Source organism: Paramormyrops kingsleyae, chromosome 20 (genome assembly GCF_048594095.1).
Source record: "Paramormyrops kingsleyae isolate MSU_618 chromosome 20, PKINGS_0.4, whole genome shotgun sequence".
NCBI lineage: Eukaryota > Metazoa > Chordata > Actinopteri > Osteoglossiformes > Mormyridae > Paramormyrops > Paramormyrops kingsleyae.
The window spans coordinates 17,425,985-17,556,574 of record NC_132816.1 but is presented as its reverse complement, the minus strand read 5'-3'; the positions used below and the strand labels follow the sequence as shown (position 1 = coordinate 17,556,574).

Below are 130,590 nucleotides of genomic sequence, written 5' to 3'. Positions count from 1 at the left end.
TCCAGCACAAAGGATGACGTCACTTGCCCGATTTAAGATAACAGGCAGATGCCTCATCCCTGTAGGCGGGTTGCTTATACTGGCGGCGATCAAATCAATCACCCACATCCATCCAGGGCAATTTACCCGTTAATCAGTGTTGGCCGCCTATCTGATGATATGTGGGTATTGTTTGGGGACAAACTCGCGAGCACAATACAAAACCAATCTTCAGAGTGATTCCTTTTTTCAGATGCTCATTTGTCGCGAACGTCACCGTGGAGGAATCTAAACGCGTCGAAGTAGTCTATGAATGTTATATCAAATAAAGGTCTCTTATGTCTGAGACGCTATAGGCCTATATACCTAGTCATATTTTATAAGGATATCAGTTTGGGAAAAAAATGGATCCTGAAACAATATTTGCAATTTAGTTTGGGGCATGTTTTCCTCCCACCAACATATTTCTTTCGTGGGAACATTCTCTTGGGATATTTTTATTTCACATTTATACTGTTGAATAGGTTTAAATCCTGCTGGCAGCAAAAATCTTACTTTTGGTTTTTTCCCATTTAGGTCACTATTTGAAGTATTTGAAATATGTGCCTGGAATGATTTAAAAAAAAAATCTTTTATAATAGTTAGTGTTTACGTGTGAATGAGCTTCCCGGTATAAGGCGGTATTTCACTTTTATGCTTTAATGTATGGCTTGATGGAACAGCGCAAAGCGGAACGGCCTCTGACGGGGAAGTGAGAAATTTGCGCTGACGCCGCGCCGGCAGCCAGAAAGCGTCTCTTGCCTCCTGCCTGTGGCCGCATTAGCACCGTCTCCTTACCGCTGCCTGGTTATCGATCGGCTTATGGGGAAATAACGGGATAGGAAGAGGGAATCCGGGGTGTCCGCTGTACCTGCAAAATGCGAAGGATTTCGTTGGATTCAGAGTCTGACTCTTACGAGTTTTGTGTGGGAGGCTGGCCAGTGGTCACTATGGTGGTGAATAATAGGGCTGTTACGTCATCCTGTGAACTTTGCCAGGGGGCGCAACGATTCCTAGATTTATGTCAGATCTTTTTTTTTTCAGACTTCCAGGCTTGGTTATTCGGTCAGTCGACAGACGGGACGCCGAAAAGCGCACAAATCCTTGGGCGCCAGACTGCGCGAGCTCCCGTTAGCCGTAATTTGTCCTGTTCGCCCTTGAATCAAATTCGGGAAATTTGAATACATTTCGGAAAACAGAAAATGAGACGCCACCACGCTGCGGGCTGGGTGGTAATAATTACGCTGTGCATTCAATTACCCGGCGGAGAGTGGGAGGTGGGGGCTTGGGGGAAGGGGGGGGGGGGGGCGTGGGAGGGGCAGGTTGGATCCTAGAATTTCTGGACAATAACATCGCTGGTTGTCATACAGGGTGGGTACAAGAATTAAGGTGGGCTGCCTGCTGCACCCCTGATAGGTAGGTTCAAAAAGGGATCGCTGTGATTTGAAGCAGCGTGTGTGTGTGTGTGTGTGTGTGGGGGGGGGGGGGGGGGGGGAGCAGTGTAAGTGTGTTTCTCTTCAGATGAAGGTGCACCTGTGCCACTGCGGCCCACTGTTTGGAGGCCGACGTGCGTTGTGTAAGTAGCGGGAGAGAGACTTATGTGACAAACGCATCCACCATTCACCGTCTACAGGTCGGGTCACTGACGCCTGCGAAGAAAAATCCAGGTTCCTTGGAAAACTAATTGGAAAAAAAAAAAAAACACCGGCTTATATGCTTACTATAAAGACGACAGCAGGTTCAGACTGACTGCACTGGAGACTGAGAGGTACGGATCTGACCTTGAGCCCCATCTATACAAAAGAGGTTTGGTGAATGTTAGCATGTTGCAGTGCGTCCAGTGGCGTTTTACAGTGGATGTGCGACTTTACAGCTAACAGAGGAGCTCATCTCTTCATTTCAGAAAAAAGGAGAATATTTTTTTAAACTGTATCTTATAAAAGGGTGAACATCCCCCCCTTGAGCGCTGGTCCCTCCCGGTACCGGTGTGAGAATCACATACACCTGGTTTGTGGAATTCATGGTGTGTGTAGAACACAAATGGGCGATGACTGTGCCTTCATCTGGACTGGTCTGATCATCCAGACGAGCCCCCAAGACCAAAACCTACGTATACCGGGGTTAATCCGATATTGGGCGTAGAAATCGCATGTAGGACAGAGTGCCACCCCCACGCCACCTCATCCATGGTAATTATGTTTGTAGATCATATCGCCGACTGACTGCGCAGCTAATGAACCAACGCTTTTAATGTTGAGCAGATTCTGGACAGGTGAACAAAAACAGGTGGAAGACCTGCTTTCACAGCCCCAGAAGGCAGGTGCTTGTCTCAGGGGTGTATGGTGACAGCGATGGTGGGATGGTATATCAGCCTAGCCAGGAGAGAAGCAAAGATTTGCATTTCAGGTGGGTGGGATTATCATGTGTTGTCATTTCCTTTGACCCTCATTGGCTACTTCATTTAATCAAGCGAAAGCAGCCACTTAAGGCACAGGAGAACACCCCCCCCCCCCCACCCCCGCTGTTCTCTTCGATTCCCAGATATAAGCTGTGAGAAACAAATTAGTATGAACTATACTAAATGGCAAAATGCATTGTACTCTTTTAGTGGAAATGCTTTTAAACGTTAGGGGGTGACAGGTAAACTCTCCAGCAGGGATGTGTGCATGTGTGTGTGTGTGTGTGTGTGTGTGTGGGGGGGGGGGGGGTATGATTGAAAATGCCCCACTTCTGAGCCCTAAATGACGCTTTTCAAATCACGGTCGGCCAATTTTACTGAGTCCCTGTTTTCGATCTCAGACAATCACACAAATATTACTGAGGGAGACCAACCAAACCCACTCCCCCCCCCCCCCCCCCACCCAAACATGCAGACTTCAAAAAGTCTCTGCATGGCGCTGTCCTTGAGCAGCGAGAAACTGTTAAATTACGGCCGGATAATGGCGCACAAAGTGAAAGCATCACACCCTCCAATATCTACATGAGCCCAATGTACAGGACCGTGAAGCAGAGGTGGAAAGTTCAGGTCCGCAGGTCCGGTTTTGTTTCAACCAACCGGTTGAGGATAGAGAGTCATATTCACAGAGTACTCAACTGGTTGGTTGAAACACAACCTTGGTCTGGATTTGTACTTTACTTTGGAACTGAACTCTCAACCTCTGCCATGAAGGAACGTATTTGAGAAACAAAGTACTGCTCTCTGGCTGCGAGTCCTGCGGATCAGCTTCAGACTCATGCTTGCCTGCCAGCTTCGAAGTTTGCAGGCCAGGCTCCGTTTGCAGGCTGGCATGAGACACTTGATACTTCGCACCTTGATCCCTTTGAGCCCCATCGTGACTCGAGTTTAATCTTTGTGGCAATCAGCCCCTAATGAGTCTGGTTCACAGCAAGGTCAAGGATGATCGAGGCACAGCCCCCCCCTCGACCCTCCCCCCCAAGCCCAAACCCGCCCCTGAACACTCTTCCATCACTGAAGTCTCCCCCCACTGCAAACGCCCATAGATCAAGCCTGCTACGCTCTCTTCTGCTTCTTCTGTTTGCTGTCTGTCTGAAGCAGTGTAGCTATATCGATGAAAAACAGTGAAAACATTCGCTATAAAATGATTGATAGGCTATGAGTGATCCCTGCTTTGCCACCAAGGCATCTTACCTGCGATAATTAGCATGAATATTAATGAAGCAGCGCTTCATATTGCATCTCATCGGCACTCCCAGATTAGCACTGCCACGTGTCGGGATTCGCAATTCTATGCGTCTCTGCGATTTTTGCTGCGCCATACCCCTCCATACGCCACGTCTACAGGTTTGGCGTTTCGGACGAGACCCGTGTGAGTGACGAACTCGGGAATCTAAGACCCACCCCTTCCCCCGCCCCAGAAAAATCTCTAGCTGTGTCTCAGGGCTGATCTGCGTCCTCTGAAGCATTTCAGCTCTGGCAAGGAGCAGGAGATGCTACCGTGGGCAGATGTGCGCGGCACGGGGGACCTTAAAAACTACACCCCCGTTCCCTGATAATCTACGCAAAGAACAGGCACGAAACAAAAACAAAACAAAACAAAAAAAAAACATCTTTCACAAACTGGGCACTCAAAGCCGTAATGCGCATGACCACGAATGCGAAATGAGACGCTTTGGAAATGAATTACGCCTCCCTCTATTTAGAGGTACAAACGGAGGAGATTAAAACCGGCGGCAGACGGCTTTGAGCGCCGTGGCACCTTTGATGTGAGAGGTAAAAGGATCCTGCACCTGCAGAGAAGAAAGGAGGAGGAGGAGGAGGAGATTTGCCCATTCGGCTTGCCCCCCCCGTCCCCCCCCCAGGCCGCCTGGCCACCATGCTCACACTCTCCAACCTTCATTAGCAGATGCAAACACAGTTTCTCTTTATCCAGCCCCCACATCGACCTGCAATGACAGGGGGCCTTCTGTGCCCCCACGCCCCCCCCACCCCCCCCAAGAAGATGGCTCTTTTGTCCCGGCTCGAGGTGGGGGGGCTCCATCACTAAAACTGCCATAAGAGGCCAAAACATTTACACAATATGGGTGTAGTGAACTCTGCATTTATCTGATGAAGATGGAGTGTCACATAGCTTGAATGGCTGAATGGTGTCTGCCCAAAGAGTTAAAAAGCACAATTTGGCTCTAAATGGTTTTAGATTTAAATATTTTTACTTGTATGAAGATATAATCTGGGTCCACCTTAGCTTGGCCATCTTGGAAACATCCTTCTCATGCCTGGTCTGAAAGCTTTTGTCAGAATGAATGTGAGACATTTGGACCTGTGACAGAATCTAACTTGCTCACTCAGTGATTATACTTCGGTAAGGAGAAGTCGAGTCTCCAGCCAGAAACCTGCTTCCTGTCCGGGCCGCGGTGCCCAGAAGGGCTCCGACACCTTGGATGGACCAAGACCGACAGCAAGGCAGAACGACGGCGGTACCTCAGAACATCTGCTCATGGTGCAAGATGGATATGAGGACTGGAGTAAGCTCAAGTTAGGAGAGTGATATAAAAAATACTGTAAGAGCAAACTTTAGCTCTTCTATACTGAAGCACCGTGAGGATGGCTGACAGAGGCGGGGGGGGGGCACCACAGGGGTGGGGGAGCTGCATACACTGTCAGGCTTTTTATGGAAACATGTCCTTTTGGGGTCTCTGTGGGTTCTGTGTAATTATCTGGGGGGGGGGGGGGGGGGGGTTGCTTGAGATGTTCTGACGAAGGCAAAGAGCCCCTCGATAAGTGTCCACCGGACCCACATCACCTGGATCGGAAAGCCGGCTTCGGAATGCCGCGGCCGTCATTACGGCTCTCGGTTCGCGAGGTTATTGTGATAATGAGGGACGCGGCGGATATGAATTATCCCGCGGTGAGATGGAAATTCAAATCTGACGTGTCTTGATGCGCATCTCGTTTTCCGAAAGCTGGCCCTGAGAGAAGGAGCCGCTCAACTAAACAAACACGCGGAATGTGAAATTATTACCAAGCTTCGGGATGAGCCAAACATTTGGAATTCTTTTTTTGTACAAATACGTAAAAAAAAAAAGCACATCACATATATCATGGGAATGTGGGGAACTCTGAGACATGAGGCTGTTTCTAAGAGACACGCGGGGTTCAAAGGAGTACTGCTGTAGCTATCTGCGAGGGTCACACGGCTTCACTAGATTTCACTGAGACAAATTTAGCAAGGAGAGTTCCGTGGAGAACCTTCACCGGCTCTGGAACGTCTTTCTGTGATTCACTAAAAGATAAAAACATCGTTGATTACAAAGAAGGAGTCTTCCGACATTTGAACCATTCCTCATAGCTCTTCAAACTGAAAAAAAAAACACAGTTTTTCTCTCAGCTGCGAAGCTCCCCACCTTTAATAAATCTATTGTCTGAAAGGTGCATCTATTTTAGACCAACCGTGACGATTTCCCCACTTCTAACGAACCAAACCATACTGGTGCCCCTTTCAGGCTAAAAGCGGTTCAGAGAACGGCTTTTTGTGAAGTATTATTTATAATATCGGGAGGAATCTTTGTAATATTCTGGAACCATATTTCATGTGTTGGTATTAAAAGAGCGAAAACACAATAGCATCACATGTATTTATTGATTAAAAACATTTTTCATGTCGGTCACAATATCTGCAAACATCTACCTTCACTCTCTGTGTTTCACAACCACAGTAACTCCCAGCCAGAGCCTTGCAAGAACTTTCCTTTTGAAAATGTCCAACACAGTAAACAAAACAGGTTCACTTGCCAGAATAAAATATGCGTGCATGTGTGTATTTGTGTATTTATGTATGTACAGTATGTATATATATTTAACAGTGATGAAAAAAGCATGTTTCTCTTTGAAAGCATCTCTTTCCTGTATTTCAGCTGTGCTCTGATCCTGCTCCCTGTCTGCTATTGTCTTGTTCTCTCCACATATTCTCTTCATCCCAGTAGACGTGTCTCTGTACCTCCATGCCAGTAAAAGCACTTTGAAGGACAGCCAGTCCCACTGGTGGTGGAGATCCTGAATATCTGGACAGCTTTCAGAAGCAAAATGTCACATTTTCATTGCTAATTAAATCCTCTTTTTATTTAAACAGGCACTTAGTATAATTCCCGTTCGAAGCGCCGCTTTCATCAGCGTGTCTTTTCATTAAAACAAAAAAATAAAGGATGGGGGGGAGGGGGGAAGAAATCCCACCGGATCGGTTGATAGAGACCCCCAATTAGGTAAGCGAATAAATCTGTACCGATTTCAGATTTGAAAAGGAGAGTACTGAGAAAACTCCTCCGTCTCAATACCACCCCCCCCCCCCCCCCAATAAAGCATTGGAAGAAGTCACCTGACCGCAAGGCCGCAAGCCCCCCCACCCCACCCCCGTTAGCATAAACACAATGCACAAATTCAGGCTTATCACTGCTGCAAACAAGTTGGCCGCCTAATATTCACGGAAACTGTTCTGAGGAGCGACATTGCTTGTGATTCACTTTTATTGCTGATCTTTGTTCCAGTAATGAAGTTGTGAATGTTATGGCCCTTTCATTACCTATTCATTAAAGATATGATTGGGAAGCGGGGGTTGCCATGGCGACGACTCTATAAAGTCCCAGAGCATTATATAGAATTTCATTGTTTACTCTGGTACCAAGACTAATGGCTCCGATAGGGGCATTCCGTCTATCGTATCTTTTCCCCTCTTCCCCTTTCTTCATAAATCAAATAAGAGCGGGTGTAAACGGCACCTTCTGTAGTTGCTCTGTATCTGTCAACACAAAGACAGCCACGTAACCCTCCTTCTCCGTGTAGTAACACAGCGCTCAGTCGGATCGGAGGGGAAAGGCGGTTGTTCGCCAGCGAGAGCCGATACCGTCTCTTCCTTTAGCCGCTGCCGAAGCTAAATTCACCGTGATCTCCAATTAAAGTCAGCACATTCTAACTGTTTTCAAAGGATTTTTTGGACGCCGTCATCCAAACCGATGATTTGTGCACGGGCGTGACGCGTGAAATGTCACACAGCTATGATGTTTCTATTAAATGTCATAAATAGTGGACCATATGTTGTATCCAATGCGTGTCGACATGATTACCTTTTTATATACAGGTCTTGCAAGTATTCTGTCTAGCGATACGCGTGTTATATGGCTTCAGCTGAACCATAACGCTGGCTGAGTGACCAGCACTGAGTGCTGTGAAAGATCCACATTTGGACAACGAGCGAGCGGCATTTTCCATTTTTCCATTTTCCAAAGCGTAATAATTTCTCCTCTGTGCTGACGGCCTATATGTCAGTTTTTTTTCCCCACTGCACTCTACACAGCACTATTTAACATCGCATTTATACACACAGCATGAATATCGCTCCCTGGAAGGCGTGACCCACTGGTGGGCGTGGTGATAGGGGAGCCTGGGGGGGGGGGGGGGGGGGGGCTGTTGTGTCTGTGCGCCTTAGACGGTCCCCAGGGAGTCTCCGGAACCCAGACAATCAGGCGAGGTGAAGTGGGGGCAGTGATGCCATGCTGGTGGGCGAGGAATGATGCAGAGCAGTTGGACGCGGCCACCAGGACCGATTCAGGAATGCCTCGCCAGGGCAGGGGTCAAGGGTCAACACAACATTTTGGCAAGATCCACAAAACAGGAACCTCCAATTATGTGCGAACACTGGGAAAGAGGCCTGCTAGTGTTTTAAAAATGGATATTAACGTCAGTCCCTACGACCCTATATTGGATAAACAGTTGGCAGATGAATAGATTTTACCAGCAATTAAATTAATTATGATGTGTCATCCAATCACCCGTTTTCCAAACTGCTTATCCTTCTGGGTCACGGGGGGGGGGGGTCCAGAGCCTATCCTGGAAGCTATGGGCACGAGATGGGGAACAACCCAGGACAGGGGGCAGCCCATCGCAGGACACACTCACACACCATGCCGTTATCACACACACACCTATGGGCAGTTTAGTAACTCCAAGTAGTCTCAGCATGGCTTTGGACTGTGGGGGGGAAACCAGAGTACCCAGAGGAAAGCCCACGAGGAGAACATGCAAACATACATGTAACCCAGGCGGAGACTCGAACCCGGGTCCCAGGGGCAACAGTGCTAACCACTGCACCACCATGCTGCCCCTTCATCCAATCATTGGAAAACAAAATTTTCAGCATCAATTTACACAAAAAGTTTGTAGAAATCTAATTTGGATTGTTTTAGCTTGTTGTAATCCACCCTCCTATCTTCCAAAACTGCTTATCCAGTAAAGAATCGCAGAGAACTTGGATCCTATCCCAGGATTTAGAGGCTGCAGGGTAGGGTCTCCCTAGATGGGACGACTTAATATAATATTACACCTAAATAAAATGTGGGGATACGCTCTCATCAACACTGCCTGCGCAAAGACTTCGGGTGTCTTGGTTTCCTGGCATTACATACATTTTTCTTTCTGAAATCAATAGAGAGAAGACAGAGGGAAAGTGGTTTCTGAGAATAGGAGATAACCATTCCCTTCCATATCTTAATACCAAAACCAAGTTAAACCCACACGATTAAAGCAAAGACCATACGCCGTCCATCCTGCAAGACCCCTGATTTGCCATTATTAGCGCCATCTGTGGATAATCTGTGCGTCCTCAGCATCCGCGACGGAGAAATGGCGTTCCACGCCACAGCGTGCCGATGCCCTCCCTCTCTATTCATCAGCACCATTTTCCGAGCCATTAGCTCCGACATTGCCTTCTGTACGTCCCCCACCTGTGGCTCGCACCCATTTACAGCCCTTTTCAGGAGGCATGCTGTGATTAGACCGTCCGGGGCAGATCTCATCAGTTCTGGTCCGGCGAACGGTACTTAACCCTCAGCAAGTCCGTAATTAAGGCATTGGTGGTAAATAACACTGACTTCTCGTGTAACAATTTAGCCCAGCCTGGTACGCCCAGTGTCATACATGCCCAAGAAGATCCTTTGGTTAATGTTACAGCAGACAAATACTGCGCAGACGTGCGGTCGAAGGCCGTCTGAGTGAAATCGACTTGCTATGTCGCGCCCCCACACAAGGTGGCGCCCTTGAGCGCACTGGCAGAACTGTATCCCAGTGTCCCTGGGGCCCACAGAAACGGGGGAGGGGGCTCCACGGAGGGTCGACAGTCGCCTTTGCAGGGAGGATCAGGAAACTATTGATCTATTACAATTACCAAGGTATGTTACATGGCATTAGGAACCTCTGGAAACCAAACGATATCCTTTATCTGGCTGGCAAATCTATATCGCTCAGTGTGTCTAAGAATTTGTCTTTTTCATGACAAGGCTATGAAAGTTCATATTGTATATGAACATACAAGGTACATTTGTAACATTTCACCGTTAAGGGTCCAGAAATAAGGAGCCCCCCTAAAAAAAAACTGGGGCCCATTATAAGAAGCTTCCGATACTGGTTGAACATCACTGGCAGATGTAGCACACAATTCGGCACAGTACCCTCTGACCGCTGGTCCTACTGATCACTTCCCCGCCCGTTTGAGCCGCCGTATTCCGTACGTCTATCTATCGAACAGCTCTCACATGCAGACAAAACCCCTTTCGCTCTGGGAGTATATTGTCATTCTTCTCTCTGACCATGAAAACCAGGTCATCCAGGGTGAGGGCTAATTAGATGACTCAGTCCTGGGCTTTACAATTAAACCACTTCAGGTCTGATCCAGCATCATTCTGAATTGATCATAATTATAATGTCCTTCATGCTCAAACCAAACCGTCAAACAACAAAACTGATAATTAACAGAAATGCTTTACAGGTGATGTACTAAAACTTTAAAATACAATGCTGTTATTTTGCTGGATCTTAATTTCTTCAAACTGAATTCAGTTCCGGCGTTAAAGACTAGCAAAATAACATAGTTAATCTTTCGCTAAACTTATGTGAACCGACCGAACGTGGCCGCCGCCTGACTTTGTCCCTGACCTGAATATCCACACCTACCGCCTGCCCACTTTGTCTGACAATACTTATGAAAGTTTATAATTAACTTTATTCCTTATTTGCATCCGTTTTGTTCAGATTAAGCTCAAGCCTGCATAAGATTTAACATCGCTATTGGGAGCCAGAGAAAAGCAGTAAGCCAGTCACGGTCATGTAAAACCACTGTTTTTTGTTCATTTTTGTCTTAGGTTGCCCTTAACACCTGCAGATAAACTGTTTTATCACCAGCTTCTTAAAAATCCCTCATTCAAGACCTGCACTTTTCAAACAATTGCTATCGTCACATCTATATATGTTTTCATTTTCATGATAAAACTTCACAATAAATGTTTCCAAATGCATCCCCCCCCCAAAAGCAGCTGCCAGTATGCACTTTACCAAAGTTCACGCAGACTTTCTTTCTGATTAAACAAAGGCACATTTTTTCACTGGTGTTCTTAATGAGAAGATGGATCCCTAAATGTGAGGTAAATTGTGCCTGTCCAGTGATGCTGAGTGGGACCACGAGGACGGCGCAGGGCAGACAGTATTATCGCGAGCTTGCAGTGTCTCCCCCTTCCTTTTGCCAAGGGCACTGGCAGACATTTACGCGAGAAGCAGTGCAGTGAAATGAGCGAACCTATCGACACTCTGTAGAGTTTCCTCCAGAATCATAGATCAGCCGTCAACCCAGAACTGCCAAAGTCGCTGTTTCTGGCAGCTGGGCCCGAACACCCTCACTGAACCACAGCAAACACACCGGCATGCCCACTGCTCACAATGGGGGCAACATTTATCCTCTCTCACTGGCAATCAACCACCACCACCCCCCCCCCCCCCCCCCCACCAGCCATGCTCTTTTAAACAGGGCGGCGCAAACTAAACGCGATTTTCCATTGAGTTCCGGAACATCCAGCATGATCTCGTGAAAAGCCTGCTGAGATTTGTTTTCCTTTCTTACAGCAGTGTGTCGTGACAGCGATGCGAACGACATCTCTCATGTGCCTCAATGGTGCCTCTTCTGACTTACGACTCCGGAGTTTTCATTCTGCAGAACAGTTCTACTTTGCAGGAGTGATCTTGGTTTGACTCTTGGTTCCTACAGTAATTAACTATATAATCTATTACATTACCTATATTACCATATAACATGGTATGCGATGCGGTGGTGCCCTAATGGTTAGGGAAGTGCTGGTGCGATTAGAAGGTTGCTGGTTTGAATCCCGGGCCAGCAAGGTACCCCCTTGTCACATATTGGTTAAACACAAAGGACATATTGTGCTGTGGTGTGTTAACAATGGCAATTAATGACTTTCATGTTTAAAAGTGAGTAATACATGGATTGTAATGGTCATGTCCTTTCAGAAACACTTTTCACACTCATAATTGGCCCATAAACTTGTTTCCAACAAGCCCTGTGTACCAAACACAACTACTCACTTTGGATCATTTAATTTTAATTTCAGTGGCAGTAGGATGGGAGAGGAAGACAAAATGGGAAGGAGATAATGGCCTCTGGGTGCACCAGACCATCCACTAGCATGCACAGCTGCAACCAGCCTTGAAGAATGCAATGCAATGGTGTAAGTGTCTTATAATGGACCCCAGTGCAAGATCTGGGTATGTATCTCTCAGTGTCCGGCGACTCATAATGCAATGTAACATGCATTGCTAATTTAAACAAAGAGATCAATAGCCTCACGATCCTCCCACGAAAGGCCCTGTCAACTCTCTGTGGGGCCCCCAATTCTGGGGGCCGCAGTGAAACTGCACAGACTACGCTGCCTATAGTTCCACCAGGGGTGCAATAATTGAACAGTACCAACACAAATCAGGTGACATTAACAGAAAAGCTAACCAAGGCCTATCTAATAGGTGGATATGAGCAAACATTTGTTATATTTATATATAACTAGCATTGAAAATTAACTGTAGATGTTATTTGTTTTATATTTTTCAATACCTGAAATTTGATTAACAAGTTATTGTGTCATTGTGGTGCCAGACATGTATTAAGTGCAATTTAAAAAGGATAACGAAAAAGTTTCCATAACAAGCATTATAGGAATCCATTGCCAGTCAAGAGCTCTTCTGTTGTTGAAGGATTGGATTAGATTTAATGAAATTACAAGGTCTCTTGACAAAAAATTCCATTTGAAATTATTCATCTAAATATGTTTAATTTGCAGAGCGATTTGCTCGTGGCTTTAATCAGACTATAATTATCAGACAGATTCAGAGTGTTGCTGTAATTAAGTCATGCAAATATACGTGAGTATTTGGTAATCTCAAGATTTAAGCCGTAACGTCAAGGATAAGATCAGACTCACATGCTCCTGACTGGGAGAACGCGGGCAGTACGGACCCGGTAGCGGTTTCTAACCTGTGAGATAATGTTCACAAGCGGGGAAAAATAATAATAACGGCAATAAACTGTTTTTGAAGGTTCTGCAGCATTTCCAAAGCAAGCGTGTCGTTAATCACCGGTAAGCCCCCGCGAGTAACGGTGGGTTTTGCGTGGAGGTGGGGCGGCTACGCCAAAGCATTGACGGACAGGGGGTTAGGAGAATTTTCCGCCTGTCTGCGAGCGTGACGCCGAGAGTCATTCAGGGCATCTTACCGGGAGTGACAGCGATGACAGGCGTGTCGTGTGGGTGCGCTTGGAGCAGACAGAAAAGCCTAGTTCAGTTAAGACGCTGATAGGGATGACAGGGCAGACCGGAAGGTGGGACACGCGATCAGTGCATTACTTTCATTTAGGATAATACTCACCTTTTTACAGCCATTTTAATATAGTACCTATTCTGATAAAATAATAGGTATCACTCTACTACACCAGCTGGCATTCAGAAAAATCAGGATTTGATCTCTTTCTGCACTGGGTGAATTATGAGGAAAAGGTAGGTTGTTTTCAGTCTACTGATCAACTAACGTGTATGGGTGAGAAGCTGTGGTCAGTTGGGTTGTGAGTTCAAATCCCATCTAGATAATCTGCTCGGTCCACAGCACGCAATCCACACGTCATTTTCAGTAGCCTAACACATCAGTCCCGGAGGATAAATTGTTTACCAATCTATTGAATAAAATAGACATAAATAAATAAGCAAACAAAAATATGCTACCTATACTTAGGAGACAAAAAACGTTTTTAACGCTTAATAGATTCTTGAATAAAATAGACTGCTGCTTACATTAAAAATAAATAGTAGGTCTTACATGCGAGTAATTCCTGTAATTAGTCAATATTTGCATTAATCGTACGGATTAATGGAGAGAACAGACTGTTTACGGATGGGAGTTAATACATCTAATCAACATGTTGACAAAACGTATTATAAGCATTGTGTAAATTATCAGGGAAAATTGTTATGAGGGCTCGTAAAAGCACTGAGGCAAAACTTCAATACTTTTCTAAACACCCCCTTGGTCTCCATTCGCCGTTATTATTTGAATGGATTTCGGAAGGTCTTTAATTTGCATCCTAATGCAGTGCCCTTGTTCAATTTAATTTACATTGCAGATGCACGCGCGATAAGGGCGCTGATGGTTCATTCGCCGGAGAATAAAAACTAACTAAAACATTTCGCCCCCCCCCCCCCCCCCACACCTAACCCCGCCTCCCTCCCCCCCGTGAATCTAACTGATAAAACATCCATATTAAACAAAATGCCATTCAGCCTGAATAAGTGTATTATTAAAGAATGCAATACGGCGACATAAAAAAATGAATTCACCCTGCAGATAAGAATTTCCAGGATGGATTCTCAAGGAGCTGTCTTTTGTTTTATGATTTGTTTATTTAATTCCCTCCCTGTCTACATGTTTGCTTAGCGGCAATTTATGTGGCTCCGAGTCAACGGCACAGCATAGAAACAAACAACAGTGCAGGACAATTAAAGGCCAGCGGGGGAGCATCTATGCAGACAATCATAAAGGGGAGACGACTGTGTCACAGGGAGACAAAACTGGGGGTGACAGCCATCCAGCCATGCACCCCCACCCCCAGTCTCGCCACCACCACCGTGAAGACCCACAGGCTATAACAAAAGAAAATAGGACAGGCTCTCCATTATGGCCTCAATTACTAAAGCAGGGCGGGACCTCATTGTTTGGGGTAGGATGTTTTGTGCTACGCTGGATTGCCAGCCTCCGATTTCATTTCAAAGCAAGGAGACCGGGAATCGCCGTCACCGCCGCTACCCGTCAGCCGACCCGCTAGGCCACCTTAAAGAGGCGAAGACCTGTCACGTTTAACGAGGTAGCTGGCCGCAAACGAGTGGCGCTATTAGCGTTCATTCATCGACCGATATGTACAGTTTCGTTCACTGACGACGTCCCCGGGCCCGCGAGGACGGCATCCACTGGCCGCCTTGTGTCGCGCGATGCCCCTTCCCCGGTTTCGTTAGGAACCACCGCCTCGCGGGCATGTCCCCCATGTATAGAGCAGATCCCTTTATCCTCAGGTCGCGACAGTTAATTAATTAAGCGATTGATGCCGAGAATGCGGGATAAAATAAGCCGCCAGCGATCCCCATTCACCAGTTTGGTCGCATCTGTCTCCGTGGGTGAAGCCGCGATCAATCATAAATACGCAGGAACAGGCTATTTGTACCTCATGGAGTATTCTCTCAGAGGCGACCTCCCCTCTCCCAACTGGCTAACGCTCCAGTCAATAACGGGTCGTGTTCTTCTCGCCTGAGGTTGAGCCCGTGACTCCTGTAGAGATGGCATTTTACAGCCGGCCGATAGGGGTCTCTTTTTAATCCTCTGCTGCCGCACTCGACACTGAAGGGACGTATGAAAAATCAGGATTATGGTGGTAGAACCTTTTCTCCCGACCCCACAGCGATCATCTATGACGTTCGCCTTACGGCTGGCCGACCTCCGTGCGGCTCTGCGGACAAACGTGGCGACGTGACTAACAGCTTCTTATTTATTTCGGCATCATAAATCTGCATATTTTTAGATCTTTCATCTGTGCAACGTCTACTACATCCTCCATATCTCCCCCCACGGACCGTGGAAATCATCTGAACAAGGAGGGTCCCATGTGGCCAGGTGGCAGTGTCTATTTGCTTTTAAAATACTTAGATATAACCTTGTGTTTATATATTAAAAAAAACACATATATAATTTTCATTAATCTAGTTTCTTCGGGTTGCATTCAATCATTTGTAGCTAATTTTTTCATTATTGTTCATCACTGCATTCTTAACGATGCTCCAAAACTTAATGTCCCCATCCCCCATCACTCACTCATTATGACTTCAGCTGGCACAGAACCCAAGCTTACAGCTCAAGGAGCTACAGACCTTCTGAATACCTGCAGAGGGGTATGGATTAGCCCCATATTGTCAGAACGCGAGTTCACAATGCATTCCTCAGACGCGGCCAGCTCCGGCACGGGGGGCCCTGAACACACTAACATCTGTATCCGGCCTCTTTCACGCTGGCCGCCTCGCTTCCGAAACTGCGCCCTCTACAATTTAATCCCATTAGGTGGGCAAGTCCAGTCTATGGCTTTTCATATGTTCAGAATAGCATGAGCCCAAGCTCCGGTCTTGGATCTCTACGAGGTTCCTCGCGTTCTCCCAGTTACTATGAGGTTCCTCGTGTTCTCCCAGTCACTACAAGGGACCCATCAAGGAGATATGGAGATACTGGGATGAAAACAGTTAGTTACAACGCATCAGCAAAAATGTTAATCTGGACGAGGCAGCAACTCTGTATGCGAAGCTGCCCATTGGGTTTCCATTTGAAAGACGTTTGTATATTTAAATTTAAATGTCCAGACATTCTTAATATCACTACTTGTTTTTTTATTCATGAAACTTTGCTGAAGATTGAAATTGCTTTTGTATTTTGGTGCTAAAATATTCTTCTGGTATTTTGGAAGTATGTGATATTTATGATATCAGATATATGATATTTCCATGCATCTTCCATGTCTCCTTAAGTAGGACAGGGTCACAGTAAGCCAACTGCCAGAAGGAGATGAGATGATAAACAATATGTAACTGTATACACACACACACACACACACACAGACAGACATCATATATATGTGGAGAGAGAGAGAGAGAGACAAAGAGAGAAAATTCCTTGATGGTAAACTTTATGTAACCAGAGGTGGACATTTCAGGTCCGGAAAGTAAAAATCCAGACCAGGATTTTGTTTCAACCAACCTGCTGAGTATAAAGATTCACAGCCATATAGTACTCAGCTGGTTGGTTGAAACAAAATCCTGGTTTGGATTTTTACTTTCTGGACCTGAAATGTCCACCTCTGTATGTAACTATATATATATGAGAGAGAGAGCAGCAGAGAGGGTTCCTTGATGGCCTTACAGCTATTCCTCCCTTAATGTTTAACAACCAACACAGTTCATATGGGAAGTTCCATAGAGTTATAGACATTGGGGTGTAGGTCAGAGAATGAACTGTTAGCTGACTTGGGTAGTATTGAAGTCTTTATTGTTCAGTGAGGAGTGAGTGATAATCCTGCTGTCTCTCTTTCGAACAACTCGGTTTATAAAATAAGAAAGTCATGATAAGAGACAGTGGATTTTTCCTTGATATGAAGGTGACTCGCAGCTTTGTAAATACAGCTATCTTTTCTCAGAGAGGACTCATTCCTTCTTATAAATCTCTCCCTTTCAGGCACTGCAAGTGTGCAGAAAACAATGCGAGAGGAGCTGTTTTTTTCCCCCTGGCTATCAACTTAACTGCTTCTTGAAAAGGCGAAGGAATTTTCGATGAGCGTTGGCCCCCGTTTGTCGTGGAGACCAGCCCTCTCGCGAGCGACGCTCCCTTTGATAAAGCCGCCCGTTTCTATGGCAGAAGCATGACCCTTTGAGGTGTGCGCTGTCAATCTGATTGTGCTCTAGACCTGAGGCGACCTCACAGCGGCCTTCTGAAAGTGTATTGCGCAGAAGTGATGCCTGGGAATATTCAAGAGTGTGGCCCCCGTCTCCTCTGAGTGTACCAGGGCACTGAGATCTACGCCATCCTCAGCGTTCACATATCCCACATAAGCATTCATTTCTAAGGTCCTTCTGAGATTTTACATCACACCAACAAAGGTCATCAACCCAACTTTGGTTCTCCATCAGTAGAACTGATTAGGTTAACCCCCCCACCCGGAAACTTTTTTGACCCCTTGTGTCCATTCCTGAAGCTTGTGTAAGTCATACCAAACAGAAAAAAAGATGTGTAATCCTGAGGGCTGTGTGTTTTTCAGAGGACGGACAATATCTCTTATCTACTTAACGCAAACAGCCGCTCGTCATCATCTAAAGCTCCTTCAGCAGATACAGCACGTCCACGCAAATGGGCGAAATGCAGGAAGTGCTCACAGAGGTTCACGCTCGCTAACTAGCCTGGGACGTCACCGCCTGGCGCTAAGGCACGTCTAACGGCTACATTTTAATAAACGGTGTGAGCGCAGTTTAAGGGAGATTCCAGCACCTTCATTTTAACAGATGTTACAAGCAAATCCGTCTCTGTTCGTCCTCATTATTGCACGCAAAGGTCTCCCCTCTGGGCTTTGGGCCGCACAGGCAGTCGATAAATCACGCCATGTGGGTTACTGCAGAAGGGGCAGACTCCCCCCCAAACTCCCCGGCGGAGTCCGTTACCGCCGTATGCCCAGCCCTTCTCGGACTGCTGTTGACTTTATTCGTTTGCCCAGCATACTAAGAAGCTAATTGGTGCGTTGTGCTGTCCACAAACGCATCTCAGCTAAATTTTTCAGTGAATGAATTTAATTTCTCCGTTACTGAAAAATGACTACTGCATAATATATCTGTCGCTTTTATCTGGATTCATATTTGTGGAATCTTCTTGCATTAGATTCTCATTAAATATTGACAAACAAACACAATGGAACTTATTTGCTGACAGGTTTCAGTTGGGAGATATTCTACTCAAGTAGTATGTATCACCTCTGTATAAAAACAGAGTCACATACAGGATTATTTTGCTCATGGGAGTTTTACTTACATAAAAACATTCTGAGGGCAGAAGGAAAAATGATTGGTTCAGTGGGGTGGGCCCAAGCAAGTAGCAGAGGCAGAACCAACCAATCATGTCTTGGTCCTGCCTCTCTAGTTGCTTGGACCCACATCCTCTACAATCTGATTGGTTATCTCTCTGAACCAATCATTGTTCCTTCTACCCTCAGAACATTTTTGTGCCAGTAAAACTCAATTATTTTATTCGGCCAAGGGACAGGCTGTGTTAGGTGTTGAGGAGCTAATACTGTAAGGGGAACATGCCTAGTGTGGCCATTTTAAATGTACCAGTTTATCCTGTGGATCATCTGCTTCAAAGCAGAATACATTACAGGGAGGACCAGATCTACCTTCTCCAGGAGTCCCTTTCGGAAGATTTTGCCAAGCAGGTACTATTTCTGCCCCCCCTTGTGCTGATCTGACCTAGTCTGCCATGCCTGGATCCACCAGCAATTACAGGGAATTATGAAATCTGACTTGGTCATCCTTGCTTTGAAATCCCAGTCTTGGTCTCCACCGGGAGCCCGATTTAAAGCCATAGTCATGAAGCAATGAACTCACCTCAAGTGCCAGAAGGCGTAGAGGGACCCGTCAGTCACCCGGGACGTCCTGAAGCCACTCGGAGCATATGAGGCCAAAAGCCAACAATGACAATAATTATTTAGAAATGCAAACATATTACAACAGAAAGTTTAGTTTATAAATAGACAATTAATAGAATTTTCAGAATTATATATTAAAAATATTGAACAGGCAGAGCACTTATCTATGCCATTGACTGTACTAAGATAACCACAACAAGATATAATGATATTTGCTTTTAATAACATGGATAATTTGTCATTTATTATATATAAGGGATTTAAATCAAATTAAGTTATGACTAATTTGCCATACTATAATTAATCAAGTTTAAAATTAATGAAACCGATAACTGTCTGCAATACTGCAATTGTGGCCTTTTGTTTCTCAGGAACATATAATGACTTTTGAAATCAGAGGCTCCTGAAACGTAAGTCAATTTTTATAGGCTTATGAAATCGGTTACGGATATTGGACCCTGTTGCATGCCGTTACGAGGCGCTTTGACTTTCCAAAGTGTATCAGTGCGACGTCGCGTGTTTCATAAAGCGCGTGAATGGTGCGCTTTGTGTCACGTGTTGGTTTTCCTTTATTAAAAGTGACTCTCCATCACTGCACCTACTTGTTGACGCATTACTGTGCGAAAGTCTTAGGCAGTTCCTTAAGAAAACGTGTCAAGCTAATTATGTGAGCAGTAAGTGTATATTTGCACAGCAAAAAAACGCAATTTAACATTAGGTCATATGCAGATTATGGATAAAACAATAAATACTAACAAGATTTTCTCCCAAAACATATTGATATCCAGTTGGATGGCTAGATAAACACCCCCAAACCATCCCTACCCCCCCCCCCCCCCCCCCACCCCCCAGCCATACATCTGTTAAATTTGACCACCAGTTCTATATTAATCAACTAGTGAACTTACTCGATATGGTATTTATTAGCCAAACATGCTATGCTAGTTATCTAGTCAAGAAATAGATGGGCAACTTTGGGTGGAACTTTTGGGGTGGGGGGGGACTGTTACAACCACTCCCCCCCCCGTGACTTACAGCCATGCATTAGGTGGGTACTGCCAGGCAGATAGGTAATTGTGGGGTTGAACATCCCCCCCCCACACACACACACAAAAAAGACTCATAAAAATATTCCAAGGGCAAAATCTGTGAATTGGCAATCTATCAGTATTTCTACCGCCGGTATTTCAGACTAAGGACCTGGGGTGTCTACAGGACAGATTTTGAAATAGCTAAGCTGACACACTTTGACAGACATAAAGTTATAGTTTTACAGCAACAGGAAGACCATTTAAATATAATTTTCTACGACTGTCTCAGACTTTTGCAGACTGACGGCAGTGAAAAGCGGGTAAGTTCTTTGCGCCCATAGACGCTTTAATGCTATTCCGAGAATAGGCACAGCGGGCTCACTTTTTCATTGAAGTTTCAAAAAGAGAGGAAGAGAAAACACTGCCCTTTCGGTTAATTGACTTGTAGCCGTCACAGCTGACATTTAATGTGGCAGGAGTTACAAACAGACAGAAAGGTTACCGCATATACGACAGGTGGTACCGGTTTGCGTCGCTCCGTCGAAAAAATAAAATTAATAATCGTAATAATAAAAGATGATCTGGGTGGCACAAAGTTTACCGGGTCCTCCAAGGCTGATGGCTTTAGATGTCGCTTTCTCTGTACTGGAAATGGTTTGCACCCCGGTACACTTTTCAAAGGAGGTTGTTGTTTCAACATTTACTGGCGGTGGCTACGGGGATCGATCATTATCTCTCCGCGGCGCGGTTCGAGTTGCGCTTTTTCACAATGCTCCGGCCCCTACTTCTATTTCATATTTAATGTACAATTCTTTGCAGCCGCTGAAGTGCCAGCCAGTGACGCACCCGTACGGGAAAGTGAGCCCAAGTCGTGATTAAATATTAATTAAAGTGGGTGTAAACGCCGGGGAGCGCTGGAATTACAGCGCGTCTGAGGACGTCTAGTCTTGGAGGTACAAAAGTGGGCGTCGTCGGGCTTTTCAGAGCCGAAAAAAACCTTTCTCTCTCCCCATGTGAAGTGTTAATTTCCTCAAATTTTGTATCGCAACAATCAGTCGCCTTTCTCACTTTCAGGATTTGTGAATAGCTTTGCATTTTAAAAAGGTCAGACTTTGATATCCCTGCCAGGCATTAAAAAATCAAATATGCTATTGCATCCTACTTGGCCAAACTAATCCACTTCGAATTGACCTCGGTTATATAAATATATGCTTGGATAACATACTTCAGTTCTGTCTGCCAGTTTTTTACGTGCTTGGTGCGTCTGCTACAGCCCCCCCACAAAGCAATAGAAGCGTGGACAAATTAAGCTCTGATACTCAAAGTGAGAGGGTTAAACTGTTAATTGCGCAGTTTTTTTTCACTCTTGCGCATTAATAGCACAGAACAGAGAACGTAATGGCCGTAAATGAGAACCGGTAATAGGTGTGAACACGGTGGATCATCCTGTTAGAAAAGAATAGAGTCCAGCCAATCAGTTATAGCTGTTCTGCCAAACTGAACTTGCATTGTAGATATTTAGTGAATATTTACTTGCCTCTGCTGTAGTATATGTGCGTGTTTGACTAGGGTCAGTGGACACGTACAATAGCAAAGTCTCGCAAATGATTCATCGACGGTTGTCATGTGACCTTATCGACCAACTCATACGATGCCCTTTTTAACCTGCCTTTATTATTGTCCAGGTGTAAGTAAAATGAAATTCAATCTTCGTATACCCCATCTTGTTCTCCTGTGACACACACACACACACACACAGGTTTGTAGTTCATTTCTGTGGGCAAGACCATAATCCCAACATGACGACCTTAACCCCTACCCAGCCCTAACCTTAATCATAAGTAACCAAACAAAACACGAGACTTCTGGCATTTTTAGTTTTTTTTTATTGCATGCATTTACAGACTCTTTGTGGGGACCTAAAAAATGGTCCCCACAACGTCAAAAAAAAGCAGGTTTTTATTAGATTGTGGGGGACATTTGGTCCCCACAATGTAATATAAACCTAATCCACACACACACAACGAGCGAATTTTGGGGTCAGAGTTTAGGGTTCGCTATTTATCCAGCGGCCCTGGAACGATTAGAAAAATTTAATAATTTTATTGATTCTTTAAAATTAATTGTTATTAATGAATACATTCCACTTTTCCTATAAGTGACGCTGATTGTGCACTAATGAAATGAGGCATTTCCCCCACACTGACTTACTCTTGACAGGGTTTTTTCTGCAGTCGGGAAGGGCGCTTCAAGAGCGGGTCATGATCAAATGCACAACTGGGCGCTGTAGTTCTGCTTGCGTCTACGTTCTTCTTTTTTTTTTTTACTGTACCCATCTCAGAAGACGCTGGTTCAGGCTCTTCCTGCGAGATGTCAGCGCATTTCATCCGGCGGTGCGCCGCTCCGGCGCCGGAGTGACAGTGCAGCAATATTTCGCTTCTGTTTCGGAAACAAATTACAGACGGCGTGACACCAGAGACCCCACTCCACCCCCCCCTCCCCAACCTGCCGACTGATGTCAGAGGAGCGAAAGACGTGAAATCCTTTTAATCGGCGAGAACACGTGGAACGTATTTAAAATTTAAAGGAGAAGAGGATAGATATAATGGGGAGAAAATATCGAATATGGCCTATATATTAACAGCAAGGTAGGTCTGTATAGCCACCCACCTCTGACGTATAAACAAATAGGGGTTTAGAGTGTCCCAGAGGAAAGGCGAGGTCAGTCTGCACAGTGCACTGTGATGTACAAGCGCATATATAGCGGCACTCTAGGCTGTAGGGGGTGCTGTGTAATTCATATGCTCTTAAAGCAGTTTGGGGGCTCCTTTCATCGCACCTGAGTCCCAGCGATACCCTGCACAGCCAGAGGGAACTGAGAGCTCTGGGCTGCTCCAACAAAGGAAGTTTGGGAGTCCCCTACAGGCAGGGTAAAATGCAGTCGCCGTCCCCCCCCCCCCCCCCCCCCCGTGGAGTAAACTCAAATGTTATGTCTAAAGGCAAGCTCTCCATAAACCATGTAAGGGGAGCAGCTTAAAGTCCCAGACTGTCCCCCGAGGGGGGAGGTGGGGGGGTTTTTAGCACCAGGGGGCGGAGCCTGTCGATCAAAGCCCTCTCGCTGTATTTGACTGACACTACAGCGAATGCCTCGTGGAATGTCCATCCCGAGCACATACTGGTCAATTCAAGTCAAATGGGCTTTATTGTCATACCATCCATATAAAGGTATATAGTGGAAGGGAATAGTGTCCCCACAATGTGACATGCAGCCGGAAAGTGACAAGGGGAGGCTTTCACGGTGCTTAAAGTGCAAAACACAGGACTCTGTGAGACAGGGGGGCTGGACAATAAGGGATAAAATGCATAGTGAAGGATATTGGAGAGATACCCTGGCAGATTCTGGGGCCCCAGCAGTTTTTTAGGGGGCCTAAAGTATGAAAAATAATAATGTGTACACCATTTTGAGGGGGCCAAGGTAACAATTTTTTTGATAGACGCTTTTAGTTGTGTGCCGGCCCATGCTGGTGGAGCACAACTGCATCGCGGCCGAGGTCCGAGCTGCAGACAATGGGAGCCACATCTCTGGTCCCCAGAAAACACCTGAGGAGTCAGTATTGGTATATCTTTCAGGTGGAACGTATTGCGGAGATAAAGCCCGGATTCTTTGCGCAGACTGTGCGGGGGGTCAGATAGGAAGATGGCTGGGGTGTTTTATTGTTCATTTTGGTTCGTTCTTTTCTTAATTCTTTCAAATTAGACATCACACCAGTTTGACATTGCTTCTTGTTCCAAACAAATACAAAATAACTGTGATGTACTTGGAGTTAAGAATACAGTTTAGGTGCTATTGTGATTAGGCACACAGACCTCCAACCGAAATCCCCCTGTTTTCGATCCCAACCTGGCAACCCTGGCGGTGTGAAGTGCACTGGCGTTTTTGCGGAAAATGCCCACTGCCACATACGTGGAGGCTCAGGTTCCCCCCCCCCCCCCCCCCCCCACCAACCTCCGGACAATATACGGACCAGTCCTGCAAAGTTAGGGTTGTGGGGAAGACCAGAAGTGGAATTAAAATAGCATTTGCTTTTCATTATACTCATCATATTACATTCATCACATTACATTCATTATATGCTCGGAACTGGTTTTTGTTTCCTCAAAGCATCTGTTATGGTTTAACTGTTGAATTGTTGCTTGGCAAGAAACCGTTTGAACTATTTTCACCAGGACAGGAAAATAATCACGTATCCAGTTCAGGTTTGTGGTGGACCTGGAACCCAGGGATTCCAGGAAACCCAGGGACGGGCACACACTCTATGGGCAATGTAGGTTTTCAGTCATTAAAGATCACCAGTTCATGTTTTTATGGAAAGGAGCTAGAATTCCTGTAGATACAGAAATATCACACAGGGTCGTGTCTAGCGCAGCGGGTTCCGAACGTGATCAGAAGGTCGTGGGTTTGAATCCCAAGGTTCAGCTGAGTGATTTCTTTGTTGGGCACCTGACCTAGGCCCTTAACCCCCAGTTGCCCCAGGGTCTGTCTAACCCTGCTTTCTGAAATATATGTCACTGTGGATAAAAGGATCTGTTAATTTAACATATGTAATTAAAATATAAACACACTCGAAGGAGCCAGAGGTGGGCTTTGCACCCAAACCCTAAAGGTGTCAGGCTGCAGTGCTGAACACTAAAGCGCCGCTCCGACCGTAAGTGGTTAAATGCTTTTCCAAAGTGCACTTTACAGCATGCACAATAAGACGTCCCCTTAATCTCCCTCCCTCCTCGCCACCCACACTCATGAAAAAAAAGGATCATTGAATCTGAAGAAAGACAATAACTGCAATGAATTCCACCACTTTCGGCAAAGACGGGAACATTCATTGATATGCAGGTGTCATCTTCTGCGGGAGGGAAAAGGGAGAACGTGGCTGCAGACCAGCATCTTGCTGCACTGAGGCATGATTAATAACTTAATTACCCGCCTTTAATTTGGCCAGACTTTTCAGTTTTGTTCCGCAGCCCTTTTGTAATAATCGTTATTATTTTGAGGGCCATTCCGGCACGTTCCGAGGAATGAACACGGGACAGTCAGCTTGGGAAAGGCGCCTTTTAGCCAGAATGCGTACCCCTACTGGAGCGGGACTCTCTGCGGGGAGCACACCCTGGGGGGGGATCGTGTTTCCGACCGTGCCACGGATCATATCCAACTTTCAGAGAGGGCCGCTGCGGGCCATGCCTCTGTGCTTGGGGTACCTCTCAGGGGACGAGGAGCGGGGCGGGGGGTTTACACGGGTAGATCCCATTACTGTGACATACCTGGGGTGGGGGGGCAGGCCGTGGATTTATAGATGGGCGGGAGGTGAACTTCATTTACTGACATCACAACATGCAAAAAAAGAAATGAGAGCATGAGAAATGATATCATTGCCTCATGAGTTCTCCTACTAGAACCAGCATATGAACTTATTTATAGATGTATGATAAAATAAACATACTTATAACATTGGGATAGATAGATAGATAGATAGATAGATAGATAGATAGATAGATAGAGTCATGGTATATCAGGGCACGGACTGAGGAATACGGGGTTTAATCGAAGGGAGGACAAGCAGGGCAACGGAACAGGCAATAAACTCAAAATGACGTTAACGACCGGACTGGGGAAACATACTTGAACACGGACTTATATACACGAGACTAATTAGCAACAATGGGAAACAGCTGGTAACACAGGGATTCCACACGAGGTAGGGGGCGTGGCACATGGGAGGATCGGACAAGCAGGGCATGACAGATAGATAGATAGATCTTCTAATTTTTCTTCATGGAAATGACTGGCATACACCCACAGAGTGCCCTAAGCCTCAGCCTTGTCATTTCCAAGTCCTATAATAATCCAGGAGCTAGACCAGACCCCTCCAGTCTAATTTCAGGCAGCCCCAGATAGTCAATATACTCGATATATCCTGCCAGTGATTGAGAGGTGATTCCTTCTCATATGAGTCTCTGACAGGGGTCACCATCCCTGCCCTCAGGAGGACGGCTATCCAGCTGATCTCAGGGGCTTCCAGAAAAATCCATTATAGGTGAATGTAAACAAAGTCTGCTGGACTGAAAGGTGCTGGAAACAGAAGATAACTCTTTATTTTTTTTTTTTGATGGTTAACCCAATTTCGAGATCATAGCACAGGTGAACAGTGTGTGACAAAGTTAAACACTAAATCATTCTTCATAGGGCTCGAGTAGCGGTTCGAAATGAAAAAAAAAAAAAAAATGAAATCAAATAGTGAGTTTCCATTCCACATCCCACAGTAGTTATCTTTCATATCTTTTACCGTTTTTTAAGTTTAATTTAAATTAGATGGGTGATGACCCTTCCAAGCTGGAGTTGACCTGCTCAAGAGGCTTTTGAGACAGTTTTTCAGAATAGGTGAACTTTAAAAAATCTTTTCTTGGGGACATGTAGATTATTTGGTGTGTTTTGTTGTTCTTATCTCAGCAGAAATATAATCTCTCCCTTGTGTGTTCAGTCTTTCCACATGCAGGGCTTAACGGTGGACTAATGCCAATCGCAGTCGGCATCTCACTTTAATATGTAACCCCTCACTCGCCGGTGTCCTTATCGCACCAAACCAATGGTTTCCCATAAAGAAGTCAATAACTGTCTAATGCTACCACTGGCTTGTCCTGCGGTGTGGAAGTGAACAGCGTCTCATTCCTCCAGAAGTAGACTTCGAATGTAAACAGAAACAGACAGGTCTGGCTGCCAACATCAACGGTGTGTGGTTCAGAGGGTTAAGGCACTTTGCCTGTTACCGGTTCAAGTCCCGGGGTCAACGAAGCAGTTTATGAATGAGACTCGAATACCCATCTGCCCCAACTTTCTCAAAAATGTACGTCGCTTCGGGTAAAAGTGTCTGCGAAAGAAATAAAATGTAACTACAGCATTTATTTGACAGTAGATTATTTTGTTTAAGAATGTTTAGTGATCTTTTAAAGTTCTTAAATATGGAAAAGGTATAGAACATGATAGAACATTCTGGTTATTATGCCTGGAAGCTTAACAGACTCTCTGGCTATGAGACAGTCCTGTATCTCCCTCCTCAAGTGCCTTGGCATTTCGGACAGCTTAGGGGGCAGGTAAGTGCTCACCCCGTGAGTCAAGTGAAGTGACAAAATAAAATGTATTTCCAGCGTGAGACAACAGAAAACAGGTGTCATTTGGGTAATAGTGCCCTCTAGCAGGAGGGGAGAGAATGCACGTTTATGTCTGCTCAAGGGTTATTACTGCAACATGGGGGCAAATACATAGCTGTATAGAGCTTTTTACGAAATAGAGCCTTAGAAACTGTATGTAAGCATTTAAAAAGTAGACAATATTTAATGATTTCATTTGAGTATTTTCATTAGACTGTCAAAATTATTATATTGCATTTAAAGACAGGATTTGAATGGTCCGTCCAGCTCTTTGGTAATTCCAGCTCTTCCTCACTGCATTTTCACAGCTGAAAGGCCTTTGTTTTTATTTAAACGGTGGCTGAATCCGGCCTCCATGGCGGCTCTGCTCATCAGTCGTTGGATAATTTGGTGTAACATTTCTTGCGATGTAGAAATCTGACAGCGTTAAAAGTAATCACCGCATCTCTTACAGGCTGTGAAGCTCTTGTAATGGTGTAATTTTTCACAGGAATCCATTCCATCATTGATCTTTGATGCCACACGAAAATCCAGAAATTACAATTAATTAGGTATATTCGAGTGGTTAAGTTCTAGAATCAAATAGAAACAAAAACTGAAAGACAAAGGATTGATGTATTACAGGTTTCATTGCAAACTAAATTTCTGAGCAAAATAAACTTATTTCAAATCACAGTTAAAATAAGTAAACCATTCAGAAAAAAAGATTCTGAGATGAAAATCTTTGAAAGATAGAACAGATTTATAAATGTCACAGATGTCTGTCAAATGTCCTGTTTTTGTTTTTGCATTAGATCTGCTGTCTCGGTAATCAATTCTGTCTGCCTTTTTATCTTTTTGTCTTCTTTCGTAAATACATATTTCAGCTTCTTCAACCTCCTTTTCAACCCAACACGCACTAATTAACCAGGTGTCTCCTCATGCCTACACACAGGTGTCTAAAGCTTCACCACCCCCCCGGCCGATAGCACATTGACGAACACAGCTGGAACGTTCTGGAATACTTTCACTTTGTTTGATACAGGCTAGAAATGTTCAGGTGTTTCTCTGTTCTGGAGCTCCATTCTCCGCCTCCTCCACACGTGAAGAGCCGTCTCCTGTCCGCAGGCTCTGACAGAGAGCAGAGACGCCTTACATGAGCTTGTAGGGGTGAAGTGGGCACTCCATTTCAGGGAGATGGAGACAGGTTTGATGTAGTGATGGGGAGGGGGGAACAACGATGACACGGGTGTCATGGAAACGGCTACAAAGGGACACAAGCTCACGAATCAGGGTCTGTGTTCAGGTGCGGGTCTGTTGTTTCTGGGGCTTCACGCAATAAGTAATTTCGGGGCCCTCTGCCTCTCCTTATTGCAGTGACTGTTTGTGGCCAACAGGGGGCTCCCAAATCTCAAGGGCCCCATGCAAATGCATGTCTGAGCGGTGGTACACATTACTGCTGCATATGACTGCTAATAATACTCATGAGCAGAGTAAATAAATGTGCTTGTGGTCAAACCTCACTCCTTCCCAGGATGCCCATGCCCCCCCGCCCCCTCCCTCTGGGAGTCTAGGGGAGACTAGGTAAGACTCGTGAGTTTGGCACATGCATCACAGTGACCACCGTAACAATAAATGATAAACAGTGAATTCTCAATAATGAGAATCCTATCGATTATTCGATATATGACTATGTTCATAAGGTTTTAGGATTTAGATTAGATGAAAGTAGTCCATAGTACATAATTTAGATAGTGGTGCCCCTATGTCCATAGATAGCTGAAACTACAGATAGCAGCAAACACCACACATAACTATTTTTTTGTGTACATACATACTTACGATAAAGTTTCATTTTTAAATTATACACAATAAGACATCAACAACAATGACTAACAATAAAATAAAACAATTATAATATACTGTAATAAAAGTTACGTGAGTGTGATCTCTCTTTGACTTTGAAGAACTGCCAGCATCACTTTGATGCACTTTGGGGCCATTATTAGCGAAGGTTTAGAGTGTTTTTAACGAAGAGCATCACAATACTATGGCGACTAATGTGTGCACCAAGATGGCCGGAGGCTAACTGGCTATCAGGATAGCAGGACAGCGTAAGTAGGGTAAAGAGTTGCGTATTAAGCATGGCAGGGCAGAAAGGTGTGGAATTTATAACTGATGAACCGTTTATTTTCAGAATTTCCCGCTAAATATTTTCAGGCTGTGGTAAACAGTCGATAACTGATTCTACGGTTACTGAATCAGCAGAAACGAGGATTCTGCTGTACATAACAATCAGGGGCGTAGCCAGAAATTCTGGGCCCCCTAACAAAGTGTCACTTATTCACAAGCCTCAGTAAAGTGCTGCCCCCCCCCCCCCCCCCCCCCCCCCCGAATCTGCCAGGGCATCCATGCTCCTTTTGTGCCCCTGTTCACATTCTGATTTCAAAGCGGAAATGGTTGTTCCCTTACAATCATATCTACAGCTGCTTCTATTTCAAGGACACCGGTGGCGCCTATTAAAGATTTCCATGATCATAATAAGAATGTGCCGGCATTTTCCTTCCAGAACGAGGAACTGGGGAGGCACCTTTCGATCCCCCACGAGCGATAGGGTGTAATTAAGACGCGGCCCCCCATCTGAGAACTCACACGCAGCACAAAGCAGATAAGAACAAGAGATAATACATTTTTCTCCGTCTGTTGGCGGCTTAGTCATGTGTTAAAAACCGTGGATTTAAGCCTCCTGGCAGATGCTAATGGAGGAATGTTTACATTTTTGGCTTGCTGGCAGAACAACGGCGGAGCATGCTCTCCGCGGTGCGGCGGGGACATGTTACAAGCACGTGCGTTAAGCACGACATCGATCACATGACAGTTTCCTGTTAATATGCTGGTGGTGTGTCCGTTGGGTGGGGCAGGCAAGGTGCGGCATCGGTGCCGGTGTTTAAGAGTCACAAGTCTTTGTTTATATGCTTTGGCGCCAGTGACACCCCCAGCAGACGGTCCGCGCACGGCTGTGGCATACAACCGAGGGAGCAGCACTAACATCACCCCGTTTCCGGGTCTTTCTGCGCTTCCTACTGTAAATATTTATCTCCCCGCAAAGCGTTTAGGTGCAGCAGCCGCGACAGCGCGGGCTAAACCACGCTCGGCGCCTGATTACCATCTCCACGTTCTCCGGGACTAATCGCACAGGACAGGTGGCATCTGGTCTAAGCGAGACTTCTTACGAGACGATTTTATTTCCTCCTTTTAATCCTTGCCGGCAAATGTCAGTGTAACTAAGCAACAAATGCAATTATTAGCAAGGGAAAAAAAAACTTTTCACACAACAAAATAATCACCAGGTTTTATTTTCGTCCCGCATGGGAATGGATCCATACTGAATCAAAACCTGACTCCTTCACTTCTTTTCCAGTTCATTACCGACGGGACTGTGACTGTGCCAGAGCCATTCGCTTTTCCCACTTGATCCTGAGCAGAATCTTCCGGACGTGATATTCCAGCACGTTGCATATGTCATTATCCGCCTAAATTACAAGCATCATTACCGGAATCGATTTCAGTTAGTCTCCTGAGGCGCTTCGGCCCGGTGACACGGTGGGACCCTGCCTGAATGTGACTCTGATGCTGCCTTTTTAGTCCGAAGGGGCTGCAGTGGGCCGGGGGGGGCTCTCTGTCAAACTGGGGTGTCAGGAGCTAAAACACAATGGCCCCTTTCAATGACCTGGCAACAATGGTGTGGACGGGGTCTACTGTCAAGGCAGCAGCGAGCAAAGGAGGCCGTGAATCTGCAGTCAACTGGGTTTTGGGGGACGGGGGGCCCCACAGTCAATCACGTCGCAGGAAGCTGCTTGTGTACAAAGGAAGTTGGGGGGGGGGGGGGGGAGGAGAGAGCCTGGAAATGAAGTAGAGCGATACAGAGGCTATAACTCCTCCAGCTGGTCTCTGGGATGATGCTTCATAGTGACCCACATGCAGTGTCAAGCTCAGGAAGAAGTAAACAAATAAATGAACCAATTTCAGATTTAGTAAAATCTTCTAATCATACTCTAATCTTTAATTTTGAAAACATCACACAACGAGACCAAAAAATCAGGAACGGGATTCCCTTCCATAGTCCATCTTGGGATCGATCGGATGATTTGCATCCTGGGGGATCCAAGGTCGTGTATCAAATTTCACCCCCCCCCCCCACATACAACATCACACCTCCCCAGGGATACTAAAATCTGCCTGTAACATTTTTAACATGGAAGGGCATGTTAAATGGTGAGCTTTTGCCGAAGCGATTTGGGTACTAAGCTCCTTGGATTTTTACTGGGGACAGGGAAGGGGTATTAGATGTAACTGGGAATGTACACCACCCGGCAAAAGGCAGTGCACTTTCAGAAATAAAACCCCCCAGTCCTTCTCCTTAACGTCCAGGAGAGACAATATCGAGCTCAGAATGTGAATACAACGCCAAGATATAAAACAAGAATCCCCCCAGGTATAAGCAGTGTGAATGTGTGGGGAGGACTGGTGCACAACTCAGTAGTGGCCAAGGCGATAAACTTAAAACGGGGATGTAAAAAAAAGAACCCCCCCCCCAACCCCAGATAACCCAGCCCCTCGGGGAACAGCAGAGGAGCCAATCTGTTATGGGACAGCCCATCTCAAATGTAATATTACCATAGTCACCTACACACAAAAGCATTTCCTGATGTTGGGTCTGAGTCTGTGGCAGGTCCCCTCAGCCCGGAAGGTTCCTCAACTAGAGCTGTTTGTGGCAGAGCTGCTCTTTCGAAACCTGCCTGGGCTATAATGCACGAGAGGAGTGGTGATCTGGAAAGTACGGACACGGAAATTGCCGGAGATACAAAGCACAATAGAAAGACATTGTTCTTTATAGTAATGCAGCCATTGATGTCTTGACAGATACCATAAAAACAAAGAACTGGCAGCGGTGGTCGGAATGGAAAGGGACATCAGAGCCTCTCTGCTGTGGGATGCCCCCCTCCCCCCCACCAAGACATCCTTACCTCCGGACCTGTGCGACACCATCACATTTTTGGATAACTGATCAAAAACATGAAAAGTGCACTTTGAAAAAAAAGAGGCCTTTTTCCTTTGTGTGTTCACAGACATGTAGTCAGACCAGCACCGATCTTGGGGAACCCCCCCACATACACACACACACACACATACACACCACCAGCATTCCAGCCTGGCTGCACTGGGTTGAACAATGGAATTGATCAATGCTCAAAGACATGGAGACAAGCTTTGTTACCAGGAAGACAATGTCAGAAAACGTTATGATTCTGTTACAGGTGTGCCAGTCAGCCTTACATTTCAAAAACATAAAAAATAACCCGATGATAGTTTGAAGCCTAAAGAAAAACCCTTTGTTAAGATCAGTTATAAAATACAATACTTTAGTAACTCAGCCAAAAGTTCTGACAAGTATTCAGGACATTCTTTTCATATTCCTATTCCATCTCTAATATATATTGCAATATAATGTGTCCATTACCAGTAATTTTCACATCGCTGTGGCTTTTCAATAATATGTAATTGATATTTTCATTGGAATATGGCCATAATTCCAGTAGGTAACCCCTATTTTCCACCAGGTCCAGTTACAAAATGTACATAGCAATCCTCTGCAGCATGCCCAGTCACTGTCACGCTATAGTAGATAAAGGGTTATAGAATATGTATGGGTGGACGTGGAGGGCGTGACCAAAAAAAACATTAAAAATGAAGCATGCGAGATCACTTTAGAAAACTGATTTTAAATGGAGTCCCACTTCATGCAGCCAGGACGGTGTTGTAATGTCCACACATGCGGGGTTTGTGGCTGATGTATCGCGCGCGCCTCACCACATGCCTGCAAGTTAACTGCACGCGACACGGGACGAATTAATGCAACGGCGCGGCCATGTCACTCTCGACACCCGTCTGTGGTTGCAATTCCCTGAGTTAGACCGCAAACAGACGAATCTCAGTTTCGTAGAAGGGGCCGGCTATTAGAGTAGTGCTAATATCCAACACACACACACACACACACACACACACACACACACACACACACACAGACTCATATCTTTGTGGGGACTCTCCATTCATTTCTGTGGGCAAAACCCTAATCCTAAAATTACAACCTTAAGCCCTACCCAACCCTAAACAAACAAAATACAAGACTTTTGGCATTTTTGTGTTTTGATTGCATTCATAGATTTTTATAAAATTGTATTTATCCTTGTGGAGAGTGAAAAAAATGTTTACACATGGTTAAAAAAAAAAAAAAGTTACAGGTTTTTACCACATTCTGGGGAAATCTCGTCCCCACAATGTAATAATTACAGAAACACAAACACGAATATATGTAAGTGTATAGTGCACATTAACAGAGACATTACATGTACCTGTTCTATGAGAAACGCCCCAGGTTTGCGTTAGCGCCTCGCGCTCAACTACTGCTCTGCTGTCCGCAATAAACGTGCGGATGAGCTTAAATATTTAGTCGGGCATGTGCTGCAGGGAGTTCCCACTTGGCGGTTTGCCCCTTTCGGCGAAAGGCTGACTTGTTACAAATTCACGGTGTGTCTCCAGAGCCTGGATATGCGGAGGGGGGGGGGGGGGACTCCAATTCCCGCAGCATTGGCCCGCTGGATATCGCCTTGCACCGGGAAGTTCGAGCGAAGTTCAGAAGCGACCAGCCTCCTCTCAGCCGGAGGCTGTCATACCTCGTCTATTTTCACACCCGAAACGGCGCGGATCATCTACCTGCTCCCCACATACGACCCACGAAACTGAAGTGCAGCCTGTGCTGACGCCCCCAGCGGGACAAAGGCAAGTGCAGTCAATTTGATACAAACCCGCAACAACGTTGCACCCTCACAATATTTAGTGTGATGCTTTCAACGTAAATATAAACAAACGTGCATTAAAAATATGTGTTTTAAAATATTAACATCAATAAATGCATCTTAAACGCTCCATCCACCCCCCTGAAACTGAGCCTTCATATAAAATAAACTTGAGGTCACATGCCAACGGTGATGGAGATCGCCCACAACCTGCGCCTCAATAAAGGTAAATAATCACTTTATTATCCTTATGTTATTTCTGATGTATCGCCCTCCCTCTGTGAATTTTCCTCTTTTTTGGGGGGGGAGTGAGGTCCCGGCGCTGCGGGCCCCACGGCGGCGTTCTGCGTGCGGCGGACTGCGCCTCGTCCCCGGCCGCTTAATCCCAGGAGAAAAGCTCATTCTCTATAAAAGACTGGATATGTGTAGGGGGGCGAGGCGGGCTCATGTGGGTCCGTGTCATTGGTTTGTGCGACCCGAGACCCCGCCTTATTTAAAAAAACCGAGAGAAAGAAAAAAAAAAGAAAAGAGAAAACACACACATAACCCACCTTTCAATAAGCGGAGAATCGGAGAGCGTTAGAACCGAGTGGAGTGAACGGCGCGGCGGCGCTCGGAGACGCGGTACCGGTCGGGAAAGGAGCCCAGCGCCCCAAACCGCTACGCTCGCTGCTTATTTTATATCTCATAGGAAATCGTCCTGCATCCTAGTTACACTCTTAGCTCTTGGAGGATTAAGTTTTTTTGTCATTTTTAAGGTGGATCACGTATCTCGCCCGAATACAAGATTGCTAGGAATCGATCTCCGAAAGCGGACGATGGTGCTGCTGGGCGCCTGAAGCCGTCGCCGATAAAAAAGAGCGCAGTATCGGGGTAAGAGGCGCTCGATCGCCGCGAAGCCGCGCCGTCCGCCCCGCCAGCCTGGGCGATTTATTCCACCGTCCATGTGCGTCCGCCTCGGTGGGGAGGGAAGGAGAAAGGACGAGGGACGCGCTGTTCCGGAGACATCTTTGCTTACATTTTATGAAATGGATAAATAAATCAGCATAATTCAGTGTATTGGGGATTATGGTTTATTTGTGCGCGTGTCGTATTTTAGGCAGTGTCCCACGCTCGCCCCCGCAAGTAGGAAGAAGTGATCGCATTGTAAATATCCGACTTGTCAAGTTTTATTTTCCACTCTTCTTCTTGCGCTATTAAAGAAAAGAGGATGAATGCGATTAATAGTTAATGGTGCGGTAAATACTACCCCCCCACCCCCCCCCCAACGAAGTATGCAGAGGTGGCTCGTTAACATATCGCCGCGATGTGACAGTCCGGCCGCGTCTCAGGACTGATAATCGGTTATCTGGTTACTGGGAGTGATGGGCAGCGCTCAGATACCGCCTGCTGTCCGTCACGGAGCGGCGCAGGTAGCGGGGGAGCGTTTGTCGGGGTTATGGGCACCGATGGGCAGCAGAGCGGGCTAGCGGAGGAAGGAATGATGATGTTTATAATAATAATAATGATAATGATAAATAATAATCATTATATTTATTATTATATTTATTTGTCAGTTTTGCTTTCGGAACCCGCCTTGTTGGAGGTTTTCCGTGGGCGACATCGAGGGGATAATTGGGTAAACTGTACGGGCAACCTGGGCGTTTAAATCACCCGGAGGCGAGTTGTTACCGTCTGCAGATCTGCAATCTGTCATGTAAGAAATATATATATTGACTCTGAGATGGAACATTTGACACTTTTAATTGCGAGGCTTGAAAAACTTCACTGTGTCATTATCTTATTTAGCAGATATCCGTATGCCACGTTTAAAATGTTCATTAAATTGCACACGGTGTCTTAGTGTCTATCGTTTCCGCACTTCGTTCAGTTACGGAAAGTGTGTTACGGGATACTGAAAGGACACTTTTGCTTATTCTAGTCGGCTAAGAGTGAAGGAGGATTTAAAAAGTCCGCCTGAAAGCACCTCTTTGCGGTTGCTTGTCTTACGGTTTAATTTTTAAATCCTTTTACAATTTCCTCTTGTTGATCCCCCGCTATTTTTGAGACAAAAGACAATAGAGGATTTTGACGGCGGTCACATCCGAGTCCGATCGCCCATCATTTTCGGGGCGCAAATGATGATGGACACATAGGCTATCTGTTAAAAGGGTTTGCACTGGATATGAATTGCGATGGGACTGTACTACTCTTCAATTTTTGGTAACCTAATGAAATCGTTCCTTACATCTCCTAATTGTGTTCAACACATGATTTAACTCCGACATTAAAAAAATATTTTCCGTGCTTAATAGAAGTTACATTAGGGCACTAGCTGCGAGTTTAACCTCATTAAATAAATTAGGCCTAATTACATTTTAAAAGGAAATTTTGTCTGGGTTTAAAAGATGCAGCTTAGGTTTTTTCCGTAAATATTAAGAGATTTTAGTGGCTGGCCGACCGTACACGATGCCCCATAAACTAATGCAATAAAACAGCTCGAAGTGTCTTTGCACCTTATTGTGACAGCAAGCTGGAGGACATCTTTGGGTCTGTGATTGATTGATGTTTGACGCCTGAATGGAAGAGCTCTTTGGAAAGAGCCCTTTGTGTGCCAGGGCGAGAGAGAGAGAGAGTGAGTGGGGGGGGGGGGGGGGGGGGGGGGGTTGGCTGCCCCGGTGGAGTGGGTGGAGGTGGGAGGCGGGGGTGCAGGCTACAGATGTGCGCTGCTTGGACATCTGCCCTTTCTCTGGCCATTGTCGAGGAAATATTTCAAGACCGCTTCATACAAAGAGTGCTGGATGGGGGGGGGCATTGTGCTCCCTTGGGTCAGAATGAAAAACATGAGGTGGGGGTGGAGAGGAACTTTCAGTCTCACATTTTTATTTCATCATTGTTTTTTGCTACGCCTGCGTTAGTGAGCCTTACCCTTGTAGTGAAACTCCTGAGTCCGTTTACTTAGTGAAAGTTGCAGGCATTGACTTTGTGATGAAGCAATGCCCCCCCCCCCCCAGTATTAAAGTATGCTTGTAGTACTGTTGTTTTTGCTTTGAAGTAATGAAGTGAACCTCACTCACATTTCTTTAGACACGACACTCTCTGCGGCTCACCGGCCCGTTGGGGGGGGGGTGGGGGGGGTACTCTCGGGTCTGCTGTCTCAGGTACTGGGGGGGGGGGGGGTGTACTGTCTTCCTGCGGCATGTTCCCGCGCTACTTTTCAACTGGCTTTCGGGCCACTGTGTTGCTCATTTGTTGGTATTGCAGAGCTCGGTTAATTAATTAGTTAATTGGCGTTTTTTCGTTAATCCCCCCATGTGTCGAGTTTTGAATACCTCAGCGGTATATGCTTCATTTTGTGGCTGGCAGGGGCGGGGGGCACAGGAGTGGCCTTCGCTTAGCAGTCGATCTTTTGGGGGTTTACTGGTGTACTGGGTTGGTCTCCCTCCCCTTCCCCCCCATTTGTGGGAATCAGTCGGGTGGGGGGTTACCATCCTGCATTTCCTGCTGCTGACTTCTAATTGGCCTTTGGGGGGGTGTTCTTGTGTGTGTTTTCCTGTGGTCATTGCCCACCCAGTACCTGGCCTTTTGAGGAGGGGAGGGGGAGGGGGGGGGGGCTTGCGGGGAATGAGTGGGGGGCTCATTACTGCTTTGCAGTAGCAGGATTAATTATGGCAGAGCAGGGCCTGATGCTGGGCGGGGGGGCTCTGCGTAATGGGAAGCGGTTAACAATGCGAGTTTGCCCCACGCTGACCTGCATTTACCCAGGCTGACAGGGAGGGGCGCTGTGGTCTTCAGCTCGGCTCTCTTGTGAAGGCTGGCATGTTCTCTGTCAGGCTCGCTGTGTTTCTGTGTTGGAGGGGCCAAGCTGGAATTAGGGTGCGATTATATACAACACTCTGACACATGTGCACTTTCTCTTTTGATAGGAATGGGAGGTTTGGAGATCTTTTCGGGTAAATGGCTGATAAGAGTGACTCTGAGCTTCTGCAGGATCCCTTAGTCCTCCGCTGTTATTAGTCCCTGTAAGGTTCTGGGGGCGGTTGGGTAGTGGGGGGGGGGGGGGGGGTTCAGGGTGCTATTAAGCCCCTCAGCAGAGTACTTAACCTGAATTACCCGTGTAGGCTGTTCAATGGATTTTAAATTAACAATATAAATGAACGAGGCTCATTTGATTGGGGGGGGGGGGTTGTGATGGAAATGGACCTGCTTTGGCTCCGGTTTCCAGCGAGGTCCTTCGCACTCCCGGGCAATGGGCACAGATTGCAGGTGGCACGAGCGCATGCCACGGCTGTGGAAGCAGGCGGGCATTCGAGTCGAGCCGGGCAGCAGCCGGCAATTACTGTCGTTAATTATTCCTTTTTTTTCTGCCTATAAACGTCTTAATACTCTTTTATTTAACGCATATTAATTGTTCTCCGGAGTTTGTACTCGGGTAATCCGCCAGGGATTTTCTGAAAGGCGAACCGCAGAGAAAGCCTTTGTAATTATGAGGAGGGATCCTCTCGAGATGGAAAGGAGCTGCTCGATTGTGCGGTGCATGATGGGGGAGACGTAAGCGATCCCAGATTACAGCGTATCATCCCAGCGCCAAAGCGCTCCTGTAATTACTTCATGCGGCGAAACCCCATGTCATTGTATCTTCCTGAAGTTTCCTTTTTTTTTTTCCTTTTCGGTCTTGAATTTTAAAATGACTTTGGAAGGTTAAGTATAGTAGAACATTTTGGAGGGCACAGGTTTATTTAACCCCCGCCCCCCAGCCCCCCCCAAGGATTTGGCAGAGCTGGGCTCTCTCTGCCTCTCTGTTGCCACCGGGATGCTGATGGGTATTGGGGGGGGGGGGGGGGGGGGTCGCGGACTCGTTGTATCCTTTCTCGACATTCTGGAGGAATTACAGGGATGGCAGATGTTTACAGATTCAGATCCCGTTTCTGGCGTTTTTGAGATGTGTCAGGAATATCAATCTACCGCCGGCTTGCTTGCCAGTGTGCTGGGGTGTAAATGAATGTACTTCGCGCCTGACCGCAGTAGTTCAAGGGCGGGGTGTGGAGTGGGGGGTGGGTTCATTATCCCGAGGCCGTGGCAGGCTGCATGCTAGCTGGGGGTGGGGGGGGGGGGGGGGGGGAGGCATTTTCAAGCATCCGCCGTCATTGCTGCAGCTAAATTGTTTGTTGTCCTAAGATCAGCCCTTTTTTCTGGGTTTATGTGACTCATCGACCTTTTTTTTGGGGGGGGGGGCGTAAAATTCTTTCCAAAATGTCATTTTGTTTCCAGTGTTTTTTCTTCTTTTTTAAAGACTTCACCTATGAAGGACCAAAAGCATCTTTGTTAAAATCCCCGTGGCCCCATTGCCGTCACATGAGTGCCCCCTCCCCATGGTTGGCGGGGGTCCCCTGCTCAGCTTACAGGGCCCTGTGCTTAGAACTTCCCTCCACTCTGAATCTCTCTGTGGAGATGGAAGTGTGACTGCACAATATGGTGGTGGGTTGTTTTTTTTTTTTTGTTGTTTTCTTAGGTCTGGAGTCGTTAAGCCGTCGAATCTCCCCTCAACTTAATTTCACAGGGAGGGCGTCTTATCGACTCCAGGCGAGACCCTTCCGCGCCACCCAGCCCCTCCCCCTGGTGAGAGCGTCACGCTTCATGCTTGGTGCTGGCGTAACAGGTTTGCTCAGGATTAGGAGAGGTGAAGCGTGTCAAAAAAAAAAAAAAAAACACACGACACCCTTCGGGAAACACAGATGGCGGTGCCGGTGCCCCCGCCCTTTCGGAAGTCTATGGGGGGTGCATAAGGGTGCCCGCCACTGCTCTGTCCCCATTTATAACTTCAGGGGCGGCCTGTTTCTCTGTTAATAAGCCATATATATGGGATGACCCGCCGGGGGGGGGGCAGGGGCTCTCCGTCTGAATTATGTTCCTCGTTAGGGGAGGTGCCTCAAACGGTGTGGTGATCGGGGGAAGTAATGGCGCTGAAGGAGGCCGGATTCAAGTAGGGGAATGGGGATTAGCGCCGAAGAAGATTCTGGAAAGTCGACAATGGGGGCTGATTACTCTGGATGGGCTGGTGAAGGGGCTGCCCTTGGGCCCCTTTGCACCCAGACTCCCTTCCCACGTTATCCGTGTTGTCGTAACCGAGTAAATATTAAACGGGAACGATGAGATGAGATGGATGGGTTTAACAGCAGGAAGAAGTCCCTCCCCGTCGATGAGAACCGACGCCCTCCCAGTGTAATGGACACACTGTCGATTACCCTGCCACTTAACAGCAGAAACGGGGCCTAATTGTCCTCCTGGGGGGTGGGGTTGTTTTGGACTAACATAGCATGGTGAAGGTGACTGAATTGCTGTATTGTCTGTCTCAAGCCTGTGCTGTCTTCAGTTTTTGAATAATACTGAATTTTTTTAATTTACTTAAAAAAATAAATAAATCCAGTAAAGACCATCGTCATGTGTATTTTTTCATTTAAATGTCTCCCCCCCCCCCCTCCACCAGCATAACAACTAAAAAGGGTGTTTGGACACCAATGTCAGGCTGTCCTTTTATGAATATTTATGAGGTATACCTTCCAAAACAGTTATTTTCAAATGCCCCCCCACCCCCATTTCTAGCAATCCACACAGAGAGGGCCCCCCCCCGAAGTGCAGTTGCGTGGAGGTTAATGTTGTTGCGCGCATGCGTGTGTTTGTGCGCATGTGTGTGTGTGTGTGCATGTGTGTGTGTGCGTGTGCCTGCGTGCGTGTGTGTGTGCGTGCTTGTGCCTGGGTGCGTGTGTGTGTGCGTGCTTGTGCCTGGGTGCGTGTGTGTGTGTGTGTGTGTGTGTGGGGGGGGTGGGGGGGTGGGGGGGGAAGCGGGGCGGGACTCCAGACGAAAGTGCCATCTGCACTCGCCGGGCAGTGTGTTCGTGACATGTGGCTTCTGCTGTGAGGAACCATTGTCCTGTTATTAAATGGCTGCTCCCCCAGCGGTGACCATACTGAGACTGAGATGGGCTGGACCCTGTCACCGAAGGGGGGGAGGGTATGGGCCGGCGAGGGGGGTCAGGTTTGGTCTGCGGCCTGGAACCTCAGCCACAGCACGTCACCCGGGCTTGATGTGAGCCCACTTTCCCCTCCTCTTGCTGGGTCGGGGGTGCGCCGCGTGCTGTGGATAATTACTTGTTGCTGGAAAATGCCAGGGGGGCTTTTTGAGGCCATGCCGTTCCCCCCCCTCTCCCCACGGCGCTGACGGCCGCTCGCTGCTCTCTCCGAGCACCATGTGTGTAGTTACCATCTCCCCTTATTGTCATGCGAGTGCACCCCAGTCCCCGTGTGGTTATGTGTGTGTGTGTGTGTGTGTGTGTGTGTCTTCTCTATCTATCCATCCCTTCGCACAAGATGCTTTAACCACATGATGTATCTTTTGGTATCAACACAAACTTTATTTTTTATTTTGTCCTTGCCTGGTGTGTCCCCCACAGCTCTCCTGCCCCCGGAGCCGGTGCAGGGGGGGGGGGTGTTATAGGTGTGGTGTCTTTAGGGCTCAGCGGGAAGTCGGGGCATTTAGTTCGGCTCTAATCGGGATTGCGTTGAATTTAATTATTTACCGGCCGTTTGCATCGTTCCCAGCTCCCGGCCTAATTTCAGATGACATGCCGCTCCATCACAGCACACATGCTGTTGTCAGTGTTTCCTGCCCCTGGATGGTGTGTTTTAGTGCCTCATATCTGAAGTCGCCGGCCATACCCTGTGTTCCGCCGGTGACCGCAGTCGTGTGTCTGACACCTGTGATGTTAGTGACTCGCGTGTATTTGACACCTGTGATGTTAGTGACTCGCGTGTATTTGACACCTGTGATGTAAGTGACTCGCGTGTATTTGACACCTGTGATGTAAGTGACTCGCGTGTATTTGACACCTGTGATGTTAGTGACTCGCGTGTGTTTGAAACCTGTGATGTAAGTGACTCGCGTGTATTTGACACCTGTGATGTAAGTGACTCGCGTGTATTTGACACCTGTGATGTAAGTGACTCGCGTGTCACCTGTGATGTAAGTGACTCGCGTGTATTTGACACCTGTGATGTAAGTGACTCGCGTGTATTTGACACCTGTGATGTAAGTGACTCGCGTGTATTTGACACCTGTGATGTAATTGACTTGCGTGTATTTGACACCTGTGATGTAAGTGACTCGCGTGTATTTGACACCTGTGATGTAAGTGACTCGCCTGTATTTGATACCTGTGATGTAAGTGACTCGCGTGTATTTGACACCTGTGATGTAAGTGACTCGCGTGTATTTGACACCTGTGATGTAAGTGACTCGCGTGTATTTGACACCTGTGATGTAAGTGACTCGCTTCTCTTGCCATTTCTACTTTCCGGTGTCATTTTTCCCTCTCTGTTGGCAGTCTTGATTACATTGTGATATTTATTCATTTTTATTTAATTTTTAATATTATTGTGCAATTATGCATTTTCCCTTTGGGTCTATTTCAGGGACCAGATGGAAAAGGTTTTTCTTTACACGCATGTACTTTGTATGTTTCGTTATGTGACAAAACTTGAAACCTGAAGTATCAGGATTTAGGTCACAGGCACTGTGTCTGGCTCAGTTATCTGTGTTAATATCGCCAGTTTGTTTTGGGCTTTTTAGAGCGTGTCCTAAACGGAGATTCATTAAAAATAAAAAATAAAAAACAGAACTCCATGAAGCTCTCTACCTGTGGCTCAGAAGCGGCTGAGAGTGGGAATGTCTTTCTGATTGTTTTGTGACTGTTTTAGGGAGAAGTTTCCGGATGGCGAGTTTCTGAGGGGGGCTGTTGCCTGGTTTGACAGAACCTGACATCTAAAAAAAAAAAAAAAAAAAAAAAAAACGGAGATTACTTGTTTGCTATGGCTTCAAATTACAGAGCAGAAGATGCAGCGGGGAGGTGATGGAAAGAGAGTCCTGCCTGTTTAAATGTCACCGCAGTGCAGCGGACAGCCACCTTAAACAGGCCCTAACGTCTCTGTCCCTCGGCAGTGTGTCTGTGTGTGTGCGTGTTAAAGGGGCGCGGCCGTCTCCGTGTGGCTGTCCGTGGTCGCTGGGTCTTGCTGCCCAGTAAAGAACTGGGAAGCTGGAAAAGGTCATCAAGGGGTCACGGGAGGGGGCGGGGGGTGGTATTTCTAAGTAAATAAAATAGAAGGGAAGCTCCACACAGCTGGCACGAGGGGGGGGGAGCGTTCGCGGCGAGCCCTGGTGCAGTTATTAACCGTAACACCGAAATAAACATCGCTTTATTTGGCCATGTTAGCCGCAGTTTGGCTACAGGAGTCTGACTGACACCTGAGGTGGCTAAACCAGTCTGCACGACCTCTTCACCTCTCGGTGTGTTTTTCCGGAAAGTGCTCCGCGTGACTCCCGGGGGAACGCGGACCTTCCTGAGGCGGGTCTGGCCTTCTCTTCCGGCCCGGGGCCAAAAGGGGGTCTGATTAGCGGTGCGGCGGGGCGATGCGTCACACCCAAACCGCGAGCGCGATAATAAGGGGTCTTTGTTGTGCTGCGGTTCAGCGTGATCTCACCGAGTCGGGCCGCAAACGCTGAGGCCAGGTGTTTCCTGTGGGGGCTAAAACAGGGCCTTTGCTGGTGTCCCCCCCCCTCCCAACCCCGCACTCTAATAGTCCATTATAGCCAGGTTTGTCTGTCTTATGATGATGACAATCTTGGACTTAACAGCAAATCAATGCATCCGGCACAACACAGTGGAATGATTCTGTTGATTGAATTTCACCTTTTCATTCAGGAATAAAGCCAATGGGATGCCCCCCCCCCCCCCCCCCCGGGCGAGTGCTATGCCTTACCAATGGGCTTTGGTTGTTTTTTTTTTGCACTAGATCCACAGCTTGTCAGAAAGCGTCGCGTCGTGGAAACGGCGTCCGTGCTCTGACCGAGCGATAGCTAAAATAAACAATGGCGGAAAAAAAACCTCCGCGGCCTTTGATATTTCAAGATAAGGCAGCCCCCAGCTTTATTTTTTTAGGATTTCTGAAAAAATCCTTTGACTTTCTTGTTCTGTGAATTCCCCCCCACCCCCCATGTGTGACCGCATTCGATCCCCTTGAGTTACACTGTTACTGGGGTGTTGTATAACCAAACACTGTCCCACCTTGTATTCGATATTACATAGCAGGCTGGTTGCAGACTGTGGTTTAGCAGAGCTGAATGAGCTGACCCGCGTTACGATGTTTCGACTTTACGATGGGTAAATGTTTCTCACTTTCAGTGCATTATTCAGCAAATTACATGAGATGTTCAACACTTAATTATAAAATAGGGGAGACTTGAGGAGAGGCTGTTTTCAGGCAGGGGTTGGGTTTGGGTGGAGTGGGTCCGGACCAGCCTCAGGACCCGTGGGGGTGTCTATACAGCCCCCCCATGGTCCCTCCTGCCTTCCGTCGCTGCACCCCAGGCTTCTAGTCGAACTATGAACTGCGACACGCACGGACAGAAAGTGAGTCACTTCGGTAAAAAAAAAAAAAGAAGTGTCCAGCCCTGTTAATGGATAAACTGTAAGAGATGTAATCAGAGCACGACGACGGCGCAGAAAGTGCTAGAAGACAGTGCCCTCTTTTTTTTTTTTTTTTAACTTGAATCTCGTCTGTTGATTTGCTGATGTCTCGGAATACTTTGTTACCAGGCTACGGATGTCGAGAGCAAAAAAAAAAAAAAAGCCCTGTTAAAAAATGTCAGCATAAACGAGCGGCGGTTTTGTTAGGTGCGGTACAAAACCCTGCTGAAGCCTCTTTTTCCCTCTCTTTTGCTCCTCTTCTTCACTCGCCAGCGCAGGAGTCTGCAGGCTTCCTTTAAATGCCGCACAGAGAGACTTTTGCTGGGGAAAAAATGCTGATAACTGAATATTTTAACGAGTAAAGTCTACTTTCATGATTGCGGAAAAAAGTCTCTTTCAGCTAACACCCCAAGGCAAGAGTAAAGATTTGTATATATTTTCTTCCAGATCAGACTTCAGCCGAATTGTTATGGAAGTGAACTTGCGCACTCACACATGCGTACACACACACACACACACACACAGAGAAAAACATTGTCTGTTGCACTTTCTGGGAGAGGGTGTGTTGTCCATTATGTTATTTTTTTTTCAAGATGAAAAAAGCCTTATGAAATACCATGTGAACGGATCTATGTGAATCGCTCTCCGCACAGGTCAGCTGATCTCAGCCTCGCGCTGTTGTGACACTGATTACTATGGCGCTTCCCACCTGAGTTTTACGTCACATTAATTAGTTAACGAGGCTGCCGGGTTGTCGTTATACAGTGCACACCTGGACACCGGAATGAATAGCAGTTGGCAGTTTAGAGATGCTGGACTAATGGTCAGTGTGCAGGTCTTTAGGTTGTGTAGTTAAGTGTTTCAGAGGCCGGAGATGCAGTGTGTGTGTGTGTCTGTGTTTTTGTAATTATTGCATTGTGGGGACCAGATTTCCTCAAAGTGTGATAAAAACCTGTAGCTTTGTACTTTGTGGAAAAAACATTATGTCCCCACAAGGATAGCCTCAATTTTATAAATCTATAACAATTTATAAAAATCTGTGAATTGCAATCAAAAAACTAAAAATGCCAAAAGTCTCATATTTACTTTGGTTACTTATGGTTAAGCTTAGGGCTGGGTAGGGGTTATGGTTGTCATTGATGGGATTGATCATAGAAATGCCATAGAAACGAATGACCGGCCCCATAAAGATATGATTACACGACTGTGTGTCTGTGTGTGTATCTGTGTGTGCCTGTGTGTGTGTGTGTGTGTGTGTGTGTGTGTGTGTGTCTGCCTGTTTGTGAAGGAATGCTTTAGTCAAAACTGGTCACCGGCTCTGCTCACACATGTGGTTGGACAACGGCATTTTTAAGCATCCAGGTTTATTTACTTCCTGATGCCTCTTTTTGCCAGTATGTGGAAATTAGTTGGGGGGGGGGGTGGATTTATTTGCGTGGAGGAGAGAGTGAGCTGTGCAGCTCCTTCCCAGCAAGCTTGGCAGAGGCGATTCCATTACTGTGATAAATGAGAGGATAAAAGTTTACTTGCTGTTTTACGAGCCGCCCTCTCCGCACGTCGAGGACCCGAACGGTGTGACACGCACCGACCTGTCCCCCATTTGGGGGAGGGGGGGGCGCGGGACTGCTTAGCCATTCACCGGCCAGCATGGCCTCTCTCTGTCCCCTCAAGGACTCAGTGGGGCTGGCAGCCCCCTTGCCGGTCGCCATGACAACCCTTCGTAGGTTAGAAGTGCTAAGGGAGGGGGGTCGACTGGGGGAGGGCACTCGGCGATCCCACATGGTCAGTGAACCCCTCCTCCCCTTCATATGTCACTATTGCACCATCCCAAACCCCTACTCTCCCCCCCCCCCCCGACCCAAAACTAGGGGCTTGGAACTGTTTGGCAGTGATTAATTTCCTACCGCAAGCCCCCGAGAGACGCCAGCTGAGGGGGGGGGGGGGGGGCAGTGTGGAGTCCGGCCGACTGCAGAGTAACCGGGAATCGCTGTGCAAAGTGCAGGAAACACGTTTATTACGAAGCGGAACAGAGGGGAGAGCATCAGAGGCGTTGTGGTCCTTATCCCGCTGGGACCTGCTCCCTGTAACAGGACACACGGCAGCGTCGCAGCGTCGCATTTGTGTGTGTGTTTATTTAATCGCCGCGGGCCGGAATGCGCGGTATGTGGCGCCGCCCCCAATGTGTCCATCAGTGTGTGCGGCAGCCGGTGACCTCTTGGTGGAGTCTGTGTGCGCGGTTTCCTGGTGCGAAGCCGCGCATGGTGACTCCTGTCCGGACGCCGGTCTCCGTACACGCGCATTTGTCAAGTCGGAGGCGGACGTTGTGCTTCGGCCCAGGGAAGCCGCTCGTGCGGGCCGGGCTCTCCGGCCGCGCGGATGGGTGTGGCATCCCGCCACTAATTTCCGCTGCTCTGTTCTAGAGGGTCATCGTTGTTTTTCTTAAGCAAGTCGGTGCTGGGAAATTGATTCCTTTGTTTTGTGCGCTCAGAGAAATCCTTCATGAAATATGGATAAATGTCACTCCTCTGGTCTCCTGCATTGATGAGGTTAAAAAGGATAGAATGAAGGTCGCTGGGGGGGGGAGGGGGCTTTCAAGCTAGAAGAGCTCTCCTGTTGATTTCCTTGCAGGACTGAGCTGAAAGCGCTCCTCTTTCTACCCCCGCGGGCCCTGTGTGAATCTACGCTGGGTTTGGCAGTCAGATTTTGGGGGGGGGGGGCCCTTTCCGGGTCGGCACTGTTTGGGCCCAAACCCATCTGCGGATTCGCGCTGGGCCTCGTTGATAACAACTTCTCTGGCACGCGTCAACATGAACATTCCTGGGACCATGCTTCAGAACAGTGATTACCCCCCCGGTGAAGATTCATTAAGTTACTGGGGAAAGGTTCTCCACCGTGACCTGGTCCTCTGACTGACCCAGCGGCGGCTCCAGGAACAGCTTGTTTACCGCTGAACTGTGTAAACTCAGCTGGTGGAGTCAAACGTCCGCCGTTGGCTGGAATGGCACCGTCTGCGTGATTAATCTGACGGAACGTGTGGAGTGAGGGGTGTGATTTGTTTGGGTTAAACACATAAAAATACAAGACTTCCCTCCAGTATCTCCACTTTTTTTTTGCTCTGCATTAGTATCTTGATGTGGCCTAAAACACCACAGACAGTGTGTGACTGCCCCCCCCTTCCCACACCCCAAGAACATTTTTCAAACTAATAGGATTCCCTTCACCTTGTCTTCTTTGTATCTCCACAGTATCGGGCCCCCTCCCCCTCCAATTCCACCCCCCCCCCCCCCCCCCCCTCGCGCTTGCCTGGTCACTATGTCTGTCCGTGGTTCTCACGGCCCAGGTGAACTGAACAGATGGGAACGTTCAGGACAGGAAGTGACATAATCACACGGCTCCTGAAATCTAGGTCAAAGGCTTTGTCCTATTGAACCCTATCAGCAGATGGCCCCCGAGACACACATCCTGGAAGTTTTCTTTCATAATTGGTATGCAGATACGTTTTTTTGGGGGGGGGGGAGTGGTGGTGAAGGTGCAGCTTTCGGCTTGACATACCGAAGGTAAAGTGTGTCGTGTGAATAAAAGAGTAATTTCCTGTTAACTTCCTGACAATAGGGTTGAGTTAAAGTATTCATTAGGACACGCTTTGCGTTTTGTTCTGGTGCCTGGCGCAAATGACCATCTGCTGGATGAAATGGTTAAGAATTTATGGTGTCAGAGTGTAATGAAGACTAATTTTGTTATATTATTTTGTGCATATTGCTGCCATTCCTAACTCATGCCAACTTTGTCTGCCTTTCTTACACAACTGTTCAACAATTCTGCACAATTTTGACCTCACCACTAATGCCGCTCATTGTGGCAGTGTTAGGACAGCAGGGTGTTTCCCCGTGAACGATGAAGTCTATCTGAGGGGCTGAGCTTTTATAATATGAGCTTAGCTTGCATTGCATCCCTTTTCCAATGTGTCGCTTTATCAATGGCCGTACGCTTTCTCGGCTGTTGCTTGTCTGTTGAAGCGGTTATTGGAATAGTACCTACGTTTACCATGTGCCCGAGATTAGAAATACCATCTGAAACCTGTAACCCAACTGGCCTTCAATGGTTGCCCAACTGTAGTCTTGGCCATCTCAAGTCACAACACCCAACCATTGCCTTGGAGAGTTTTTGCGTTGATGGACTATTCTATGCCATCTTCTAACAGCCCTGTTGGGGCATTGGAAATGCAACTTAGGGAATTTGGAAGCCAGCAACCATAGCCCTGAAACGTTCTTGCCGAATTGTTTATCTGCCAGGAAACCGGCCCAGTGGAGACCGTGGCCAGTGTGTTTACAGCCACCCAACTGGTTCTGGGAAACATTGATAAGATTGTTTGCTGTTCCTCAGGCTCAGAGATTCATCAAAGTTGGTGTTCAAAAATGTCCTCCTCTCATCGACCACAAAAGATTGGGTGCGGGGGTGGTGGGGGGGGGGGGCTTTCTCTGCTTTGCTGTCTTTTAACATAATAAAATTTTACAGAGCGACAAAGAGATGCACGCCTACACGTCAGCTCAGCTAGCAGACATCGCAGAGTTCAGCTGCCTCCTCCTTCATCTCTGTCGCTGTAAGATTCAAAACAGGGTTGAGCTTTAAGGTCGAATTTGAGAGTGAATCTATATATACTATGTAGTTGTGTGTATTTGACAGTCTGTCAGGTGAGAGTGCCACTGGACTAGCTAAATAACCCAAGGCAGAGTTTGTGGTGCACTTGATCGGATTACATCAGTGAAGATCAATAGCGATGTCCACTTCATGATTTCTTTTCCCCATTTATGGCCACGACACCTTCAGTTGGGGAAGACATTCTCCCAGGAACCACTGATCGTGTTTGTTGTGGTTTGCCAATTCCAGGGAAAGTTTGATTTGGCCGCCGACTTGGTTCACAGCCTGATTATGAGCTTTTTTTGACATTTCAAAGATGATTTAACCTCCGGTTCTTGCCAGTCGCATGGAAGAACAGGTGTCGAACTTCTCCCAAACCATTCACGTGTGAAACGGAGCGAGGAGGTCCAAGGTTGGGGTGGTTATTTTGTGATGGCTCGTTCTGGTTGATGCGCTGGTCCGCAATTTGATTCCCAGTTTCTCCTTCCCTTCAGCTCTGGGATTTTATACAAATGATTGGTTAAACACTGCCCCTCCCGCCACCTCCCAGTCTCCAAATCTCTGTCTGTTTTCAAAGGTCCTGCCAACCTTTGATCTCGCTGCCCTTTGAAATGATCTGAGGAAGATGATGGTTTGAGGGTGGCATGAGCGAGACGCTCATAGGTGGAGGTTGCCCAGAAGCGGGCGGGGGCAGGGGCGCGGGGGGGTAGGGAGTTGAATGAAGGAGGCCTCTGGTCATATTGGCAGTGTGAACCCCAGGAATGAGTATAATGTGACCGATTCTTGACATTGAGTATCACTTCCATGTTGATTTTTATCGAACATTTGCATCTATTTTTCTCCTTTTGGAAGGACAGTGTGTCTATACAGTGACTATGTGCATGCATGTGTGTGTGTGTGTGTATGTGTGTGTATGTGTGTGTGTTTGTGCATTCAGCACCAGCAGGACACTGAGGTCTTGCACAAACCGTCCTCTTTAGGTTAGGGGTCAGCATGGGATGAAACGGATCTCGCGCATGTTTGTCAGGTAGTGAGATGAAGATGGCCGAGAGCCCCCCCCCCAGTGTACCCAGGTGTGGCTCCTGACTCACCCAGAGTGTGCAAATGGACCTTGAGCTTGCAGGCATTAGCATTGCCCTTGGTGGCTAATCGTGCTGGGTTACTAATGCTTGGTATGTGGTTTTTTTTGTGTGTTTTATTTCTCTGTGAATCATATGAATAATAATAAAAAAAAAAAATCCCTGGCTCGAGCAGCAACTGTGAGCGAGTGAGGTCATGTGGTCGACCCCCACCCCCCCTTACTGGATTGAAATAAAACACACACAGTCCCACTCTCACAAAGCAAATACTCCCAGAGTCTCTTTTCCTTCGCTCTAATGAGTCCCAGTAGCTGCGGCTTTATTTTCCCTGCTAATTTGACACGCTTCACTTCAGCTGTGCTCCCCCCGTGCCCGTCCCCCCCCACCCCCTCCCCCCACAGCTCTTCAGGTCCAGATACCACAGACTCGCCTTAATGAACAAGCACCGGTGTCCAAAAAAACCTTCCTGGTTCTTTTTTTCCCGTGGTGTCAGCTCAAAGAGATTGGTCAGTGAGAAGCTTGCCGGTTCGCAGTGGTTTTTCTGTAAATGATGGTTTCCTTCTGTGGGTTGAGAGGCGTGAGATGTTCGTGATTTAAGAAGCGCGTCTGTTAACTGTAAGCGCAGTGCCTGCGATCGGCGTGACATCGCTTTGTTTTTGGTGCCAAATGTAACAGTTTGTCCTGCGACGAGAACTTTTTAAGACAGTTATTTTCCCCCACAGCTTCTTCGTTCCAGGCTTGAAAAGTGCTGTTCCAGGAATTTGAGGATTCTTGCTAATGTAATCTGTCCAGCTTGGCTCCCGGCTTTGACAGTCGACCGCCGTAACCACGACCGCTCGTCCTTGTTGCTGCGATGTAATCGTCTCCTCCCTCGACTCTGCTGGCGTTCGGGTACAAACGGACTGCGGCTAGCCGAGGGAGACGCTGATCTCTGTCCCGAGTGGGTTAAGTCCCGCTCTTCTCTGAAGGAGCTGGTGCCAAATAGACTTATCCTGGAAAGTAGTGCATTTCTTAGCACCATTGTCTCACACGACTGGAACCAGGGTTCGAGTGTCCGCCCCGGCTCTACCTATGTGTATTTAGTGTTGTTTTCCCAATGCCGTCGTGGGGTTTCCTCTCAGTTCTCCAGTTTCCCCCCACAGTCCAAAAACATGCTGTGGTTAATTGGAGTTATCAAATTCTCAGTCGGTGTGTGTGTGTGTGTGTGTGTGTGTGGGCCCCCTGCGATGGGCTGGCACCCAATCCTGGGTTATTCCCTTTCTTGCGATCCTGTGTAGGACAAGCATATGTAGAAAACAGTAAAGCTGTGTGGTGATGAAGGAGCTGGAAGCTGACCTTCTCATGGCTGAGATCCGTCAATGAAATACGGCAAATTCGTCAGCCATGTTAGCCCCAGCATCACCGCATGCCCTATAATTTAACCACCCAATCAGTTAGCTACTCCTCTTTATTAGTACCGCCCCCCATCATCATTATAATAAGCTGCCAGCATCCGGTCACCCTGCCTGCTTCTAGGTGATTCTACGGAAAATGGAAAATGCTTGATTGTTGTTTTTTTTTCTTGCTCACCTTCCCCAAAGAAATGCAGCAGCTTTTTTGGGGGGATGGGGTGGGGTGGGGGCCTTATAGCAATACCACCGCCAAGTTCGATTACCTGCCCACATTTTAAGGACACCCTCTCAGGTCGCACACCGCAGAGCAGATTAACGGGACTCCTTGGGCTCTTCCGCTTCCTCCTCCGCGTTATATTAAAAGCACCGTGATTAATTATGTTAATAATATTAGTGGCAAACAATTTTTTTTTTAATTACCGTCATTTTTAGGTGTATGCCACTGCCCTCCCCCCACACCCACATTTAAGGGCAACTAAGATATTATTAGAGAAGCGTGCATTACGCTGCGTCAGCACTTTCTGTGGTGCAGTCTCATTACATTTGCAGTGGAAGGTTTCAGAGCAACAACGAAAAGGGGGGGGGGGGGATTAATTGGAGGTAGTTAGGACAGGAACTGTGTAAGGTGCTATAAATCACAGGCCAGGGTGACAGCTTTATATACACAGAGCAGCATAAGTGGTTAACTTTAATGAGAGCAGATAGAAATGTTGAGTTACTCCCCCTCAGCCCTGCCCCTCGCTTACTCCACAGCTCTGGAGCCTTGTGTGAGTGTTATGTCTATAATTCCTCCCCCTTCCCCACCAGAAAGGTTGTGTACACTGGACCCTATATGGTGTGGTTGATAGATTGAATTTAATTTTGCCTGGTGTCTGCTGTAATTTGTGTGTTTCGCATTTTTAAATGCCAGCTGGCCAGGGCTCAGTGTTCAGATTGAGTAGGAGGAAGCTCCGCCCCTCCTCCACAGCCCCGCCCCTTCATCTGACAGCCCCACCCCCTCTACTACAGCCCCACCCCTCCATCTGACAGCCCCACCCCCTCTACTACAGCCCCACCCCCTCCACCACAGCCCCACCCCCTCTACTACAGCCCCACCCCCTCCTCCACAGCCCCACCCCTCCATCTGACAGCCCCACCCCCTCCACCACAGCCCTGCCCCTCCATCTGACAGCCCCACCCCCTCCACCACAGCCCTGCCCCTCCATCTGACAGCCCCACCCCCTCCACCACAGCCCCACCCCCTCTACCACAGCCCCACCCCCTCTACCACAGCCCCACCCCTCCACCTGACAGCCCCACCCCTCCACCACAGCCCCACCCCCTCTACCACAGCCCCACCCCCTCTACCACAGCCCCACCCCTCCATCTGACAGCCCCACCCCCTCTACCACAGCCCCACCCCTCCATCTGACAGCCCCACCCCCTCTACCACAGCCCCACCCCTCCACCTGACAGCCCCACCCCTCCACCGCACTTACCTTCCTCCCTCCACTGAACATTTGCTCGAGGACGCCCCCCCCAAGTTCACCAGGGCTATATCGATTTTCTCACGATGTGTAGTCGCTGTCCTGAGGTGGCTTTGCGAGTCTCGTTATTTATTGGCGTGTTGTAAGTATCATTCTTGTGAATTATTTATTTGCATCGGTGTAACATTTGTGGGGGTAGTGATTTACTGTAGGTTTGGTACATCGCCTTAGGGTACTATAGTAGGGCCTCTCTGGGGACTCGAACCAGGAACCTTCCTTTTGCGCTTGTTGTATTAATTTTTTTGAAGGCTCTTGCGTAATCTGCAGAATCGGCACGTAGATGATCTTGATACGCCATGCTGAGGAATTGCATGGGCTGGGGTGGGGGCTTGCATTGGGTCAGCATGGGTCAGGACCAGTTGTCTGCTGAGCGGCTGTACGCCTGCAGCCCGGAATGATGTATGCCGGTAATTCTCCCCGAAACCGGCTTTCGGGACTGAGGAGTCTGTGGGAACGGAGACGCTGTGACATTCCCCGTGGCACCGGGTTTTGCAGACCACCCCGAAACCAAGCAGCTTAGAGCTGAGAGAATGAATGGGGGGGGGTAAAAAAAAAAAAGCCTTGCATTCCTCCCCTGGCTTTGAGTTGAGCTTTTGATTTAAATTGGATCAGTCACGTATGGTCCGTGCAGATTGTATTTCTGCTCGACTTTGGGGGGGGGGGACACCGGGATAGGACAGGGATTCCATTTGCAGTGTGTGTTTGTGTTTTGGTGCTCCTGAGGACCAGCGGGGGGTGGGTGATTTGTTTCAGGGGACACCGTGTGCTCGGCCTGAGGACACCGGGCCCAGAAGCTTTGGACGGCAGGCCCGTTTCCATAAAAAACACTGGATCTTCTGACCCACTCGGTTGAAATGGAGGTCGACCTTCCCTCCCCAGCTCTGTCGCTTCCTGAAAGGCATTTACATTAGCCCTCTGTTCTGGCCGACAAAAACAAAAACACAAAAGATTAAATATGATCTCGCTCTGATGTGCCTGGCTGATAGGCATTAATGGTCTGCGTCAAACATTCAAGTTGTGGCGGGGGGGGGGGACCTCCATTTTTCTGATTCCGTTTTTTAGTCCGTGTAACCTGAACTCCCCACCACTCCGAGGGAAAGACCCCCCTCCCATCTGGAGAACGCAAAGCCGTTTGTCTAACCTCGGATAGATCTGTGGTCTTGTTATTATGGGATAGCAGGTCTCTGTTGTTTAACATAGGGGTACCTTACCCCAGGTCCAGTATTCCAACAGACTTTGGACTGCTAGGGGTTGTCTTATCTATTGTATATTATGGGATTGTCCCTTACTGAAAAAGAACAATGCCCTGTATTGATTCACGAAAATAATGAAATTTGTCCCATATTTTGGTAACCGTTGTTTCCCTCCCACTCAGCAAATTTTATCGTCAGCCCCACCCCCCCAAACAAATTCCATCTTGAAGATCCACCCCCCCCCCATCCCAGCCATGAAAATTCTGTATTATGTAAACTGGTCTGTGGATATCAAAATGCTACTTTATGATGTGATAACCTTAATTTAACGATTCAAAGGTTAATATTAAGGAAGATGTTTACACAATCTGTGATTCTTGTGGGGGGGGGGGGGTCACAAGGAGGGGCTGTGTTTCCAAACCCAGTTTTTGGGGACCCCCAGACAATCTGTGTTTTTTTCTCCCTCCCAGCTCCCAGCACACCTCTACCAGGTATTCAGTATTCTTGATCATTTGGTCTGTTCTTGATCGTTTGGTCTGTTCTTGATCATTTGGTCTGTTCTTGATCGTTTGGTCTGTTCTTGATCGTTTGGTCTGTTCTTGATCGTTTGATCTGTTCTTGATCATTTGGTCTGTTCTTGATCGTTTGGTCTGTTCTTGATCGTTTGGTCTGTTCTTGATCGTTTGATCTGTTCTTGATCATTTGGTCTGTTCTTGATCGTTTGGTCTGTTCTTGATCGTTTGGTCTGTTCTTGATCGTTTGATCTGTTCTTGATCATTTGATTCAGGTGTGCTGGGAGGGAGCAGGAATGCGGACTGTCTGGAGGACCCCGAGGACCGGGTTTGGAAACACAGCATTAGGGAAAGGATGATTTAGTGGCCAGGTAGTGCAGGAAGTGTGGCGTCAGGGGAGGGGCTAACTAGTGTCTTTGTGAGAGATGCACACCTATGCGGGGCCTCAGAGGTGGCCGCCTTGGGTTTACCTCCGGCTGTGCGTTTGGTCGGTGGCGGCCCGGCGGGATGCGCGACTCCTCCGAAGTCTTGTTGCAGCGTTTCCCGTGGCTTTATTTAATGACTAATAGGGAGTGTAGCCATCATCAACATGGCTCCTATGATTCAGAAGTGCCGTAGCAAGTCGAGGAGAGCTCCTGAGCTGTGGAGTTTTGATCCTGTGCCATAGTGATAAATAGCCCCCCCCCCCCGCTTTGTTAGGAATCAGCATTTTTATTCCACGGTTAATCCGGCGTACGCAGTTGCAATGCTGTCGTTTTTGACCCTGCTCCCCGGTTCCGCACCGAAGGAGGCAGGAGCAGAGTCTGAAGCTTTTGCTCCACCCAAATTGGGGAGGGTGGTGGTGTTAGTACACCATGTGGAATGCTGAGGAAGGCGTTCTCTGGGTTTCACCTATCAGCTGAACGCTAGGTGTGAGGGTGGGCTGTTAGCAGGCCATGTTGGCGTTAAAGGGATTTCCATATTGCAGAGGACAGTGTGGTGCCTCTCTCATCGCTTCAGTATTTCAGTAAGGCTGCTAGGGCCTGGGCCACCCTCCCACATTGCTTCTCTGTAAATCCCATTTTACTCTGTGAGTCAGACCTCCCAAACTGCTATGCTCGGCGTCTGATCTCCCATACTGTCTCTCCTGGAGTCTGATCTCCCACACTGTTACTCTCAGAATCTGATTTCCCACACTGTTGCTCTCGGAGGCTGATCTCCCGCACTGTTGCTCTCGGAGGCTGATCTCCCACACTGTTGCTCTCGGAGGCTGATCTCCCACACTGTTGCTCTCGGAGGCTGATCTCCCACACTGTTACTCTTGGAGTCTGATCTCCCACACTGTTGCTCTTGGAGGCTGATCTCCCACACTGTTGCTCTCGGAGGCTGATCTCCCACACTGTTACTCTCAGAGTCTAGTCTCCCATTCTGTTACTGTGACCTTTCCTTCCTTATTAGTGTCTTGAAATATTTATTTTTGCCATGTTACCCTGTTGATATACCCCTGCATTTTTTTTCTTCATTTTTTGCTGTTCCTTCAGTCTGAGTGTCATATTTGTCATAATTGTTGCTTCTCAAAAAAAAAAAAAAAAAAACTGACCCCCCTCCCCCCCCATTAAAAGCTGTGTGCCACATATGAATGCACAGTATCTGATAACAAAGCAACATGCTAACCCTTTCCCACATTCCTCTGGCAGCAGCCAGGTGCCCCTCCAGCCCCCACCTCACACCCACACCTCTGCCTTTATTCTGCTGCCTCGTGTCGGCGTTGTCCTTGAGCAGTGCAGGAGGACAGGACATTGTGCAGAAAAAAACAACCCCCCCCCACACTGGTGTCTCCCCTCTAGTGTAGTTGGTGTTTATGACTAGGTGGGGGCAGGGCATATCTGCCCCGACTAAATAATTATCTATATTTCGCTTCCTGCACTGTCCAGCCCCAGCAAATCCATACGTGCTGCAGCCGCTGGAATCCTGACAGTCCTGTCGCCTCCCACTTTGTACTGAAGGAAGCTTAATATATGGAACAGAGAGGTGGGAAAGTGGTTTGGCCAAGCGCCCAGCTCTCCCACTCAAGAAGGGCTCCCCCTGGTGGTGCTTCCTATAATGATCCACCCATGACAATTAATTGGGTAATGGGAGTGGTGTGGTGGATAATAGGTGAAGTGTGAGTGGTATCTGGGCCCCATCTGGGTCCACAGTACTGCATTAAGATCTCCCATTTCAGAAGGGCTCCCCCTTCTGGTGCTTCTTATAATGAACCTCGGAAATTTATCGGGTACGTAACGTCTTCGTAGCGGCACGGTGGATAACAGCCGATGTGTGAGCGCGTCCGGGACCGTGATATTTCCACAGCGCGCCTCCCTGCCAACCCCCCCCCACGTACCTCCAAAGTGTTTGCTTTGCCAACTCCAGACGCCACTTTTGGGTGGCAACACCCCAGTGGTTGTGACGGGGGTGACCAGCCTGCCCCCCTGTAATCACAAGCGCAGGCTGACATTCAGACCTGGAACGCTCTCGGTTTGGGTTTTCAGTTCCGAATAAACATTTTTCTTTTATGTTTTAAACTCCTGAGCTGCAAATGTGCTTCCCTCGCCATCAGCATTTCCTGTATTAATGTAATTTATGTTGTCGTGTGGTAGAACAGGAAGAGATTAAGAGCATAAGAAATGTGACAAATGGGAGGCAGGGGATTTGTCCGTCTCACTGACATGTTTAGCAATCTGACTGGAGTCCGTGTAGTACACAAACACGCTACATTAGGTTACCGGCGTTACGTCCGTGTAGTCTGCGTGTGTTGTGTGTCATCCTGTTGGTGACTCGGGATTGATCGGATCAGAAGGGCACACCTGGGCGTGATTTTACTGTGTTTTGGGGGGAGGGGGGTGCGGTCTGTGTTTGCCTTTGGAGCCAAAAAAAACTTTGACAGGAGGACTGTAGGAGTGCTGAGGTGTGTGTGTGTGTGTCTGTGTGTGTGTGTGTGTGTTAGAGCCTATCGGCTTGTCAGTTGGTGAATTGTGTAATTTGTGTGCCTAAGTCTGTGTGGGTTTTTTTTAGCGTGTGACCCTATCAGATTGCCATATGGTGAGCTGTGTAATTTGTTTGCCTGTTTTGTGCGTGTGTGTGTGTGTTTTAATGTTCGTCGTGTTCCTTTCCCTACCTGCCCCCCTCTGCAGTACCACAGCTCTGTTGTTTTTGGCCCCTGCACAATGTAAACCGAAACGCGGAGCCGGAGTCGTGGACCGAGGCGCTGGGCCACCTGCCCGGGGGCCAGCGCTGTGTGGACACTCTGGGAAGGGAACCACCTTTTTCATTTGGACCGGGAAGCCCTTAGTCATACCGGCCTTCCTGTGAGGGGCCTACGGGAAGCCGACTCCGGCCCTCTCCGCCATGGGGGGATTCAGAGACGTGGTGGGCGAGCAGAACCCGGGCCCCGTCCGGCCCCCGTGAACCCGCCGCTCATGGTAGCAGAAGCTCACTTCGTTGCCCCCGTGATTCGCTCAGGCTTGGCCAATAAATGGAGTGAGTGAGGCTGGTTTCCATGGCGATATGAAGTGCAGCATTTGTTCTTTAAACTTCATGTGGTTGAACTTTTGTTCTTAAACAGGTTGAGCCTGTTTGATCGCGAGAAGAGAGAGCTGTTTATGATGCTTCTCGGTTGGGATACGCCGCTCTGACACCCTCCCGTTATCCAGGCTAAGTTTCTGTCTCCTTGTTCTCCAGAACCATTCTGGTTGAGGCCCTTTATTCAGAGCAGCAAATTCTGATCCCACCTGCAGGGTCGTGATCCTGTGACCCCTGGATTTCCTCCAGGTCCTTCTGCTTTGAAGGCCGGAGCCAGCCTAGGGGGGGGGGGGGGGGGTGAATCAGCGACAGGGTGGCACTAAAGGAAGGCGCTAAGTGCCACGCTAAATCAGCACGTAGGGTGGGTGGTAAACTCCATGACCTGATCGGGCCCGGGGGGGGGGGGGGAGTTAGCTGGCAGCCTTCCTCCCGTGTTGCACTCAGGGACACTCCGGTGGTGAGATATTCTTAGTACAGTGGCCCGTGTCCCATCGTTACCTTAACCTTCCTGTCCCCCCCCCCCCCCCCTCCTCCCCCCGGCTTCTTGTTTTGCCCCCACACTGAGAGATTTATTTCACAAGAAACAATAAAAAAGTGCGGAAGTGAGGATGACTCCATTGTTTGGTGCTGCGGCAGGTTTAGCAGGGGCGGTGTTGGGGGGGCGGGGGGGGGGGGTATGGGGGTTTAAAGAAAAAAAGCAAGAAATCATTTTGAAGCCCCTGGGAGTGGGTTGACTGTATGGGGACACAGGCATGACCTTGCGCTGGATTTCTGTGAGGACTTGCCAAGGGTTTAACTACCCAGAATTCCTTTCTGTTAAGCGCTGTTAAGTGTGCGATGGTCCCTGTGAGATTCACCTCGGGAATTCAACAGGTAGAAAGAGAAAGGGCTTCAGTATCCATCCATCCATCCATTCATCCACCCATTTTCTAACCAATTACCCAGGTTGGGTCTGTGTGCTGCCTTTTATGTATAATTTATTATCTCCAAGGACGCCCTTAATCGGGGGCGACCGGCGTGACTTACCGTTTTCCGCTTTTTACGCTTGGAGCAGCTGGAAGCCCTCGAGCTGGAGTACCTCGTTCATGGTGGCCCTTTCGGTGTCCCTCTTGCCTGGTCCCCCCCCCCATCCCGGACCTCTGGGGTCCTAAGGACGCAGCAGGTCGTCCAGATATGAGGAAAGGGTAATGCTGTGGTGCAGACGGTTCCAGAGCATAATTAAGATGTCTCAAAGCCGGGATGAAGATGGTGGTAGCGGGGCAGCGGAGGTCCAGTATTAGAGTAAGAGGAACACCCACCCTTCCCCCTCCCTAGGACCCCGCTGTCGGCATGGCGACAGCATCATGCGGTTGTCAGGCAGTACTTGTGACTGTACCTTTATCAGCAATTATGGTAAAAATAAAGCACACCAAAGTCGCTGCACAATTGCTTCTGGATAAAGAATTTACAAATTTCTATTATGAGTGGAGTTTTGCTGTTTTTGTTTTGTATATTTTTAATTAGGGTCACGCTAATGTTTTACGCCTAAACTGGTGAAGTAAACTGGTTGTATCATTTGCTGTTTTTGCACACGCCGTAGCAAATTCGTGGCTAGCGCTCTCGTACGCCAGTAGCCGGGAGGCCCCGGCCCATGTGACTGGGAGGCGGAGCTCTCTTTGATGGGCCGATAAATCATGTGAGCGTAAGCGAGGGGTCCGCTGTCAGGCTGCGGCCGGCCTTTCGTCTGCTTTATGAGCGCAGGATCCAGACTGACCTTTTTAAAGCGGGATGAGTTACCCAGGTGTAAAACCATTAAACAGACATATTAATCCAGCTTCTGTGCAGGGTGACTGTTGTTTTTATTTTAACCCCCCCCCCTCCCCCCCCCTCCCCCAATCTGCCATCTCTCTGTACAGCGACTTGGACGAAATGGGGACAGTATGTCTTTCTCCAAAAACGTAATCCGATAACGGATTGGGGGGCAGGCGTGGGGGGGGTGGGGGGAGGACCCGTGGCTCTGGCATCGCTGTTTTAATCAACCCCCCCGCGTGACGGCAGCAGGAAAAGGTCACCTGCGACCCCCCCGGTTCCTGGCTAATAACCATGGTGTCACACAGCCCGCGTCCAGGAGCAGAGTGACAGCTTGTAAAGAAAGCAATCAGTCTGTGCTAATTAGCGTCCGAGGGCGCGCCGGCCTCTTCGTGTCGGCTTTAAAATCAGCCCCCCTCCCTCCAAAAGCTTCACTCAGCCTGGTCTGTTTCTGTCCCTGCATTCCCACCTGCGACCTCACCAGCCCTCCGTCTTTCCTCTTGAGCTTCTGAGGCTGTGCATGTGTGTGAGACTTTGCTGGGATCTGTGGGGGTTTGGTGTGAATGTCTTTACTTTGCTGATGAATGGTCCCTTGGAATTATGCAACTGCATTATTAATCGGAATCCATGCACTGCGTGTGTGTGGATTTTGTTTATATTACATTGTGGGGACCAAATGTGCCCCACAATATAATAAAATCCTGTCATTTTGACGTTGTGGGGACCATTTTTCAGATCTGTGAATGCATTCCAAAAACTAAAAATGCCAAAAGTCTCATAGTTTGTTAGGTTACTTACGGTTAAGGTTAGTGCTGGGTAGGGGTTAAGGTTGTCATGTTGGGATTAGAGTTTTCCCCATAGAAATGAATGGAGAGTCCCCACAAAGATATAATTACAAATCTGTGCGTGTGTCTGTGCGTGTGTCTGTGTGTGTGTGTGTGTGTGTGTGTTTTTCTCTGCTCCTTAGTGTTCTATTGTACAGTTTCCATAAAGCTCACAGAGATACTCATCTCTGTGTTTGTCTGAGGTGAGCTTAGGATTCCCAGCTGGATAAGTCCTCCGTTCCCTCCCTGGGCCCGTGTCTGTAACGGTCATGGAGTTACAGGCCTGTGATGTTTTTAAGGACGAAGCGCCATTTGGCTCAGCTCCAGGACAGGCACCAGGACCCAGAGGAAGCTGATCCTTGGGCGTCGGTTCGAGGGATGTTCCTCACGCTGGCGTGTGGCCTTGTGAGATGTTTTCTTGGGATTGGTGCCATCTTCTCCTCGGTGGTCTGCATCTGAGGTTCTGGGTGGGATAGGGCCAGGGGCCCTGCTAAGGATTTTGGGCCCCATGAAAAGAATCTTGACAGGGCCCCCAACACAGCTGAGACTTTTTCCTCTGGGCCCCCTCTCAGTCATGGGCCCCGAGAATCGTCATCGTTTACCCCCCCTTTACAGCGCCCCTGTATAGGGCTACACCGACTGCCCCTAAACCCACCAGAACCGGTCCTGACCAGTTTTGGTGGTCAGCCATGCTGTGTGGAGGGCGTGGCCTGTGGCTGTTGGGGTCTTATACGGACGCTTAGTCCAAGAAATGGGCTGCTTGCACTGCTTTGAGAGGAATCGGCAGCAGTTTGTCTGGGCTGCGAATTCAGTGGCACCATTCCACTGGCCTGAGGCCCAGATTTTGCAGAGTTTAATCTCAGCACTGGGAGCTGCTGTTGTACCTTTTGGTCAAGAACCAGCTCCAAATTACAGCCAGGTGTAGTTTTTTTAAATGGTGATACCACATTAATAAGCAGTTTATGTCTCCTTAAATAACACCGTTTGTTGTTTACACTGTAGCTGTGTAGGTAAGCTTACAGGTTACAGGTTAACAGTGTCAAAATTTGCAGTTTAAAATGGTGGACTTGACCTTTGACCTCAGGCTGACTGAGACACCACCCTATTCTCGTGACCCACTGGCATGTCTCTTCCTCATTGGTGGAGCCGGCAGTAAATCACCATCCTCTTTTTGGGTGAGGCGTCACCCGTACCGCTGGGAGGCAGGCCCTGATTAAATCGCCACCTGACGGCGGGTCGGACCTCTGGAGGAGGGGGCACACGGGGAGACAGGTGACCGCGTGGTTATGGGAGACGGCAGCGATCGTCTGAGTGGACAGATGATGCCTTTGTACCAGCGGGTTTGGCCTCATGAAACCATTCTAACCAAATGTGAAAAGCCCACTTCACTTCATTACCTTAACACCTCTATTTCTGCTCTGATTCATGCTGCTTTTTAAGTCAGCTTGACCTTTCGAAACGGGATTTATCGCTATTTTTGTCCTCTTGGACGCTAATTAAAGTTTAAATTGAATTCTCCGTTGAGCGCTTGACCCCTGGCTTTTTGCGATGAAGAGATGGCCAGCTGGGAGCTCTGGGGATCATCCCAGTGCTGACCAGTAAAGCCCCTGCTTGTTCCCCTGCTGTGGCGTGCCCACCATCCATGCAGCTGAGGGCGGTGTGGGCACGGTGGGCAACGTGACAGACAAAAGGGAAGTCAAATGGAAGAACTTCCCCTTTAACAGCCCAGACCCCCAGTTCCTCGTGGCTGCCTTCTCAGTGAAGCTTCGTCCTCCCCTCTTCTCCGTTTTCGCTCTGGTTTTCAGCTGAGATGGTAATGATCCTCACCGCCCGCAGCGGTGTCAACATTAGCTTCCCGCTCGGAAGCAGAGCGACGTCTCCGCTCTCCGAGAAGGTCTTACCACCCTCTAATGGTCGTAGTTTGTCATTGCAGCTCAGTCCTTTGGGGAAAGTTGCGCCTCCGTGCCCCACGTTCAGAACTCCTGTTCCTGCTTGTTCCTGTGTGGCTGTACCTCTTGTCTAATGTTTTAAGTGGCAACATCCGTCATGAAAAATGACATTTCAGACTACTGAAAATTGTCCAGCGTACCCGCAGAACTTGTCTAACTGTAGGAGTGTAGTAAGAAAACATGGTTCCCCTTATCCTGGGGGATGTAGCCAAACTCCTCCACACATGGAAGGGGGTGGCATTCGGTCAGTGTCAGTCATGTGACCTGAGGGCTGATCATCACTTTTTAATATGACCTTTGACCCTCATTCTGTCCCGAGGGTCGCCTTCTGCATCGTTGGCCAACTGTTACCCTATCCCTGTGTTTGCTGCCTTGTGCTCTGTGTGTGTTTGCTTGTGTCACATTGCTGATGGGGGGATCCTAACCAAATGCGCTCTCGCCTCCCCGCCTTGCAGGTTCGTTGCGGCGGTATGTCCCGGGGAGGACGCTGGGCACAGTGTTAGGTTCCCGAAGATAAACTCCAGTTCCACATCAGGAGGAGCAGGCCCCGGCTCCAGCATGGCTCTGACGGACAAACACAAAGTAAAGCGGCAGCGGCTAGACAGGATCTGTGAAGGTAAGAGGGGCCACCATTAGCACAGATGCCGTTAGCATAACTGCTGTGAATGCTGGTGCCGTTAGTGTAGCTGCTCTTAGTGCCGGTTCCATTAGCATAACTTCTGTTAGCACTGGTGTGATTAGTGTAGCTGCTGTTAGCGCCTGTGCCATTAGCAAAGCTGCTGTTAGTGCCGGTGCCATTAGCATAACTTCTGTTAGCGCCGGTGCCGTTAGCGTAGCTGCTGTTAGCGCCTGTGCCATTAGCATAACTTCTGTTAGCACCGGTGCCGTTAGCGTAGCTGCTGTTAGCGCCTGTGCCATTAGCATAGCTGCTGTTAGCACCGGTGTCGTTAGAATAGCTGCTGTTAGTTGCAGTGCCCTTAGTGTAGCTGCTGTGAGCACCTGCGTCGTTAACATAGCTGCTGTCAGCACCAGTGCTGATAGCGCAGCTGTTGTTAGCCGTTACTACGTCTGTTTACTTAACTGAGCATTGACGCATTTTTTGATCTTTTTAAGAATAAGTAAGGGTGAGCATATCGGTTAGATATGAATAACTGTGACCGCGGGGAGTACGCATCACCGCGGTGGAGAGTAGGGGAATATCCCCGGGTGATGTCCGTAGACCCTTCGTGATCATCTGGAATTCCTGGCCTCTGTATGTCTAGGTCAGGGGTCTCCAACTCCAGTCCTGGAGAGCTACTATCCAGTGGGTTTTCTGTCCTACTTGGCTTCTGATGAGCCACACCTGGCTCTGGTATTTACCTGAGAACAGGTGTGGCTCATCAGAAGCCAGGTAGGATAGAAAACCGACTGGATAGTAGCTCTCCAGGACCGGAGTTGGAGACCCCTGGTCTAGGTCATCACGAAGGTAAAGGTCCAGAAGGAATGAGGCCACCACGGGCAGGCGTGAATGTGATCATAAAGCGCTTGTGCGAAGTGGTGCCCTCGCCACAGACTGAAGCGGTTCTTGATGGTCGGGCACCTCGAGGGCCTGAGGGCTTGTTGGGGGGGGGATTGAGATTCATTTCATTCTGGCCTCTGGGCCTGAGATGCAGAGACACGTGAACTGAGCTGCTGGGCTTTTTGAGCACCCACCCCCACCCCCACCCCCAAGGACTGCTTAAATGCACCAAAAAAGGTGGGATTTCCACTTGGATCATGTCTGCGTGCCGCAAGGTTTTCTGCTGCCTGGGCTACGTCTGAAAACTGTCCATTTTGCTGTGGTGTGTGTGAGCCTTGGCTTTACCTTAGAACGTCTGGTTTAGGTCTTAGGTGCCTGCGCTGGTTTGAAATCTACTCTTGGCTTTTAGGGAGCTCTTGTTTGGTGACGGGATGATCAGAGAGGCCCATACGGTCACACCAGCGGGGGCAGAAGTGGGTGTGGTTCCCTGGATCCACAGCATGGCGCGGGGTCTCCAGGGCTGAGGGATCCCATCTGCTGGTTGGCTTGGGCGGGAGGGGCGCCAGCTCCTGTCTGGTTGGCGTTAAGAAGAAATCATGGCCCCTCATTTCCGCCGGTTTATCCATCGACTAAATCTCCTTCTCCTCCTGCTTCTCCTTAATTGAGCCTGACCGTGAACTGTATTCGCACGGTCAAGGGCAGGGGTGTGTCACGGGTGTGACCCGTCCGCGACGCCCCCCCGTTCACACTCCCCGGTGTCGCCTCCTTCGACCCCAAGCCCCCCCCCACCACCCCCCCTACACATTCTGATCCCGCGCGCTGTCCTCTCTCTGGCCCCTAGCTCGCACGGTTGCCGTGGCAGCAGTGGTGGCCGCTAGCGACCAGGCTCCCTGCCCCACCCATGTTTTGTGGAGTTAAAGGCAAAACAAGGACAGCATGCACCGCTGTGAATGCGAATGAGGCCAAGCCCCCGTGTCGACTCCGGGGGGGAGGGGGGTCTGCAGATGTTTACATCCCCAAAATAACACGGTGAACACGTTCGCTGGGCTGTGCTCTTCTTGGGTTATTAATCTGTTTTTTTTTTTGCCTCACATCCCAATGTCATGTTGAGCATAACTCTCACCAAAGGCCGCCCCCCCCCCCCAGGCGGTGTGGAGCAATCGGCAGTCACTTCCCGGATGATGGCGGATTGCCACGGTATGTTCTTGAAGTCGTTCTTGAATGGTTGTAGGGCTCAGCGACGTTAATGCTGTAGTCTCCAATGAGCAGACTCTGGTTCGAACTACAATTAAATCTGGACTGCACGATCGATTCCGCCCCTCAGTTGACAAATTCTGCTGTTGGGAATACGCCCCCCTCCCTTTGTGTTGCTGATGGAATTTGGCCCATGGGTAAAAATAGTTGTGGACCCCTGGGTTAATGTATCAAAATGAAGGGGGGGGGCTACCTTAGGTTTGTGAAGATGTGCTGGGGTTGTGCCTGTGATCAGAAATGGACAAGGACGGGCTGACACTTGGTCATTTGTGTGGTCTAGGGTAGTGTTTCCCCATCCGGTCCTTGTGCCCAAAGTGGATTTGGCACGTGGGACACACGTATCTGCCTTATGACTGTTTCCATAAGAATTGTGTAAATGTAGACATGATGATCAGGTGCTACCTTCACCCAGATAACGCGAATTGTAGGACGTTTGTGTGTTTGTATTGACTATTCTCTGAGATGAACACGAACAAGTCAGACTGTTCCAGGGGCGTTAAAGAAGGACCCTTCTGACGCCATCTTGGATCTTCCCCACATGACAGTTCACCCCCCCGGGCATCATTGAAGTAATGAGCTCCACTGTTTTTTTTGTGGAGCAGAGGCTTGGGCCTTTCAGAACCTAGCTGAGTGGCAACGTGCTCCATCCCCGACTGCAGACGTTCACCTTTTTTGTCAGTCACGTTCCCTTCAAACGTGACCGCAGCTGAAAACCCAGTTACGAGAGCGACTGCCAGTGGATCCAGAGGCAGAAAGGCATTTCTCATTCTAATTTAAATAATTGAATTGAGGATGTCATTCCAAAGGAACAGCCTCCATATTATTTGAAGACAATGCAGGATTGGTGTCAGCTTAGTGTACAAAGCCGTCGGTGGGGAATCTAGATATTGATTCTGACATGCGGAATATCGCTGTGTCCATGGAAACGCAGCACGACAGTCTTCATTAAATCTTTCAACTTGATATGTACTTAACATAATTTGAGGCTCCTTGCACTGGGAGCAGTGTCGGGATTGACTGTTTTATTAAGTGCTGCTAGTTATCTTACTCAAAGCAAACTCGGGTACTGATCGGCACTGATTCTGAGCTTGCCGCGGATGTGAGGGGGTGGGGGTTCGGTTAGGGGGGGGCGGGGGCTGTTTTGAAATCTCATAACAGCCTGCTCACAAACATTTAAGCTGCTGAAAATTTCCTTTGATGATGAGGTTCCGGAACAATCTCCCCTTCCCTTTTCTGGGGTTCTCTGATCTTTTAATTAAGATGGAGCAACTGGTGAGGGGGGGCGGAGCCAAGGGGAAGAGAGCATACATGATCGGCGGCTGGGCAGAGTTCATGATCTGCAGGACCTGGCATTTTTGCTCTCTCTGAGGTGGTAGCACACGGTTAAGAGATGACAGGACTTCCATGTTGGCCAGTGACCGAATGAGTCCTGTTTAACGTTACGGAGTCCCTCTGGAAATGACTCCTCTCCATAATGGTGTCTCCCTGTTTGGAGGCTGGTTTGGGTGAGACCCAGAACCTGCTGGGGTAAGGGGGGGGGCTAAGTGCATGCTATTGTATCAAAACTGCAGTCTCATGGCCTCGACCTTAGCTTCCTTAACTATAGAGAGACTGAATGCCTTTTTACCCCTGAGGTCAAAGGTCATGACTTTGGTCCTCTTGTGTGCTTTGTGTTTGCCCTGCCCTCCGCCTCACCCCGGGGTCTCCATCAACCCCTTGTGTGGGTGGTGCCCCAGAGATGCCGGGTTATTGTCACTAATTGGGAATGAAAGGTGACCGGATCCCCTGAATGGTCAGTCGTAGCACCTGGGCCTGGAGTTTTCCCCATAATTCATACACAGGGGCCAACCTTGTCATTAGCCAATGGCATGTTTTTAATTGGTGAGTGACAGGAGAGGGGGCAATCCAGGGGCCAATCAACTGCCGGTGCCCCTGTGACTCCGCCCCTGTCCCGCTGGCTCCTTTAACTTTGGCCATAGTATCTCTGAATGTTATTGCAGGGCAGTTTTTTTGTCCTCTTTCCCTTCCCCAACCCATCTGTCTCCCCATCTGTGTCTCAGCATGGTCCCGTGCTGCTGACTCTGCTCCAGGACTCGGTGTTGCTCACTGTGATCTAAAGTGCCGTTTTGTGCAGATTCAAGCTTATCTGAGGGCTGGGGAAATGCCTGCCCTGTCCTCTGCCCCCCTACCAGACCCCACCCATCCGCCCACCGCAGTGGCAGAGAGTCAGGGACTCGAACTCAAACTCCGCGGCTCTCCTCGTCCTCCCCTCCCCGCATGCCGCCGTGCCAATTTGACCCGCCTTGTTTTTGGATCTCGCTCCGGCTTCCAAGAGTCCTGCCAGCGCCCTGAGCTTGTCACCCGCGCCGTAGTAACAAAAACCGCAGCCGTTATACATCATGCCGCCTGGCTGGGCTTCAGCTCACCACCGCAATCGATAAATAGGGAGAAACGAGTTAATCGGAGCTCAGTGGGAACACTGTCTGAGGGCGAGACCGAATTCATGAGCGATGTGAAAAATGAACTGCAGATGCCCTCTTTTGAACCATTTTTTTTTTGCCTAAAACTATTTTCCCTTGACGTGAATTTGAGCTGATTTGATGTTTTATTCTGTTCAAGAGTGTGCCTGTATGGGCCGAACCACAGGGCGGAGGGGGGCCGGGAGTGTGGAACATGCTGAGGGTTTAGTGAGAAGGAATTGCACCTGTGATTGAGCTCAATGTAAAAGTCGCTGTGATTCTTTTTGAACCCACATAAAATGCCAATGGCAAGCGAATCTTGCAGTAGCCATGGGCTCACAACGCACCTCCCGCCTCTCTCCCCACTTATCCTGAACTTTGAGGAGATGCCAGTCCATCCCACAAGCCTGTTTGTGCCGGATCTCGGCATGAAGACGAGCTGAGCAGTGTGTCGGACAGCTGCTTTTCCCGGATTTACCGTCTTCCGGGATCCCTAGTGAATGGAAAACTCCGTGCTTCCAAAGAACATGGATTCAAAGTCTTTGTTAAGTGATTTAAAGCAATTATACTAGAAATGCCACTATTTAAAATTACATTCTCAGTCACCAGCTGGTTTGCCCATTGTACAGTCTGGTTAAACCGCCTGTTCCAGTAGATCCATGCTAGTCAGCATGCATTTCAAAGCCCCGTATTCCTTCATTAGACTTGTCTAATCAAGCAGGACCAGGGGGGGGCGGGACTGGTGCTGACTCGGGAATATGGCCGCCTGCGATCCGTTTAAAAGCGGTGACACGGGCCTCCCTGCGGACGTTTCTGCCGGCTCCTGCGCGCCCAGCCTCAAATGCATTATTAAAGCTCTGGCAGCGAGCGTGAATGCGAATGACATCAGTGTGCGGGCCTTTTAAAAACCAGTGATCTCCGCCGGCCGCTTCTGCAGTGATGTGACACCCTAATTAAAAGTCTTTTTTTGACTGTAACTGTCGGAGCGCACGGAGACGGGGCAGTCCGCCGAACGGCAAACCTGTGAATGTGGAGTCCTCGTCAGGGGGCCTCCCGCAGAAGCAAACCAGCCCGCGCCCTCTTCAGCATCGGCCATTTACATACTTGACTTTTTCAGATTTTTTTTTTTCCCTTTGGAGATTTCGGCGTGTAATACATACGCCTGAGCTCCCTCTTTGGCGCTCAGTTTGGTACCAGAAGACCTGTTTGGCGCGAGCGATCGTAGGAGGCAGTGCGAGGAAGACGAAGGTTCGTAGAGTGATGAACACTGTGGATCTTTTACCTGTCTAGCTTTGCTTAAGCCTGCTGGGTTCAGGGGTTACCTCAGATGGAATGGGATGGTTTGGACACTGTCGGGACAGCATCTTTGGACCCACCCCTTTCACTCTATCTTGACCTGCCTCTCTCCTCCCCCCCCATTTGAATGGTACCTTCCGCTCCCGCCGCCCGCTGGGCAGCCTTCGCTAATCACCCCTTACCATAGATCTGTGTTCTCCATGCCACCACTTCTGCATTTGTATATGTGAATTGCTCCGGCGTGTGGTGCCCGTTTCCCAGAAGCCCATTCACCCCGATGGCTCTCTAGTCATTCCAGCCGTTTTATCCATTTTTTACTGTGTCGTCGAGGATCACGCTATCCATCTCCGCCTTCTCCACATATCTCCAGCACATATCCCTCTCTCCTGGGGGTTTTGTGGGGGTACAGGGGAGGGCTGACCTGTTTGCACCTGCTGGATGGATTTTCCCGCTGCTGGCTCAGTGGATTAGTGCCGGGCTTTCACAGATTTACATTTAACACGCAGCTCTTCTCCAGGAGATTCGTTTCGGGGGCTCCTACTTGTAGATTTCTCAAGGTCTGCAGAGAGCTTTTGCTCAGGTTAATGATGGCTGCCTCCTCTCCCACCAACACCTACCAAATAATATCTGATTTTCAGGAGTTATCATGTCAGTGGGACAATACTTGTTAACCTTCGATCCACAATTCAATTCTGCCCCCCTCCCCTGCCTCCCCACTACTGTACCGAACTTGAGTGACAGATCAAAAATGATGAAAAATTGGTCTCCAGAGAGGTCACATAGATATATGTTCCTTGTCAGATGAGAAACAGCATTAGTGATGAGCTATATCTGGTTCAAGTGATGTCATGGGGTTGGGTGGTGGGGGGGGGGGAGTTAAGCAGGTTTTATTTGGGCTGTAATCCCATATGGCAATTTCTGGGGTGAGTAACCCCAGACCCAGAGTAGGTCAGGATCAACCCCGCAGATTAGCATGCCCCCACCCCCCCGCCAGACCTTCTCCTCCATTTAATTTTTTCACAGACTTCGCAGAACCTCAGACGTCGTCACTGGCTACGTACTGCGGTAATTTCACAGAATCATCTCGGCTGCCTGTCTCTGTGCATGTGTGTGCATGGCGTCTGGTATCATCACCAAATACACTTTCCTAAGATGAATTATTGAGCATTTGGCTGGTTACGTGCTGCTACCTGATAGCTCGACCTCTGGAGGGGTGGGGCTGGGAGGGGGGGGGGGGGCAGCTGTAGATAAGGTGAAACGATACCTTATTTTCCCTACGTGGCTCCAGTTCTTTTAAAGGAGGTGTAACTGAAGACTTGAAAGAAAACACCCACCCCCACCGCATAATTTTGCCCTCCCCCCTCCTCCTTTAAACCTGCATTTGTCAGCCAGTGTGCATCTACAGGCACTTGAGTGTCGCTTCCTCGCAGAGGTGGGACTCGCCGCGCTGGCACGGCAAGGTTGCCGGGGACTGGTAGACTATCCTCCGGCAGCAAACTGCGATTATGGGGCGACAGAGCGCAGGGGTGTATGGGGGAGATGGGCAGGCTTGGTACGGGCTGCCCCCTGCCACTAATCCCCCGGAAGCGGGCCTGCCTGAGCTGGGCCTGAAGCAAGATGCCCGTCAGGCTCAGGATGTTCCTTATGGCACCAGCTGCATGGACGGTCTGGACCAGCAGTCGGCTGGGACGAACACGGCGGCCAGTGGGAGCGGCTGGTACCAGAGACAGGCATTAGCTGAAGGCGCCTCGTTGCCTTCCCAGGATTACTACCAGAAGGACCCCGCCCTGGCCGGCCAGCCACCCATTGTCTCTCGTGGCATTTATAGGGCGGAGCAGCAACCTCTTAACGGACCAGTGTCGCATTATGGGATGACAGGTGGGGGCCAGCCCACGTGGGATCAAGGACATGCTAGCGCCACCGCTCCTACCCCCGGTTTCCCCGCTCCGCCTCCTCCTCCGCCCCCTCTGGCTCCTCCCGCTCCTCCTCTGGCTCACGAGCTCAGCCACTATTACAGGGATCCTGTCACCGGCAGGATGTTGGCAGACAGAATGCGAGGTGGCGATCCAGCTGTGGCTCGCTACGGGGTAGAGCCGCCTCTTCCCCGGTACGGCCCAGAGCCGTGTGTGCTCGCTGCCCGCCCACTCTACAATGATGTTGCCGGGCGCCCCCTGGACACGCGCCAGACTTCAGCCACCAGCCTTGTGGTGGACCCGACAGCTCAGGTGATAGACAGCGCCCGCGGCATGGTTCTCCGACCAGAAAATCCTTCCACCTACACCCCGGTGGCAACTCAGAGGCTGCCCTATGATCCTGCCTACGACCCCAGCTTGGCGGCTGCCCCTGCTGACGTCTCGCTGACCGCCGGGCTCCCCCTGCAGCACCCGCAAACCGCACTAGACCACAAGAGGCCCGTGGATCCTGAGTTCCTAGCATGGTTGCGTGTCGAGGGCCTGATGGACAGCACCGTCACTCTCCTGCTGCAGCACGGGTTCGACTCGCCTGCAATGATGACCATCATGGAGGACCACGACGTGCGCTCCCTAGCGCCCAACCTGGGCCAGGCCCGCGTGCTGTCTCGGCTGGTGCTTGGGCTGAAGGCGGAGCAGCAGAACCCCCTGGGAGTGCAGCAGCGTGCCCTGCGCGGCCGCTCCAACAGCTTCAGTCACCGCGGCGACGTGTACCTGCAGCAGCCCGGCCTTCCTGTCATGGATGGCCACCATGTTTCGCAGCAGCCACTCGGCACCTTGCCGTCGGTCCCCCACCGGATCGGGGACATCGTGGGCAGGAGGCCCAGCAGTGCTCCATCTCAGCACCTCCTAGGCAGCTACCCCATCACCCCCGGGGCATTCGCCGGCATGGCGATGGGCCAGCCGCGGCCACTGCCCACCTATAACTCCCACACTGGCCTCACCATGTCCAACCTGACGGGGCCGGGGCAGCAGCAGCTGTCGATGCCCACCGCTCCCAAGGCCTATTCCACCACCTACACGGTGCCCATGGAGCTGCTGAAGAGAGCCCCAGGCCTGTCACATGTCCTGCCGATGCAGTTCCCCAACCCGACTCCGCAGCACTTGCGCAAGGGCACCATGCCGACAGAGAACACCCTGGTACCCGCCCCCGGGGCCGGCGCCGTCGCTAACGCCACTGCCACTGGTGCCACACTACAGGGTCAGAGCCTTAACAATCCCAACAACCCCAAGCTGAGCCGCCGCACCGGTCCTCCTGTAATCGTCTCCACCATGGCGTCGCCAGATACAAGTAATGCCGCGTTCCCGTGTGGTGTTTTTAGCTTGTCCTGCTGAGGTAGTATCTTTCGGGGAATCGTGGGGGGTGCGGAGCCATTTTGTCGGCATGTTCGCTTTCAAAATGCTAGCTAAATAGTTAAGCGCTCAGTAGCTCTACTTTCTAAATGTCGAAAGGATCTTCTTTTGATCCCAACTGAAGCAAACAGACACACACCTCGGGCAATCGGGGATACTGATCCACCATAGTGTTTGTTTTCAGGGTATTTTTAAATGTTAGTCTGCACACACAGTAGCCATTACCTGGTGTGCAAGATCCTGTGCATCTCTGTAGCGCTTTGTAGGAATCTACAAAAGTGTAGACCGTACTTCTGATTCTGCACCTCGAGGAAAAAACTGTTGACTATTTGAATTCCCTGCGGTTTCTTTCTTTGCTCTTTAAATGATGCCACTGCAGCCAGGTCATTCTCCAACCTCCCAATCCTGTGTACCGTGGGTCAGTGTAATGGGAAGGTTTTTTTTTTTTTTTCCAGAATTTCACACCATCAGTATTGTGGAGGATGGGCGGAATTTATTCAGTTACAAAAATATTTCTCAGCCGAGTGCTGACTTGTGCTTAAGTGTGTTGGGTAGAAGGAAAAGTTAAACGTACACCCTCCAGCCAGTACCAGGGAATCCTGCTTGTAGTTGTTGGGGATTCCTGTACTCTGGCTGGGAGTTTGTAGTGCTACAAGTTTAATGCACATACGCTAGAAGGCTAACTCGGTTATTTGGAGAAAGGTCATTTGAACACTAGTGAGTACACAGACAGTAGGTCTTGCATGCATTTATGTATTTGTTTATTTTAACTCTCATACTATTTAAACAGTGGTTTTAGTGCTCAGGAGGTTGGTTTGAGGCTTGTATGATTTCTAAATGGTCATCCCCCTCGTTTAAGAATGACCATATATGTTTTTTCGAGAATGACGTCAGAGGTCTGGCCCATTCTGTGCAGAAGCCCATCTTGACAGTCTAAAATGTCCTGCCAGAGTCTGCGGGGTACCATGTTTGAGAAAGAGATGCCCAAGCTCACGGTGTGAGAGAGTCCCGCCCATCGGGATTCACAGGTCACATCTCTGCAATACCAGAACAGCTCTGCAATGTAATTCTCCACATTCTTAACTTATGTCCTGCGTTTTCTGTGAATATATGCACTAATACTGCCAGGACAAATTCCTATTACACGCAGTTGTACCTGGCTAATAAAGTGAAGTCTGATTCTGAGTAGAGGAGCAGAGGGGTGGATTCCTATTAAGAGGGGTGACATCTGTGGCTTGTGGGGTATGGAAGCGAAGGAGGTGATCAGTGAAGACGTGTTTTGGGAAAGCAGAAGACCCACGGTCACTTGGTCAGATGTTTCACATCCTGTCGATTTAACCTCGTTAATTGATGTTCCGCTCGTCACTTGCCAGAGCAAAGCTTTAATGCTGTTTCTTCCTCCGGGGGTTGGGAGGGGCCCTTTTATTTTTGGCTACGCTTACGTCTGTGTCCTCGGGTGGGGTGGGGGCAGGGTTGTTCAGCCCTGACGATCTGTTTGTCAGTGGCTAATGGAGGAGCCTCGGTGTCATTTTCTGTGATGTTCCAGGAACAACTCATCGATGTCAGGACTTCCTCTGAGCCCTGCTCTCTGTCTTGTTAATCACAACAAAGGGTCATGTGACGTGCGAGCTGCAAAGAGGCGCCACTGGCTGCCAGAACACGCCCACGTCCTGAAAGCATTCCGGTTTTGGCCATTGATGCTCCAAAGGTGTTAAATTCCTTACACTGCTCTTCTCTGAACTGCTTCATCTTCTGTTAAAAATTCATTCCATTTAATACAAGTGTGTAGGGTTACTGTCGAAGACAGGTTGTCGGATATTTATTTCATGAGCGGTGTCACTGACAACAGAATGGACGGTCAGATTCTGACCTTTACGCGTAGTGTTGTAGTTGCTTTGATGCTTAGCGACCCTGGCGTCTTAGTAACCTTGATAAACCTACCAGTGCTGTTGTTAGCTGATGTCTGTGTGCTTCAGAGCAGTCCACCGCCTACTGTACTTGTCTTGGATGCGATAGTTTGGGGTCATTTTCCCCTGCTTGGATAAATCACCCGTTGTCTGAAATGCCTTGGGCCGCTCTTGGGTTGGGCGGACTTGTCTTCAACATTTCTGTATTGGCTGGTCCATGTTTGCAACAAAAAAAAGACAAACTGAGAAGGGTGGATGTCCATTTTGAAGTGGTAATCGGATGTGGTAGGGTGAGGTTGGAGAAGTGTAGCTGTGCAGATGGTCTCTCATTCACTGTACGCTCTAATGAATTCCTTACCTAGTTGTGGAATTTGCAGAATGCAGTGGTTGGTTGTGGGATGAAGCTCTACCCAACCACAGCACCACAAAACTGTTTGGTTGGGCTGTCTTAGTTAGAGTCCTATTGAACTGCCCAGACCAGTTCAGCCCAGTTTCTTACTGTTGCAGACAGGTTTAAATGGTGTTGAAAATCATCTGTGCCATGATCGGAGAGGGTTTTTCATGCTTTATGATGTCTCTTGGATACCGCCCACTTAGACATTGCCCCCAACCCTGTATGTCCTCACGTTTCTGTATTGCATCATTCTTCGAGGGGCTGGAATCACAGTTCCCTGAGCTGGTAAAAGACAAAAACTTCATTATCACCTTCAAATAGTTATGGACACAGTGGTCGCAAGGTAAACTGCCCTAGTTCACCAGTCACGTTTGGTGGATTGTTGCCTGTAAGTCGTGCTGACGCGAATGGAGCGGATCCTAATCCGGTACCGTTCCTCCGAGCAGCGAGCCCTAATCCAGGCACGACACGCTGAGCTCTCCCTGCCCGTGCTCTGCAGATCCATCTGGAACTCTAATTGGTTCACGTGTCTCTCTCTTGGTCTAAGCAAGCGGTGTCGGATTTAATTAAACCATGTCTCCTCCACGCCCTCCCCCCGATCCCTTCATCATGTCTCGGTGACATTGTTACTGCTGTTGGGGTAGAGTGTGGGGGTAGTGGTTGGAAATCTGCCCCGGTGTTTGACATGGCCCGTTTTTATCCTCTACACTCCATTCCCGCCCTGGCTAACTGTGAAACCTCGTCAAGGTCTCTCCCAACAACTTCCTCAAGTTAAAACATTCTCTCAGCACGACGGACTCATTTGCATGTAGCCAACATTTGTTGCTTCAGCAGTTTCCCCCTTGATAACGGCCAGCCTACAAAAGTGATCCGAAAGCGTACTCCTTAATTGTGCGTTGCCAGGCAACTGGGGGTTTTGGCCGTAATCACAGTAAGATTATCTTCCCGTTTAAGTAACAGAAAGGTTTGGCTGAAGTGGGGACCTGTGGAAATTGCCTTTGAGTTCGTATTACCTACACGAGTGCTTTGTTAAAAGGAGAAGCTTCGGATGTGTGTGTGGAGAAAATAGGAATTGAATTGTATCCCGATTATACCATTTCATTAAACTCAGACACACAAACATCGCCCAGGGAACGATTTTATTATAATGCCTACTGGATTTCTAAGATTTTCTGGAAATCCTTAAATAGGATTTTTCTGGTCACGTTTATGTCATGAGTATTGTGAGTTGGTGCGCTCGGCTTGAGGAGAGGAGATAGGAGGGCACAGGCTCCCGCTGCTCGTGCCTGGTTGGATAACGCCATAAGCGGCTTGTTTGCCGTGCTGTTAAACAGCAGGGCGGGCTGCCTTGGCCTCAGTCCTTTGGCGCCATAGAGGAAGGCAGCTCGTATTGGCCATGGAATTGTCAGTCAGCCATGTGGGGAACAGTGCAGGTCAGTGTCATGTGATCTGAGGGGGGAGTGTCATATGATCTGGGGGAGAGGCTGACATGACCCACAGCATTGGTGTGTTTGTAGATGGTGGGTCAGTGAGGATGTAGAGCTCAGGTCCCGTGGCTTAGTGTGGTGGACTGTGTGATTTATGCCGGCACTTTGGGACAGCCTTGGGCTTGGAGGGGGGCTGTCAGACCGCTGGACGTAGTGCTGATGACTTTGGTTAATGGCTCAGTGGGGAGGAACCACCCCTTAGACTTATGAGACTGAATGTGGCGTCTGGTGGGGTTTTGCTCTGTGGGCCCCTCATCCACATGAGTCTTCTGAGGGCTACGTGCCCATTTGCCACATGTGTTTAGACACTTTCGTACAGCAGTCGGTACATGGTGACCCCGGGAGGTTCTTGCTGTCCAGCAGCACAGCTCCTCCAGCTGCCCTCTGGTGCCATTCCCTGGGGTGTTCATCCGGGAAGCTTGTTCAGCATTTTCTAAGGAACATGGGCAGCCCTTGTTTAAAAGTCTTTATTGGGTACTAAGAAATCCATTTACAGTAGTAATGATATTTTTACAGTAATATTTTCTCTGTAGTGTTCTGCATATATATTTCCACTATTTTACTGCCAAATCCCTGGTGCATGGTGCAATAATCAATGGATCGGGCTCCCAAAAAAATGTACTTGGGGGTTGTAGGGTTGTAGTTGAGCCTATCAGGTGGTGTGGTTGAGCCTGTGGATCTAGCAGCTTTTTTCCCAAGTGCACCGGGGATTGTGTTGGGGTCTGCTGTTGGACCGTTTAACCCCGGAGCCCCTCTTTTGTGTGCTTGCCCTTCATTAGCATACAGCGCACGTTAGCATACGGCTCGGGTCCCCCTGTCAAGCAGGCCCGCTGGCTCCTGTTTCCTCTCCAGCTCCGCTGCCCCGTGGCCGTGTTCTGCACAGGCAGATTTATGGTCACCCTAAAGGGAGGAGTACAAGCTTGTGGCAGTCTGTGGTGGTACATCTGCCAGTACCTCCCCCCCCTCCCCAACACACTTAACAATGGGAGCCTTATATGCAGATGGAGGCCAGTGGGGGCTGGAGGTGGGGTTGGTGGTGTAGTGCTTCCGTAATGAAAAGGCCCGAAACAGCTGTGCTTTTTTTCTTTCCCTCGCCCGCGCCATGATGGAGAAACCGGCGCGAGAGAGAGAGAGAGAGAGAGTGAGGACCCGTTCTGCCCTCCCAACTGCCCGTTTTCCCTTTTGTCTCCAGCTCCTCGTGCTGGGCAGGTCACCCTGAATTATTTATCCACTGAAAACGGAAACCCGCTGGATGGCAGATTAGCCTACCAGAGTGGCTACGCTAACTTGGAGCTGCTTGGAAGCCGAGCGGAAGGGCCTTTCGGCCCAAAAGGCCTCCCCCGCGTTCTGTAACGTCAATGTTTATTTTGTGAGGCAGAAAAAAAGGAGCTTGCTGACTTTAATAGTGCTGATAATTAATTGTTTGCAGAACATAAGCTATGGTGTCTGTTTCAGTTCAGCACTGCCCCGGTTCTGGAGTTATAAATCTTCAGATTGCTTTCAATTTAAGATGATTTTTTTCCCCCTGGCTCTTTCCTTCATTCTGAGCTGACTGCCAGCTCACAATGAGCCAGAGACGTGGTGTCCGAGGACAGCCCCTTCCCAGCCGGAGCACAGGCCGATCAGTAGGGTACAGTCATTGCCTCTCGCACAGGATGTCCTGCGCATGGTTTTGTCGAGACATTTAATTGTCAAACCAATTAGTGCCCCCCCCCCCTCTCCCCCTAATGCTCTGTAGCTGCTGGAGTCTTTAAACGAGGAGATAGGAATGCTGTGTTCCTGGAGTAGAATCGGAATAGGCTTTAACAGAAAGCCACGGTGCAAAGCGATGAATGGCTGTCGGTCTTGGTTGCTTGTTTTGCGACCTGCGTGCTTGATTCACCTTGGATCCTGCCACCTTCTCCCTGCTCTCCCATCAGGGCTGGGAGGCTGGGAGCTGTTGGGCTGCAGTTTAGCCAGGGGGGTCAGCGTTGACTTCTGGTAGTGTGTGTGTGCGGGGAGACAGCTGTAAAGGCGGTCATCACCCAGTGTCAGTCTGGCCCGTCTTTGTGCCTGCCGTGTTTGTCGTAAAGGAGCCCAGCTGTGTCATGTGTGCTGGGACTAACTGCCGTGTGACAGGCTGATGGGGCCGGAGGGGTGGGGGTGGGGGTTGTAAATCGGTACCATGCCCACTGTTTCTCCCAATGGAGGGGGGGGGGGGTTGCTGTCATATTCCACTTCCTCTGTGTGGCCAGATGGCTGATGTCAGGCTGGCGTGTGTGTGTGTGTGTGTGTGTGTGCGCACGCGCGCGTCTCTCTCCGTCTCTCTCCGTCTCTGTGTGTCTGGCCCCCCCACCATCTGGGAGACCCCACATCTGGGGACCACCTGCAGCTGTGCTGTTGTTTTTCTTTCTTTCCACACTCTCCCTCTCTCTGTCTTTTTTTTTTCCTTTGAGACCATTCTGGGGGAGTTGGGGGGGGAGGGGGGGTGTCGGTTGCGTCAAAGTGGACTTTGTCCAGACTGTGATTTGTGACAATAGTGCAGCCAAAATTTTGCAGACCCTGAGGTGACCGGTGATGTCACCAGTGCCAGTGGGGGTGTGCATGGGGGGGGGGGGGGGTGCTCTATGGGAGGTGTCCAAGGGGGGCTAGTGCATAATTTAATGACATCACTACAACCATAATGCAGTTCCTGGCCACTTGTGTGGGGGCGCTGTGCTTCTCACTGGGCGTTCTTGTGGTTTTTGCATTTGATGTTTACAATCGGGAGACCTCTGTCTGCTGCCCCCCCTCCTCACTGGACAAGAAAAAGTGATGAAGAGTGGGGGTGTAAAGCAAACAAAGCTGTGAGTCAGTATCGATTTGGTGCCATTATCGGGCCTGTGAAGGATTCTGGGTAAATATGTCCTGAGAGCCTGTTTGTGCTGGCGGCCGCTAACGCAGGTGGATCCCAGTGGGGCTCATGTGTGGGGGCTGCAGCTGGGGGCGGCCAGATAGACAGTTGGTGGGGGTAAGACTAACCCCCTGCTTGCTCAGGAACATCCTGTTGATCTTCGACATTGTCTTTTTTGACGTCGAGGAGGGAGTGCTTGGCACCGTGGGGGAAACATCGATCAGAACCCCCGTTCCACACCCCCACTCTGTGCTCATCCTCCGAATTTCAGTACCTTGTTTCCAGAGGGTCTGGGATTTGCTCTGGTGGTGGATCGACATCCCGACTCTGTGCCTTGGATGGCGGGTGCTTCCTGTGGCAAAAGGGGGGGGGGGGGGAGGCCCTGGGGGGACATTAAAAGCCCCCATACCTGCTCAGTAAGGTACGGTTTGGGCAGGTCTTCATCGATAGACTTCAGACAGACTAATGTTCCGGTTAATGGCCCCACTGTGTTTCGGTTAATGGTCCTGCTGTGCTGCTGCTGACAGGGGGGGCCTTCCGAGTGGGGGGGCTTCCGAGGGCTTGTCACGTGACCAGCTGGGACGGGCACAGCAGTGATGCTCCTGCCCCCTTAAATCTGTTTAAACGCTTTGCGAGGAACATGAGTCGGCGGTCCTGAAAGGATGCATGAGGCAACCGTCTCCCAGGGCAACCGGCAATGGGGTGATTGAGGACACAGACTTTGGACCCTAAGGCCACCCAGGTCGGGTCCCAGCTGTCATACCTTTTAGAAAGTTACAGACCAGTGATCACCAACTGCTAGGCCATATATTTCTCGTCAATTGCTAGTCCACCCCCCGGCCCCCCAACTGCTGTGTGGCTCAGCGGGTTAGGAGACTTTGCCTATGATCAGAAGGTTATTGGTTCAAATCCCTCATTTAGCAAGGCAATTTTGCCTGAGCAAGACCTGTAACCCCAAACTGCTTCAGGGACTGTCTGACTTTGCTTTTTCAATTGTATGTCACTTTGGATAAATGTATCTGCTAAATATAACTAATTATAATAATAATAAATATAAAAATGTCATGTAAATGTGAAATGAGTAAATGGGTAACATTGCAAGTGATGACCTGAACCATAATAACAGCTGTGAGTGTCGCCTTGTGCTGTTCAGCTGCACATGGATTTGTCATGGAGTCAAAAATACCCTAAATGTGTCAGCCGGACACAGGCCTGTTGCTCACACTGGATTTGACAGACTGTGACGCAGTGTGACGGAAGTGTGTGTCCGCTTCCGAATGTCAGCTTCAGGGTTCCCGTCGGCCGAGACTCACCCCCCCCCCCCCGGGGGTTTCCCGGACGGCTCGTCATCGTTCCTCCCGTCCTACGTCCGCCGGCCTCTTGGATCATGTAGCCGGCCATGGGGAAGAGAGTCCGCAGTCGAACCCGAGAGGGGCGGGGCTGTGACTGGAGGAGCAGGTGTAGGACTGGAAGAAGGGCAAAGCAGCGTGGGTAACAGAGAGCGGCGGGGAGGCAGATAAAGGATCTATTCGAGTGCCGGCTGGCCGATGCATTTCTTTTTGTTGCCACGGCTCCTTTAAGCAGCTACAGGAAGAGCACTTTGGGCTGTTTTGGGGCATTAAGGCCTGGGCACTGGGGGGGGGGGGGACAGGACGCTTGGGGCCAGATGAGGGAGGTGAGTCTACCTTTGTTTTGGACTTTCACGGTTTCCCCGATGCCATGTTAGGGCAAATGGCGGGGGGTGCGGAATGATTTGGGGGGAACCGTGCTGACACTTCTGTGTTGGTGGCACAGACCGCGTCACGTTCTGCTGGGAAGTGTGTCGTTTGTACCCACCCCACCCCCCCCAGCGTGATAGCTGTGAAAATACGGGATGGTAGTGTTTAGTTCTGGAGGGAGTGGTCGAGAGAGAAAAAGAGAGAGAGAGAGAGAGAGAGTGATGGAGTGAAAATGGGAAGGGGGGCAGGGTTCTTAAAATGCTGTGCAGGCCAGATTGCAAATAAAACAATAAAAAAGGGAGGGAGGGAGAGAGAGAGAGAGAGGAGGCAAAAAAACGAGGGTTAAAAAAGTGATGAGCGAAACGATGGGCTCATTGGAACCCGGAGTGCAGTGTTCCAGCTTCTCAGGATTACCACTGCGCACGGAGGCTACCGGCATCGTGGGAATCTGCCGTCCGTTCACCATGACCGTTGGCGATAGTATCCGTGTGTGACGGGCACCCGCTGCCGCTCCGGTATCAGTTTGTCTACGTGTTTCGGGGCCAGAGACCCCCCGCTCGGGGGGCGTGGGTTGGGGGGGAACAGGGGGGCGAAGGGACGGGGGACCGGTGGAGTTGAAGGACTGCAGGGCTCCTCGACCTCAGGATTTCAAACAAGATGAAGAACAAAGGCCAGCTCCTGAGCTGATCGACCACCTGTTTTATTTTAACGTTGGGGGGGGAGGGGGGGGGGTTTCCGACGCACCCTCTCTCCCTTTTGACGGGGGGGGCATTCTGGGTTGGTAGTGCAGCTGAGGATACAGCGACAGCGTGTGGGGGGGAGACAGAGAGGGGGAACAAGAGGGGTGGGCGGGGGGGGGGGACGGGACACCCCAGGACAAACTCGCAAGCGTCATCCCACTCGCTTTGGCTTCCACGTGTAACTCTTAATCAGAAGAATGTGGAGACCACATTTTCCAGGCAAGCAGCATGTTTCCTGTTTTTCTCTTATGCTTCTCTAATAAAGTAGGGTTTGTGGGGGGGGGGGGGGGGCTGATACCAGATTTTTCTTTTTCTTTCCCTTACTCTCCCACCCTCCTTACTGTGTGTGTGTGTGTGTGTGTGTGTGTGTGTGTGTGTACACCTCATAATATACCTAATATACCTTCTCCCTATAGCACGTCCTCTGTCTGTAACCCTTTCTTCATCCTCCCTTTATTTTACTTCACCCCCCCCCCGCCCCTCCCGCCCCACTGGCCGCAGAGATTAATAGGAATTAGCTGTGGTGTTTGTGTCCACAGCACGCTTTGTCTCAGCCTGATGCGGAAGCCTCACCCGGGAGTTTTGCGGTGGGGGGGAGGTGGGTTGAGTGAGGTGGGGGCTGTGCCAGTGGTCGTGGCCTCAGAGTTGCTGGGGTGACGAGCAGCTGGGTCCTGACAGGCGTGGGGTGCCAACAGGGGGGACGACAAGCAGCTATTGTGTGCTATGAGGTTTGGGGGGGGGGGGGTTTGGACAGGGGGGCTCATTACCACACCCCTGACTCATACCTTCCACCACAGCCCCCAGCGCGTGTGTGTGTCTGTGTGTGTGTGTGCAAAGTTGTCTTTCTCCTCTCATTCTTATCGTCCTGCCTGCAGCTGCGGTATCAATAAACCCCCAGCTGCTCGCTCTCTCGCTCTCTTTCTCTCTCTCTCTCTTTCGCGTGCTGAACGTCGGCCGCTTCCCCGGTGTGGAGGTCGTTGATGGTCAGCCGCCCAAAACAGTGTCCAGGCTGGTTTAGGGGTTGCCAGGCAACCAGAGGCAATCGTTGATGGTGTGGTAGAGAGCCCCCTCCCCCCCCGCTCCGGTGATTGTGGTCTCCGGTCGGCACACCGTGGGAATGTTTCCGGCGGTCGTTACAGAGGTTTCCATCGCTGCTCTGGAAAGCATTCCCTCCTTCCTTCCTTCCGTTTCCACACTCCTACCGTCTGCTGGAGCGCCATGCCCGGCTGGGGCTGGTCCAGCGGCGCTCGGCGAGGCGGGCAGAGAGGGGCGAGATAACGAGAACTCCCCAGACTTTTGGAAAGCTGCCGCATCTTCGCAGAAAAGATCTCCAGCGCTTCAAGACTTCAAGGAATAACAGTGTCTGCTTTTCTTGGCGTGCGGCGTGTTTCCGATGCCTTTGAAGGCGTCTCTGTTAAACGGGCTTTGTGGGGGCCGAATCCCGTCTTGCCTCCTGAGTCTGGGGCCAAACGGCTCTTTGTGGTGTGGTTTTGAAGTCCCCTCAACATGAGGTCGCTTCACTCAGATACTCGTGCCCGTTTTTCTGAACAAGTGCTTTTTAGCGGACCTCACCGAGAGCGCCCCCTGGTGTCTCGTCTCCTGGCTGAGGCGTATGTTGTATCACGGGGCCACACTGTGATTGGTGCCACTAAGATAACCTATTACCTTCCTCCTCTAGTCCATCCTTTCCCAGATCTATTTGACACGTAAAATCATGTTTAATTGAGCAGTTTATATGATGTAATTCACTGATTTTAAACATGTGGTTTGAAAACATCTGATTACCGTCTCATTTTCAAACGGGTATTGGAAATGCCCAGACACACGCTCAGGAGTTAACTGGCTCTCACCCTGTCAGGTGCCCAGCCACCGCAGTGCTGGCCCGGGTCTGTCCCGTTACCCCGGAAACCATTTCCATGTGCCCACAGGAAGTTCTCCTTTTCACATAAGTGTGTCATAGGGGAGTCTATGCTCTCTGACGGATCGTGCATCCTTAAGATAAATGTGTGAGGCCTGAGTCCTGAACAGATCCTAGACACAATTATGCAGCCAGCTACACCACCGATCTACGCATGCAGCCGACTGTCGTTTCATTACAGCATCCAAAAACAAGTCAGTTCTGTTGGGCTTCAGATGCAGTGAGAGCTGGACTGTTTGTTTAAAGCATCTGTGTTTTTCTGGTATGGTTGTAATGTTTGGTGTCAGCGTTGGAAATTGAAAAAATCGAATCCTATCTCAAAAAAGGCTTTTATTATTCAACTGCACGTACCTGATACGAAATCTTGACCTTGACGTTAATTATGCAGCGAAACAGTTCATTATTGCGCAAAAAGGCTCCAGTGTGTTCATTTTTAATGGAGAGGTAAAGTGATAAAATGTGATTTATTGAACTCTGGGTACCAAGAAATATTACAATACTGAAAGTATCATAGAAAATATAGATAATGAACACAGTTATTCGGAATAGTTGGCAAATGGACTGCCTTAATTTGTCATGGTTTTATAATTTTTCAAATAGAAATTCTTGAATCATTTTTGAATAATTAAGAAAATTACTCATTGGGTGGGAGGTCACATGTTCAGACAGCTTCGTATGGGGAACATAAGGGTGTCTTCAGAGTTTAATAGACGAATTAGAAACCATACAATCCATATAGAGAAACACAAACGATGTCTGTTCTGGGGTGTCCTGTGCAGGCGCCGCCCTGCTGGACGTCTTTCAGAAACACGGAAAAGTAGGCATTCCGACGACCGCGTTCTCTGCCAAAGGAAAAGCACTAAGTCTTATTTTAAACAAGAGAATGTGTTTTTAACAGGCTTTACAAACCACACTTTGGAAGAAAATCAACACACAAAGAGTGTTTTCAGCACCATTTGGCTGTAATGTGACTTGATTGGTCAGGAACTCGCAGCTTAAGACTTTTCTGAACTTTTCTGTAGCCCTGAATCTATTAGCTTCCCTTAATTAAGACACATTTGATACAGATGATGGAGCCTTTAGTCGTCTCTGTGAGCAAATGTCGTTACTTTGCCCCTGAGTACTTTTTAAAAATCCTTATAAATAAGTGAAGGACTTGGGAACTTGTGGGGGGGAGGGGGGTGATGGAGTTTCCACATTGAAGTGTGAAGTGGGAGTTGCAGGCATTCATGTAGCTGACATGGACATGGGGGAAGATTAATTAAGCAAGCATCAAATTTAAGAACTCGGCTAAATGTAGTGGATCCCCCCCCCCCCCCCCCCACCACCACAGGAAATGTGGAGATTAGGGGGCGTCTCTGGTCTTGTCACAGTTCGCTTTGTTTTGGTAGAGGGTGGCGTCACTAAGCCCTGTTTTGGTGGGAAATGCGGACACGGAGGGGGCCAATTCGGGCGGGAGGGTTGGCTTGTGAGGCTCTCCAGGGGGGGCAGGAACCAGCAGTCCCTTACAAAAGTGTCCAGTCCCGCCTCGGGGTGGGGGTGGGGGGGGGGGGGTCAGCGAGAGTTCACACTTTGTTCTAATCCACTTCACACTGCGATTCCTGAACCCGAGTGCTGGAGAATCCTGGCTCTGTGTGGTCTGGCTCGGAGCGTCCCCGGGCCCTCAGCTCCGTACGGATACGGATAAGCCATGTGCGTGTGTGTGCCTCACAACCAACTGGACGCACCTTGTTTATTACGTTGTGCTCAGGTACTGGCGGGGGGGTGGGGGGGCGCTTAGGGGGCGATGCTGGGAGTGTGTGTGGCTGCCGTCTCCAACAGCAACACAGATGTGCCTGCCTTAAATAAAGTGCATCCTAATCTTGCCAATCCGGTTACGTTATCACCATGACAACAGACAGCGGGAAGAGGCAGGGCAGTCCTCTGTTTGCCCTGAGTGCAGAGTGCCGCTGTCTTCCCTCCTTTTTTAGTTACAGTTTTCCACTCGCCACCCCAGATACCCCCCCCCCCCCAATCGGACTCTCTAGTGCCCTCTGCAGGAGAATGACAGAACTTTCTGACTACTCAACCTTTCCTCACTTATGGTTTTATGCACCCCAGCATCTTCACCTACTACACAAATTAAATTACTGAACTGTGTATAATTAAAATATGCTGCAATACAATGCAGTACTGTACATAAAATATAGCTTATTGTAGTTTTGCTACAGTATCTCGTTGGCTCGTTTTTGGCCGTTTATCATAAACTCTTATAAGTCTACATTCTTAATTGAGAGAAAATTACTTTCTTTTTCCTGTCACGTTTCCTGTGCATGCAGGATTAGCCTCAGGTAGCTAACCAGAAGCAGACTGGGTTATCATAAGGCAAAGTAGGCAAGTAAAAAAAATGAATTACCGTAGTTTTAATTTTTTTGCATATGTTGTTATGTATAAAAAAGACCCAAAATGAGCACTGTAAGCAGACTACTTGATTACTATAAGTAAATTATTTAAACACTATCTATACAGGAATGCTTCAGCCCCAAGATTTTTGATCCATATAAGCAGTTAATCGCTATAAGTCGTTTCCACTGTATTTTGCTATATTCCACTGTATTTTTTATATTGCTAGTGTTAAAACCAATCGGTGGTATAACCTTTGGTAGCTGAAACTGTTTTTCCGCAGTGCTTACATTCTGCGTCTTTTTGTTCGGTGTCGTCTCCTCTAAAGCTGCAATCTGTCCAAACGACGGACAGGGCATTTTTCTTTGGCACAAGCTGCTGGAGTCGCTCAGTCGGCTCGGTGTTGGAGCCCTCCTCCATGCTGCTTCCGTATCGCAGACGGACGGGGCGGAGTCACATGATGTGGTTAAGGGGACAGCGCATGAACACACACTGAGGAAAGTGTTAGCAGATTTTTTTTTTAACGTGTTAACAGCATTTTTAAAAAAATAACTGACACGGGCAAGAATATGTGGGTTAGAGGTTCTGAATGTCGGTTTTGATTAATTTTTGATTAATTGCCCAGTCCTACTGATAGGAAAGTATTAGCCAATCCGTGAGGTGAAATAACGTTGTGCCCACTGCTCCCTCTGCTGGGCGTGTAGGTCAATAACTGGACAACATCGGGCAGTTCCAGTAGACCCTTGTGTCGGATATTTTGTGGTATAACTGGAGAAAGACTGAAGTCCATGACCTAAAATATTTTCTGCATTCCTGTGTTCCGGGGCGGGGGACGAGTGTGAAGGGGTGGGTCTATTTGTTTCTGTTGTCCTTCACTCATTTATCCTCTTAATCTCCATCTGAGCTGGAGTGGGATTTCCCCCCTACCCGGTCGGTCTTGGGGGGGGGGGGGGGGCGGTTCTGATGTAACACATTGCTGTTCGACTGCAACATGTCGTAGGTGAGACTCCTGGCGCCACAGTCCAAACCTCTGTAGCGGGTCCTGCTGTGCCACCAAGTCGTTACAGGAAGGGAGCTGAAGGGGTTCCGATGTTGATGGTGACCTGTAGGAAGTGGACCATTTGATTGAACAGCAAACTGCGGGTGGGGGGGGTTTGGGGGGGTTTGGGGGGGGTGGGGGTGGCGGTCTTGCTGAGTGGTGTCCTGTAGGCGCTGAGATACAGAGCCTCTGCTCCTCCCCAAATTGACAGCCCTGCTTTCAGGCTCCCCGCCATCCCCCCCCACCCCAGGTCTCCGCTGCATTACAGAGTCGTCCTACACGTCTTAACGCTGCTTCCATTTGCTCGGTGCTCATCAGAGGGTGATTTCTTTACCTATGACCTGGAAGCTGAGTCTGTATAGGTGTTTTTAAAATCATCTTTATCATTTTCTTTTTAGAAAAAAAAGAACAGTCCATCCATCCATCTTCCAGTATATAATCATGCAAGGTGGGGGGCCTGGAATGTAAAGCATCTATGCATTCTGCTTTCATCTGTTTTTAAGTTTTGTTAGAAAAAAAGGTGCGAGCCATCGTTTATATGAAAGCGGGGGTGAATTGGAGGTTTGTACGTAGAAACCCAGACGCCTGCGCGTGACCGACACACAATGTCGGTGAGTTTCTGTATGTTTCTGAGCTTCTGTGGGGTGGAGTGGGGTCTGCTGTTCCCCCACCACAGATGTGGACTGTCTGCTTCGGCCAGTGGGTACTGACAAAGTTAACGTTCAGGATCAGGCCAAGGGGCTGAGCCGCTCTGGGCCACATCATTGATTTTTCAAGCTCGGTCTGTTTGCTCACTCAGCTCCTACCACATGGTGTGTGGGGGAGTGGGGGGGGGGGGTCAGGTGCCCCCTAGCCAAATCGTGGCCTCGTTTCCGTGTCCATCAGGGTCATCTGGGCCCCATCACGTCTGGTACAATGGAGAGCTGCTGTCCGGAAGATCCTTAATTAAGGCCCTTAATTGCCGCCGAGATTCTGACTTTGACTTCCGTCCGTGCCAATGGCCACTCCGAGAATTCCCCCTCCACCTCATGTTCGGCTCCAGACGGGCTGCCTAGAGGCTGGTCGTCGTGACTACGTGTTGCCGTGACGTTGCCGTGAAGCACTGGTGCCGTGTCTGACACAGATCGCAGGGAGAAGGAGACATCGGAGCTATTAGTATTCAGCAGTTATAATGGGCTGGTCTGGCATCAGTGTAGCAAAATGGGCCTCAGATATAATTTCATCACAGTTATAATGGGGCTTTTAAAGCTCACTGATCCCGGATCTGTGTAATGAAATGACTCTGTTCCCTCAAATCTCACACGCAGATTAAAAAGGAAAAGCACACATAAGAGCGATGGTCTATCACCCCTGCCTCCGGCTTGCTCTTGCTTGATGTTCACCCCCCCCCCCCCCGTCTTCCTCTCTCTCCCTCCCCAGGTATCCGGCCCCAGATCATGAACGGTCCTATGCACCCGCGCCCCCTGGTGGCCCTGCTGGATGGGCGCGACTGCACAGTGGAGATGCCCATCCTGAAAGATCTGGCCACGGTGGCGTTCTGTGATGCACAGTCCACGCAGGAGATCCATGAGAAGGTGGGACGAGGGGCGTAAAGCAGGAGACCCTGCGGGGGGGGGGGTTGTGTGATGCAGGAAGCCCTGACTTTTAGCTGTAGCTGTTCCTCCCTAGCGTCCCCCCCCCCTGCTGTCCAGCTAATATGTGAAGTACATTATTTCGGGTTTTATACTCCGCCTAGTTACAATAAAGTGGCTCATTAGGTTTTAATGTTGCCGGGTGCTGGGGGAGGCACGCCTGTCTCCGACAGGGGGCCCTTTAAGGAGTCTGATGTCATTACCCTGACTCCGCCTCTTATGGATTCTCAAGCCCGAGCCGCACAGGTGAAGAAATCGCTGACGAATGGGAGCCTACGATGGAGAGGCAGGGATGGCCTTCACTTCTACTCTCACCGTTACTAACTAATAACTAACAAAAATAACTAAGTGGGGGATTACTTAGGGCAGGGTGGGGGGGGGGGGGGGGGCTGTTTCTGGTAAACCCGAAACATGGATCCCTGCCAAAAAATAAAAATAAATATCAGTTCAGCATATTTATAATACGTCGATCTCCAAACATTTCATCTATTCAGAGTTAGAGTTTGTGCTGGGATGGCCTCTAGTGGGACTTTGGGAAAATGGGAAGATGCAAATCGTGTCTCTGTCTCTCTCACTCACACACACACACATCTGTATTGATATCTTGGACCTCAGGGCAGGTCCCCAGAAGGACCTGCCCTGAGGCAGGGGACTGCCATTCATTTCTATGGGAAAACCCTAATCCCATCAATGACGACCTTAACCCCTAACCTTAACCAAAAGTAACCAAACAAAATACAAGACTTTTGCCATTTTTTAGTTTCTTGATTGCAGTCACGGATTTATGTGCATTTGAGTTTCCCCTTGTGGGAGCTGAAAAAAATGGTCCCCACAATGTCAAAATAACAAGGTTTAATCACATTATGGGGACATTTGGTCCCCACAATGTACTATATACATAACCCGCACACAGTCATAGAGAGAGAGGGAGAGACAGACGCAGACGCACACTAACCTTGACTTAACATCCTGCTGAGGACACAACGAGCTCCCGCACTAATGAAAGCTTTATGCTAATTCGCAGCTAGCCGGCCAATCACCGCTCGGCTAACACTGTTAGCCGGGGGTCCATTTAAAGCCACTATATTTTCGGCGCTTAGTGGATTTGGCTTTACGGAGCTCGCCTAGTCGCATTTGGGTCCGCTTTGGACGGCAGGAACACGGCAGCTCAGCTCTGCTGTCAGCTACCTTGCAATTACGCTTCATCCCTGTGAAAATCCCGGTCTGTGTTTCCGTCCCCAAACTGCACCCCTAATCTCAACTGTCAGGGGATCAGACTACTTGTCAGTATTTTATCTGGAATCCGAAATATTGTCTGCCATGTTAATGACATTTCTAAAATCCGTAGTCATCTTCATGTTGTGATGTCCTCAGATCTTCCAGTTTACCGTTGAGAAAAACAACAAAAATTTTACCAGTTCACATAAATGTTTCACGCCAGCAAAAGTTTTTTACGCAGCGCTTATTGTCAGGATGGACCTTATTTGGTATTCAGGTGTTGTTTAAGAGGACAGTGAAATAAGCGTTTTCTTACCATCATTAGTCAGTGGTTTTCCTTTAACTGGAAATAGAGACACATTGGGCAGTGGCCATTATTTCTGTACCTCCCTCCACCAATAAACAAACAGTTTGCATAACAGTTCTTATGACAAAGTGACTCATTACTTGAAATTTTACTTTATCTTTCCATCTTGGGTATTTTTAGAAGCTGTTTAGCTTAAGTACCAGATCAAGGGGTCCGGTCACGTTTCCTCCATAAGATTGTGTCTATATTCTAAATCCTATTTGTCCTCAAGTGTAGCTCTTTAAACGCTGCTCCCCCTGCTGTCTGCCTGCTGCAGGTGCTTAACGAGGCAGTGGGCGCCATGATGTACCACACCATCACGCTCACCCGGGAGGACCTGGAGAAGTTCAAGGCCCTGAGGATCATCATCCGCATCGGGAGCGGCTACGACAACATCGACATCAAGGCTGCCGGCGAGCTGGGTGGGTGGTCTTTCCCGGGGCGGGGGGGGGGGCTTCACGACCGTTGTCACGGTTACAGGCCAACTCTTTGCCTCTCAGTCATTGCTAAACCTGCCAGGATGTATTGAGCATCAAATAGGACTATATCAGTAATGGGCTGCAGAGTATGTTGTTTTATTAATTATTATGCATTTTATTGCATCTTTGATGTATTTCAGGGTTCTCCGGCAACAGTCCTGGAGAACCCCAGCCCCGCACAGCTTAGTTCTCTCCCTGTTCCACCACACCTGATTCACAAGAACTGTGTGCTGATTAGCAGAGAACCTGAAAATGAGATGAAACCCAAACATGTGCAGTGCTGGGGCTCATCCAGGACTGGAGCTGGAGAGCCCTGATGTATATATGCCTATTCTGAAGTGCTGTGTCGTCCTCAGGGAGGTGTTGGGGACCCTTGGGAAGCTTGTTACATTTCAGGGGGGGGGGGTTCTGATGTCACATTTGTGCGGAGATTGAGGCAGATCGCTCCTAAGGTGTAGATCCTAAAGCATTCAGTCTCTTCACACACAAGGACTAAAAAAAAAACAGAAAGAAGAAGAAAAATCAAAGCCCCCCCCCAAGCCAGTGTGCCTCCCCTCTGTGTCTCACGGGAGACTCTAAACACCGAATGATCCCCGTTTTCTCACAGGCTGGGGAAGAAAAGATACAAGAGCTGCTTCTGTCGTGAAATAGACGCGGCCCAGACGGTGCACGTCGGGCTCCGAGCGGAAACGCTAAATTCAGCAAAGTGCGGTTTAGTGCCGGCAGTTTACGGGCGATGCAGAGTCATTCATGAGGCCCTTTAAAGAAAGTGATGAGGAGTGGCGGGGGGGGGCTGGAGCCGAACCCGGACAGACTGCCCCCTCCCCCACCCGAGACGTGGGCTGGAGTGGTGAGAAGGACAGTACAGGAGGGGGGGGGGCTTGATCCTGAGGTTGTTGTATGGAGGGAGGGGACTTTGTTGTCCCTTTGTGTAACTGTGTTCATCCCCCCCCCCCCAGGGATCGCCGTGTGCAACATCCCGTCGGCGGCGGTGGAGGAGACGGCCGACTCGACCATCTGCCACATCCTGAACCTCTACCGCCGCAACACGTGGCTGTACCAGGCGCTGCGGGAGGGAACGCGGGTGCAGAGCGTGGAGCAGATCCGCGAGGTGGCGTCGGGCGCCGCACGCATCCGCGGCGAGACCCTGGGCCTCATCGGCTTCGGTGAGGGATAGCACCCCCCCCCCCCACACACCCAAACTCAGTCCCTCTGATGCAGACGACGCCATTTCCCTGCATGTCTCTCTTCCTTTGTGATTAAGGTTGCTGTCGCCCCTCCCTACACACACACACACACACACACACACACACACACAGCCTGTCTCTAAGGCCCCATTCCAAAAAGGGAGCCCCCCCACGACGATACGGGCCAGTTGAGTCGCTTACCTGATACTAATTCAGCTCCCCCCACTCAGCTTCCACATTTCCTGTTTAGCGATGATGTTTCCACAGGCTGCCTTATCTGTGTCGCCACATACCCAGCCCCCCCCCCCCCCCCATATTGTTAGTCTCCCCCCTTGGGCTGGCTTGAGTACCTTGAACCCCCCCCTCCCCTCCCCGAACCCACACCACCCCAGACAAAAAATCCGCCGACAAGCCAGGCAGCACAGCCGCTTTGTGCCTGCGCCCCCACCTTTAGGTTGACTGGTTGGATGGATGTACTAGGTCCTGTCCCACGGTGTCTCTGGTCCTGGGTCCCCCCCCCCCAGCTTGCCTCTTTAGTCAGGCTCCATCAGCAGCGAGCAGAACCTGACCTTCCGGCACCGGCTGAATGTAGGCAGCCTGGCAGGAGGGGCCCTACTGCAATGCAGTGGCTACACAGTGACAGATGCCCCCCTCTCTCAAGGACGGAGGGCTGGCCGCTTGGGGGGGGGGCAGGGGGGCTTCCTGAATGCGGGCCAGAACCGTGCACTGCCCTCGCACTGCGCAGCGGGGGAGGGGCGGGTTACTGACGGCACGACGGTCCCCTTAAACATATCGTTTCCTAAGGCATGCAAACAAAAGCAATTAGTTTCATTTTAATTATTTTGATTCTTCCCCTATTTGTTTCGCACTGCCTTATAACTTTGGGTGATAATGGCCCGATGTACTTTTCCAAGCTAGTAATGTGACTAGTCATTTTTATAATTAGGTTTGTTTTTGTTTGGCCACTTCTTAATTGGCTGTTGCTATGGCACGCCTCTCCACTGAGTGACTCTGATTGGACACCGTTTAATTGCAGTTATGTTGATTGGCTGAGTTTTTATCTAAGGTGACGTGCAGTCCCGGCCCTTTTATAGTGGCAGGTAGCTTACTGGAATAACACGGCTTTCAGCTTTCCTTGGCAGATGAGCACCAAGGACGCGAACCTGCAGCATTCCGGTTGCAGAGCCGTGCTCCTCGTGCGTTGTGGACCCACAGACTTTAGGCAGAATTGCAGTGCCTCTTGCAGTGTCTGGCATCATCCTTTATTTGAGATACTTGTTTGGGTCCCTGTGTGGAGGATTTAAATTATTCAGGTGGCAAAGAGGCCTGCATTCATAAATCTGTCATAATACCTGAGATTTCCGCCAGTGCCCCGGTTAGAGATGCAGGCAAGGGACGCTGCTGGAGATTTGGGCCCCATGAAATCATCACTTTGGGCCCCCAACCCAGACCAATCCAATTGTGTTCCAAAGATTTAGGGTCCCTGTCACTCAATGCCCCCCCCCCTCCCCGTCCCAGGTCAGGGACACTGTCCTAGCAGTTTTTTTTAGTTGTATTACTATTCCAATGCAAATGCAGTGCAGTGCAAATCAGCCAATCAGCTTTGACTTCCTTTGGCTTCTGGGGACCTGCCCTGAGGTCCAAATTTCATCAGCCACAAAAAGGCAAAGACCACGAGGGGGTCTATCTTGGTGAATACTGCAATCGGTTTGGATGCTGCGTACAGGGATACACCATCTGGGAACCCCCACCCCACCCCATCCTGATTCAGGGCAGCTCACCCCTTTTAGTGCCCCCCCCCCCCCATTGCTTATAAACATTATTCTTTGAATTCATTATCTCAGCCTATGGCTGCAGCAAGGAGCACCAATGACTGACTGTGGCTCGAGTCATGTGACTCACATGCGAGTGAGGCTAACTTGTGGCGGTCCCCCCTCCCCGCACAGGGCGCTCCGGCCAGGCGGTGGCCGTACGGGCCAAGGTGTTCGGCTTCAACGTGATCTTCTACGACCCATACCTGCAGGACGGGCTGGAGCGCTCGCTGGGCGTGCAGCGCGTCTACACGCTGCAGGACCTGCTCTACCAGAGCGACTGCGTGTCCCTGCACTGCAACCTCAACGAGCACAACCACCACCTGATCAACGACTTCACCATCAAGCAGGTGGGTGCGAGGGGGGGCTGGCCCCTCCCCCAGCCGGCTGCAGTGGCATCATTTCCGGGGATGTTTGGGAGAGGGAAGCGGGTGCTGCTTTTAACATGCTAATACAGATGGTTTGGGTTCCAATCCAACTGCTGCGTGTGTGGAGTTTGCTTGTTCTCCGGTAGTGTGTGGGTTCCCTGCCGTGGGTCAAAGGTGGTCAGGTGACTTGGCACCTCTAAACTGCCAGTTGTGTCTGCATTTATTTGTGCGTGTGCGTGCGCGTGTGCGTGTGCATGTGCGTGCGTGCGCGTGTGCGCGCCCTATAAAGGACTGGCATCTGGTCCTGGGAGTCCCCGCCATGTTCCCTATGCTGCCTGGGATGTGATCCAAGCCCCATTCTGAGCCTGAGCTGTTAGGCCATTATGGTGGGACCCCAGATGAATGCCTGGGCCTGATCAGCACACATAACTGTAACAGTGTTGTGTTTATAACTTATGCCGTTGATGTAAAATAAATTATGTAAAATGAAATGTGGTGTCTTTGGCTGCCGGAGCTGTGTGTGTGTTTTTTGTGTTGGGGAGGATTGAAGGATTATGTAAGTCAGTGTTATGCCGACGGGAGTCTGATACCCCCCAGTTCAGATACTTTTGCTGAAATTGGCCGGGCTAAATAGATATTTCTTTCCATCTTCTCTGCGGGGAGTCCGTCCACATGTATCTTAACAATATGCGATCCGACGGATGGACCAAATTTTCTTCGTCGCTCCATCTGATGTGCCGAGAGCCAGCATTTAGCTCCAATTGAAAGCGACGCGGGCAGTGTGGAGGCTGGCCTGGTGCGCTGCTGCCACCCGCTGGCCGAGATGAAGCACTGACAAACTCTTCCGCGCACGCCGTCTCCCCGGAGCGGCCACAGTGCGAAGCTCCTCATTCACTTTAAGTTTGGCGTGTTATTTACACCGTGGATCAGCGAGAAGACTTGCGGCCTGTCTGCCTCACAATAAAGTGTGTCTCTGTTTCTCCCATAGCCGAGACGGGAGATTTTTAATACCCAGAAAGACTGAGTGCCGAAGAAAGTGCATTTCATCCGCTTGATCTATCGTGGTATTTTGCTTGCCAGTGTTTCGCCATTCAGCGTGGTGCTCGATTCTGATTAAGAATCCTCCTCCCCTCTGGCACGCACTGCAGAGCACTGCACGCCGGAACAACTGGACACATGTGATTTCCACAGGCGGCCACTCTGATGAACACTTCAAGCAGTCACACGATGTCAGAGACACTAAACATCTACTGTACCTACAAACTGAAATCTGACTATGCTGTAAATATGCTGTACATAATGTCAAGTCCACTTACCTCAAGTATATATAGTACCCAGCTATCAATTCCAGATTTATTTCACATTTATTCCAGCATCTTTGCATTCTGCACCATTGCACTATGGTCCTCTTGCACATTTTTAATGTATTTTTTAATATATATCTGCTTTAAACGTCTATTTTGTAGCCTTTTTTTTCTACATGTCTGTTCTGTGCACGTAAATTGAGAGCAATGGAAAAAAACCTTTTATGTGTGAATGTACATGGCTAAAAAAGCTGATTCTGATTTTGATTCCCCTCCCTGCCCCCCCCCCCCCCCAGATGCGCCAGGGCGCCTTCCTGGTGAATACAGCGCGGGGCGGCCTGGTGGACGAGAAGGCCCTGGCCCAGGCCCTGAAGGAGGGCAGGATACGTGGAGCCGCCCTGGACGTCCACGAGTCGGAGCCCTTCAGGTGAGCGGCTGCCGGGGGCAGGACGGCTGGGGCCGGCTGTCACCCTCCCCAGGGCAGGGGCACCGCAGGAGAGTTTGGGGCCCATGAAAACATATCATATCGGCTGCCATCCCAGGCCAATCCAGTTATGTTCCAAAGTTTGTATGTATCCTCTGGGCTGCCTCCCCGCACCCTGGCTCCTTGTCATCAGGGGCAGATTAATGCAGAGGCTATGCTAGGCTATAGCCTGGGCTAGTGCTTCTCAACCCGGTCCTCAGGCACCCTTAGACAGTCCATATTCCTGCTCCCTCCCAGCATACCTGAATTAAACGATCAAGAACAGACCAAACGATCAAGAACAAACCAAACGATCAAGAACAGACCAAACGATCAAGAACAAACCAAACGATCAAGAACACTGAATGCCTGTTTGATCATTTGGTTTGTTCTTGATCATTTGATTCAGGGGTGCTGGGAGCTGGGAGGGAGGAAATGTGGAGTGTGTGGGGGGGGGGGGGTTTCCCTGAGGACTGGATAGGGAAACACTGGCCTAAGACCCTGTGCCCTACTTATGGTTGGGCAGCACCTGAGTGTCCATGCTGATGTCAGCCTAGGGCCTCAGGATGAGTTAATCCGCCCCTGCTTGCTCGTAATCTCTGCTTGCCCATTATCTGCAAAGTGACTCACTCCTACTGTCATTCTGGGTGTAAATTCCTGAATCGAAAGGTATATCTGAGCAGGGTATCCCTCGTCGCGCACATGGGGCGGGGGCGGGGGGGGGGGGAGGGCTCTAATTGCGGGTGCGGTTAGAAGCATAATGGGTTATGATTCCAGTTGGATGTGTGGAGCTGGGAAGCCCTCCCCCATTCCACTGCATCAGCACCACACGAAAGCCCGGACTCTGACCCGACCGTGGTACAGATGGACACACTGTGCCGTCAGCCTGTCGCAGCCGGGTGGCGTCCTCACTCCCATCAGGTGATTGGGACAGACCACTCGGGACCCAAGCGCTAACCAAAAGCTTTACGCTCCCCCGAGTGGTAAAGCTTTGCTTTTGTGTTCACATGACGTTTCACTCGTTTCATTACGCTTTCTTGTAACCTTAACCAGTCGTGCTTATGGCAGTGGAGTGGATTTAGTGAAAATTGGCGTTTTCAAAATAAAATGCGTCAGCTGAGAATCGAGTATATTTCTCTGCGGACCTACGTTGCCAGGGGCATTATTCCGTGGCGAGACACGTAAGCATTTCGGAGATTAAATTGCATATAAACCAACGTGAGGTACACCAACGACTTTTTCCAATTTAATAACCGATGAGCCAATTTCCAAAACTCACTCGATCCGTTTTCTGTTTTTGGGATTTGGCCGCCAGTGACCTAAAGTCAGGCTTCCTCATGTTGCAGCTTTGGGCACCAAAACTCACCCAGCCCTCATATAATCCAATGACGAATTTTGCTAAATTTCCAAAATAGAAATTGTCTTGAGCGTATCCCATGCACTGAGTTTTGGAAATTTGCTTTTCAGTTGCGTATGGAAGCTTGCCAGATGGCCGATTGGTGTTCAATCTTACTGTGCAAGTAATGTGGGGACAACTTGGCGGACAGGAGGCGTGTTTTAGGACAAGAACCAATCAGAAAACAGCCGAATTTTTGTGGATGATGTACTTTTGGTTACGTAAGACTGGTGGCCGTCGGTGCCTGGGGTTTGGGATTAGGAGTCAGAGGAATGCTTTTGCTCCATGCTGATGGCCTCCCCCCCCCCCCCCCCCCCCCCCCCCGCTGTGTTTTGAACCCCAGCTTCGCCCAGGGGCCCCTGAAGGACGCCCCCAATCTGATCTGCACCCCCCACACGGCGTGGTACAGTGAGCAAGCGTCATTGGAAATGAGGGAGGCTGCCGCCACGGAGATCCGTAGGGCCATCACCGGTAGGGATGACATCCGTGGTCCCACACACATTCACCACCTCCTCTGACTCACCCAAGGACCAAACCCCCTCCCCCACCCATTTCCCCAACACCTCATTTCCACATCAGTGGCTTCTGTGCACCCATTAGCAGGGGGCTCTTAATTGATGTCATCATTACCTTCCATGTTTGAGCATAGCGTATGAACCCTTGGGGATGGTCTGGGAGATGAGATCTCATTTGTTAAATTATATTAATTTGAGATTGTGTATTGAAGCCTGATCTATTTGAGGTCTGTTTCTCATTATCATGTCCCACTTTCATCATCTGGATCTAGGTGTGTTTTTTAAGGGTTTTTTTCTGTGTCAGGTATGATCAATGGTGTTTTTTTTTTTAATTATCGTTCTTTCAATGCGTTCCTGCCCCCATTCCAGGCCGTATCCCTGACAGCCTGAGAAACTGCGTCAACAAAGAGTTCTTTGTCACCACGGCACCCTGGGCGCTAATGGACCAGCAGGCCGTTCATCCTGAGCTCAACGGCGCCGCCTACAGGTAAGGAGGGGGAGGCGCACTTGAAAAAGCGCTCGGGGGCCCGTTCCTGTTACTTCTGTTTATTCGGGACCGTGACGCCGCTCAAAGAAAAAAAAAAAAAACCTTGACGGAATGCAAACTGCGCAGCTGAAATGTGCATGCTCTGAAGTACAGTAGAAAGGTGATGTCTAGCCCTTAATGTGCAGCCTTTGACCTCACTGTTCCTTGGCGGGGGGTATAGCCCCCCAAGGATGATGTTCTCAGCCGCTCATACAAACGGACTGACTGCTTTTTTTACACAGCCGAGTGAACCAAACCCCACAGGCCATAGCAACCGGTGGTGTCCAAGACAAAATATATACCTAAATCAGAACCAGGTAAATACTCAGACCTAGGCCTTTCTTGTCTGGTCAAGGATGGAAGCTTTTTTTTTTTGCATAATGCCTCATTTTAAAATGTTGCATTGCTGATCCACCCCCCCCCCCCCCCCTTTTCCAACCCGACTCACAGTAAGAATCTGTTTCCGCTGTTAAAGGCAAAACCAAACAAGCAAACAATGAACTGGTCTCAGCCGGTCTACTGGCCTCCTGGCCTGGGGTCTCCCCCGATCTGCAGCAAAGCTGATATCCCTGACTCTTAACTGTGAGCGTGTGCGTGATGCCCTCTGTCCCTAATCCTCGCACGCCTGTCACACTCCTCTCTGGCAACCCAGCGCGGCACACCTGCGGGTGCCTGCCGGCATCGCCGTGTGGAGCCTTTCTCATATTGCGAGTTCAGTGCCGACGCTCATCTTCCGAGGGGGTGTGTTGTTTGCTGTGCAGTGCCTGCTTCGATCTGAGGCCCGGGGGGAGGCGTGGCTCGCGGTCACGGCCGATTGGCTGTGCATTCACCCGGGGGGAGGGTAGAGCGAGAATGTGAGCTGGGGTCAGGGATCTTTCTGATGACCCCCCCCCGCCCCCCGGTTTGCTGGCAGCCTTCAGAGATCAGCGGGGCTGCCAGAGAACGAGAAGGAGTTGGGTTTCGCTACAGTGCAGACCTTTTTACAACCTTTGATTCTAATATGTCACCTTCCTATCTGTCGGTTCCGTTTTGTGTAGGTATCCGCCAGGTGTGGTGGGCGTGGCTCCAGGCGGACTTCCCGGAACGATGGAGGGCATAGTGCCAGGGGGAGTGCCCGTCACCCATTCTATGCCCGCGGGCACACACCCCTCCCAGGCCCCCTCGCCCAACCAGCCTGCCAAGCACGGCGACACCAGAGAGCACCTAGCCGAGCAATAGCACTACACCAGGAGAGCTCGGACCAACACTCAACCCGGGACCAAGGGACAGTGAGCCCACCCGCTCCCACTCCACACTGGGGACCGCAACACGTTCCGTGGATTTCTACCCTTCATTTAGTTTTTCTTTTCCTTTTTTGGTTCAGTACAGCTCTTGTATTTTTTGGAAAACGCCAGCTGTTTTTTTTTCTTCTTCCTCTTCTTGGACGTTTTTTGACTGTTGTGTGCGCCTTCGGGGGCGGGGCAGCTCAGGCCCCGCCTACTCACTCCTTGTCTGATTGGATGACTTGCTTCCTGATCGACCAACCACAGAGCTCGGACGACACCTTCTTGTTACTGGACACTAACCCCACCCCCTCAGCCTCTGATCCCTGCCCTAGATCTTTCCTGTCAATGTGTGACTTGACATTACCTCTTAATCTTTTGCTTTTAAGCACGCAAAATGTTTTAATTTTTTTTCCTTCAATGTGAGAAATAAAAAGTAAAAATGTATTATAAAAAGTATATATATTTATCAGGTGGCAGAAAAGGAGGAACGAGAAGATTGTCCAAAGCAGCGGCAATCGAGAGACGCCTTTAACCCTTTCCTGGCCAAACAGCAAGCCCCCAGCCTAATGCGTGGCATAAGTTTAGTTTTAAACTAAATTTTATTTTTTTGTGTGAACCACAAAAAACTGCAAGGTGTGTGAAATGTGGCAGTTCTGCTGGTTTCAGTAAAATGTGTGAATTCATGCGTGTTTAACATAGAGTATTTTCAGACTTAGGACCACGCGATCGTAGGTGTTCTGCTCTCCAGTGGGGGCCCCCGGCTGGTGACTGACAATCCAGGCCAACAGCAGAGACTGCGAATGGACAGGAGGGCCGAGATGCCGTCCAATTCTGCTTAAGTGTTTTGAGTTTTTTTATGTATGTTCACCCGGACGGGAATCACAGGAAAGGGTTAAAGAAATGATTTGTTACTACTCAGGAAAACCCTTTTTGACATTTGTTTTTCCCCCAACCCAAAATTTTGTCTGAGAACAACATAAAAACCTTCTAGTTCCCCCCCCCCCCACTCTTCTTAATTCCATGGTGGTGTTTTTATAAAATGGCCCCAATCCCACTTTTGGTGTTGAAACTTTTATGGAGTCTGTTAGATTTGTATTTCCTAGATAAATGTCCCTATAACCATAAACCTGTGTGACCTGGCCCCCGCTTTCCCGTTCCTAACGAAGGCCGTTCCGAGCTCCTGTGGAGGGGCGGGGGGTGTCAACTCTGTGAGCAATAGCAGAATCCTAATAGTGTCCCATCAATAGCAGGCGAAGGAGGAGTACGTTTCGTTTTTAGTGTGAGTATTTGTATTTGTTTCTTGTACAAGGTGAACACTTAGCATTCAGTGCAGTTCCAATAAAAAATACAGTTCTGAGATCCTATCCAGTTTGTCTCCGTTGTTTTTACATTCGCACACAAGGGGGCGCTCTGACACAACACATTGAACTTCCAGTTTGACTGAACGGTGAGACCGTACTTTGAATGTGGGCTCTGAAGGTTGTTTTATTCAAAAATACCTACATTTTAATTGTGAAAAATTTTAATTCAAATTGATTTGGGAACACAGCGGTTTACTCTCTTTCTACTCTTGCTTAACGTGAAGGGATTATTGGGTGCACAACCTTCTGTTCTTGTCAAATTTCGTTGTCAATTCTTTATGCCGAAGGCAATTCGCCAAATTTGGCACAGGTGTTCTGTAAAGTATTCACGAATCACTTTTAAACTGGGCAGGCAGGGAGGAGCGGGGTTATTGGCTACAGAAAGTTCCAAGTTTGAAACTGCCCCCTCAATTATTGGTTGATTCCGTATTAAAGACACTGAACAGGGACCACCTACAGTTCATGTACCTCAATAAGTAGAGCACTGTGCTTACAATGGAGAGGTTGTGAGTTCAAATCCCAGGGTCCACGTAAATTGTAACCATTCCCTCCACTGTAAGTTGCTTTGCATAAAAGCATCAGATTAAAAAGTGAAGTATATATTTACCTTCACAGTGGTCGAGTCCACCGATAGGTAGAAGCGTGGCATGTTAAAGGAATTATATTCCCCTGGAAATGTTACTGCTGACGGGAGGCAGGATGGTTAGCACAGCTGCTTTGTGCCTCTGGGAGTGCTGTTCGAATCTCCGCCATGGCTCCGCATGTGGAGTTTGCATGTTCTTCCCAAGCTGTCGGGGGATACTCTGCCCCCCCCCCCCCCCAGTCCAAAAGTATGCTGAGATTAATATGAGTTACCAAATTGTTTGTAGGCACGCGTGTGTGTGTGTGTGTGCATGCGTGTGTGTGTGTGTGCGCCATCATGCCCCAGTTGGTGTGCTTGTGTGAGTGACTGTGTCCTGTGATGAGTTGCCCCCCCCCATCCTGGGTTGTTCCCTGCCTTGTGCCTATAGCAGAAACAACCCAGAATAGGACAAGTAGTTACCTTAAATGGATGTCACCGCTGAAAAAACGTAAAGCTTGGATTTAAAAGAGGCAAGGACTTCAGTGTCAGTGTATAGCAGTTTTAATATTTTAATGTTAATTTAAAAATAACACTTTAAAATGTCTTTATACTTACCTTAATTTAATCCTGCACACCCCAAACACTAGTGTGCACTGAGTCTAGTGAATGTTGTTACTTAAGTGTCAAACCTTTCACTTCTCAAGAATTATACCTATTTCATAAATACGAAGCCACGTACAAGCAGTGCCCAAAACTCCACCAAATAGCCGTCACTAATGGAAATAAAAAATTAAAGTAAAAGATCCACTCAACGCATCTGTATCGTGATTTGCGATGGCTCTGCCTACTCTTACTTTGGTTTAAAATGCTCTTTGTATTAAACAATATCGAACCAAACTCAGAAGTCCTGCAAATATGAAAATGTAATTATTATTTTTTTGGAGGGGGGGGGGGGGCTGGTGGGGGCAGGGCACACGCACACACACGCACACAACAGCCAATAGTAAACCGCTTATAAAGGTTTTGTGTACAAATAGGCAAATTCAATCCATGGTTCATTTTCGGCAAATTCAGTCATCTAGATGTCAAACATGGAATGGAAATAGCTTGGAGACACCCAGCCCCCCCATTTGGGACACACCCAAGGATCCCCCCCCCCCAGACCAGGACCAAATGAAGGGGGGGGGGAGGTAGAACAAGTGGGATTCTACTCTAATGTTAATGCACTGGTTTTGAATGTGGCATTTGACCGCGATCTCCCACCCCCTCCGTGAGCACCTAGGTAACATTCAAATGAGGTACTAAGAAAGAAAGAAAAAAATAATCACACACAGGAAAGGGGGGGGGGGTAAACACAAACTTTTACAGATTCTCCTCCCCCTCACAGCAACCACATGTGGCTTTTTCTCGCTCACAACCAGATAATTAACGGAAGAGGACCATGAGACACAGACCAAGCAAACGGGAAATGAAGGTTTCTACCCTCTCAAATAAATACTCATTAAGAATACATTAAGGGGGACGGGGGAGGGGGGCGGGCTAAAGATACAACACAATCTCTAAACAAAGACACACTAAGCACTGAAATGAGGAACTCCTTCTCAGCCTCACAGTCTCCAACCAAGCAATTCTGTTTTTAATCCAAATCATTGAACAAACTGTGCAGTCATTTAGTGTTTGCAGTACACAATTTCCTAAAGATACTCTCCAGTTTAAGAGTAAGATTTCATTGGCTTTTCACCCCCTGGACACCCCAGCCAATCACGGGTCTATCCTGGGGCAGCACAGGGTGGGCGGGGGGTGGTCCTCTCGTAAGGAAATCATTTTAAAAATGTGCTTCAAGAAGTGCCCATGATAAACCAATATAAATATTCTTTAGATGCTGGTATTTTCCCTATTACATAACTTCTTAAACAACCACATGCATTACATTTATGGAAAAAGATTTACATACGAGGAGGGACTCCGTAACATCTCGCTGTAAACTCGAATCCTTTATTTGAACCCATAGCAGTTCTGTGATGCAGCAAAGATGAGGCCTGTCAGTCCATCGGTTTCTCCTTTCTTTCCCGTCTCCTGACTTCTGATGTGTGTTTTTTGGGGCGTTTTTCTATTTCTGCAGGAACCACCTCCTTCCAGTTCCAAATTAGCCGCCTCCGCCCCGTCCCGCCCAGCTCGGGCGCCGCGTTCCCCGCCGGCCCGCTCACTCATCCTCGTCGTCCTCCTCCTCCTCGCCGTCGGACAGTGAGGCGCAGGGCCGGATCTGCCGGTACCCGTCGAGCCACTTGTCCACCATCTGCGTGACGAGCGGGTGGTTCCTGCGCCGCGAGCTCTTCTGCAGCGCCACCAGCACGCCGCCTTCCGTCACGCAGCAGTCCAGCCAGTCCCGCAGCAGCTTCTCCTGCTGCTCCTCGTTCCCCATCTATGCGGACGGACACACGTCAGCGCCGGAGACGCAAAACGGCAAGTGACTGGCGACGCCGACAGACCGACTGCAGTAACACTGACCGACCTCTAGGGGGCGGACTCACTAAGACACAGGCACTCAGTAACCTAGCAACCACACAGGCAACCAGAGCCACCGAGTACAATGACAATTCTGAGCAGCTTCTCCACCCAGGACCTTCCCACAATTAGTCACACTCTGAACTTTATACTCAAACTTATTTGCACACCCCACGAACTGTTTATAGCCCACATCTTGTCGTCTTATCCTTATTTACATGCCTACATGTTTGTTTATTTTTTTTCTATTCATATCCGTTTTTTTTTCCATATATTGTTTTGTGTATCTGTATATTTCTAACAGTATGTTGACAACTGTATACCCATATACCCTAACCACCAACAAAATTAAGTCCTTGTAATTTTTTTTACATATGGCAAATAAATGGATTCTGATTCTTAACCAGAGAGAGAACTGCACCAATGGACGGCCTGGATTAGCATGCACGCCATTGGCTGAGACCTCAGTCCACGCCCAAGGCCCGGGAGCCGGTCAAACCTGCCCCCCCCGCCTCACCTCCTGCGCTGACAAGAAGTGTATGTGCAGCAGCTTCCTCTCGCTGTCCACCAAGGGCAGGAAGGTGACAGTGACGTCATCGTCAGTGTTGAGGTTGGCGCCCGCGCCTCGATTGTCGTAGCCGTCGTTCTCCATGGCCACCAGTGCAGAGAAATGGCCTCTTGTGTAACCAAGAGCAATGGGGCTTTTCCAGCAAAAGCTCTGTTCCCACAATAAAGGCAGGTACACCCCTGTGGAGAGGGAATGGGCCCGTTAAACCCAGCGCCAATGTATGGCGCCATCTAGTGCACGGGATGATCATCAGCTGGCCTGCAAACACGTCTGACACAGAACCTCTCTGACACAGTTCAGAGAGCTAAAAATACCGTTGGCAAAAATGCAGAAATCACATTCAATACAAGCGCCTTGTGATCGAGTATAAATAGCGGTGTAAACTGGCCTATTAAGAGCAGGCTTTGCATCACGCCCAGTCTGACCAGCGGCTTTAACGCCAGTTTCGTCTGTCAGCCTGCATTAAAAATATATGCATCTTTACAGTGTTCGCTCAGTGACACGCGCTTGGGGTCTGACCGTTACAGACATTCGCCGGCCACCCTTACAGGACCGTCACTCCTAGCCTCAAAGTCCCACACTGCTGGTTAAACTAAGTTAACTGGATCCCACAGTATCTTCTACATCTCCATCTGTTACCGGCAGATACAGGTTATCACAGCTGATGGGAACCCTTCACCTCCGACCGTCTCTGCTGCCTGTTACCGGATCATGTTTTCGCCCCGCACCCCTATTATGCTTCCACAAAACGCTGACCTTTAGCACCGACGGCTGAAATGATGTAACCCAGCGACATCACAAACGCCTGGCCACACTAATCGGTGCCGTCGCTCATGATGTTGCTTGTCAGGTTTCTGTTCCTTTTAAACGCCACGCCTCGTTCGTCAAAACGCGCACTGTCCTTCCACCCGGGGCCCCAAAACCAGACCAGACACTGCAGAGGCAGCTGTAACCAGACACCCTTTCACTCCGATTCTCGCTCAGGCTCGTAATTAATGTCATACGGCAGCACGGCTGCTCAGCGCCGGAGCTCGAAACGACAGACGAATCACGCGCTTAACGAGAGAATGCTACCAAAAAAAAATGTCACACTCTTAAAACTGCGTACACTTTGATCTAACACGGTCATAAAAAGACAGCTCGTGCAGAAAAACAGCCAACTGCGATAAACTACAAAGAAAATCATAAATAACATGACGCTCTGCTCTTTCAGTCGCTTTGCAAATGTCTGGCAGACACTGCAGTCCGGGGACAGAAGACGGCCATTGGCCTTTTAAGACACAAACAATTTTTAAAACCTGTAATTTATCTCTTCTCTCGAAGGAATCTAAACTGCAGAGCTCAGAGGAGCCTCACTGTACGCCATCTTTAAAAGGATCAGGTTTCTCCGCTGTGATATTTTTAAACTATCATTCATAAAACAGAATGAACATCATGAAGTGTTACCATTTTCCCCCCAGTGGGGCGGGTCGTTCTAAAAAGGGGGCGGGGCTAACATTGCAGATTCGTGTGTAAAGCCCGCAACTCGAGACACCATCTTCGGTAGCCGTGTACGGTTTCCCCCACAACAAGACTCACCTTGAAAGCGCGTGTACCCTAATGTTTCGCCACGGAAACTCTTGTAATACTTCACTCCATAAACTATGATTGGTCTACGAAGAATGTGCGCAAGCACGAAGATGTGAGTCTGTTCCAGGCTGGCGCCAGGCTGCGGAAGAATGGGGGGGGGGGGGTGGACATGAGCACCATTCAGTCAGAAGGGGTCTGGAGGAATAGACCAGCTGAAAACAACCTAAACACAGAGCCAGCTAACAGTCGAGGGTAAATGCCACTCATTCTAGCAAATGACAAAATGCTTTTCTTACTCGCTGGTGGCAAAAGCATCATTTAGAGAGCCGGGCCAGATGCCGGCTTATCAGGATAAACAGGTCAGTTCAGCAGGAAGAGCAAACCGTCCAGCAGGGGGTGGCGTACCTGGCTCGCCAGCGAGAGGATGAAGGCCCAATCCTCCTGCCACTGTTCCTCCCTGAGGGAGAAGTGCAGGCCGAAGCTCTGTGAGTACCACGACTCCCACTCCTTCCACCGCGTGTAGAACCTGAAATCACGAGGCACACAGCTCGCTACTCTAGAACGAGATCGCCGCGGCTCCCTCAGAAAGCCCTAGGCCGTCTCCCTACCCCCCCATCCCGGCCGGCCGGCCTCCATCCCTGTGGCGCGCGGCCTACCAGTGCGAGCAGTCGTGCAGGCTGTCATGCAGTGTCTTGCGCAGGACCGAGTCCTTGTCGTAGATGCCCCACGTGGCCTGCAGCACCGAGTCCAGCAGGCAGTCTCCAGCCGTACGGTTCCACAGCGCGTACAGCCTGCTGTCCAGCCGCGTGCCCAGCTCCAGCGACCAGTTGATGATGGGAGCCTCCTCCTCTAGCTCTGTTTTGGGGGGTGCAGTCATTACCAAGGGCCACTCCGGGCAGGCTGGAACGACGCCCAGCAGCCTATCGCGGCTGCTGGATGGGTCACATGACACCTCACTTCCACTACAGCCTATCGCGGCTGCTGGACGGGTCACATGACACCTCACTTCCACTACAGCGGCCCAGCCTGAAAGGAACTGTTACCCGATACAGGAAGTCCCGATGTCATATTTTTAGCCTGATTTAAGTGAAATTCAACTGCAGACAAATGACTGTCACGAAAGAACCAAGAAGGTGCCAAGATGAATATTTATTTGCATTTTTGAACAACCCAAAGTATCTGCCTACCTTTCTGCACGTCCCGGTCCAGCACCTCGTCGAACAGCTTTTCCTGAACTGTTGGAGGCAAGTCCTCAATATCTGTGAACGATTCAAAGTGCGTTAAAACAAACGTCGTGTGGAAAGGACGCGTCAAACTGGCGCTGATGTTGACCAATCATCCAACCAAGGGGGCCAACGGCAGCTGCATGTGTATATGTGTGTATATCCAGCCATCTTCTATACCCGCTTGTCTTGTGCAGGGTCATGGGTGTCCACAGCCTATCCCAGAAATGACAGGCCCATGACAGGAATTGCCTTTATACAACTAAAAAATGGCAGCAATCCCCAGAACAATCAGCAGGGGGCACTATGTTAAGGGTTCCAGCACCTACACCCCAAGTGGCCAATAACACAACGAGATGAGGCTTCTCACCTGCAGGCAGAGTGAAGGTGACCAGGTCAGTGAAGAAGTAGCAGGCGAAGTCGCCCTTGCGCTGGTGCAGCGAGGCGGCGATCTCCCGGCGGATCTGCTCCGTCAGCTCCGGACACACCATGGCCGGGATGCACTTCGCCGCCTGCTGGGAGACCTGAGGGTTGGGGGGGAGGGGTGATGGGGTCACGCACAAGGAGAAGTGAACGCGATCACACTTCTGTCCCTCCGCCCAAGTGACAAGCCACCTCCCTTCCTTCTCCCATAAAAGCGGAAAAAAATACCAAAAACGAAAGCCGGGCACTGAGACTGCCCCTCCCTGCCCCGCATTACCGTACAAGCCAAGAAGCTCTCTCTTGGTGGGGCAGCCTGGGGGGGAGGGCAGACACTGCAGAGAGATCACTAGCCTGGGCTGAATCCTACTCAGGGTTGCACACGTGCAGGAAAAATAATTATATGTACATTTTTAAAAAATCGTTCAAATCAGCCTGCTTCAGCACATGGACACGCTTAACACACACGCCACCATCCATCACCAAGTCGCACGGTGAGAGCTGGCACCGTTCGTGTACAAAAGTGATACGCGATAAGCGACACTCTGCATTTGCAGCTGGGCTTGTCAGCGGATGGTGCCGCAGTCTGACTCCGAGCTGTAGGCTTTCAGTGAGTAGCCCAGACACGCCGGTGAAGGAGGCTGCCCTCCCAGCGCGACACACGGACACGGCCGCGCAGCCCATAGACTGCACAAATACACCAGGATCTGCACAGCGGGATAATAGTCACCCGACACATCCAGTAACCCATCAGGAAGTGAAGCAATCTGCCGTGAACTGGATGATTTACGTCGAACTAAATGAATAATATTTTTGTATAAACCACACCAGACAAAATTTCTGCAAATCACCAATGTCAGGATTAATGTGCTTTGTTGACAACAGCCATTCAGATTAGCGAATGTCATTTGGAAGAGTGCAATCTGCAGGAGATGAAGGGATAGCAGCGAAAGGCTTCTCTCATGAATTATATTCTACAGAGCAGAAACAACTACGGAAAACACAAACCCAAGTTAACCCAAACTGAAACCCTAACCCATGCTCGACAGGAAAAACAAACCAGGTCTATTCCAGTGACAATGGTTTAAACTGTTCAAGAAGAGCAGAACAACAGAATTCTACAAAACAGACATCTAGATTCCTACTCATGTCCAAGATGTACTTCCAAGTCAAAGATTAATTTATGCGGTTTCCCAGCAAATAGGATCAATCTTACCAAAAACAAATATACTTAAATCAGTAAATCTGCCATTGCATTTATTTTGCTTGACACAGGAGGGTGTCCGTGTCACCGAGTGGCCTTCCTTGCATTCAGTAATCACCATGCAGCCTGCCTGCTATCCTGTCACAGGCGGGGAGCCAATCAGAGGCACAGTTTGGATAATCCCACATCTAATCCCCAAAGCAGCAAGCAGGTGGGCCATTATGCTAGCCTCCAATCTGTGCTCCACTGGTAATTCAAGGCACAGGAGAGAACCCACCATAACACCAAAGAACTACTCTCAGTATTGATGGCCTGATCATGCTCTAGGTGTGAACGACTAATTCATAACCGTCTTCATTAATCTCCCCTTAAAAGGCCATTAGCGTTATCCATTAGTCACTTATTATATAACAATATAGGTATTATCCAGCTCTTGGACCTTACCTCCGTAAGAAGAATGGCAAGCATGTCCTGTCTCTGGAAGCGGATGGCTAGGTGGACCAGGGTGAAGCCGTCGTCGAAGGCCGACGGCCGGTTGAGCAAGCGCACCTCGTCGGCGGTGAGCTGCCGTGCGATGTCACCCCCCGAGGACTTGTATGCCTCCACCGCAGACAGGTCTCCCTCGACCACACCTGCGACGGCAGTGGGGCGCGGGGGAATGGATCAGCTCGCTGAGTCTGGACAGCTCAAGGGCAGTTTAAACAAGAAGACCTATGCTGGACTGACAGTCTGTAAGCACATTATTCTATCGGTCGTTGAAACACAATCAGAAATGATAAAAGGCTTCTGCATCTCAGACTCCAAACATGCCATGACCCGCGCATGGCGCCAACGCGAGCTGCTCTCTGGATCTGAAGCCCATATCCGCTCTTCTACATGCACCACATCTCTCCATTGGAGCTCGTGGGCTGCTATACCGAATTAGAAATCCACTTCATCTGGGGACCTTCAGGTGAACATCAAGCATTTCTGGAAGACCAAGCTAAAAATCCATCCGAATAACTGTCATTATGACGTTTGAAATTTATCTTAACAATTCTGAACTCACACCATCACAACAGGCCTATAAAACCCAGATTTTACTGACAGCCAGCATCCACCCATCCATCCAGATGGGGACTATGGGAGTCAGCAGTCACGGCATTCTTCAAAATACCCACATAACTGCGATGGTACCCACGGCTCCCCGGAGTTGGAATAAAAGAAAAAGTGAGCCCTGTAGACTCTGAAGGCCCTGAAAACACCTCCTCATGTCCAACGCACACACACATTTCAGAAGAACCCAGCTGAAGAGACAGCACCGCATATTCCTTCACTGCCTGGAGCTACAGCCCACACTACACCACAACCCCCCCATCCACACAACCCCCATCCATCCACATTTACTGGCTCCAGGTCCGTTTGGTAGGAGAGAGGGAGCGAGTCCTTCCCCGTCTGTTCAAGGTCAAAAGCAGGGGTGGCCAATCTTATCCGCAAAGGGCCGCTGTGTGTGCGGGTTTTCGCTGCAACTCGCTAATTAGATTACTAATTAGAGGACTGATTGGCTAAAGAGTCCTCACACCTGGGTTTGAACAGCTGACCTACAGGTTATCCCAAAAACCCACATACACACCGGCCCTTTGCGGATAAGATTGGCCACCCCTGGTCAAAAGCATCTTGAATGCAAGGACTCCCTATGACAAGTGGCAGAAACCAGCCCAAGCACACAAGAATAAGTTTGCCTCCATAGCGCCCCCTATGCCTTCCATGGCTCCCGACACCAAACCAGACACTCCTCTCAGTCATACGCACACAAGGGGAACGAGGAAGCCACTGGCCAAAGCCACGTGGCAGATACACCATCACTATGCGATGGTTCTGTCCTCAGCAAACTCATACACCCCTTTTAGTCTTGGCTTCCTGGATCATTAAGGTAACAGCAGACAAGTACCGTCTGTCCAAATAAGGAGTCCCCCCCCCCCCCCCCCCCCCATCAGCCCCCCCATCTTAAGGGCTGCTGACTGCACATACCGCTTTGCAACATCGTTCACGGCTCCCCAAGCTCGATTTCTCAGCAAGGTTAAAGAAAGCAGCTCAGAAGGTGCCAGCTAATTTTAAAATGGGCGCCATCCGCAAGGGCACGATTCGCCAGGGTACCGAATTACCCTGGGAAGTTGGGTCTGAGCCCGCGGCAAGGTCCGGGCGCCCTTTAACGGGTACTGCGCGACAGCCAGAGGACAGACCTTCAGCAGACCATGACAGCACAGAAGCTATTTACTCTTGGAGAACAACGGCGAGTTAAACACTAACACAGGAGCCTCGTAAACAAAACTCCAAAGGCCACTGACGCAACATGCAACAGCTCTGCAAAGAAAAATGATCCAGCTTTAGCTGTCTGACAGACACTGACATTTAATGGCCGCAAACCTACATACATAAAAAGATACAACCAATAGGAGAACCCCAAACACTGGGGTGGTTTGCCGTTTTTTTTTTTTGCACTGGGAAAGCCAGAACACTCTCTGAACCAGCATTGTGAAATGGTCTCACCCACACCACACAACACAGTAATGCCAAAGCATTTTATTACAGGCCTGCCTCGATTCAGCCAGACGTCCCAGCTTCCATTTCAAAGTTTACAGGATTAATATCTGCCTTAACTACAGCCGATGACTCATGTAATCAAGAAATGCCTCCAATGCTATCAGGCATTTTTTATAGAACCTATATATCCTGTGCTGTCTAGCAGATTAACTGGATGTCGCTTAATCCATTACTTCTGGATACGATCCAGAAGAAGGATACTCCAGTGTGCCATTAATCCAGCATCATTTACAGTCACGATGGATGGCAAGGGAGAGCTCATCCAACCTCATGGAGCCATAAAAGTTTATAATAAATAAAAAAAAAGGGGGGAGAATTGAGCAAAATGATCACACACACCCATGACTTCCTCTGGCATGAATTGGGTGCCTAGCCAAGAGCATTTCTAAACCAGATCTCCTGACCTTGAAAGCCTCGTTCTCGGGGAGGGTGCAGTCACACATTCTGCGGGGGTATAGGAGTGATTTCACCAGCAGCGCCATTGTGAAAACCCACTACTTTGGAGTGAAATATAGGTGAAAGGCTACAGCCTTGAATGAGGTGCCTAACCTTTGATAAAGGTTCATGTTTATGCAAACAGAGAGGGGAAAAAGGTCAATACTCACGCTAACGTACAATGACAAGGACACAGACTGCTGCTAAACAAATAAAGCCTATAAAATACAAGCTACAACTAAGGTCCTGGGTCTCGTACTGAAATAATAGGTCTGAACAGCAGGTAGATCGTAAAATGGAATGTCCACACACACACACAGCAGAGGTGAAATATACAGTAAGCAGCATGATCACGGTTAAAAACCTTGGGTTATGGCTGCTTATTTACACCTCATACATTTGCCGTGAGCTATTTTTACTGCAGTATGCTTGGCTCGGTATTGAAGCGACAATGTTTACAAGCCCGTTTGATTTGAGCACCAGCAGCGTCTCTGGACCTTGGCTGCCTTGGGGGGGGGGGGGGGGGGGGGGGGTGTAAGCAACTGTAGAAAACTGATCTTTGCAACCCCATCCCATCCTGGTGGCCCCCCCGCATGGAGTTTCCTGTCACTGATAAGCAGAAGTCATCACAGCTTCGCCTTTCTCTTCTGGAAGCATGGAGGACGGCATGTCCTCCCACCAACCCGAGGCGCAGCCGCTGATTGGCTCGCTCCCTGTACCCACTTACCTAACCCCTGCCAGCAGAACTCCCCAACAGCATCCCCCAAACTCCAGCCAGCGCAGCGGCCGAAAATGTCAGCAGTTATTCCGACACATTCAGACACTAAATATATCAATGGAAAGCCAAATTTAAAATAAACCCAGCAACTCAACAAGGAAGGGGGGGGGGTAGCTTAAAAAGCCCTGGCAAATATTAAAAATAGGACATCTCCTAAGTCATGCTAAATTAAAGAAAGTCATGGACAGAACACAAGAACCTACTGGCAATCAATGAGCTAAGCAATGCAGCGAAACACCCTGAGCTGGGAGATAACAGCGTCCTTAATGAAGAATGAATCACAACGTTCTACGTAAATCATATCATAAGCCAGATGACGGAACAGGGAGTCAATCTACCTAGTTACCTTCAAAAGCCAAATAATAATAATAATAAAAATATTAATACATATATACATACATGTGATTAGAGCGTAGGTATGCAGGCCACCTGTAAATCCAGAACAGGTTTGTGGTTCTTTTTTGGCCATATAACAACTCAGAGACAGATTAACCTCACCACACCTCCTGAAGATAAAGTTCAGCATCCTTCTAGATGCCTGAATGCCGGGTAAAATGAACAAGCGACACTTTGTTCCTGTTTGCGTGAAGTGGAGCGTGTGCCGATCGCAGAACGCCTTCACCCTGCTGGCAAGGCGAACCAACAATAGGGACAGGCCAATCGAGAGTAAAAGGACGAGCGTTAGCCTCTGGTACAACGGCAACCGTAGACTGACACCGTGACATCACACTGGAGGGGGGGGGGGTAGATAATGCCGGATTTCACAATGCCAGTGTTATTCAGACACACAGCGGGGTAACAGAATCCTAATGCGGCTAATATGCTTCTGGAGGAGGGAAGGCCGCAGGATAACTGCGTACCAAGTGGAACTGAGAGACAATTATTAGCGTAATTAACTATTAGCAGATTCCACAACCCAAGGTGATGTGCAAAACAGCAGTGTAGCATAATCAGCTTCACACGAGCGCCCCGTCATTAAGACAGAAGCAGCACGAATGTACGCGTTCCCCGTCTGTATTTAGCGCGATTAGTGACCACTCACCGGCACACGCGTTCAGAAACAGCCAGTCTGTCTTCTTCATCCTGTTTTTGATCTGCTTCAGTTTTTTGAAGTCCATCTCCAGCTCCTCTTTGGTGCTGACCGCACCTGCCGCCAGTTCGATTCTCTGGAAGTCCATCTTGACCTCCGACCCCCTCTTGGAGGTGGGCGGGGACGTCCGCTGGCTCCCGCTGCACCCTCCCCGCCAACGGGCACGGTCCTGCTCATTGATGATGGGCGAGGGTTCCTCGGACTCGGCCAGCTTGATGGCCTCTGGGCCGGCGTTGGGCCTCGGGTGGTCGCACACTGCACATTTGCGCGCCCGGGGCCAGTTTTCGTAGGTGCAGGCGGCGCAGGTCCAGTGCTGCACGCGCGTGTTGAGCCGGTTGCGGTCGTTGTACTCCTCGCAGGGGTCCACCGGATGATGCGGCACAGGTGTGGGACGGCCGCCGGAGCCCGATGACTGGGGCGCCTCGGTGGGGCTGCGAGCTCGCTCCCTCTGGCACAGGCACTGAGTGCAGCGAATGGCACGCGGCCAATTCAGGTACGTGCACATCTGGCAGGACCACTTGCTGGCCGCCTCGGCCGGGCCTGTGGGCCTGACGCGGGGCCTGGCACTCGAGTCTGGACAGATAAGCAGGCTGCTACCGCCCTCCGTCGACTGTGGGTCCCACTCCCGGCCGGCGTCCAAGCCCGGGCTGCTCTTAAAGGGATCCTCGGTGATAATGGTTCCACTGGGCCTCTGAGCACGGCACATGGTGCACTTGATCGCCGACGGCCAGTTCTCGTACGTGCAGTACTCGCAAGCCCATTTCACGCCCAGCTCCGTCATGGCTGGCCAGTCACCCTCGTGCAGACCGACTCCCTTGTCGAGGAGGGGAGACAGGAAGAGGGCAGCTGGAAAACAAAAACAGATGCACGTCTGCATCAGTGCTGCAACCGCGGTGCTGCTGGCCAGAAACAGCGACAGCACGTCCGGGTGTGTAAGCACCGCACAGCAGCTAGCCCCAAAAGTCTGAGTATCAAATCCTGAGGTCAACAGTCATGCAAATCAATATGGAAACATACTTCAGGTTCGCTCAATACATATTAATCACCGAGCTATAGCATTCAGATGCTAAGCTGATACTCTTTCACATGCAACTTGCAATTTTACTCAAGTTTATGCAACAGGCCACCCAAGCTAAGTCCAAGACAGCCTTGAACGAACAACCTTAAGTTTACAAGTCAACATCATTAAGAACAGGCGTTGTGGTTTCTACTTTCAAAATAGATACTAAAATATATGCAGGAATTACAGCGATCACCTATATTTAGTACTAGCGGTCCATTGTAATGAACTGCAATGGGTAAGTCAATAGCTGGCTTGCAAGTTTAATATTTGAAAAAAATTTGGGAAAAAGACCAGTGAGACTGTAAAACCGCATTGCAAATAGTCATTTAGGAAAAAAAAAACCCATGATCTTAAAATTATACCAATTCAAGCAAGTAAACCCTATGAAGCAGATTTCCCAGAGCTTGGGCTGGTTTGATTATCAAATTCCTCAATGTCTGTTGTGCCAACGACACTCCCTCCATCTTGACACACCCCGCTGTGCTTGGACATAAAACACATAAAGAACACACAGCCTAGTTGTGCTGGCCCAACTCCACACACAAACAGACACCGCAACAACACAGGACGAGTCCGTTCGTACAGAACAGAAAGCTACCAGGAACATTTCGATCTAAGGCACAATTTCAACTCCCCAAACCTAAGAAAAGTATTGCAGGCATGCCCTGGAGTTTACAAACACAGCACAAAAATGGAAACATACACCACTAAGGAATTTGCCTATGCAAGGCCATGCAACTTTGGCAACAAAAGTAACTTTGAAAACCTGCTCATAAGAACAGAGAGAACACTCATATGACTCACTGTCAGACACTGGGAAGAAGCGAAATAATCAAATCCACTCTGTTAGAACCATAACTAGTCATGTAAACATGCCCCAAGCGGTTTTTACGTACAAGGGATCAGGGATATTCAACTCCAGAGCTAAACAAACGGCATTATTACAAGGGTTTATTTGCACTGGGCTAGGGTGTGATTACGTATCCCAGGAAATCACCTCTATGCACAACAATGGAGTTTCACATAGAAAAGGTTAATACAAAAATATAATAAGCAACTGAAGATGTGCTTTGTGGAGAACGACCTGATGTTTTACTTCAACTTTTGACACTATAAAACGCTGGGTCTGGATGTGTTTACCTAGAAGGTGAAACCTAAAATGTTAATTTAGATTGGTGTAATGTGGTTATGGAGGCAGAGACGTGACTAAATTCAGTTCAGAGGAGAGTCCTGTCAGTGTCTAACTGGAACAGAACACCTGCGACTACTGAGGGTGCTCTGCCGTCAGCCTTACTAATTTACACCCAACAAAAAGCACTTTACAAAAAATCCTGACCAACTGCAGCGTGACCATCTAACTAGCTGGCTAGCCTGCGTGCTTCCTTGTTAAATGACCGAAGTAAAGGTCAGCTGACAGCGTAGAAACTTCCTCTACCCAAACCCGAACGCAGTCGGCACAGCCATGCATGAACCACCGACATCAGACGCCAATTACGCAGATATTTACAAAGGGGTTGCAGAGAAATCGTGATAGCACAGAGTACAGGCATAGACCTTACCAGCAGTCAGTTTGGGAGCCCTTCTCTGCCTTTGAGTCGAACAAATCACAATTTTATTATTATTATTATTATTATTATTATTATAGCACAGACACAGTCTTCTGTGCCCTAGGAAACTTCATCCCAACGTCCATAATGTCCCCAGTCACCTGCCGGCGGCACAGCTCTCCCACTCGTGTGTCCGTGCATTCCGGGGTGTATGTAACACTGTGACACCGTGATACACCGTGACACCGCGCGCGACACTCCGACACTAGCGTGACACGCAGCTCCGGGGTGTCACCGGCTTCATGGTCATGCGGCCAACTTTCGGGACAGGCTGCGCAAAGCGACTGAAAGCCGCCGAAACAGATGCCAGACGTGAGCGGGCCTGTCGGCGCACGGCAGACGGACTAGGGGCTCCCGGTCCGGCCAGTTAAGCATCAAGCCGCGTCTCTCTCTCTTTAAGCACCATTGATTCGGCCACCGTGCGCGGCTGTACGGCGCTGCCAGCCGTACCCTCCCAGCTTCGGCGCTTCGCCCCGCGGGGCCTTACCTTTCTCCTGTGTTTATACTCCTCCTCTCCGTGGTGCCCGACTGCAGCAGCCCCTCCGAGCCGTCCCGTCTGCTCCTGCTCCGTCCAGTCCAGTCCAGTCCAGTCCAGTCCAGTCCAGTCCAGTCCAGTCCAGTCCAGTCCAGTCCCGTTCCGGTCCGGTCCGTCCTCCCCGCTTCGCTCGATCCTTTCCTCCCAATCCCTAATTCGGTCCGGCTGCTTTCGGAAACCCCCCCGTATTTGTTTACATGTTTCCCATTTCTTCTTCCCCGACCCCTCCGAGTCCGCGACAAGACCCCACGCAAGACACAGAAAACAGCCCCCCGGGCACCGTCTTCTGCTCGAATCCTGAACCTTCAAACGCCCATCTTTCCTCAGCACTATTTTGCCAATTTCTATAATGGCGGCGACTGAGAGGCAGGAGAAGCCAAAATAAACCTTCACTACGGAGAGAATAATAGGTACGTCACGCACCACCTGGCCTGACCGCCTAATCTGATTGGCTTGTCCTGTCTGCACCTCTCACTGACCTATCAGAGGCGACGTCTCCGATAGCTAATAGTAAATGGTTCCTCAGTGGAGGAAAATAATGCAACTAATGCTTCGTTTTCACCGTCTTGGCTCCGCCAGTGACATTACAAATGTGACAATCGGTGCCACCGTCGTGGAGCCAAAATGGCGTTAGTTTCACGAATCTCTGCGAAAAATTCGCCGTACTTTCCCCGTTTTTTGCGTATACATCGAGGTTTTTCAGAAGTAAAAGGATGATGTCATCCGAAGCAACTGCTGCAGTAGTAAGCCTGCAGTAAAATCTGTTAGAAATACACCCATATATGTACTTAACATAAATTAGCCTCTATTACGGAAATATGCAGAAAGACAGATACTCCGGTGATTCCAGTCAAGAATTGCTAGCATACAATGTGCATGTGTGCAACAAGAATTAACAAAAAAATAAATAAATGTTTGGTCACCATTAAAAAGCTTTGCAATTACATAATTTGCATGCGCCTACACATCGTTTTAATTACTCTTAATTAAATACAATTACCATAATTTTTCACTAAATGAAACTAAATGCAAATACAGTTTTATGTTAATAGAAAGGTAATTTTATTGCTGTTTTCTGTTATATTCAAATGGTCATAAAAGGAAGTCACCGCACAATTTGTCACTGTGGATAAATATTTAGATGCATATGTATTTCCTCTCCTGGTTCCCCGAGACGAGCCAAATATAGGACTGCACGGCCTGCGCTAACTAACCCGTTACCTTTGCTGCGATTCCCCGCCCCGTCACCTCATTATGTAAATTTGAGGACCGCCCACCTGACGTCACTGAAAATGGCAGCCTACTTGAGTCGCTTGCATCACATTGCCCTCCACGTTGGGAACGTTGACAAAACAACATTCGACCTTCTTACTAAATTTAAATTTAATTTATTTGCTGTGAGGCGAACTAGGGAATCGAGACAATATGCTCTTCGAAAGGGCTCGGCCGTGTTCGTTGTCAATGAGCGATTAAATCGGACGTTTACTTTGAATGAAGGAGCGGCGTGGAGTCCCCGGCACAGCTCGGTCACTCCTCAGACCTTGAATGATGATTCCAGATTTCTGTATGGCGTTCAAGATAACAGTTGCGTTGATACTGCATGTAATGTGTGCTTTGAAGTAGAGGACGTGGAAAGCGTGTTTAATTCTCTTTACAAGCAAGGCTGCGATTTTCTGGTTCCGCCAACCTCTGTGGTGGACGACAATGGACGTGTGACTTACTCCGTTGTAAAATCCATCGTTGGCAATGTTTGTCACACGCTTGTTGATAGGACTAAGTATAAAGGGGAGTTTTTACCCGGCTTTCAAGATGTTAACGTCGACAGTGCGGTCAGCACGGACGGAGAATCATCGTGTTCCGTTTGCCATTTTGATCATATAACATATGCATGTCCCAGGAAAAGTACGCCGGAAGTTATGCGATGGTATGAGAAAAATTTTGGCTTCAAGAGGTTTTTCATTGACAGGTGAGAATAAATCTTTGACTGTAATAATGCTTTCACACACTCTGGATCAAACGCCTTTTAATACCTTTTATAGATTGAGCAGTAATAGTGCCAAGGCTGGCACCAGATTCTAATGCAGGCGTCATTGACTTTCTTCGTCCGTCAGGAATGAGGATGTGAATGAAGGCTATGTCATTGATCAGGATGGCATTGGTCTGCGGCTGACCGCTATGGAGTACTGGAAGTGTAGTGAGCTGGAAGTGAGTCTTCCCTTCAAAAACAAACGGGATCCGGACTGCAAGTTCGTCGTTGCGGAGTCGCTGCCGTACCAAGGTGATCCAGCTCGGTTGCTGTCGTACTACGATCATGGATTCAGTTTTATTTCCGATTCCTTCTATCAAACCTCCCGTGGTCTGAGCAGAGGTAGTAACAGATGTTGGGGGTTGTGTGCGTGTGTCTGACGTTCAGGATCAAACCAAGTGGACAGCTTCCTGGAGCAGCATGGGGGAGCAGGCATCCAGCATGTGGGGCTGTATACTCCAGACATCGTGTCCTCTGTGGACACGTTGGCTGAGGCGGGGGTGCAGTTCTTTTCCCCCCCACCAACATACTATACCCAGGTGGGGAGGGCACTTCATTCTCCATCTGTTTTGCAATAACTGTATTTACACACCTGACATTCTTTTAATCCCCGCTGACCATAAACATTCAGTAATGCAAGGGAACAGAACCGTTATCTACCAAGAACTAGCTAATTGTACTTTATTACCTGAAAGTTAAATCGGGAAAATGATTACAAACCCAAAACTATTACCGATTTAAAGTCCCACACCAGTCACTTGATCTCACTTTACATTGCTTGTTACAGCAAAGATGTACAAGCTGTGACAAGTCAGTACATATCACAAATTGTTACAAGTGCTTCAGCGGCCATCAAGTCAAAGCTGTAACCAATACGTATGACATTTCCCCAAAGCTTGCCTGACACACAGACAGACCATGTGTAAATCCTCTTCTGTGGCAGGTGGGCAAGCTGCAGGAGATAGAGGATGCAGGTCATGACCCTCGATTACTCTCCCAACACGGGATTCTCCTGGACAGCGACGTGCGGCAGAACGATTCCGACAATCACCTCACGGCCAGCAGAAATAAGAGGTAGGCCCAGTCCCTGACATCCCTATTAAGGACACTTGCTAATGTCACCGACCTATGCGGTGAAGTATTGCGCCCCCTGCTGGCCTGATTGTGAGCTCCTCTCGGTTCCCAACACAGGTACCTCCTCCAGGTGTTCACCAGGCCTATCTTCACCGAGGACACCTTTTTCCTAGAGCTGATTGAACGGCGCGGGGCGATGGGTTTCGGGGAGGGCAACATCCGTGCCCTCTGGAGATCCGTGCAGGCTTACATGGAGGGGGGGGACAGGGAGAGGCAGGCGCTGGTTTCAGGGGCCACCACTGCGGACTCCAGCCGTCACTGACCACAACGAAGCATTTCAATGCCTAACTATACGTATTTATGCATTTCTGATGTCGTCAGAATTCTCTGAACACAGAGGCTAATAATAAATGCTACTGAACATGATCAAGTTTGTAAGTCACATTCATTTATCATCATATTCATTTAGTGCCAGAAGAGAATCAGAGGGGTAGCAATTAGCCAAAAAATAAAACCTCGTCTGCTTTTATTTTCCCCTACAAATAAACAAAACGAAAAGTAAAATATCAGACAAAAAATAAAATCCACCAATTTATGCAGTTATCTTCTACAGCCGCGATAAGGCAGGATCAGTGTCAACCGACAGGTGTACTGTCTTGCAGTATTGTGCTTAGGGGAAGAAGTGCCCCGCCCCCAAAGGGTGACGGCCAACAGGAGCTGAGAGGTGGCACTGTGTGAGTAACGCAGCTTGGCAGCACCGTGATGCACCCACAGGAGAACTAGTTAAATATCTTTGTATACGACCAGACCAGCGCTTCCTGTAACAAGATAGCACCACGCACTAAGGCATGTCATTTTCCAAAGCCACGGATCACAGGTGTGCAGGTTTGCGAGATCATAGCCATTTAGAACCTCATTCTGAGTTCATAACAGAAAGTTACAGCCAACTCTTCCATGTGCATGGGAAAGACAGCAGTTTCTTTGCATGTAGAACCAGAAGCTCATTTCAGCTCTGAAAACTCTACTCAAGATTTCCTTTACTGCATCGTTCTGCATACACACACACATCCATCTCTCAGCTTTAAGTCAGAAGGCCATCACGGTACTATTTGTTACTAATATGCAGAGTTATGTCCTGGCTTCTCTTTCGCATGGTCTGGTGGTCTACAAATGGAAGGCACCAAAGTTAAGGTCATTCACATTCCGTGCGTTTTTTTTGTTTGGCTCTGTTTAAGGTGGACTCTTCTTAGCTGCTTTGATTGGGTAGCTCTACAGTCAGTAACTCTTCAGCCCAATTAGGCCCAACCCAGTGGGCGGACCCAGAGGAAAAAGGCCCATTCACAGGCCTGATATACAATCAGTAGTAAAAAGTTACTCAAGCAACAAACGATTGCTTTCACCAGATACATAAAAACAAACGGACTGTTTCCTGCCACCACATTACCCAAGCATTTTTCTCCAGTCCCACAATCCTCAAGGCTTAAGCATGGCAGCAAGTTTTAAGTGAGTAAAATGTGCCCGTGGTACTTCAGGATAAGTCACTATTATAATCATTTCACGTGAATAACAAAATAGAGTAAAGAAATTTACATATCAGGGTCTACATAGGTACACACTTATTAAAAAAAGTTAATCAGTTTTGTGTGAGAGGAACGTATAAGGTAGCAAAAATAAAACAAGTTTCGCCTCTGTTCGGCACAATCAAGTTGCAGACGCAGCGAGCAGATGGCCGCTGATTTGGCTCGTGAGGGATTGACCTCAGGGAATCACGCTTCCCTTTTAAGGTAAACAGATCAACAAGGCCAAGCAGTGCAAAGAGGTACTGGTGCGATATCGATTCCCAGGCCGATCCGGCAGGAACGGCCTGAGGCTTTCAGGTGACCGAAGACAATGGAGACGTGTCACTGGCTGGCTGGTGGGACCTCTCACTAATGGGAACAAGGTGCGAAGGTGACCACCACTGGCTTGGGGTTTGGATGCCAGCCCCTTCGATGGAGCATCTCTGCATCCTTGTCGTTTTCGCAGCTGCCGTACCGCCGACTACCCTCCAGGACACGGTCCCCTGCCACCTCAACCTGGTGATTAGATCACGAAGGACTGTGAGTCTCCACAGTCACTGTCTAGCCCCGGGATAATGGGCTGGTCCTGGTCCCGGTCCCGGTCCCGAGGGGGAGCCTTTCTGTCAGACTCCTCCGAACGCTCGAGCTCCAGCTCCTCATATTCTTCGTCAGTGTGCTCCTCATCCTCCTCCAATCTCGCAGCCTGCCTGGCAGTGGTACCAGACGTCGCTTGCTGGTCCAACGGCTTCTGGAACTGGGCCAGGGGTGGTGCCCCAACCTCTGCGTAGGCTGTCACAGAGGCTGGAGGGTCTGTGCATGAGCATGGGTCGCTAGGGGTGCTGCAGGAGGTCATGGAGCTCTCCCTGACAGCTGGACCTGCAAAGGATGTCACTTTCAGGAGGTCTGAAACGGGAGCCGGTCAGGAGCACACTCGGCGGACTCCGTAGCTCAAACTACCTAAATTCAGGCACAAGTTTAAGGCACCTCATTAATACTCACTCTGGCGATCCTCAGTTTTCCTGTGCTTCCTGAGAGCAATTTGCTTCTTGAGCTTCTCCACGTCCTGTTGGATCTCCTCCTTCTCACGTTCACTTCGTTCCACCTCTCCGCAGATGGCCTGCAATGGCAAAGGGTCCCATTACGGTGACAGATCAAGGCTTGACACTGGACCTGGATGATATTTTCTACCGAAGAGCATTATGGACTATCAATCACTGATGAGCAGTCATGAAGGCTTGAAGCATTGTGTCGCAAGGTTTTATGGAGGTCTTCTGAAGGTCTTCTTGGGAAGCATTACCACATCACAATCACTTTCCCACCATCCCAAGCTTACATCAAATATTTAGCTTAATAAATACTCGTAAAAAATTCATGTAGGTCTTTGGAAACACTAGCAGACTCCCAAAGTACCATGTGTGTTTTATTAATGGATAACTTACTTGAACCTGCTCCTGTAGTGCACTGTAGACTTGGAAGATGTTCCTAATGTCCTTCACGACTCCATCCTTGTCAAAGAACTCGGCCCTGCGACATTCATATCCAGTTACGCTCCACGGCCGCATCTCGAATCGCTCCGCCAAGCGGCAACGCGACACGCCGGCAGCAGAACACTGTAAGCCCGAGCGAGTGGCAGCCAAACGTATAAGATGTCACGCGACCGAAAAGTCAAGGGGGCACATGGGCCATTAGAGTCGCGGAGGAGTTTAGGGGATCAACTAGGGATGAAATATAGCACGTCCGAGAGGGACAGGATGACCCAACTGTCTGGGTACATAGTGTCTTATGAAAGACACATCATGAAAAATGAAGGTGAGGAGGACTGGACAGACCAATACCAGGAGCAACCAGCTTACACAGTAGGGCATGCTGGGATGTATGACATAAGCAACATGGATCAACAGAATAGAATAAAGATACATAATTCATCCATGTAGAGAAATCCCCATTACGCCTACCCCATCTTGCTCTCCAGGAGACACACATACAGATGAGAGCAAGCTTGGGGGTCGCAGCACGGGGTCAGCCAGCCTGCAGCATCCCTGGAGCTGGGAATTAAGGGCCTTGTGCTCAAGGATCCACAGACTTGTGATTATTCTGCCAAGGCCAGGGCTCAAACTAGCGACTTTCCGATCACAGACAGAGTCTTCATCCGCCTTCATCTCAAATGGCTCTTACACACTCTAGTAGTGCTCCAGGCTTAGTTACAAGCATTCCTCAGTAACCTACCCCCAAATTAAAATCTATTTTTGGGGTTTCAGGTCCCTTTCTCTCCTCACTAGATCGCTATGCATGCAGACTCACTCACCCATGCTCCTGAATCACCTTGGCATAATTCCACGAGGTGTTGGGTACAGAGGATACCTTGTACTCCTGTAGGCTGGTGCTGCCAAGGTTAGGAATGCACAGTGAAACCCTCTGGTTGTACCTGCTGGAGATGAGATTACAATCTGGATTCACATGCAGTAACCGCGGGCAGCTCCAATGGACCTTGGACCTTGCAATGTCATTAAATTAAAGGAATGCGAGTTATGAAATGCATTTCCTGTCCCTACTTGCGGGCAGTGTGCATCCTGTGGGGTGTGCGAGTGTGCGTGTTCCTCTGAGAGGCAATAGCAGCTGTCACTGTCAATGATATCACGAGAACCAGGGCAGGAACCAAGAAGTCCTAAGACATCGCTACGCCGTCGTGTTTCGATGCTGACAGATACTTGGATGGGTTCCACAGAATCCAGTAAAAAGCTACCTACAAATACTTAGGAATACTCTTTTATGGACAATACTTGTTGCCTCTGGGATAGGTTTGAAGAATTAGAATTAGAATTTAGTGATCAGTGGTCATTGTCAACACACCACAGCACACAGTGCGCAACAACGAAATGTGACCTCTGCATTTGACCCATATGTGACTTTCGTGACATAGCAGGGGGCAGCTAATTCAGCGCCCGGGGAGCAGTGCTTGGGGACGGTACCTTGCTCAGGGTACCTCAGTGGTGACTTGCTGGTGGGGGATTCGAACCTGCAATCTTTCAATTACAAATGCGCTACCCTAACCATCAAGCCACCACTGCCATACATGAATAGCTACCAGACGTCCCCCCTGTTGCTCAGCCCTGCTTGCTACCTATAAAGAGTGAAAGGCGGCATTGAACACTGAACCGCAGGTGAAAGGTACAGAGGTAGAGCTGAACTGTTCTGTGGGCATGAGCCCCCCAGCTGTCAGGGCCTTCTGCGACGGAACAATGAGGCTGTAACGCGAGAGCCCGAACGCCTATCGCTTTCCTCACTGCTCACCCAAGTGCATTACCTTCATGCAGCCACATGGCACGGCTGCAGGAGATAGGGAGGGACCTATAAATGCCCTATGGGCTTCATTTTTCTTTTGCGACTTGCTGCAGACGGGCGGCGTATCGCGCGCCTATTACGGTCACGCCAAAATCATACCCCTTTGCTTACCGCTACGTACGACTCTACAGCAGTTTCGTGATCCACGACACATCCATCGTGGCACGACTGAAACACGAGGCGACCGACTGGGCCGTGTCCGGACTCACGCTGCAGCTTATGTCTGAGCACCGTGGCCCCATCCCTCGGGGTCACGACCTATGACCTCCCGGTAAAGTCTGGAGTCACGAATGGGCCGGCCGCGACGGCGGCCACAGGGAGACTCCCCAGAGGTCGGGGCATCCGGCGGTGACTTGAAAACCAGTCGGAACTGGAGCAAACCTGATCTGTCTGGGTTTAGTGGGTTTTGTGCTTTGAATGCTAAAGGCTACATGGGGTAAAGGCAGCTATGCTTTCTGAGAAAAGCAGGGAAGGAAGTGACTAGAGGCCGAATTGAAAGGAACAGCAGATTTAAGTATTAAATATGCAGAGGCAGTGCCCAGCCTGTCTGCACGCACCTGCTGAGGGATAATTAAGGGACAACAAGAGCAGCTGTTGGTGCTTTGCGTTTTACATTTACATTACATTTACATAGCAGATGCTCTTGCCCAAAGCAACACAGATAATACATGACAAGCATACAGATGTGTATCGGTATGGATCCATCTAGACGCCACTAATCTTTCTGTTTCTTTCAGCAGTCAATTGAAATTAAGGCCAGAGACCTGACAGACAGGGCTGACCTCAGCCAACCTGACGGCAGAGAGCAGTCAAGGCCAGACTCCTCCTCTGCTTGCCTATAAAGGTTATGTACTATGCAAAGCAGGCAGTGGGCGTTTCCAAGGCGATAAGACAGCAACATCTACATTTTTTTCCCCCCAGACGCTTATATGAAAATTAGTTTTTTTGGGGGTTTTTTTGGAAAGCAGGGTCAAACAGTCCTTGGCGTAATTTACTTGATCTGGTGACCTTCTGATCACAGGCACAGTGTCCTAATCCACTGAGTCACACACCATGACAGTAAAGCATGTGATTTAGAGGCTGCCATTTTGATACAGATACGTGAACAAGACTAGCGTTCATCCCAAGCTGACGAGGGGGGGGGGTATCAAAGACCATCAGGAAAACTGATAGACAGGAGGACCCAGGAAAGGGGTGTGGCCGGGGGGAAGCAGGACCCTACCTCTGGCTGGGCTGGAAGAGCACGTACTCCAGAGCATGTGTGGAGTTGTTGCCCGTGGAGATGAAGCTGAAGAGCAGGAAGACAAGGTCTGTTGTGCCCAGGATATTGGTCAGCTGCCGATGGATGAGCCGTTCCCTGAGGGACATCTGCTGCTGCGTGTTCCTCCGGAACCGATACCAGCCAATGACATTCTGCGGTGAACCCGACCCACATTGGTTAGATGTACCCCCGCACAGCCCTGACCTGCCCCACTCCAGATCACATCAGGCCCCCTGTGCTGTCCTCAAGGCCCAGGAAGCACCCAGCGCCAGGTATGAACTGTGCTATGTGCAGCAGCTGGGGAAAACGAGTACCGAGTAGCAAGCGGGAATCCAAGTACTCACTTTCCTTCTCTCTTTAAGAATCCCATTGAGTTTATCTTCATTGATGTTGCCTGAGTAATCATAAAAGCTGAAACAACAGAAAAATGGCTGAAAGTAAATATTTACCACTAGAAACTACTCAAAAACACATCAAAAACATCTTCCCATCACAAACTGTGCCACAATACGTATTTCAACCTGATTGCATTGTTAAAAGAACATCAAACCACTATCTTCCACAAACGTGTTCTTACCTAAAAAGTTGTGCACATGGTTCATGATTTTGAACTTCTATTAAAAAAACAGAAAAAAATTACAAAGTTATGACGTGTTTTACTAGTGATTCGGAACTTCCTCTGTTTTCAGTACAAGTGCTGTGTGTTTAGCAGTGGCTGGCAGTATTAGGTCTATCATCATTTTCTGAGGCCATTCATCCCGCCAACTGGTAAACATCTATCGCCTTCTGTTACCACAGTGAACTGAAACTACATTTCGATCAGAAGGTGAAGAAATCATGCATTTTTATTCATAGTTAATAAAGCACTGTTATAGCCTTCCACAGCCATTCATACAGGGCTCAGTAGGTACAACTTGAGGGTTTTAATCAATATGACACACCACAGTGGTTACAAAAACCTCTCTTAAATAATATACTTCTGTGAAGCCATCAGATCTAACACATGCATGCAATCCACATGTCACTCAGAAACACCACAACCCCGGGCTCACTATGATAGGTACTGTCGAGCCATTTCACCAGGAGACAGACAGACAGACACACACACACACACACACAAAATTTCCCCTTCAACCTGCACCTCAACCCAGTGCGGCAGTTTCTGCATCATGCAGAACATTTAGCTGAGCTCACAGAAAACAGTCCAACCCAACCACAATAAAAACCCCCTCATAACAGCTGACTGGCAACTCCCTAAATCTGCAAATGCGGCACGACTGCAGGAACAGCCACATGCAACACAACAAGCAGAACAAAACTGCTTATTTAATAAATAATGTACGCAGCACTGACAGAAGATGAGACTGTGTTCTTATAAAAACCTGAGCGCTAGCTAATAGATAAATGTGAGACATGACAATTCAGAGTTAATGAAGGGTCTGATCACAACATCACATTGGAGAAATTCCTCAACCCAAATGCCAGAAATGGGCTGACAGAACTGAGCACACAAACAAGCCACAGGAAGCTTTTCATACCAGCAGCCGATTATCTTACCTACGACCCGGATAACTTCTGTGCTGCTGATCTGAGAGTCACTGATGCTGAATGTTTCCTCTTCTTTTACCTCCCCGAGCAGGAAGCCTTCCTATAAAAACCGGCACCGGCTGCTTACTGACACGTTCCATAATAGAACGTTAAAGAGAAAAATTATGCAGAACGGATCGATTAAAAGTCATTAAAATATTAAACCGTCACTACAATGGCAACATTTCTCTCACTGCGTTGAACCCGTACTAGTTAATTTTGAGTAAAATCCCACAGATTCTTAAAGGTGTTCACTATTATTTCTATCAAAACATCGCAATTATTCTTGTCATGCCGACAAGACAGATGCTGCGTTTAACTGGACAAGCAGGACTGGCGGCTAGTTAACCTAACCAGGCCTAGTTATGAAAACAGGTTTTACCATCCACGCCCTAAAGTTAAACTAATGGCATTTCACTCATGAATTGGCAGATTCATTTTACACGGAGTGCTCATCAGAATTTAAATGTTTTCGGGTGCAATACACATCTGTTAATATAGAAACGTTTAACTAGTAAGGTGTCTCTGCGGTAACTTCTACAAGACAGCCTAAATTATCTTATTACACTGTAAATAAATAAATTCTGGATCAAACCCGTGATGATAAACTCCGGAGAAAAGCGACGGACACTTTAAACTAGTTAGCTAGGCTAACACCTGTTTCTGATTCACTGACAGGCTAAACTCTTCCGCCAGCTAAAGGAAACAATTCGGAAACGGTCTCCTTTAATTTCGATCGATTGCTGTAGACACTTACATGGTCGGAGTTACTGTTGGCACTGTGGTAACACACAGAACTAAAAGTGTAACTGGAAATGCACGCAGCCATGATGAAAACATCCCAACGCGTCCGAGAGCCTGCCGCGGCCGCGCGACCTGAGCGGCGAGAGCGCGCGCGGCGCGGTGCGTTGTGGGAAAGGGAGTCTTTACGGCGAAATTGTCCAGGCGTAGTGACGTTTTGTATATTAACGTTGAGTAGAATTATTTATAATGAGTATTATGTTATAGCAAGGGCTTTTCGGTAAACTATAAATAGTACCAAAATTCAACAAGACCCAATGACATGACACTATAAGGTTGTGTAGTTCCGTTGGCTGCTAGCCTGCACCTATATACGGGGCTGCCAACTCCCAGGCATCTGGCGTGACATTCACACTTTCAGGCCATCACACTCACCCCAGGAATCTTACAGCAAATCTATATTATTCCATTATGGAAATTAAGCTACATCGAAAGCAATGGGGCAGTTTGCAAACCCTACAGACTATTTAAAAGGTAATAAAACTTTTAAATATATGTAAATGCGTGTGCAGACTTGTCTCGAATTCAAAATCTCGTGCCAGCCAGCCGGCCAAAGCTGGCAGCCCAGTATCTGTGTTACAGAGCGATTTCAGGCAGCACTTATAACTACAAGGCGGCCTGTAAGTCCTGAAAGAAAGTAGATAAAGGAGACCCACGTGCCTGTTTCTGAGTTTCGTACTCACTTGCAGCGGCGATGTCGAGCAGTACCATTACTTACCGGATAGGTGCGATAGCATTTACGGCTAGCTTGACCCCTTTCAACATATAACAGCATTATATAACAAGTTTTTTTTTTCAAATTGCATTTAATGTAGTTCAACTAATAACCAATTGGTGGCAGTAGCGCTCCTCTAATGGATACCAGCTTTCATGCTGCTTATGCAGTACAGGGTTATAAGGAGCCTGGTGCCTCTCCCTGGCAACATAAGCCCCAAGTTAGAGGGCCCCTTGGACAGGATGTCAGTCCATCACAGGGACGCAATTCACATTACGTTTACTTATTTAAGTCCAAAGTGGCATGCAAGTGGAAACGAACTTGGGGCTGCAGGGCACAAATCAGTCAGCATCAATGGGGCAGCTGAATTGTCAGAAATAAACAGGCAATTTTCTCACACAGAGGGCAGGAGTCAAACCCTCAACCCTGGAAGTGGGAGGAAACAGCACTACACATGAACCATTATGCCAATATGCTGGCATTTAAACGTAGAGATAATAATATCCATTTTTATGGTAAAAATGGCAAAATACTTAATAATAAATAAATCACACACACACCTGTACTCATATCATTGTGGGGACTCTCCATTCATTTTTATGGTCAAAACCCTAATCCCAACTATGACGACCTTAACCCCTACCCAGCCCTAACCTTAACCATATGCAGCCAAACAAAATACAAGACTTTTGCCATGTTTAGTTTCTTGATTGCAGTCACAGATTTTTATATAATTGAGCTTCCCCTTGTGGGGACCGAAGGAGTGGTCCCCACAACATCGAAATAACACAAATGTCCCCGCAATGTAATGAATATCTGCCATCCTTGTACTTACAATAAAACTTGTTTA

The 130,590-nt window shown here is 49.1% G+C and overlaps 4 protein-coding genes across 8 annotated transcripts; 2 read left to right on the top strand and 2 right to left on the bottom strand.

The window, feature by feature from the left end:
* The first annotated feature begins 34,668 nt into the window (after positions 1 to 34,668).
* LOC140581310 (C-terminal-binding protein 2) lies at positions 34,669 to 101,236 on the top strand. 3 transcript variants are annotated; one of them, XM_072703534.1, is made up of 11 exons: positions 34,669 to 35,010; positions 63,532 to 63,692; positions 88,783 to 88,937; positions 90,836 to 90,980; positions 91,997 to 92,203; positions 94,171 to 94,385; positions 96,004 to 96,134; positions 97,910 to 98,037; positions 98,451 to 98,568; positions 98,850 to 98,924; positions 99,645 to 99,782. In XM_072703534.1, exons 2-10 carry the CDS (start codon positions 63,635 to 63,637, stop codon positions 98,911 to 98,913), a joined length of 1,221 nt encoding a protein of 406 aa, XP_072559635.1. In that variant the 5' UTR covers positions 34,669 to 35,010; positions 63,532 to 63,634; the 3' UTR covers positions 98,914 to 98,924; positions 99,645 to 99,782. The 3 variants fall into 3 exon arrangements, with proteins under 3 accessions (XP_072559635.1, XP_072559633.1, XP_072559634.1); XM_072703532.1 differs by lacking the exon at positions 98,850 to 98,924 and having other exon boundaries at positions 99,645 to 101,236; XM_072703533.1 differs by lacking the exons at positions 34,669 to 35,010; positions 63,532 to 63,692; positions 98,850 to 98,924 and adding an exon at positions 82,136 to 82,243 and having other exon boundaries at positions 99,645 to 101,236.
* A 1,104-nt stretch (positions 101,237 to 102,340) lies between these two features.
* On the bottom strand, positions 102,341 to 117,433 carry zranb1a (zinc finger, RAN-binding domain containing 1a). Its single transcript, XM_023830927.2, has 10 exons — positions 117,328 to 117,433; positions 114,123 to 115,016; positions 109,729 to 109,916; positions 108,031 to 108,184; positions 107,625 to 107,696; positions 107,094 to 107,292; positions 106,843 to 106,963; positions 106,447 to 106,576; positions 104,818 to 105,047; positions 102,341 to 104,217 (listed from the first exon to the last, which is right to left on the bottom strand). Exons 2-10 carry the CDS (start codon positions 114,949 to 114,951, stop codon positions 103,999 to 104,001), a joined length of 2,142 nt encoding a protein of 713 aa, XP_023686695.1. The 5' UTR covers positions 114,952 to 115,016; positions 117,328 to 117,433; the 3' UTR covers positions 102,341 to 103,998.
* Positions 117,434 to 117,655: 222 nt separating this feature from the next.
* hpdl (4-hydroxyphenylpyruvate dioxygenase-like) lies at positions 117,656 to 120,901 on the top strand. Of its 2 annotated transcripts, none has more exons than XM_023830929.1 (5): positions 117,656 to 117,785; positions 119,487 to 119,653; positions 119,789 to 119,940; positions 120,345 to 120,475; positions 120,593 to 120,901. In XM_023830929.1, exons 2-5 carry the CDS (start codon positions 119,551 to 119,553, stop codon positions 120,795 to 120,797), a joined length of 591 nt encoding a protein of 196 aa, XP_023686697.1. In that variant the 5' UTR covers positions 117,656 to 117,785; positions 119,487 to 119,550; the 3' UTR covers positions 120,798 to 120,901. The 2 variants fall into 2 exon arrangements, with proteins under 2 accessions (XP_023686697.1, XP_023686696.1); XM_023830928.2 differs by lacking the exon at positions 117,656 to 117,785 and adding an exon at positions 118,434 to 119,341.
* A 2-nt stretch (positions 120,902 to 120,903) lies between these two features.
* On the bottom strand, positions 120,904 to 129,126 carry LOC111853716 (BRISC complex subunit abraxas 2-like). 2 transcript variants are annotated; one of them, XM_023830931.2, is made up of 9 exons: positions 128,982 to 129,126; positions 128,195 to 128,285; positions 127,215 to 127,251; positions 126,982 to 127,048; positions 126,599 to 126,789; positions 124,340 to 124,462; positions 123,474 to 123,558; positions 123,034 to 123,151; positions 120,904 to 122,910 (listed from the first exon to the last, which is right to left on the bottom strand). In XM_023830931.2, the coding sequence occupies exons 1-9, from the start codon at positions 129,051 to 129,053 to the stop codon at positions 122,558 to 122,560; spliced, it is 1,137 nt and encodes a 378-aa protein (XP_023686699.2). In that variant the 5' UTR covers positions 129,054 to 129,126; the 3' UTR covers positions 120,904 to 122,557. The 2 variants fall into 2 exon arrangements, with proteins under 2 accessions (XP_023686699.2, XP_023686700.2); XM_023830932.2 differs by having other exon boundaries at positions 124,340 to 124,459.
* Between the last annotated feature and the right edge of the window lie 1,464 nt (positions 129,127 to 130,590).

Bases quoted from the DNA above. Each gene is read 5' to 3' on its own strand.
- LOC140581310 (XM_072703532.1), top strand. From the start codon at position 63,635: ATGGCTCTGACGGACAAACACAAAGTAAAGCGGCAGCGGCTAGACAGG. The intron at 92,204-94,170 runs GTGAGGGATAGC...CTCCCCGCACAG, and splicing joins CCTGGGCCTCATCGGCTTCG to GGCGCTCCGGCCAGGCGGTG. The intron at 96,135-97,909 runs GTGAGCGGCTGC...TTTGAACCCCAG, and splicing joins CACGAGTCGGAGCCCTTCAG to CTTCGCCCAGGGGCCCCTGA.
- hpdl (XM_023830928.2), top strand. From the start codon at position 118,668: ATGGCAGCCTACTTGAGTCGCTTGCATCACATTGCCCTCCACGTTGGG. The intron at 119,654-119,788 runs GTGATCCAGCTC...TCTGACGTTCAG, and splicing joins GGAGTCGCTGCCGTACCAAG to GATCAAACCAAGTGGACAGC. The intron at 119,941-120,344 runs GTGGGGAGGGCA...CTTCTGTGGCAG, and splicing joins CACCAACATACTATACCCAG to GTGGGCAAGCTGCAGGAGAT.
- LOC111853716 (XM_023830931.2), bottom strand. From the start codon at position 129,053: ATGGCTGCGTGCATTTCCAGTTACACTTTTAGTTCTGTGTGTTACCAC. The intron at 128,286-128,981 runs GTAAGTGTCTAC...CGGTTTTTATAG, and splicing joins CCAACAGTAACTCCGACCAT to GAAGGCTTCCTGCTCGGGGA. The intron at 127,252-128,194 runs GTAAGATAATCG...TTTTTTTAATAG, and splicing joins AGAAGTTATCCGGGTCGTAG to AAGTTCAAAATCATGAACCA.
- zranb1a (XM_023830927.2), bottom strand. From the start codon at position 114,951: ATGACGGAGCTGGGCGTGAAATGGGCTTGCGAGTACTGCACGTACGAG. The intron at 107,293-107,624 runs GTAGGCAGATAC...CCCCCAAAACAG, and splicing joins GGACCGGGACGTGCAGAAAG to AGCTAGAGGAGGAGGCTCCC. The intron at 105,048-106,446 runs GTGAGTCTTGTT...CCCTCTCCACAG, and splicing joins AGGGTACACGCGCTTTCAAG to GGGTGTACCTGCCTTTATTG.